This window comes from Triturus cristatus, chromosome 11 (assembly GCF_964204655.1).
Source record: "Triturus cristatus chromosome 11, aTriCri1.1, whole genome shotgun sequence".
NCBI classification, from domain to species: Eukaryota; Metazoa; Chordata; class Amphibia; order Caudata; family Salamandridae; genus Triturus; species Triturus cristatus.
The window spans coordinates 1,140,781,088-1,140,887,955 of record NC_140594.1 but is presented as its reverse complement, the minus strand read 5'-3'; the positions used below and the strand labels follow the sequence as shown (position 1 = coordinate 1,140,887,955).

Here is a 106,868-nt window from a genome sequence, read left to right as displayed (position 1 = left end):
GTAGCATCTCTATATTAAAAAGCATTTCTAGGCAATATCTAGCATGTGAATAAAAGTAGGCAAGATCCACCGATGAATGTGGCAAAAGTCCCCAACGATTTTGTGCACACTTGTTCTCTCACCTGAATGCAGCGCCACCTTGTAGCCATCGGATGTAACTGCAGCTCACAAAATGTTATATCAGAGAGCAAGTTGAGAGGACTCCAAGAGGCAGATGTCCATGGAAAGAGCCTCTCATGACAGCAGGAAGGTTGGATATTTCAAGATGGCAACATTTCCTCTCCAACGTCCTCACGTCCCGAACGCTCCCAAACGCTCAAAAGCCTCGCCCTCACCGGGTAGATCTCTGGCTCCCAGTTAAAATCAAATCCTGAGCATGCTAGCGCTAGGATCAAAGAGAGAGGAGAGGGTTAGAGAGCTGCTATCTTGGTAAAGGCCTGAAACTGCTAGTTCCCAAGAGGGTCTGCACTTTCAGTTATGACTGACTGTGAGACGAGAAGATGAAGATTTTCTGCACCCAGCATACATTGCAGCATGCTTAGGCAAATGAGGAGCGAGACCCACCATCCCTCGCCACTTCGCTGAAAGCTCCTCCTCTGCATAAAGAGAACACTTTTACAAGGGAGCAGAGTGGCGCAGCGGAAGCGTGCTGGGCCCATAACCCAGAGGTTGATGGATCGAAACCATCCTCTGCTATAATATTTCTTGTTTTTTCTTCTGAGAACCAATCTGTCATTTCCACGCTACCAGCAAGGAAAAGCGCAGGCTTGTGCTAGCTATGTGAGAAAAGACTTCTCAACTATCTGTCTCTGCTGAAACACAACAGAGTGATCGCCAAAGGATCAACCCCATACTTTGAAAGTAAAGATACCCAATTATAAGCATAAATGACTGGTTGCACCGTCACACGTTTTTCTGGGCATGCTTTGAATGTCATTCTTGCCTTTTCGTTCTGCTCTTATCATTCTCCTGGGCATTTCATGGAAGGCACTCTCTTTCTCTTCGCTGCTTTGCTTCCAATGCTGCCTAAATATGTTCATTTCCACTATTTGTACTACTGCTTTCCATTTCTTCTCTTCTGCACAGATTTGGCCTTGGTTTCAATCCCCAGTTCCTTACCCTCTACAAGAAACTTTCTACTGCTTTTCATGTTGGTATCTAAACCAAATGCACCATTGAAACTGGTGCAAGATAGTCATTGAACTCGGGGTTGTAATCTTTAGAACCGAGAGCACCCACATCATAGGGCGTTGGTGGTATAGTGGTGAGCATAGCTGCTTCCCAAGCAGTTGTGCCGGGTTCGATTCCTGGCCAATGCAGTGCAAATTTTTATATGTTCTCCAAGCAGGATTTGTTTTAATGCAACATGTCACAAAACGGAAATATCATGAACAGATTAATCAGACGTTAAATTAAAAAAAAAATGAAATACTTAGGCAGGCATCTCGATCGCCCCATCTGCGACATTCATTGTCCTATTAGATGCTATTTTCCAAAAAGCAGAGTCACCACTCACATGTGCTGGTAATAAATATGTTGCGGGTGGTAGACAATGAAAGGGCTGAACCCCGACCAGACATTCTAACTCTAGCATCTCTATATTAAAAAGCATTTCTAGGCAATATCTAGCATGTGAATAAAAGTAGGCAAGATCCACCGATGAATCTGGCAAAAGTCCCCAACGATTTTGTGCACACTTGTTCTCTCACCTGAATGCAGCGCCACCTTGTAGCCATCGGATGTAACTGCAGCTCACAAAATGTTATATCAGAGAGCAAGTTGAGAGGACTCCAAGAGGCAGATGTCCATGGAAAGAGCCTCTCACGACAGCAGGAAGGTTGGATATTTCAAGATGGCAACATTTCCTGTCCAATGTCCTCACGTCCCGAACGCTCCCAAACGCTCAAAAGCCTCACACCGGGCAAGCCCTCACCGGGTAGATCTCTGGCTCCCAGTTAAAATCAAATCCTGAGCATGCTAGCGCTAGGATCAAAGAGAGAGGAGAGGGTTAGAGAGCTGCTATCTTGGTAAAGGCCTGAAACTGCTAGTTCCCAAGAGGGTCTGCACTTTCAGTTATGACTGACTGTGAGACGAGAAGATGAAGATTTTCTGCACCCAGCATACATTGCAGCATGCTTAGGCAAATGAGGAGCGAGACCCACCAATCCCTCGCCACTTCGCTGAAAGCTCCTCCTCTGCATAAAGAGAACACTTTTACAAAGGAGCAGAGTGGCGCAGCGGAAGCGTGCTGGGCCCATAACCCAGAGGTCGATGGATCGAAACCATCCTCTGCTATAATATTTCTTGTTTTTTCTTCTGAGAACCAATCTGTCATTTCCACGCTACCAGCAAGGAAAAGCGCAGGCTTGTGCTAGCTATGTGAGAAAAGACTTCTCAACTATCTGTCTCTGCTGAAATACAAGAGAGTGATCGCCAAAGGATCAACCCCATACTTTGAAAGTAAAGATACCCAATTATAAGCATAAATGACTGGTGGGACCGTCACACGTTTTTCTGGGCATGCTTTGAATGTCATTCTTGCCTTTTCGTTCTGCTCTTATCATTCTCCTGGGCATTTCATGGAAGGCACTCTCTTTCTCTTCGCTGCTTTGCTTCCAATGCTGCCTAAATATGTTCATTTCCACTATTTGTACTACTGCTTTCCATTTCTTCTCTTCTGCACAGATTTGGCCTTGGTTTCAATCCCCAGTTCCTTACCCTCTACAAGAAACATTCTACTGCTTTTCATGTTGGTATCTAAACCAAATGCACCATTGAAACTGGTGCAAGATAGTCATTGAACTCGGGGTTGTAATCTTTAGAACCGAGAGCAACCACATCATAGGGCGTTGGTGGTATAGTGGTGAGCATAGCTGCTTCCCAAGCAGTTGACCCGGGTTCGATTCCCGGCCAATGCAGTGCAATTTTTTATATGTTCTCCAAGCAGGATTTGTTTTAATGCAACATGTCACAAAACGGAAATATCATGAACAGATTAATCAGACGTTAAATTTTAAAAAAAATGAAATACTTAGGCAGGCATCTCGATCGCCCCATCTGCTACATTCATTGTCCTATTAGATGCTATTTTCCAAAAAGCAGAGTCACCACTTACATGTGCTGGTAATAAATATGTTGCGGGCGGTAGACAATGAAAGGGCTGAACCCCGACCAGACATTCTAACTCTAGCATCTCTATATTAAAAAGCATTTCTAGGCAATATCTAGCATGTGAATAAAAGTAGGCAAGATCCACCGATGAATCTGGCAAAAGTCCCCAACGATTTTGTGCACACTTGTTCTCTCACCTGAATGCAGCGCCATCTTGTAGCCATCGGATGTAACTGCAGCTCACAAAATGTTATATCAGAGAGCAAGTTGAGAGGACTCCAAGAGGCAGATGTCCATGGAAAGAGCCTCTCACGACAGCAGGAAGGTTGGATATTTCAAGATGGCAACATTTCCTGTCCAACGTCCTCACGTCCCGAACGCTCCCAAACGCTCAAAAGCCTCGTCCTCACCGGGTAGATCTCTGGCTCCCAGTTAAAATCAAATCCTGAGCATGCTAGCGCTACGATCAAAGAGAGAGGAGAGGGTTAGAGAGCTGCTATCTTGGTAAAGGCCTGAAACTGCTAGTTCCCAAGAGGGTCTGCACTTTCAGTTATGACTGACTGTGAGACGAGAAGATGAAGATTTTCTGCACCCAGCATACATTGCAGCATGCTTAGGCAAATGAGGAGCGAGACCCACCAATCCCTCGCCACTTCGCTGAAAGCTCCTCCTCTGCATAAAGAGAGCACTTTTACAAGGGAGCAGAGTGGCGCAGCGGAAGCGTGCTGGGCCCATAACCCAGAGGTCGATGGATCGAAACCATCCTCTGCTATAATATTTCTTGTTTTTTCTTCTGAGGACCAATCTGTCATTTCCACGCTACCAGCAAGGAAAAGCGCAGGCTTGTGCTAGCTATGTGAGAAAAGACTTCTCAACTATCTGTCTCTGCTGAAATACAAGAGAGTGATCGCCAAAGGATCAACCCCATACTTTGAAAGTAAAGATACCCAATTATAAGCATAAATGACTGGTTGCACCGTCACACGTTTTTCTGGGCATGCTTTGAATGTCATTCTTGCCTTTTCGTTCTGCTCTTATCATTCTCCTGGGCATTTAATGGAAGGCACTCTCTTTCTCTTCGCTGCTTTGCTTCCAATGCTGCCTAAATATGTTCATTTCCACTATTTGTACTACTGCTTTCCATTTCTTCTCTTCTGCACAGATTTGGCCTTGGTTTCAATCCCCAGTTCCTTACCCTCTACAAGAAACTTTCTACTGCTTTTCATGTTGGTATCTAAACCAAATGCACCATTGAAACTGGTGCAAGATAGTCATTGAACTCGGGGTTGTAATCTTTAGAACCGAGAGCACCCACATCATAGGGCGTTGGTGGTATAGTGGTGAGCATAGCTGCTTCCCAAGCAGTTGACCAGGGTTCGATTCCCGGCCAATGCAGTGCAAATTTTTATATGTTCTCCAAGCAGGATTTGTTTTAATGCAACATGTCACAAAACGGAAATATCATGAACAGATTAATCAGACGTTAAATTTAAAAAAAAATGAAATACTTAGGCAGGCATCTCGATCGCCCCATCTGCTACATTCATTGTCCTATTAGATGCTATTTTCCAAAAAGCAGAGTCACCACTCACATGTGCTGGTAATAAATATGTTGCGGGCGGTAGACAATGAAAGGGCTGAACCCCGACCAGACATTCTAACTCTAGCATCTCTATATTAAAAAGCATTTCTAGGCAATATCTAGCATGTGAATAAAAGTAGGCAAGATCCACCGATGAATCTGGCAAAAGTCCCCAACGATTTTGTGCACACTTGTTCTCTCACCTGAATGCAGCGCCACCTTGTAGCCATCGGATGTAACTGCAGCTCACAAAATGTTATATCAGAGAGCAAGTTGAGAGGACTCCAAGAGGCAGATGTCCATGGAAAGAGCCTCTCACGACAGCAGGAAGGTTGGATATTTCAAGATGGCAACATTTCCTGTCCAATGTCCTCACGTCCCGAACGCTCCCAAACGCTCAAAAGCCTCACACCGGGCAAGCCCTCACCGGGTAGATCTCTGGCTCCCAGTTAAAATCAAATCCTGAGCATGCTAGCGCTAGTATCAAAGAGAGAGGAGAGGGTTAGAGAGCTGCTATCTTGGTAAAGGCCTGAAACTGCTAGTTCCCAAGAGGGTCTGCACTTTCAGTTATGACTGACTGTGAGACGAGAAGATGAAGATTTTCTGCACCCAGCATACATTGCAGCATGCTTAGGCAAATGAGGAGCGAGACCCACCAATCCCTCGCCACTTCGCTGAAAGCTCCTCCTCTGCATAAAGAGAACACTTTTACAAGGGAGCAGAGTGGCGCACCGGAAGCGTGCTGGGCCCATAACCCAGAGGTCGATGGATCGAAACCATCCTCTGCTATAATATTTCTTGTTTTTTCTTCTGAGAACCAATCTGTCATTTCCACGCTACCAGCAAGGAAAAGCGCAGGCTTGTGCTAGCTATGTGAGAAAAGACTTCTCAACTATCTGTCTCTGCTGAAATACAAGAGAGTGATCGCCAAAGGATCAACCCCATACTTTGAAAGTAAAGATACCCAATTATAAGCATAAATGACTGGTGGGACCATCACACGTTTTTCTGGGCATGCTTTGAATGTCATTCTTGCCTTTTCGTTCTGCTCTTATCATTCTCCTGGGCATTTCATGGAAGGCACTCTCTTTCTCTTCGCTGCTTTGCTTCCAATGCTGCCTAAATATGTTCATTTCCACTATTTGTACTACTGCTTTCCATTTCTTCTCTTCTGCACAGATTTGGCCTTGGTTTCAATCCCCAGTTCCTTACCCTCTACAAGAAACTTTCTACTGCTTTTCATGTTGGTATCTAAACCAAATGCACCATTGAAACTGGTGCAAGATAGTCATTGAACTCGGGGTTGTAATCTTTAGAACCGAGAGCAACCACATCATAGGGCGTTGGTGGTATAGTGGTGAGCATAGCTGCTTCCCAAACAGTTGACCCGGGTTCGATTCCCGGCCAATGCAGTGCAAATTTTTATATGTTCTCCAAGCAGGATTTGTTTTAATGCAACATGTCACAAAACGGAAATATCATGAACAGATTAATCAGACGTTAAATTTAAAAAAAAATGAAATACTTAGGCAGGCATCTCGATCGCCCCATCTGCTACATTCATTGTCCTATTAGATGCTATTTTCCAAAAAGCAGAGTCACCACTCACATGTGCTGGTAATAAATATGTTGCGGGCGGTAGACAATGAAAGGGCTGAACCCCGACCAGACATTCTAACTCTAGCATCTCTATATTAAAAAGCATTTCTAGGCAATATCTAGCATGTGAATAAAAGTAGGCAAGATCCACCGATGAATCTGGCAAAAGTCCCCAACGATTTTGTGCACACTTGTTCTCTCACCTGAATGCAGCGCCATCTTGTAGTCATCGGATGTAACTGCAGCTCACAAAATGTTATATCAGAGAGCAAGTTGAGAGGACTCCAAGAGGCAGATGTCCATGGAAAGAGCCTCTCACGACAGCAGGAAGGTTGGATATTTCAAGATGGCAACATTTCCTGTCCAACGTCCTCACGTCCCGAACGCTCCCAAACGCTCAAAAGCCTCGCCCTCACCGGGTAGATCTCTGGCTCCCAGTTAAAATCAAATCCTGAGCATGCTAGCGCTACGATCAAAGAGAGAGGAGAGGGTTAGAGAGCTGCTATCTTGGTAAAGGCCTGAAACTGCTAGTTCCCAAGAGGGTCTGCACTTTCAGTTATGACTGACTGTGAGACGAGAAGATGAAGATTTTCTGCACCCAGCATACATTGCAGCATGCTTAGGCAAATGAGGAGCGAGACCCACCAATCCCTCGCCACTTCGCTGAAAGCTCCTCCTCTGCATAAAGAGAGCACTTTTACAAGGGAGCAGAGTGGCGCAGCGGAAGCGTGCTGGGCCCATAACCCAGAGGTCGATGGATCGAAACCATCCTCTGCTATAATATTTCTTGTTTTTTCTTCTGAGGACCAATCTGTCATTTCCACGCTACCAGCAAGGAAAAGCGCAGGCTTGTGCTAGCTATGTGAGAAAAGACTTCTCAACTATCTGTCTCTGCTGAAATACAAGAGAGTGATCGCCAAAGGATCAACCCCATACTTTGAAAGTAAAGATACCCAATTATAAGCATAAATGACTGGTTGCACCGTCACACGTTTTTCTGGGCATGCTTTGAATGTCATTCTTGCCTTTTCGTTCTGCTCTTATCATTCTCCTGGGCATTTAATGGAAGGCACTCTCTTTCTCTTCGCTGCTTTGCTTCCAATGCTGCCTAAATATGTTCATTTCCACTATTTGTACTACTGCTTTCCATTTCTTCTCTTCTGCACAGATTTGGCCTTGGTTTCAATCCCCAGTTCCTTACCCTCTACAAGAAACTTTCTACTGCTTTTCATGTTGGTATCTAAACCAAATGCACCATTGAAACTGGTGCAAGATAGTCATTGAACTCGGGGTTGTAATCTTTAGAACCGAGAGCACCCACATCATAGGGCGTTGGTGGTATAGTGGTGAGCATAGCTGCTTCCCAAGCAGTTGACCCGGGTTCGATTCCCGGCCAATGCAGTGCAAATTTTTATATGTTCTCCAAGCAGGATTTGTTTTAATGCAACATGTCACAAAACGGAAATATCATGAACAGATTAATCAGACGTTAAATTTTAAAAAAAATGAAATACTTAGGCAGGCATCTCGATCGCCCCATCTGCTACATTCATTGTCCTATTAGATGCTATTTTCTAAAAAGCAGAGTCACCACTCACATGTGCTGGTAATAAATATGTTGCGGGCGGTAGACAATGAAAGGGCTGAACCCCGACCAGACATTCTAACTCTAGCATCTCTATATTAAAAAGCATTTCTAGGCAATATCTAGCATGTGAATAAAAGTAGGCAAGATCCACCGATGAATCTGGCAAAAGTCCCCAACGATTTTGTGCACACTTGTTCTCTCACCTGAATGCAGCGCCACCTTGTAGCCATCGGATGTAACTGCAGCTCACAAAATGTTATATCAGAGAGCAAGTTGAGAGGACTCCAAGAGGCAGATGTCCATGGAAAGAGCCTCTCACGACAGCAGGAAGGTTGGATATTTCAAGATGGCAACATTTCCTGTCCAATGTCCTCACGTCCCGAACGCTCCCAAACGCTCAAAAGCCTCACACCGGGCAAGCCTCACACCGGGCAAGCCCTCACCGGGTAGATCTCTGGCTCCCAGTTAAAATCAAATCCTGAGCATGCTAGCGCTAGGATCAAAGAGAGAGGAGAGGGTTAGAGAGCTGCTATCTTGGTAAAGGCCTGAAACTGCTAGTTCCCAAGAGGGTCTGCACTTTCAGTTATGACTGACTGTGAGACGAGAAGATGAAGATTTTCTGCACCCAGCATACATTGCAGCATGCTTAGGCAAATGAGGAGCGAGACCCACCAATCCCGCGCCACTTCGCTGAAAGCTCCTCCTCTGCATAAAGAGAACACTTTTACAAGGGAGCAGAGTGGCGCACCGGAAGCGTGCTGGGCCCATAACCCAGAGGTCGATGGATCGAAACCATCCTCTGCTATAATATTTCTTGTTTTTTCTTCTGAGAACCAATCTGTCATTTCCACGCTACCAGCAAGGAAAAGCGCAGGCTTGTGCTAGCTATGTGAGAAAAGACTTCTCAACTATCTGTCTCTGCTGAAATACAAGAGAGTGATCGCCAAAGGATCAACCCCATACTTTGAAAGTAAAGATACCCAATTATAAGCATAAATGACTGGTGGGACCATCACACGTTTTTCTGGGCATGCTTTGAATGTCATTCTTGCCTTTTCGTTCTGCTCTTATCATTCTCCTGGGCATTTCATGGAAGGCACTCTCTTTCTCTTCGCTGCTTTGCTTCCAATGCTGCCTAAATATGTTCATTTCCACTATTTGTACTACTGCTTTCCATTTCTTCTCTTCTGCACAGATTTGGCCTTGGTTTCAATCCCCAGTTCCTTACCCTCTACAAGAAACTTTCTACTGCTTTTCATGTTGGTATCTAAACCAAATGCACCATTGAAACTGGTGCAAGATAGTCATTGAACTCGGGGTTGTAATCTTTAGAACCGAGAGCAACCACATCATAGGGCGTTGGTGGTATAGTGGTGAGCATAGCTGCTTCCCAAACAGTTGACCCGGGTTCGATTCCCGGCCAATGCAGTGCAAATTTTTATATGTTCTCCACGCAGGATTTGTTTTAATGCAACATGTCACAAAACGGAAATATCATGAACAGATTAATCAGACGTTAAATTTAAAAAAAAATGAAATACTTAGGCAGGCATCTCGATCGCCCCATCTGCTACATTCATTGTCCTATTAGATGCTATTTTCCAAAAAGCAGAGTCACCACTCACATGTGCTGGTAATAAATATGTTGCGGGCGGTAGACAATGAAAGGGCTGAACCCCGACTAGACATTCTAACTGTAGCATCTCTATATTAAAAAGCATTTCTAGGCAATATCTAGCATGTGAATAAAAGTAGGCAAGATCCACCGATGAATCTGGCAAAAGTCCCCAACGATTTTGTGCACACTTGTTCTCTCACCTGAATGCAGCGCCACCTTGTAGCCATCGGATGTAACTGCAGCTCACAAAATGTTATATCAGAGAGCAAGTTGAGAGGACTCCAAGAGGCAGATGTCCATGGAAAGAGCCTCTCACGACAGCAGGAAGGTTGGATATTTCAAGATGGCAACATTTCCTGTCCAATGTCCTCACGTCCCGAATGCTCCCAAACGCTCAAAAGCCTCACACCGGGCAAGCCCTCACCGGGTAGATCTCTGGCTCCCAGTTAAAATCAAATCCTGAGCATGCTAGCGCTAGGATCAAAGAGAGAGGAGAGGGTTAGAGAGCTGCTATCTTGGTAAAGGCCTGAAACTGCTAGTTCCCAAGAGGGTCTGCACTTTCAGTTATGACTGACTGTGAGACGAGAAGATGAAGATTTTCTGCACCCAGCATACATTGCAGCATGCTTAGGCAAATGAGGAGCGAGACCCACCAATCCCTCGCCACTTCGCTGAAAGCTCCTCCTCTGCATAAAGAGAACACTTTTACAAGGGAGCAGAGTGGCGCACCGGAAGCGTGCTGGGCCCATAACCCAGAGGTCGATGGATCGAAACCATCCTCTGCTATAATATTTCTTGTTTTTTCTTCTGAGAACCAATCTGTCATTTCCACGCTACCAGCAAGGAAAAGCGCAGGCTTGTGCTAGCTATGTGAGAAAAGACTTCTCAACTATCTGTCTCTGCTGAAATACAAGAGAGTGATCGCCAAAGGATCAACCCCATACTTTGAAAGTAAAGATACCCAATTATAAGCATAAATGACTGGTGGGACCATCACACGTTTTTCTGGGCATGCTTTGAATGTCATTCTTGCCTTTTCGTTCTGCTCTTATCATTCTCCTGGGCATTTCATGGAAGGCACTCTCTTTCTCTTCGCTGCTTTGCTTCCAATGCTGCCTAAATATGTTCATTTCCACTATTTGTACTACTGCTTTCCATTTCTTCTCTTCTGCACAGATTTGGCCTTGGTTTCAATCCCCAGTTCCTTACCCTCTACAAGAAACTTTCTACTGCTTTTCATGTTGGTATCTAAACCAAATGCACCATTGAAACTGGTGCAAGATAGTCATTGAACTCGGGGTTGTAATCTTTAGAACCGAGAGCAACCACATCATAGGGCATTGGTGGTATAGTGGTGAGCATAGCTGCTTCCCAAGCAGTTGACCCGGGTTCGATTCCCGGCCAATGCAGTGCAAATTTTTATATGTTCTCCAAGCAGGATTTGTTTTAATGCAACATGTCACAAAACGGAAATATCATGAACAGATTAATCAGACGTTAAATTTAAAAAAAAATGAAATACTTAGGCAGGCATCTCGATCGCCCCATCTGCTACATTCATTGTCCTATTAGATGCTATTTTCCAAAAAGCAGAGTCACCACTCACATGTGCTGGTAATAAATATGTTGCGGGCGGTAGACAATGAAAGGGCTGAACCCCGACTAGACATTCTAACTGTAGCATCTCTATATTAAAAAGCATTTCTAGGCAATATCTAGCATGTGAATAAAAGTAGGCAAGATCCACCGATGAATCTGGCAAAAGTCCCCAACGATTTTGTGCACACTTGTTCTCTCACCTGAATGCAGCGCCACCTTGTAGCCATCGGATGTAACTGCAGCTCACAAAATGTTATATCAGAGAGCAAGTTGAGAGGACTCCAAGAGGCAGATGTCCATGGAAAGAGCCTCTCATGACAGCAGGAAGGTTGGATATTTCAAGATGGCAACATTTCCTCTCCAACGTCCTCACGTCCCGAACGCTCCCAAACGCTCAAAAGCCTCGCCCTCACCGGGTAGATCTCTGGCTCCCAGTTAAAATCAAATCCTGAGCATGCTAGCGCTAGGATCAAAGAGAGAGGAGAGGGTTAGAGAGCTGCTATCTTGGTAAAGGCCTGAAACTGCTAGTTCCCAAGAGGGTCTGCACTTTCAGTTATGACTGACTGTGAGACGAGAAGATGAAGATTTTCTGCACCCAGCATACATTGCAGCATGCTTAGGCAAATGAGGAGCGAGACCCACCAATCCCTCGCCACTTCGCTGAAAGCTCCTCCTCTGCATAAAGAGAACACTTTTACAAGGGAGCAGAGTGGCGCAGCGGAAGCGTGCTGGGCCCATAACCCAGAGGTTGATGGATCGAAACCATCCTCTGCTATAATATTTCTTGTTTTTTCTTCTGAGAACCAATCTGTCATTTCCACGCTACCAGCAAGGAAAAGCGCAGGCTTGTGCTAGCTATGTGAGAAAAGACTTCTCAACTATCTGTCTCTGCTGAAACACAACAGAGTGATCGCCAAAGGATCAACCCCATACTTTGAAAGTAAAGATACCCAATTATAAGCATAAATGACTGGTTGCACCGTCACACGTTTTTCTGGGCATGCTTTGAATGTCATTCTTGCCTTTTCGTTCTGCTCTTATCATTCTCCTGGGCATTTCATGGAAGGCACTCTCTTTCTCTTCGCTGCTTTGCTTCCAATGCTGCCTAAATATGTTCATTTCCACTATTTGTACTACTGCTTTCCATTTCTTCTCTTCTGCACAGATTTGGCCTTGGTTTCAATCCCCAGTTCCTTACCCTCTACAAGAAACTTTCTACTGCTTTTCATGTTGGTATCTAAACCAAATGCACCATTGAAACTGGTGCAAGATAGTCATTGAACTCGGGGTTGTAATCTTTAGAACCGAGAGCACCCACATCATAGGGCGTTGGTGGTATAGTGGTGAGCATAGCTGCTTCCCAAGCAGTTGAGCCTGGTTCGATTCCCGGCCAATGCAGTGCAAATTTTTATATGTTCTCCAAGCAGGATTTGTTTTAATGCAACATGTCACAAAACGGAAATATCATGAACAGATTAATCAGACGTTAAATTTAAAAAAAAATGAAATACTTAGGCAGGCATCTCGATCGCCCCATCTGCGACATTCATTGTCCTATTAGATGCTATTTTCCAAAAAGCAGAGTCACCACTCACATGTGCTGGTAATAAATATGTTGCGGGTGGTAGACAATGAAAGGGCTGAACCCCGACCACACATTCTAACTCTAGCATCTCTATATTAAAAAGCATTTCTAGGCAATATCTAGCATGTGAATAAAAGTAGGCAAGATCCACCGATGAATCTGGCAAAAGTCCCCAACGATTTTGTGCACACTTGTTCTCTCACCTGAATGCAGCGCCACCTTGTAGCCATCGGATGTAACTGCAGCTCACAAAATGTTATATCAGAGAGCAAGTTGAGTGGACTCCAAGAGGCAGATGTCCATGGAAAGAGCCTCTCACGACAGCAGGAAGGTTGGATATTTCAAGATGGCAACATTTCCTGTCCAATGTCCTCACGTCCCGAACGCTCCCAAACGCTCAAAAGCCTCGCCCTCACCGGGTAGATCTCTGGCTCCCAGTTAAAATCAAATCCTGAGCATGCTAGCGCTAGGATCAAAGAGAGAGGAGAGGGTTAGAGAGCTGCTATCTTGGTAAAGGCCTGAAACTGCTAGTTCCCAAGAGGGTCTGCACTTTCAGTTATGACTGACTGTGAGACGAGAAGATGAAGATTTTCTGCACCCAGCATACATTGCAGCATGCTTAGGCAAATGAGGAGCGAGACCCACCAATCCCTCGCCACTTCGCTGAAAGCTCCTCCTCTGCATAAAGAGAACACTTTTACAAGGGAGCAGAGTGGCGCAGCGGAAGCGTGCTGGGCCCATAACCCAGAGGTCGATGGATCGAAACCATCCTCTGCTATAATATTTCTTGTTTTTTCTTCTGAGAACCAATCTGTCATTTCCACGCTACCAGCAAGGAAAAGCGCAGGCTTGTGCTAGCTATGTGAGAAAAGACTTCTCAACTATCTGTCTCTGCTGAAATACAAGAGAGTGATCGCCAAAGGATCAACCCCATACTTTGAAAGTAAAGATACCCAATTATAAGCATAAATGACTGGTGGGACCGTCACACGTATTTCTGGGCATGCTTTGAATGTCATTCTTGCCTTTTCGTTCTGCTCTTATCATTCTCCTGGGCATTTCATGGAAGGCACTCTCTTTCTCTTCGCTGCTTTGCTTCCAATGCTGCCTAAATATGTTCATTTCCACTATTTGTACTACTGCTTTCCATTTCTTCTCTTCTGCACAGATTTGGCCTTGGTTTAATCCCCAGTTCCTTACCCTCTACAAGAAACATTCTACTGCTTTTCATGTTGGTATCTAAACCAAATGCACCATTGAAACTGGTGCAAGATAGTCATTGAACTCGGGGTTGTAATCTTTAGAACCGAGAGCAACCACATCATAGGGCGTTGGTGGTATAGTGGTGAGCATAGCTGCTTCCCAAGCAGTTGACCCGGGTTCGATTCCCGGCCAATGCAGTGCAAATTTTTATATGTTCTCCAAGCAGGATTTGTTTTAATGCAACATGTCACAAAACGGAAATATCATGAACAGATTAATCAGACGTTAAATTTAAAAAAAAATGAAATACTTAGGCAGGCATCTCGATCGCCCCATCTGCTACATTCATTGTCCTATTAGATGCTATTTTCCAAAAAGCAGAGTCACCACTTACATGTGCTGGTAATAAATATGTTGCGGGCGGTAGACAATGAAAGGGCTGAACCCCGACCAGACATTCTAACTCTAGCATCTCTATATTAAAAAGCATTTCTAGGCAATATCTAGCATGTGAATAAAAGTAGGCAAGATCCACCAATGAATCATGGCAAAAGGCCCCAACGATTTTGTGCACACTTGTTCTCTCACCTGAATGCAGCGCCACCTTGTAGCCATCGGATGTAACTGCAGCTCACAAAATGTTATATCAGAGAGCAATTTGAGAGGACTCCAAGAGGCAGATGTCCATGGAAAGAGCCTCTCAGGACAGCAGGAAGGTTGGATATTTCAAGATGGCAACATTTCCTCTCCAACGTCCTCACGTCCCGAACGCTCCCAAACGCTCAAAAGCCTCGCCCTCACCGGGTAGATCTCTGGCTCCCAGTTAAAATCAAATCCTGAGCATGCTAGCGCTAGGATCAAAGAGAGAGGAGAGGGTTAGAGAGCTGCTATCTTGGTAAAGGCCTGAAACTGCTAGTTCCCAAGAGGGTCTGCACTTTCAGTTATGACTGACTGTGAGACGAGAAGATGAAGATTTTCTGCACCCAGCATACATTGCAGCATGCTAAGGCAAATGAGGAGCGAGACCCACCAATCCCTCGCCACTTCGCTGAAAGCTCCTCCTCTGCATAAAGAGAACACTTATACAAGGGAGCACAGTGGCGCAGCGGAAGCGTGCTGGGCCCATAACCCAGAGGTCGATGGATCGAAACCATCCTCTGCTATAATATTTCTTGTTTTTTCTTCTGAGGACCAATCTGTCATTTCCACGCTACCAGCAAGGAAAAGCGCAGGCTTGTGCTAGCTATGTGAGAAAAGACTTCTCAACTATCTGTCTCTGCTGAAATACAAGAGAGTGATCGCCAAAGGATCAACCCCATACTTTGAAAGTAAAGATACCCAATTATAAGCATAAATGACTGGTGGGACCGTCACACGTTTTTCTGGGCATGCTTTGAATGTCATTCTTGCCTTTTCGTTCTGCTCTTATCATTCTCCTGGGCATTTCATGGAAGGCACTCTCTTTCTCTTCGCTGCTTTGCTTCCAATGCTGCCTAAATATGTTCATTTCCACTATTTGTACTACTGCTTTCCATTTCTTCTCTTCTGCACAGATTTGGCCTTGGTTTCAATCCCCAGTTCCTTACCCTCTACAAGAAACTTTCTACTGCTTTTCATGTTGGTATCTAAACCAAATGCACCATTGAAACTGGTGCAAGATAGTCATTGAACTCGGGGTTGTAATCTTTAGAACCGAGAGCACCCACATCATAGGGCGTTGGTGGTATAGTGGTGAGCATAGCTGCTTCCCAAGCAGTTGACCCGGGTTCGATTCCCGGCCAATGCAGTGCAAATTTTTATATGTTCTCCAAGCAGGATTTGTTTTAATGCAACATGTCACAAAACGGAAATATCATGAACAGATTAATCAGACGTTAAATTAAAAAAAAAATGAAATAATTAGGCAGGCATCTCGATCGCCCCATCTGCTACATTCATTGTCCTATTAGATGCTATTTTCCAAAAAGCAGAGTCACCACTCACATGTGCTGGTAATAAATATGTTGCGGGCGGTAGACAATGAAAGGGCTGAACCCCGACCAGACATTCTAACTCTAGCATCTCTATATTAAAAAGCATTTCTAGGCAATATCTAGCATGTGAATAAAAGTAGGCAAGATCCACCGATGAATCTGGCAAAAGTCCCCAACGATTTTGTGCACACTTGTTCTCTCACCTGAATGCAGCGCCATCTTGTAGCCATCGGATGTAACTGCAGCTCACAAAATGTTATATCAGAGAGCAAGTTGAGAGGACTCCAAGAGGCAGATGTCCATGGAAAGAGCCTCTCACGACAGCAGGAAGGTTGGATATTTCAAGATGGCAACATTTCCTGTCCAACGTCCTCACGTCCCGAACGCTCCCAAACGCTCAAAAGCCTCGCCCTCACCGGGTAGATCTCTGGCTCCCAGTTAAAATCAAATCCTGAGCATGCTAGCGCTACGATCAAAGAGAGAGGAGAGGGTTAGAGAGCTGCTATCTTGGTAAAGGCCTGAAACTGCTAGTTCCCAAGAGGGTCTGCACTTTCAGTTATGACTGACTGTGAGACGAGAAGATGAAGATTTTCTGCACCCAGCATACATTGCAGCATGCTTAGGCAAATGAGGAGCGAGACCCACCAATCCCTCGCCACTTCGCTGAAAGCTCCTCCTCTGCATAAAGAGAACACTTTTACAAGGGAGCAGAGTGGCGCAGCGGAAGCGTGCTGGGCCCATAACCCAGAGGTCGATGGATCGAAACCATCCTCTGCTATAATATTTCTTGATTTTTCTTCTGAGGACCAATCTGTCATTTCCACGCTACCAGCAAGGAAAAGCGCAGGCTTGTGCTAGCTATGTGAGAAAAGACTTCTCAACTATCTGTCTCTGCTGAAATACAAGAGAGTGATCGCCAAAGGATCAACCCCATACTTTGAAAGTAAAGATACCCAATTATAAGCATAAATGACTGGTTGCACCGTCACACGTTTTTCTGGGCATGCTTTGAATGTCATTCTTGCCTTTTCGTTCTGCTCTTATCATTCTCTTGGGCATTTAATGGAAGGCACTCTCTTTCTCTTCGCTGCTTTGCTTCCAATGCTGCCTAAATATGTTCATTTCCACTATTTGTACTACTGCTTTCCATTTCTTCTCTTCTGCACAGATTTGGCCTTGGTTTCAATCCCCAGTTCCTTACCCTCTACAAGAAACTTTCTACTGCTTTTCATGTTGGTATCTAAACCAAATGCACCATTGAAACTGGTGCAAGATAGTCATTGAACTCGGGGTTGTAATCTTTAGAACCGAGAGCACCCACATCATAGGGCGTTGGTGGTATAGTGGTGAGCATAGCTGCTTCCCAAGCAGTTGACCCGGGTTCGATTCCCGGCCAATGCAGTGCAAATTTTTATATGTTCTCCAAGCAGGATTTGTTTTAATGCAACATGTCACAAAACGGAAATATCATGAACAGATTAATCAGACGTTAAATTTTAAAAAAAATGAAATACTTAGGCAGGCATCTCGATCGCCCCATCTGCTACATTCATTGTCCTATTAGATGCTATTTTCCAAAAAGCAGAGTCACCACTCACATGTGCTGGTAATAAATATGTTGCGGGCGGTAGACAATGAAAGGGCTGAACCCCGACCAGACATTCTAACTCTAGCATCTCTATATTAAAAAGCATTTCTAGGCAATATCTAGCATGTGAATAAAAGTAGGCAAGATCCACCGATGAATCTGGCAAAAGTCCCCAACGATTTTGTGCACACTTGTTCTCTCACCTGAATGCAGCGCCACCTTGTAGCCATCGGATGTAACTGCAGCTCACAAAATGTTATATCAGAGAGCAAGTTGAGAGGACTCCAAGAGGAAGATGTCCATGGAAAGAGCCTCTCACGACAGCAGGAAGGTTGGATATTTCAAGATGGCAACATTTCCTGTTCAATGTCCTCACGTCCCGAACGCTCCCAAACGCTCAAAAGCCTCACACCGGGCAAGCCCTCACCGGGTAGATCTCTGGCTCCCAGTTAAAATCAAATCCTGAGCATGCTAGCGCTAGGATCAAAGAGAGAGGAGAGGGTTAGAGAGCTGCTATCTTGGTAAAGGCCTGAAACTGCTAGTTCCCAAGAGGGTCTGCACTTTCAGTTATGACTAACTGTGAGACGAGAAGATGAAGATTTTCTGCACCCAGCATACATTGCAGCATGCTTAGGCAAATGAGGAGCGAGACCCACCAATCCCTCGCCACTTCGCTGAAAGCTCCTCCTCTGCATAAAGAGAACACTTTTACAAGGGAGCAGAGTGGCGCAGCGGAAGCGTGCTGGGCCCATAACCCAGAGGTCGATGGATCGAAACCATCCTCTGCTATAATATTTCTTTTTTTTTCTTCTGAGAACCAATCTGTCATTTCCACGCTACCAGCAAGGAAAAGCGCAGGCTTGTGCTAGCTATGTGAGAAAAGACTTCTCAACTATCTGTCTCTGCTGAAACACAACAGAGTGATCGCCAAAGGATCAACCCCATACTTTGAAAGTAAAGATACCCAATTATAAGCATAAATGACTGGTTGCACCGTCACACGTTTTTCTGGGCTTGCTTTGAATGTCATTCTTGCCTTTTCGTTCTGCTCTTATCATTCTCCTGGGCATTTCATGGAAGGCACTCTCTTTCTCTTCGCTGCTTTGCTTCCAATGCTGCCTAAATATGTTCATTTCCACTATTTGTACTACTGCTTTCCATTTCTTCTCTTCTGCACAGATTTGGCCTTGGTTTCAATCCCCAGTTCCTTACCCTCTACAAGAAACTTTCTACTGCTTTTCATGTTGGTATCTAAACCAAATGCACCATTGAAACTGGTGCAAGATAGTCATTGAACTCGGGGTTGTAATCTTTAGAACCGAGAGCACCCACATCATAGGGCGTTGGTGGTATAGTGGTGAGCATAGCTGCTTCCCAAGCAGTTGACCCGGGTTCGATTCCCGGCCAATGCAGTGCAAATTTTTATATGTTCTCCAAGCAGGATTTGTTTTAATGCAACATGTCACAAAACGGAAATATCATGAACAGATTAATCAGACGTTAAATTAAAAAAAAAATGAAATACTCAGGCAGGCATCTCGATCGCCCCATCTGCGACATTCATTGTCCTATTAGATGCTATTTTCCAAAAAGCAGAGTCACCACTCACATGTGCTGGTAATAAATATGTTGCGGGCGGTAGACAATGAAAGGGCTGAACCCCGACCAGACATTCTAACTCTAGCATCTCTATATTAAAAAGCATTTCTAGGCAATATCTAGCATGTGAATAAAAGTAGGCAAGATCCACCGATGAATCTGGCAAAAGTCCCCAACGATTTTGTGCACACTTGTTCTCTCACCTGAATGCAGTGCCACCTTGTAGCCATCGGATGTAACTGCAGCTCACAAAATGTTATATCAGAGAGCAAGTTGAGAGTACTCCAAGAGGCAGATGTCCATGGAAAGAGCCTCTCACGACAGCAGGAAGGTTGGATATTTCAAGATGGCAACATTTCCTGTCCAATGTCCTCACGTCCCGAACGCTCTCAAACGCTCAAAAGCCTCACACCGGGCAAGCCCTCACCGGGTAGATCTCTGGCTCCCAGTTAAAATCAAATCCTGAGCATGCTAGCGCTAGGATCAAAGAGAGAGGAGAGGGTTAGAGAGCTGCTATCTTGGTAAAGGCCTGAAACTGCTAGTTCCCAAGAGGGTCTGCACTTTCAGTTATGACTGACTGTGAGACGAGAAGATGAAGATTTTCTGCACCCAGCATACATTGCAGCATGCTTAGGCAAATGAGGAGCGAGACCCACCAATCCCTCGCCACTTCGCTGAAAGCTCCTCCTCTGCATAAAGAGAACACTTTTACAAGGGAGCAGAGTGGCGCAGCGGAAGCGTGCTGGGCCCATAACCCAGAGGTCGATGGATCGAAACCATCCTCTGCTATAATATTTCTTGTTTTTTCTTCTGAGGACCAATCTGTCATTTCCACGCTACCAGCAAGGAAAAGCGCAGGCTTGTGCTAGCTATGTGAGAAAAGACTTCTCAACTATCTGTCTCTGCTGAAATACAAGAGAGTGATCGCCAAAGGATCAACCCCATACTTTGAAAGTAAAGATACCCAATTATAAGCATAAATGACTGGTGGGACCGTCACACGTTTTTCTGGGCATGCTTTGAATGTCATTCTTGCCTTTTCGTTCTGCTCTTATCATTCTCCTGGGCATTTCATGGAAGGCACTCTCTTTCTCTTCGCTGCTTTGCTTCCAATGCTGCCTAAATATGTTCATTTCCACTATTTGTACTACTGCTTTCCATTTCTTCTCTTCTGCACAGATTTGGCCTTGGTTTCAATCCCCAGTTCCTTACCCTCTACAAGAAACTTTCTACTGCTTTTCATGTTGGTATCTAAACCAAATGCACCATTGAAACTGGTGCAAGATAGTCATTGAACTCGGGGTTGTAATCTTTAGAACCGAGAGCAACCACATCATAGGGCGTTGGTGGTATAGTGGTGAGCATAGCTGCTTCCCAAGCAGTTGACCCGGGTTCGATTCCCGGCCAATGCAGTGCAAATTTTTATATGTTCTCCAAGCAGGATTTGTTTTAATGCAACATGTCACAAAACGGAAATATCATGAACAGATTAATCAGACGTTAAATAAAAAAAAAAATGAAATACTTAGGCAGGCATCTCGATCGCCCCATCTGCTACATTCATTGTCCTATTAGATGCTATTTTCCAAAAAGCAGAGTCACCACTTACATGTGCTGGTAATAAATATGTTGCGGGCGGTAGACAATGAAAGGGCTGAACCCCGACCAGACATTCTAACTCTAGCATCTCTATATTAAAAAGCATTTCTAGGCAATATCTAGCATGTGAATAAAAGTAGGCAAGATCCACCAATGAATCTGGCAAAAGTCCCCAACGATTTTGTGCACACTTGTTCTCTCACCTGAATGCAGCGCCACCTTGTAGCCATCGGATGTAACTGCAGCTCACAAAATGTTATATCAGAGAGCAATTTGAGAGGACTCCAAGAGGCAGATGTCCATGGAAAGAGCCTCTCATGACAGCAGGAAGGTTGGATATTTCAAGATGGCAACATTTCCTCTCCAACGTCCTCACGTCCCGAACGCTCCCAAACGCTCAAAAGCCTCGCCCTCACCGGGTAGATCTCTGGCTCCCAGTTAAAATCAAATCCTGAGCATGCTAGCGCTAGGATCAAAGAGAGAGGAGAGGGTTAGAGAGCTGCTATCTTGGTAAAGGCCTGAAACTGCTAGTTCCCAAGAGGGTCTGCACTTTCAGTTATGACTGACTGTGAGACGAGAAGATGAAGATTTTCTGCACCCAGCATACATTGCAGCATGCTTAGGCAAATGAGGAGCGAGACCCACCAATCCCTCGCCACTTCGCTGAAAGCTCCTCCTCTGCATAAAGAGAACACTTTTACAAGGGAGCACAGTGGCGCAGCGGAAGCGTGCTGGGCCCATAACCCAGAGGTCGATGGATCGAAACCATCCTCTGCTATAATATTTCTTGTTTTTTCTTCTGAGGACCAATCTGTCATTTCCACGCTACCAGCAAGGAAAAGCGCAGGCTTGTGCTAGCTATGTGAGAAAAGACTTCTCAACTATCTGTCTCTGCTGAAATACAAGAGAGTGATCGCCAAAGGATCAACCCCATACTTTGAAAGTAAAGATACCCAATTATAAGCATAAATGACTGGTGGGACCGTCACACGTTTTTCTGGGCATGCTTTGAATGTCATTCTTGCCTTTTCGTTCTGCTCTTATCATTCTCCTGGGCATTTCATGGAAGGCACTCTCTTTCTCTTCGCTGCTTTGCTTCCAATGCTGCCTAAATATGTTCATTTCCACTATTTGTACTACTGCTTTCCATTTCTTCTCTTCTACACAGATTTGGCCTTGGTTTCAATTCCCAGTTCCTTACCCTCTACAAGAAACTTTCTACTGCTTTTCATGTTGGTATCTAAACCAAATGCACCATTGAAACTGGTGCAAGATAGTCATTGAACTCGGGGTTGTAATCTTTAGAACCGAGAGCACCCACATCATAGGGCGTTGGTGGTATAGTGGTGAGCATAGCTGCTTCCCAAGCTGTTGACCCGGGTTCGATTCCCGGCCAATGCAGTGCAAATTTTTATATGTTCTCCAAGCAGGATTTGTTTTAATGCAACATGTCACAAAACGGAAATATCATGAACAGATTAATCAGACGTTAAATTAAAAAAAAAATGAAATACTTAGGCAGGCATCTCGATCGCCCCATCTGCGACATTCATTGTCCTATTAGATGCTATTTTCCAAAAAGCAGAGTCACCACTCACATGTGCTGGTAATAAATATGTTGCGGGCGGTAGACAATGAAAGGGCTGAACCCCGACCAGACATTCTAACTCTAGCATCTCTATATTAAAAAGCATTTCTAGGCAATATCTAGCATGTGAATAAAAGTAGGCAAGATCCACCGATGAATCTGGCAAAAGTCCCCAACGATTTTGTGCACACTTGTTCTCTCACCTGAATGCAGCGCCACCTTGTAGCCATCGGATGTAACTGCAGCTCACAAAATGTTATATCAGAGAGCAAGTTGAGAGGACTCCAAGAGGCAGATGTCCATGGAAAGAGCCTCTCACGACAGCAGGAAGGTTGGATATTTCAAGATGGCAACATTTCCTGTCCAATGTCCTCACGTCCCGAACGCTCCCAAACGCTCAAAAGCCTCACACCGGGCAAGCCCTCACCGGGTAGATCTCTGGCTCCCAGTTAAAATCAAATCCTGAGCATGCTAGCGCTAGGATCAAAGAGAGAGGAGAGGGTTAGAGAGCTGCTATCTTGGTAAAGGCCTGAAACTGCTAGTTCCCAAGAGGGTCTGCACTTTCAGTTATGACTGACTGTGAGACGAGAAGATGAAGATTTTCTGCACCCAGCATACATTGCAGCATGCTTAGGCAAATGAGGAGCGAGACCCACCAATCCCTCGCCACTTCGCTGAAAGCTCCTCCTCTGCATAAAGAGAACACTTTTACAAGGGAGCAGAGTGGCGCACCGGAAGCGTGCTGGGCCCATAACCCAGAGGTCGATGGATCGAAACCATCCTCTGCTATAATATTTCTTGTTTTTTCTTCTGAGAACCAATCTGTCATTTCCACGCTACCAGCAAGGAAAAGCGCAGGCTTGTGCTAGCTATGTGAGAAAAGACTTCTCAACTATCTGTCTCTGCTGAAATACAAGAGAGTGATCGCCAAAGGATCAACCCCATACTTTGAAAGTGAAGATACCCAATTATAAGCATAAATGACTGGTGGGACCATCACACGTTTTTCTGGGCATGCTTTGAATGTCATTCTTGCCTTTTCGTTCTGCTCTTATCATTCTCCTGGGCATTTCATGGAAGGCACTCTCTTTCTCTTCGCTGCTTTGCTTCCAATGCTGCCTAAATATGTTCATTTCCACTATTTGTACTACTGCTTTCCATTTCTTCTCTTCTGCACAGATTTGGCCTTGGTTTCAATCCCCAGTTCCTTACCCTCTACAAGAAACTTTCTACTGCTTTTCATGTTGGTATCTAAACCAAATGCACCATTGAAACTGGTGCAAGATAGTCATTGAACTCGGGGTTGTAATCTTTAGAACCGAGAGCAACCACATCATAGGGCGTTGGTGGTATAGTGGTGAGCATAGCTGCTTCCCAAGCAGTTGACCCGGGTTCGATTCCCGGCCAATGCAGTGCAAATTTTTATATGTTCTCCAAGCAGGATTTGTTTTAATGCAACATGTCACAAAACGGAAATATCATGAACAGATTAATCAGACGTTAAATTTAAAAAAAAATGAAATACTTAGGCAGGCATCTCGATCGCCCCATCTGCTACATTCATTGTCCTATTAGATGCTATTTTCCAAAAAGCAGAGTCACCACTCACATGTGCTGGTAATAAATATGTTGCGGGCGGTAGACAATGAAAGGGCTGAACCCCGACTAGACATTCTAACTGTAGCATCTCTATATTAAAAAGCATTTCTAGGCAATATCTAGCATGTGAATAAAAGTAGGCAAGATCCACCGATGAATCTGGCAAAAGTCCCCAACGATTTTGTGCACACTTGTTCTCTCACCTGAATGCAGCGCCACCTTGTAGCCATCGGATGTAACTGCAGCTCACAAAATGTTATATCAGAGAGCAAGTTGAGAGGACTCCAAGAGGCAGATGTCCATGGAAAGAGCCTCTCATGACAGCAGGAAGGTTGGATATTTCAAGATGGCAACATTTCCTCTCCAACGTCCTCACGTCCCGAACGCTCCCAAACGCTCAAAAGCCTCGCCCTCACCGGGTAGATCTCTGGCTCCCAGTTAAAATCAAATCCTGAGCATGCTAGCGCTAGGATCAAAGAGAGAGGAGAGGGTTAGAGAGCTGCTATCTTGGTAAAGGCCTGAAACTGCTAGTTCCCAAGAGGGTCTGCACTTTCAGTTATGACTGACTGTGAGACGAGAAGATGAAGATTTTCTGCACCCAGCATACATTGCAGCATGCTTAGGCAAATGAGGAGCGAGACCCACCAATCCCTCGCCACTTCGCTGAAAGCTCCTCCTCTGCATAAAGAGAACACTTTTACAAGGGAGCAGAGTGGCGCAGCGGAAGCGTGCTGGGCCCATAACCCAGAGGTTGATGGATCGAAACCATCCTCTGCTATAATATTTCTTGTTTTTTCTTCTGAGAACCAATCTGTCATTTCCACGCTACCAGCAAGGAAAAGCGCAGGCTTGTGCTAGCTATGTGAGAAAAGACTTCTCAACTATCTGTCTCTGCTGAAACACAACAGAGTGATCGCCAAAGGATCAACCCCATACTTTGAAAGTAAAGATACCCAATTATAAGCATAAATGACTGGTTGCACCGTCACACGTTTTTCTGGGCATGCTTTGAATGTCATTCTTGCCTTTTCGTTCTGCTCTTATCATTCTCCTGGGCATTTCATGGAAGGCACTCTCTTTCTCTTCGCTGCTTTGCTTCCAATGCTGCCTAAATATGTTCATTTCCACTATTTGTACTACTGCTTTCCATTTCTTCTCTTCTGCACAGATTTGGCCTTGGTTTCAATCCCCAGTTCCTTACCCTCTACAAGAAACTTTCTACTGCTTTTCATGTTGGTATCTAAACCAAATGCACCATTGAAACTGGTGCAAGATAGTCATTGAACTCGGGGTTGTAATCTTTAGAACCGAGAGCACCCACATCATAGGGCGTTGGTGGTATAGTGGTGAGCATAGCTGCTTCCCAAGCAGTTGAGCCTGGTTCGATTCCCGGCCAATGCAGTGCAAATTTTTATATGTTCTCCAAGCAGGATTTGTTTTAATGCAACATGTCACAAAACGGAAATATCATGAACAGATTAATCAGACGTTAAATTAAAAAAAAAATGAAATACTTAGGCAGGCATCTCGATCGCCCCATCTGCGACATTCATTGTCCTATTAGATGCTATTTTCCAAAAAGCAGAGTCACCACTCACATGTGCTGGTAATAAATATGTTGCGGGTGGTAGACAATGAAAGGGCTGAACCCCGACCAGACATTCTAACTCTAGCATCTCTATATTAAAAAGCATTTCTAGGCAATATCTAGCATGTGAATAAAAGTAGGCAAGATCCACCGATGAATCTGGCAAAAGTCCCCAACGATTTTGTGCACACTTGTTCTCTCACCTGAATGCAGCGCCACCTTGTAGCCATCGGATGTAACTGCAGCTCACAAAATGTTATATCAGAGAGCAAGTTGAGAGGACTCCAAGAGGCAGATGTCCATGGAAAGAGCCTCTCACGACAGCAGGAAGGTTGGATATTTCAAGATGGCAACATTTCCTGTCCAATGTCCTCACGTCCCGAACGCTCCCAAACGCTCAAAAGCCTCACACCGGGCAAGCCCTCACCGGGTAGATCTCTGGCTCCCAGTTAAAATCAAATCCTGAGCATGCTAGCGCTAGGATCAAAGAGAGAGGAGAGGGTTAGAGAGCTGCTATCTTGGTAAAGGCCTGAAACTGCTAGTTCCCAAGAGGGTCTGCACTTTCAGTTATGACTGACTGTGAGACGAGAAGATGAAGATTTTCTGCACCCAGCATACATTGCAGCATGCTTAGGCAAATGAGGAGCGAGACCCACCAATCCCTCGCCACTTCGCTGAAAGCTCCTCCTCTGCATAAAGAGAACACTTTTACAAGGGAGCAGAGTGGCGCAGCGGAAGCGTGCTGGGCCCATAACCCAGAGGTCGATGGATCGAAACCATCCTCTGCTATAATATTTCTTGTTTTTTCTTCTGAGAACCAATCTGTCATTTCCACGCTACCAGCAAGGAAAAGCGCAGGCTTGTGCTAGCTATGTGAGAAAAGACTTCTCAACTATCTGTCTCTGCTGAAATACAAGAGAGTGATCGCCAAAGGATCAACCCCATACTTTGAAAGTAAAGATACCCAATTATAAGCATAAATGACTGGTGGGACCGTCACACGTATTTCTGGGCATGCTTTGAATGTCATTCTTGCCTTTTCGTTCTGCTCTTATCATTCTCCTGGGCATTTCATGGAAGGCACTCTCTTTCTCTTCGCTGCTTTGCTTCCAATGCTGCCTAAATATGTTCATTTCCACTATTTGTACTACTGCTTTCCATTTCTTCTCTTCTGCACAGATTTGGCCTTGGTTTAATCCCCAGTTCCTTACCCTCTACAAGAAACATTCTACTGCTTTTCATGTTGGTATCTAAACCAAATGCACCATTGAAACTGGTGCAAGATAGTCATTGAACTCGGGGTTGTAATCTTTAGAACCGAGAGCAACCACATCATAGGGCGTTGGTGGTATAGTGGTGAGCATAGCTGCTTCCCAAGCAGTTGACCCGGGTTCGATTCCCGGCCAATGCAGTGCAAATTTTTATATGTTCTCCAAGCAGGATTTGTTTTAATGCAACATGTCACAAAACGGAAATATCATGAACAGATTAATCAGACGTTAAATTTAAAAAAAAATGAAATACTTAGGCAGGCATCTCGATCGCCCCATCTGCTACATTCATTGTCCTATTAGATGCTATTTTCCAAAAAGCAGAGTCACCACTTACATGTGCTGGTAATAAATATGTTGCGGGCGGTAGACAATGAAAGGGCTGAACCCCGACCAGACATTCTAACTCTAGCATCTCTATATTAAAAAGCATTTCTAGGCAATATCTAGCATGTGAATAAAAGTAGGCAAGATCCACCAATGAATCATGGCAAAAGGCCCCAACGATTTTGTGCACACTTGTTCTCTCACCTGAATGCAGCGCCACCTTGTAGCCATCGGATGTAACTGCAGCTCACAAAATGTTATATCAGAGAGCAATTTGAGAGGACTCCAAGAGGCAGATGTCCATGGAAAGAGCCTCTCAGGACAGCAGGAAGGTTGGATATTTCAAGATGGCAACATTTCCTCTCCAACGTCCTCACGTCCCGAACGCTCCCAAACGCTCAAAAGCCTCGCCCTCACCGGGTAGATCTCTGGCTCCCAGTTAAAATCAAATCCTGAGCATGCTAGCGCTAGGATCAAAGAGAGAGGAGAGGGTTAGAGAGCTGCTATCTTGGTAAAGGCCTGAAACTGCTAGTTCCCAAGAGGGTCTGCACTTTCAGTTATGACTGACTGTGAGACGAGAAGATGAAGATTTTCTGCACCCAGCATACATTGCAGCATGCTTAGGCAAATGAGGAGCGAGACCCACCAATCCCTCGCCACTTCGCTGAAAGCTCCTCCTCTGCATAAAGAGAACACTTATACAAGGGAGCACAGTGGCGCAGCGGAAGCGTGCTGGGCCCATAACCCAGAGGTCGATGGATCGAAACCATCCTCTGCTATAATATTTCTTGTTTTTTCTTCTGAGGACCAATCTGTCATTTCCACGCTACCAGCAAGGAAAAGCGCAGGCTTGTGCTAGCTATGTGAGAAAAGACTTCTCAACTATCTGTCTCTGCTGAAATACAAGAGAGTGATCGCCAAAGGATCAACCCCATACTTTGAAAGTAAAGATACCCAATTATAAGCATAAATGACTGGTGGGACCGTCACACGTTTTTCTGGGCATGCTTTGAATGTCATTCTTGCCTTTTCGTTCTGCTCTTATCATTCTCCTGGGCATTTCATGGAAGGCACTCTCTTTCTCTTCGCTGCTTTGCTTCCAATGCTGCCTAAATATGTTCATTTCCACTATTTGTACTACTGCTTTCCATTTCTTCTCTTCTGCACAGATTTGGCCTTGGTTTCAATCCCCAGTTCCTTACCCTCTACAAGAAACTTTCTACTGCTTTTCATGTTGGTATCTAAACCAAATGCACCATTGAAACTGGTGCAAGATAGTCATTGAACTCGGGGTTGTAATCTTTAGAACCGAGAGCACCCACATCATAGGGCGTTGGTGGTATAGTGGTGAGCATAGCTGCTTCCCAAGCAGTTGACCCGGGTTCGATTCCCGGCCAATGCAGTGCAAATTTTTATATGTTCTCCAAGCAGGATTTGTTTTAATGCAACATGTCACAAAACGGAAATATCATGAACAGATTAATCAGACGTTAAATTAAAAAAAAAATGAAATAATTAGGCAGGCATCTCGATCGCCCCATCTGCTACATTCATTGTCCTATTAGATGCTATTTTCCAAAAAGCAGAGTCACCACTCACATGTGCTGGTAATAAATATGTTGCGGGCGGTAGACAATGAAAGGGCTGAACCCCGACCAGACATTCTAACTCTAGCATCTCTATATTAAAAAGCATTTCTAGGCAATATCTAGCATGTGAATAAAAGTAGGCAAGATCCACCGATGAATCTGGCAAAAGTCCCCAACGATTTTTTGCACACTTGTTCTCTCACCTGAATGCAGCGCCATCTTGTAGCCATCGGATGTAACTGCAGCTCACAAAATGTTATATCAGAGAGCAAGTTGAGAGGACTCCAAGAGGCAGATGTCCATGGAAAGAGCCTCTCACGACAGCAGGAAGGTTGGATATTTCAAGATGGCAACATTTCCTGTCCAACGTCCTCACGTCCCGAACGCTCCCAAACGCTCAAAAGCCTCGCCCTCACCGGGTAGATCTCTGGCTCCCAGTTAAAATCAAATCCTGAGCATGCTAGCGCTACGATCAAAGAGAGAGGAGAGGGTTAGAGAGCTGCTATCTTGGTAAAGGCCTGAAACTGCTAGTTCCCAAGAGGGTCTGCACTTTCAGTTATGACTGACTGTGAGACGAGAAGATGAAGATTTTCTGCACCCAGCATACATTGCAGCATGCTTAGGCAAATGAGGAGCGAGACCCACCAATCCCTCGCCACTTCGCTGAAAGCTCCTCCTCTGCATAAAGAGAACACTTTTACAAGGGAGCAGAGTGGCGCAGCGGAAGCGTGCTGGGCCCATAACCCAGAGGTCGATGGATCGAAACCATCCTCTGCTATAATATTTCTTGATTTTTCTTCTGAGGACCAATCTGTCATTTCCACGCTACCAGCAAGGAAAAGCGCAGGCTTGTGCTAGCTATGTGAGAAAAGACTTCTCAACTATCTGTCTCTGCTGAAATACAAGAGAGTGATCGCCAAAGGATCAACCCCATACTTTGAAAGTAAAGATACCCAATTATAAGCATAAATGACTGGTTGCACCGTCACACGTTTTTCTGGGCATGCTTTGAATGTCATTCTTGCCTTTTCGTTCTGCTCTTATCATTCTCCTGGGCATTTAATGGAAGGCACTCTCTTTCTCTTCGCTGCTTTGCTTCCAATGCTGCCTAAATATGTTCATTTCCACTATTTGTACTACTGCTTTCCATTTCTTCTCTTCTGCACAGATTTGGCCTTGGTTTCAATCCCCAGTTCCTTACCCTCTACAAGAAACTTTCTACTGCTTTTCATGTTGGTATCTAAACCAAATGCACCATTGAAACTGGTGCAAGATAGTCATTGAACTCGGGGTTGTAATCTTTAGAACCGAGAGCACCCACATCATAGGGCGTTGGTGGTATAGTGGTGAGCATAGCTGCTTCCCAAGCAGTTGACCCGGGTTCGATTCCCGGGCAATGCAGTGCAAATTTTTATATGTTCTCCAAGCAGGATTTGTTTTAATGCAACATGTCACAAAACGGAAATATCATGAACAGATTAATCAGACGTTAAATTTAAAAAAAAATGAAATACTTAGGCAGGCATCTCGATCGCCCCATCTGCTACATTCATTGTCCTATTAGATGCTATTTTCTAAAAAGCAGAGTCACCACTCACATGTGCTGGTAATAAATATGTTGCGGGCGGTAGACAATGAAAGGGCTGAACCCCGACCAGACATTCTAACTCTAGCATCTCTATATTAAAAAGCATTTCTAGGCAATATCTAGCATGTGAATAAAAGTAGGCAAGATCCACCGATGAATCTGGCAAAAGTCCCCAACGATTTTGTGCACACTTGTTCTCTCACCTGAATGCAGCGCCACCTTGTAGCCATCGGATGTAACTGCAGCTCACAAAATGTTATATCAGAGAGCAAGTTGAGAGGACTCCAAGAGGAAGATGTCCATGGAAAGAGCCTCTCACGACAGCAGGAAGGTTGGATATTTCAAGATGGCAACATTTCCTGTCCAATGTCCTCACGTCCCGAACGCTCCCAAACGCTCAAAAGCCTCACACCGGGCAAGCCCTCACCGGGTAGATCTCTGGCTCCCAGTTAAAATCAAATCCTGAGCATGCTAGCGCTAGGATCAAAGAGAGAGGAGAGGGTTAGAGAGCTGCTATCTTGGTAAAGGCCTGAAACTGCTAGTTCCCAAGAGGGTCTGCACTTTCAGTTATGACTAACTGTGAGACGAGAAGATGAAGATTTTCTGCACCCAGCATACATTGCAGCATGCTTAGGCAAATGAGGAGCGAGACCCACCAATCCCTCGCCACTTCGCTGAAAGCTCCTCCTCTGCATAAAGAGAACACTTTTACAAGGGAGCAGAGTGGCGCAGCGGAAGCGTGCTGGGCCCATAACCCAGAGGTCGATGGATCGAAACCATCCTCTGCTATACTATTTCTTTTTTTTTCTTCTGAGAACCAATCTGTCATTTCCACGCTACCAGCAAGGAAAAGCGCAGGCTTGTGCTAGCTATGTGAGAAAAGACTTCTCAACTATCTGTCTCTGCTGAAACACAACAGAGTGATCGCCAAAGGATCAACCCCATACTTTGAAAGTAAAGATACCCAATTATAAGCATAAATGACTGGTTGCACCGTCACACGTTTTTCTGGGCTTGCTTTGAATGTCATTCTTGCCTTTTCGTTCTGCTCTTATCATTCTCCTGGGCATTTCATGGAAGGCACTCTCTTTCTCTTCGCTGCTTTGCTTCCAATGCTGCCTAAATATGTTCATTTCCACTATTTGTACTACTGCTTTCCATTTCTTCTCTTCTGCACAGATTTGGCCTTGGTTTCAATCCCCAGTTCCTTACCCTCTACAAGAAACTTTCTACTGCTTTTCATGTTGGTATCTAAACCAAATGCACCATTGAAACTGGTGCAAGATAGTCATTGAACTCGGGGTTGTAATCTTTAGAACCGAGAGCACCCACATCATAGGGCGTTGGTGGTATAGTGGTGAGCATAGCTGCTTCCCAAGCAGTTGACCCGGGTTCGATTCCCAGCCAATGCAGTGCAAATTTTTATATGTTCTCCAAGCAGGATTTGTTTTAATGCAACATGTCACAAAACGGAAATATCATGAACAGATTAATCAGACGTTAAATTAAAAAAAAAATGAAATACTCAGGCAGGCATCTCGATCGCCCCATCTGCGACATTCATTGTCCTATTAGATGCTATTTTCCAAAAAGCAGAGTCACCACTCACATGTGCTGGTAATAAATATGTTGCGGGCGGTAGACAATGAAAGGGCTGAACCCCGACCAGACATTCTAACTCTAGCATCTCTATATTAAAAAGCATTTCTAGGCAATATCTAGCATGTGAATAAAAGTAGGCAAGATCCACCGATGAATCTGGCAAAAGTCCCCAACGATTTTGTGCACACTTGTTCTCTCACCTGAATGCAGTGCCACCTTGTAGCCATCGGATGTAACTGCAGCTCACAAAATGTTATATCAGAGAGCAAGTTGAGAGTACTCCAAGAGGCAGATGTCCATGGAAAGAGCCTCTCACGACAGCAGGAAGGTTGGATATTTCAAGATGGCAACATTTCCTGTCCAATGTCCTCACGTCCCGAACGCTCCCAAACGCTCAAAAGCCTCACACCGGGCAAGCCCTCACCGGGTAGATCTCTGGCTCCCAGTTAAAATCAAATCCTGAGCATGCTAGCGCTAGGATCAAAGAGAGAGGAGAGGGTTAGAGAGCTGCTATCTTGGTAAAGGCCTGAAACTGCTAGTTCCCAAGAGGGTCTGCACTTTCAGTTATGACTGACTGTGAGACGAGAAGATGAAGATTTTCTGCACCCAGCATACATTGCAGCATGCTTAGGCAAATGAGGAGCGAGACCCACCAATCCCTCGCCACTTCGCTGAAAGCTCCTCCTCTGCATAAAGAGAACACTTTTACAAGGGAGCAGAGTGGCGCAGCGGAAGCGTGCTGGGCCCATAACCCAGAGGTCGATGGATCGAAACCATCCTCTGCTATAATATTTCTTGTTTTTTCTTCTGAGAACCAATCTGTCATTTCCACGCTACCAGCAAGGAAAAGCGCAGGCTTGTGCTAGCTATGTGAGAAAAGACTTCTCAACTATCTGTCTCTGCTGAAATACAAGAGAGTGATCGCCAAAGGATCAACCCCATACTTTGAAAGTAAAGATACCCAATTATAAGCATAAATGACTGGTGGGACCGTCACACGTTTTTCTGGGCATGCTTTGAATGTCATTCTTGCCTTTTCGTTCTGCTCTTATCATTCTCCTGGGCATTTCATGGAAGGCACTCTCTTTCTCTTCGCTGCTTTGCTTCCAATGCTGCCTAAATATGTTCATTTCCACTATTTGTACTACTGCTTTCCATTTCTTCTCTTCTGCACAGATTTGGCCTTGGTTTCAATCCCCAGTTCCTTACCCTCTACAAGAAACTTTCTACTGCTTTTCATGTTGGTATCTAAACCAAATGCACCATTGAAACTGGTGCAAGATAGTCATTGAACTAGGGGTTGTAATCTTTAGAACCGAGAGCAACCACATCATAGGGCGTTGGTGGTATAGTGGTGAGCATAGCTGCTTCCCAAGCAGTTGACCCGGGTTCGATTCCCGGCCAATGCAGTGCAAATTTTTATATGTTCTCCAAGCAGGATTTGTTTTAATGCAACATGTCACAAAACGGAAATATCATGAACAGATTAATCAGACGTTAAATAAAAAAAAAAATGAAATACTTAGGCAGGCATCTCGATCGCCCCATCTGCTACATTCATTGTCCTATTAGATGCTATTTTCCAAAAAGCAGAGTCACCACTTACATGTGCTGGTAATAAATATGTTGCGGGCGGTAGACAATGAAAGGGCTGAACCCCGACCAGACATTCTAACTCTAGCATCTCTATATTAAAAAGCATTTCTAGGCAATATCTAGCATGTGAATAAAAGTAGGCAAGATCCACCAATGAATCTGGCAAAAGTCCCCAACGATTTTGTGCACACTTGTTCTCTCACCTGAATGCAGCGCCACCTTGTAGCCATCGGATGTAACTGCAGCTCACAAAATGTTATATCAGAGAGCAATTTGAGAGGACTCCAAGAGGCAGATGTCCATGGAAAGAGCCTCTCATGACAGCAGGAAGGTTGGATATTTCAAGATGGCAACATTTCCTCTCCAACGTCCTCACGTCCCGAACGCTCCCAAACGCTCAAAAGCCTCGCCCTCACCGGGTAGATCTCTGGCTCCCAGTTAAAATCAAATCCTGAGCATGCTAGCGCTAGGATCAAAGAGAGAGGAGAGGGTTAGAGAGCTGCTATCTTGGTAAAGGCCTGAAACTGCTAGTTCCCAAGAGGGTCTGCACTTTCAGTTATGACTGACTGTGAGACGAGAAGATGAAGATTTTCTGCACCCAGCATACATTGCAGCATGCTTAGGCAAATGAGGAGCGAGACCCACCAATCCCTCGCCACTTCGCTGAAAGCTCCTCCTCTGCATAAAGAGAACACTTTTACAAGGGAGCACAGTGGCGCAGCGGAAGCGTGCTGGGCCCATAACCCAGAGGTCGATGGATCGAAACCATCCTCTGCTATAATATTTCTTGTTTTTTCTTCTGAGGACCAATCTGTCATTTCCACGCTACCAGCAAGGAAAAGCGCAGGCTTGTGCTAGCTATGTGAGAAAAGACTTCTCAACTATCTGTCTCTGCTGAAATACAAGAGAGTGATCGCCAAAGGATCAACCCCATACTTTGAAAGTAAAGATACCCAATTATAAGCATAAATGACTGGTGGGACCGTCACACGTTTTTCTGGGCATGCTTTGAATGTCATTCTTGCCTTTTCGTTCTGCTCTTATCATTCTCCTGGGCATTTCATGGAAGGCACTCTCTTTCTCTTCGCTGCTTTGCTTCCAATGCTGCCTAAATATGTTCATTTCCACTATTTGTACTACTGCTTTCCATTTCTTCTCTTCTACACAGATTTGGCCTTGGTTTCAATTCCCAGTTCCTTACCCTCTACAAGAAACTTTCTACTGCTTTTCATGTTGGTATCTAAACCAAATGCACCATTGAAACTGGTGCAAGATAGTCATTGAACTCGGGGTTGTAATCTTTAGAACCGAGAGCACCCACATCATAGGGCGTTGGTGGTATAGTGGTGAGCATAGCTGCTTCCCAAGCAGTTGACCCGGGTTCGATTCCCGGCCAATGCAGTGCAAATTTTTATATGTTCTCCAAGCAGGATTTGTTTTAATGCAACATGTCACAAAACGGAAATATCATGAACAGATTAATCAGACGTTAAATTAAAAAAAAAATGAAATACTTAGGCAGGCATCTCGATCGCCCCATCTGCGACATTCATTGTCCTATTAGATGCTATTTTCCAAAAAGCAGAGTCACCACTCACATGTGCTGGTAATAAATATGTTGCGGGCGGTAGACAATGAAAGGGCTGAACCCCGACCAGACATTCTAACTCTAGCATCTCTATATTAAAAAGCATTTCTAGGCAATATCTAGCATGTGAATAAAAGTAGGCAAGATCCACCGATGAATCTGGCAAAAGTCCCCAACGATTTTGTGCACACTTGTTCTCTCACCTGAATGCAGCGCCACCTTGTAGCCATCGGATGTAACTGCAGCTCACAAAATGTTATATCAGAGAGCAAGTTGAGAGGACTCCAAGAGGCAGATGTCCATGGAAAGAGCCTCTCACGACAGCAGGAAGGTTGGATATTTCAAGATGGCAACATTTCCTGTCCAATGTCCTCACGTCCCGAACGCTCCCAAACGCTCAAAAGCCTCACACCGGGCAAGCCCTCACCGGGTAGATCTCTGGCTCCCAGTTAAAATCAAATCCTGAGCATGCTAGCGCTAGGATCAAAGAGAGAGGAGAGGGTTAGAGAGCTGCTATCTTGGTAAAGGCCTGAAACTGCTAGTTCCCAAGAGGGTCTGCACTTTCAGTTATGACTGACTGTGAGACGAGAAGATGAAGATTTTCTGCACCCAGCATACATTGCAGCATGCTTAGGCAAATGAGGAGCGAGACCCACCAATCCCTCGCCACTTCGCTGAAAGCTCCTCCTCTGCATAAAGAGATCACTTTTACAAGGGAGCAGAGTGGCGCAGCGGAAGCGTGCTGGGCCCATAACCCAGAGGTCGATGGATCGAAACCATCCTCTGCTATAATATTTCTTGTTTTTTCTTCTGAGAACCAATCTGTCATTTCCACGCTACCAGCAAGGAAAAGCGCAGGCTTGTGCTAGCTATGTGAGAAAAGACTTCTCAACTATCTGTCTCTGCTGAAATACAAGAGAGTGATCGCCAAAGGATCAACCCCATACTTTGAAAGTAAAGATACCCAATTATAAGCATAAATGACTGGTGGGACCGTCACACGTTTTTCTGGGCATGCTTTGAATGTCATTCTTGCCTTTTCGTTCTGCTCTTATCATTCTCCTGGGCATTTCATGGAAGGCACTCTCTTTCTCTTCGCTGCTTTGCTTCCAATGCTGCCTAAATATGTTCATTTCCACTATTTGTACTACTGCTTTCCATTTCTTCTCTTCTGCACAGATTTGGCCTTGGTTTCAATCCCCAGTTCCTTACCCTCTACAAGAAACTTTCTACTGCTTTTCATGTTGGTATCTAAACCAAATGCACCATTGAAACTGGTGCAAGATAGTCATTGAACTCGGGGTTGTAATCTTTAGAACCGAGAGCAACCACATCATAGGGCGTTGGTGGTATAGTGGTGAGCATAGCTGCTTCCCAAGCAGTTGACCCGGGTTCGATTCCCGGCCAATGCAGTGCAAATTTTTATATGTTCTCCAAGCAGGATTTGTTTTAATGCAACATGTCACAAAACGGAAATATCATGAACAGATTAATCAGACGTTAAATTAAAAAAAAAAATGAAATACTTAGGCAGGCATCTCGATCGCCCCATCTGCTACATTCATTGTCCTATTAGATGCTATTTTCCAAAAAGCAGAGTCACCACTTACATGTGCTGGTAATAAATATGTTGCGGGCGGTAGACAATGAAAGGGCTGAACCCCGACTAGACATTCTAACTGTAGCATCTCTATATTAAAAAGCATTTCTAGGCAATATCTAGCATGTGAATTAAAGTAGGCAAGATCCACCAATGAATCTGGCAAAAGTCCCCAACGATTTTGTGCACACTTGTTCTCTCACCTGAATGCAGCGCCACCTTGTAGCCATCGGATGTAACTGCAGCTCACAAAATGTTATATCAGAGAGCAATTTGAGAGGACTCCAAGAGGCAGATGTCCATGGAAAGAGCCTCTCATGACAGCAGGAAGGTTGGATATTTCAAGATGGCAACATTTCCTCTCCAACGTCCTCACGTCCCGAACGCTCCCAAACGCTCAAAAGCCTCGCCCTCACCGGGTAGATCTCTGGCTCCCAGTTAAAATCAAATCCTGAGCATGCTAGCGCTAGGATCAAAGAGAGAGGAGAGGGTTAGAGAGCTGCTATCTTGGTAAAGGCCTGAAACTGCTAGTTCCCAAGAGGGTCTGCACTTTCAGTTATGACTGACTGTGAGACGAGAAGATGAAGATTTTCTGCACCCAGCATACATTGCAGCATGCTTAGGCAAATGAGGAGCGAGACCCACCAATCCCTCGCCACTTCGCTGAAAGCTCCTCCTCTGCATAAAGAGAACACTTTTACAAGGGAGCAGAGTGGCGCAGCGGAAGCGTGCTGGGCCCATAACCCAGAGGTCGATGGATCGAAACCATCCTCTGCTATAATATTTCTTGTTTTTTCTTCTGAGGACCAATCTGTCATTTCCACGCTACCAGCAAGGAAAAGCGCAGGCTTGTGCTAGCTATGTGAGAAAAGACTTCTCAACTATCTGTCTCTGCTGAAATACAAGAGAGTGATCGCCAAAGGATCAACCCCATACTTTGAAAGTAAAGATACCCAATTATAAGCATAAATGACTGGTGGGACCGTCACACGTTTTTCTGGGCATGCTTTGAATGTCATTCTTGCCTTTTCGTTCTGCTCTTATCATTCTCCTGGGCATTTCATGGAAGGCACTCTCTTTCTCTTCGCTGCTTTGCTTCCAATGCTGCCTAAATATGTTCATTTCCACTATTTGTACTACTGCTTTCCATTTCTTCTCTTCTACACAGATTTGGCCTTGGTTTCAATTCCCAGTTCCTTACCCTCTACAAGAAACTTTCTACTGCTTTTCATGTTGGTATCTAAACCAAATGCACCATTGAAACTGGTGCAAGATAGTCATTAAACTCGGGGTTGTAATCTTTAGAACCGAGAGCACCCACATCATAGGGCGTTGGTGGTATAGTGGTGAGCATAGCTGCTTCCCAAGCAGGTGACCCGGGTTCGATTCCCGGCCAATGCAGTGCAAATTTTTATATGTTCTCCAAGCAGGATTTGTTTTAATGCAACATGTCACAAAACGGAAATATCATGAACAGATTAATCAGACGTTAAATAAAAAAAAAAATGAAATACTTAGGCAGGCATCTCGATCGCCCCATCTGCTACATTCATTGTCCTATTAGATGCTATTTTCCAAAAAGCAGAGTCACCACTCACATGTGCTGGTAATAAATATGTTGCGGGCGGTAGACAATGAAAGGGCTGAACCCCGACCAGACATTCTAACTCTAGCATCTCTATATTAAAAAGCATTTCTAGGCAATATCTAGCATGTGAATAAAAGTAGGCAAGATCCACCGATGAATCTGGCAAAAGTCCCCAACGATTTTGTGCACACTTGTTCTCTCACCTGAATGCAGCGCCACCTTGTAGCCATCGGATGTAACTGCAGCTCACAAAATGTTATATCAGAGAGCAAGTTGAGAGGACTCCAAGAGGCAGATGTCCATGGAAAGAGCCTCTCACGACAGCAGGAAGGTTGGATATTTCAAGATGGCAACATTTCCTGTCCAATGTCCTCACGTCCCGAACGCTCCCAAACGCTCAAAAGCCTCACACCGGGCAAGCCCTCACCGGGTAGATCTCTGGCTCCCAGTTAAAATCAAATCCTGAGCATGCTAGCGCTAGGATCAAAGAGAGAGGAGAGGGTTAGAGAGCTGCTATCTTGGTAAAGGCCTGAAACTGCTAGTTCCCAAGAGGGTCTGCACTTTCAGTTATGACTGACTGTGAGACGAGAAGATGAAGATTTTCTGCACCCAGCATACATTGCAGCATGCTTAGGCAAATGAGGAGCGAGACCCACCAATCCCTCGCCACTTCGCTGAAAGCTCCTCCTCTGCATAAAGAGAACACTTTTACAAGGGAGCAGAGTGGCGCACCGGAAGCGTGCTGGGCCCATAACCCAGAGGTCGATGGATCGAAACCATCCTCTGCTATAATATTTCTTGTTTTTTCTTCTGAGAACCAATCTGTCATTTCCACGCTACCAGCAAGGAAAAGCGCAGGCTTGTGCTAGCTATGTGAGAAAAGACTTCTCAACTATCTGTCTCTGCTGAAATACAAGAGAGTGATCGCCAAAGGATCAACCCCATACTTTGAAAGTAAAGATACCCAATTATAAGCATAAATGACTGGTGGGACCATCACACGTTTTTCTGGGCATGCTTTGAATGTCATTCTTGCCTTTTCGTTCTGCTCTTATCATTCTCCTGGGCATTTCATGGAAGGCACTCTCTTTCTCTTCGCTGCTTTGCTTCCAATGCTGCCTAAATATGTTCATTTCCACTATTTGTACTACTGCTTTCCATTTCTTCTCTTCTGCACAGATTTGGCCTTGGTTTCAATCCCCAGTTCCTTACCCTCTACAAGAAACTTTCTACTGCTTTTCATGTTGGTATCTAAACCAAATGCACCATTGAAACTGGTGCAAGATAGTCATTGAACTCGGGGTTGTAATCTTTAGAACCGAGAGCAACCACATCATAGGGCGTTGGTGGTATAGTGGTGAGCATAGCTGCTTCCCAAACAGTTGACCCGGGTTCGATTCCCGGCCAATGCAGTGCAAATTTTTATATGTTCTCCAAGCAGGATTTGTTTTAATGCAACATGTCACAAAACGGAAATATCATGAACAGATTAATCAGACGTTAAATTTTAAAAAAAATGAAATACTTAGGCAGGCATCTCGATCGCCCCATCTGCTACATTCATTGTCCTATTAGATGCTATTTTCCAAAAAGCAGAGTCACCACTCACATGTGCTGGTAATAAATATGTTGCGGGCGGTAGACAATGAAAGGGCTGAACCCCGACTAGACATTCTAACTGTAGCATCTCTATATTAAAAAGCATTTCTAGGCAATATCTAGCATGTGAATAAAAGTAGGCAAGATCCACCGATGAATCTGGCAAAAGTCCCCAACGATTTTGTGCACACTTGTTCTCTCACCTGAATGCAGCGCCACCTTGTAGCCATCGGATGTAACTGCAGCTCACAAAATGTTATATCAGAGAGCAAGTTGAGAGGACTCCAAGAGGCAGATGTCCATGGAAAGAGCCTCTCACGACAGCAGGAAGGTTGGATATTTCAAGATGGCAACATTTCCTGTCCAATGTCCTCACGTCCCGAACGCTCCCAAACGCTCAAAAGCCTCACACCGGGCAAGCCCTCACCGGGTAGATCTCTGGCTCCCAGTTAAAATCAAATCCTGAGCATGCTAGCGCTAGGATCAAAGAGAGAGGAGAGGGTTAGAGAGCTGCTATCTTGGTAAAGGCCTGAAACTGCTAGTTCCCAAGAGGGTCTGCACTTTCAGTTATGACTGACTGTGAGACGAGAAGATGAAGATTTTCTGCACCCAGCATACATTGCAGCATGCTTAGGCAAATGAGGAGCGAGACCCACCAATCCCTCGCCACTTCGCTGAAAGCTCCTCCTCTGCATAAAGAGAACACTTTTACAAGGAAGCAGAGTGGCGCACCGGAAGCGTGCTGGGCCCATAACCCTGAGGTCGATGCATCGAAACCATCCTCTGCTATATTATTTCTTGTTTTTTCTTCTGAGAACCAATCTGTCATTTCCACGCTACCAGCAAGGAAAAGCGCAGGCTTGTGCTAGCTATGTGAGAAAAGACTTCTCAACTATCTGTCTCTGCTGAAATACAAGAGAGTGATCGCCAAAGGATCAACCCCATACTTTGAAAGTAAAGATACCCAATTATAAGCATAAATGACTGGTGGGACCATCACACGTTTTTCTGGGCATGCTTTGAATGTCATTCTTGCCTTTTCGTTCTGCTCTTATCATTCTCCTGGGCATTTCATGGAAGGCACTCTCTTTCTCTTCGCTGCTTTGCTTCCAATGCTGCCTAAATATGTTCATTTCCACTATTTGTACTACTGCTTTCCATTTCTTCTCTTCTGCACAGATTTGGCCTTGGTTTCAATCCCCAGTTCCTTACCCTCTACAAGAAACTTTCTACTGCTTTTCATGTTGGTATCTAAACCAAATGCACCATTGAAACTGGTGCAAGATAGTCATTGAACTCGGGGTTGTAATCTTTAGAACCGAGAGCAACCACATCATAGGGCGTTGGTGGTATAGTGGTGAGCATAGCTGCTTCCCAAGCAGTTGACCCGGGTTCGATTCCCAGCCAATGCAGTGCAAATTTTTATATGTTCTCCAAGCAGGATTTGTTTTAATGCAACATGTCACAAAACGGAAATATCATGAACAGATTAATCAGACGTTAAATTAAAAAAAAAATGAAATACTTAGGCAGGCATCTCGATCGCCCCATCTGCTACATTCATTGTCCTATTAGATGCTATTTTCCAAAAAGCAGAGTCACCACTCACATGTGCTGGTAATAAATATGTTGCGGGCGGTAGACAATGAAAGGGCTGAACCCCGACTAGACATTCTAACTGTAGCATCTCTATATTAAAAAGCATTTCTAGGCAATATCTAGCATGTGAATAAAAGTAGGCAAGATCCACCGATGAATCTGGCAAAAGTCCCCAACGATTTTGTGCACACTTGTTCTCTCACCTGAATGCAGCGCCACCTTGTAGCCATCGGATGTAACTGCAGCTCACAAAATGTTATATCAGAGAGCAAGTTGAGAGGACTCCAAGAGGCAGATGTCCATGGAAAGAGCCTCTCATGACAGCAGGAAGGTTGGATATTTCAAGATGGCAACATTTCCTCTCCAACGTCCTCACGTCCCGAACGCTCCCAAACGCTCAAAAGCCTCGCCCTCACCGGGTAGATCTCTGGCTCCCAGTTAAAATCAAATCCTGAGCATGCTAGCGCTAGGATCAAAGAGAGAGGAGAGGGTTAGAGAGCTGCTATCTTTGTAAAGGCCTGAAACTGCTAGTTCCCAAGAGGGTCTGCACTTTCAGTTATGACTGACTGTGAGACGAGAAGATGAAGATTTTCTGCACACAGCATACATTGCAGCATGCTTAGGCAAATGAGGAGCGAGACCCACCAATCCCTCGCCACTTCGCTGAAAGCTCCTCCTCTGCATAAAGAGAACACTTTTACAAGGGAGCAGAGTGGCGCAGCGGAAGCGTGCTGGGCCCATAACCCAGAGGTTGATGGATCGAAACCATCCTCTGCTATAATATTTCTTGTTTTTTCTTCTGAGAACCAATCTGTCATTTCCACGCTACCAGCAAGGAAAAGCGCAGGCTTGTGCTAGCTATGTGAGAAAAGACTTCTCAACTATCTGTCTCTGCTGAAACACAACAGAGTGATCGCCAAAAGATCAACCCCATACTTTGAAAGTAAAGATACCCAATTATAAGCATAAATGACTGGTTGCACCGTCACACGTTTTTCTGGGCATGCTTTGAATGTCATTCTTGCCTTTTCGTTCTGCTCTTATCATTCTCCTGGGCATTTCATGGAAGGCACTCTCTTTCTCTTCGCTGCTTTGCTTCCAATGCTGCCTAAATATGTTCATTTCCACTATTTGTACTACTGCTTTCCATTTCTTCTCTTCTGCACAGATTTGGCCTTGGTTTCAATCCCCAGTTCCTTACCCTCTACAAGAAACTTTCTACTGCTTTTCATGTTGGTATCTAAACCAAATGCACCATTGAAACTGGTGCAAGATAGTCATTGAACTCGGGGTTGTAATCTTTAGAACCGAGAGCACCCACATCATAGGGCGTTGGTGGTATAGTGGTGAGCATAGCTGCTTCCCAAGCAGTTGAGCCGGGTTCGATTCCCGGCCAATGCAGTGCAAATTTTTATATGTTCTCCAAGCAGGATTTGTTTTAATGCAACATGTCACAAAACGGAAATATCATGAACAGATTAATCAGACGTTAAATTAAAAAAAAAATGAAATACTTAGGCAGGCATCTCGATCGCCCCATCTGCGACATTCATTGTCCTATTAGATGCTATTTTCCAAAAAGCAGAGTCACCACTCACATGTGCTGGTAATAAATATGTTGCGGGTGGTAGACAATGAAAGGGCTGAACCCCGACCAGACATTCTAACTCTAGCATCTCTATATTAAAAAGCATTTCTAGGCAATATCTAGCATGTGAATAAAAGTAGGCAAGATCCACCGATGAATCTGGCAAAAGTCCCCAACGATTTTGTGCACACTTGTTCTCTCACCTGAATGCAGCGCCACCTTGTAGCCATCGGATGTAACTGCAGCTCACAAAATGTTATATCAGAGAGCAAGTTGAGAGGACTCCAAGAGGCAGATGTCCATGGAAAGAGCCTCTCACGACAGCAGGAAGGTTGGATATTTCAAGATGGCAACATTTCCTGTCCAATGTCCTCACGTCCCGAACGCTCCCAAACGCTCAAAAGCCTCACACCGGGCAAGCCCTCACCGGGTAGTTCTCTGGCTCCCAGTTAAAATCAAATCCTGAGCATGCTAGCGCTAGGATCAAAGAGAGAGGAGAGGGTTAGAGAGCTGCTATCTTGGTAAAGGCCTGAAACTGCTAGTTCCCAAGAGGGTCTGCACTTTCAGTTATGACTGACTGTGAGACAAGAAGATGAAGATTTTCTGCACCCAGCATACATTGCAGCATGCTTAGGCAAATGAGGAGCGAGACCCACCAATCCCTCGCCACTTCGCTGAAAGCTCCTCCTCTGCATAAAGAGAACACTTTTACAAGGGAGCAGAGTGGCGCAGCGGAAGCGTGCTGGGCCCATAACCCAGAGGTCGATGGATCGAAACCATCCTCTGCTATAATATTTCTTGTTTTTTCTTCTGAGAACCAATCTGTCATTTCCACGCTACCAGCAAGGAAAAGCGCAGGCTTGTGCTAGCTATGTGAGAAAAGACTTCTCAACTATCTGTCTCTGCTGAAATACAAGAGAGTGATCGCCAAAGGATCAACCCCATACTTTGAAAGTAAAGATACCCAATTATAAGCATAAATGACTGGTGGGACCGTCACACGTTTTTCTGGGCATGCTTTGAATGTCATTCTTGCCTTTTCGTTCTGCTCTTATCATTCTCCTGGGCATTTCATGGAAGGCACTCTCTTTCTCTTCGCTGCTTTGCTTCCAATGCTGCCTAAATATGTTCATTTCCACTATTTGTACTACTGCTTTCCATTTCTTCTCTTCTGCACAGATTTGGCCTTGGTTTCAATCCCCAGTTCCTTACCCTCTACAAGAAACATTCTACTGCTTTTCATGTTGGTATCTAAACCAAATGCACCATTGAAACTGGTGCAAGATAGTCATTGAACTCGGGGTTGTAATCTTTAGAACCGAGAGCAACCACATCATAGGGCGTTGGTGGTATAGTGGTGAGCATAGCTGCTTCCCAAGCAGTTGACCCGGGTTCGATTCCCGGCCAATGCAGTGCAAATTTTTATATGTTCTCCAAGCAGGATTTGTTTTAATGCAACATGTCACAAAACGGAAATATCATGAACAGATTAATCAGACGTTAAATTTAAAAAAAAATGAAATACTTAGGCAGGCATCTCGATCGCCCCATCTGCTACATTCATTGTCCTATTAGATGCTATTTTCCAAAAAGCAGAGTCACCACTTACATGTGCTGGTAATAAATATGTTGCGGGCGGTAGACAATGAAAGGGCTGAACCCCGACCAGACATTCTAACTCTAGCATCTCTATATTAAAAAGCATTTCTAGGCAATATCTAGCATGTGAATAAAAGTAGGCAAGATCCACCAATGAATCATGGCAAAAGGCCCCAACGATTTTGTGCACACTTGTTCTCTCACCTGAATGCAGCGCCACCTTGTAGCCATCGGATGTAACTGCAGCTCACAAAATGTTATATCAGAGAGCAATTTGAGAGGACTCCAAGAGGCAGATGTCCATGGAAAGAGCCTCTCAGGACAGCAGGAAGGTTGGATATTTCAAGATGGCAACATTTCCTCTCCAACGTCCTCACGTCCCGAACGCTCCCAAACGCTCAAAAGCCTCGCCCTCACCGGGTAGATCTCTGGCTCCCAGTTAAAATCAAATCCTGAGCATGCTAGCGCTAGGATCAAAGAGAGAGGAGAGGGTTAGAGAGCTGCTATCTTGGTAAAGGCCTGAAACTGCTAGTTCCCAAGAGGGTCTGCACTTTCAGTTATGACTGACTGTGAGACGAGAAGATGAAGATTTTCTGCACCCAGCATACATTGCAGCATGCTTAGGCAAATGAGGAGCGAGACCCACCAATCCCTCGCCACTTCGCTGAAAGCTCCTCCTCTGCATAAAGAGAACACTTATACAAGGGAGCACAGTGGCGCAGCGGAAGCGTGCTGGGCCCATAACCCAGAGGTCGATGGATCGAAACCATCCTCTGCTATAATATTTCTTGTTTTTTCTTCTGAGGACCAATCTGTCATTTCCACGCTACCAGCAAGGAAAAGCGCAGGCTTGTGCTAGCTATGTGAGAAAAGACTTCTCAACTATCTGTCTCTGCTGAAATACAAGAGAGTGATCGCCAAAGGATCAACCCCATACTTTGAAAGTAAAGATACCCAATTATAAGCATAAATGACTGGTGGGACCGTCACACGTTTTTCTGGGCATGCTTTGAATGTCATTCTTGCCTTTTCGTTCTGCTCTTATCATTCTCCTGGGCATTTCATGGAAGGCACTCTCTTTCTCTTCGCTGCTTTGCTTCCAATGCTGCCTAAATATGTTCATTTCCACTATTTGTACTACTGCTTTCCATTTCTTCTCTTCTGCACAGATTTGGCCTTGGTTTCAATCCCCAGTTCCTTACCCTCTACAAGAAACTTTCTACTGCTTTTCATGTTGGTATCTAAACCAAATGCACCATTGAAACTGGTGCAAGATAGTCATTGAACTCGGGGTTGTAATCTTTAGAACCGAGAGCAACCACATCATAGGGCGTTGGTGGTATAGTGGTGAGCATAGCTGCTTCCCAAGCAGTTGACCCGGGTTCGATTCCCGGCCAATGCAGTGCAAATTTTTATATGTTCTCCAAGCAGGATTTGTTTTAATGCAACATGTCACAAAACGGAAATATCATGAACAGATTAATCAGACGTTAAATTAAAAAAAAAATGAAATAATTAGGCAGGCATCTCGATCGCCCCATCTGCTACATTCATTGTCCTATTAGATGCTATTTTCCAAAAAGCAGAGTCACCACTCACATGTGCTGGTAATAAATATGTTGCGGGCGGAAGACAATGAAAGGGCTGAACCCCGACCAGACATTCTAACTCTAGCATCTCTATATTAAAAAGCATTTCTAGGCAATATCTAGCATGTGAATAAAAGTAGGCAAGATCCACCGATGAATCTGGCAAAAGTCCCCAACGATTTTGTGCACACTTGTTCTCTCACCTGAATGCAGCGCCATCTTGTAGCCATCGGATGTAACTGCAGCTCACAAAATGTTATATCAGAGAGCAAGTTGAGAGGACTCCAAGAGGCAGATGTCCATGGAAAGAGCCTCTCACGACAGCAGGAAGGTTGGATATTTCAAGATGGCAACATTTCCTGTCCAACGTCCTCACGTCCCGAACGCTCCCAAACGCTCAAAAGCCTCGCCCTCACCGGGTAGATCTCTGGCTCCCAGTTAAAATCAAATCCTGAGCATGCTAGCGCTACGATCAAAGAGAGAGGAGAGGGTTAGAGAGCTGCTATCTTGGTAAAGGCCTGAAACTGCTAGTTCCCAAGAGGGTCTGCACTTTCAGTTATGACTAACTGTGAGACGAGAAGATGAAGATTTTCTGCACCCAGCATACATTGCAGCATGCTTAGGCAAATGAGGAGCGAGACCCACCAATCCCTCGCCACTTCGCTGAAAGCTCCTCCTCTGCATAAAGAGAACACTTTTACAAGGGAGCAGAGTGGCGCAGCGGAAGCGTGCTGGGCCCATAACCCAGAGGTCGATGGATCGAAACCATCCTCTGCTATAATATTTCTTGTTTTTTCTTCTGAGGACCAATCTGTCATTTCCACGCTACCAGCAAGGAAAAGCGCAGGCTTGTGCTAGCTATGTGAGAAAAGACTTCTCAACTATCTGTCTCTGCTGAAATACAAGAGAGTGATCGCCAAAGGATCAACCCCATACTTTGAAAGTAAAGATACCCAATTATAAGCATAAATGACTGGTGGGACCGTCACACGTTTTTCTGGGCATGCTTTGAATGTCATTCTTGCCTTTTCGTTCTGCTCTTATCATTCTCCTGGGCATTTCATGGAAGGCACTCTCTTTCTCTTCGCTGCTTTGCTTCCAAAGCTGCCTAAATATGTTCATTTCCACTATTTGTACTACTGCTTTCCATTTCTTCTCTTCTGCACAGATTTGGCCTTGGTTTCAATCCCCAGTTCCTTACCCTCTACAAGAAACTTTCTACTGCTTTTCATGTTGGTATCTAAACCAAATGCACCATTGAAACTGGTGCAAGATAGTCATTGAACTCGGGGTTGTAATATTTAGAACCGAGAGCAACCACATCATAGGGCGTTGGTGGTATAGTGGTGAGCATAGCTGCTTCCCAAGCAGTTGACCCGGGTTCGATTCCCGGCCAATGCAGTGCAAATTTTTATATGTTCTCCAAGCAGGATTTGTTTTAATGCAACATGTCACAAAACGGAAATATCATGAACAGATTAATCAGACGTTAAATTAAAAAAAAAATGAAATACTTAGGCAGGCATCTCGATCGCCCCATCTGCTACATTCATTGTCCTATTAGATGCTATTTTCCAAAAAGCAGAGTCACCACTCACATGTGCTGGTAATAAATATGTTGCGGGCGGTAGACAATGAAAGGGCTGAACCCCGACCAGACATTCTAACTCTAGCATCTCTATATTAAAAAGCATTTCTAGGCAATATCTAGCATGTGAATAAAAGTAGGCAAGATCCACCGATGAATCTGGCAAAAGTCCCCAACGATTTTGTGCACACTTGTTCTCTCACCTGAATGCAGCGCCATCTTGTAGCCATCGGATGTAACTGCAGCTCACAAAATGTTATATCAGAGAGCAAGTTGAGAGGACTCCAAGAGGCAGATGTCCATGGAAAGAGCCTCTCACGACAGCAGGAAGGTTGAATATTTCAAGATGGCAACATTTCCTGTCCAACGTCCTCACTTCCCGAACGCTCCCAAACGCTCAAAAGCCTCACACCGGGCAAGCCCTCACCGGGTAGATCTCTGGCTCCCAGTTAAAATCAAATCCTGAGCATGCTAGCGCTACGATCAAAGAGAGAGGAGAGGGTTAGAGAGCTGCTATCTTGGTAAAGGCCTGAAACTGCTAGTTCCCAAGAGGGTCTGCACTTTCAGTTATGACTGACTGTGAGACGAGAAGATGAAGATTTTCTGCACCCAGCATACATTGCAGCATGCTTAGGCAAATGAGGAGCGAGACCCACCAATCCCTCGCCACTTCGCTGAAAGCTCCTCCTCTGCATAAAGAGAACACTTTTACAAGGGAGCAGAGTGGCGCAGCGGAAGCGTGCTGGGCCCATAACCCAGAGGTCGATGGATCGAAACCATCCTCTGCTATAATATTTCTTGTTTTTTCTTCTGAGAACCAATCTGTCATTTCCACGCTACCAGCAAGGAAAAGCGCAGGCTTGTGCTAGCTATGTGAGAAAAGACTTCTCAACTATCTGTCTCTGCTGAAATACAAGAGAGTGATCGCCAAAGGATCAACCCCATACTTTGAAAGTAAAGATACCCAATTATAAGCATAAATGACTGGTGGGACCGTCACACGTTTTTCTGGGCATGCTTTGAATGTCATTCTTGCCTTTTCGTTCTGCTCTTATCATTCTCCTGGGCATTTCATGGAAGGCACTCTCTTTCTCTTCGCTGCTTTGCTTCCAATGCTGCCTAAATATGTTCATTTCCACTATTTGTACTACTGCTTTCCATTTCTTCTCTTCTGCACAGATTTGGCCTTGGTTTCAATCCCCAGTTCCTTACCCTCTACAAGAAACTTTCTACTGCTTTTCATGTTGGTATCTAAACCAAATGCACCATTGAAACTGGTGCAAGATAGTCATTGAACTCGGGGTTGTAATCTTTAGAACCGAGAGCAACCACATCATAGGGCGTTGGTGGTATAGTGGTGAGCATAGCTGCTTCCCAAGCAGTTGACCCGGGTTCGATTCCCGGCCAATGCAGTGCCAATTTTTATATGTTCTCCAAGCAGGATTTGTTTTAATGCAACATGTCACAAAACGGAAATATCATGAACAGATTAATCAGACGTTAAATTTAAAAAAAAATGAAATACTTAGGCAGGCATCTCGATCGCCCCATCTGCTACATTCATTGTCCTATTAGATGCTATTTTCCAAAAAGCAGAGTCACCACTTACATGTGCTGGTAATAAATATGTTGCGGGCGGTAGACAATGAAAGGGCTGAACCCCGACCAGACATTCTAACTCTAGCATCTCTATATTAAAAAGCATTTCTAGGCAATATCTAGCATGTGAATAAAAGTAGGCAAGATCCACCAATGAATCATGGCAAAAGGCCCCAACGATTTTGTGCACACTTGTTCTCTCACCTGAATGCAGCGCCACCTTGTAGCCATCGGATGTAACTGCAGCTCACAAAATGTTATATCAGAGAGCAATTTGAGAGGACTCCAAGAGGCAGATGTCCATGGAAAGAGCCTCTCAGGACAGCAGGAAGGTTGGATATTTCAAGATGGCAACATTTCCTCTCCAACGTCCTCACGTCCCGAACGCTCCCAAACGCTCAAAAGCCTCGCCCTCACCGGGTAGATCTCTGGCTCCCAGTTAAAATCAAATCCTGAGCATGCTAGCGCTAGGATCAAAGAGAGAGGAGAGGGTTAGAGAGCTGCTATCTTGGTAAAGGCCTGAAACTGCTAGTTCCCAAGAGGGTCTGCACTTTCAGTTATGACTGACTGTGAGACGAGAAGATGAAGATTTTCTGCACCCAGCATACATTGCAGCATGCTTAGGCAAATGAGGAGCGAGACCCACCAATCCCTCGCCACTTCGCTGAAAGCTCCTCCTCTGCATAAAGAGAACACTTTTACAAGGGAGCACAGTGGCGCAGTGGAAGCGTGCTGGGCCCATAACCCAGAGGTCGATGGATCGAAACCATCCTCTGCTATAATATTTCTTGTTTTTTCTTCTGAGGACCAATCTGTCATTTCCACGCTACCAGCAAGGAAAAGCGCAGGCTTGTGCTAGCTATGTGAGAAAAGACTTCTCAACTATCTGTCTCTGCTGAAATACAAGAGAGTGATCGCCAAAGGATCAACCCCATACTTTGAAAGTAAAGATACCCAATTATAAGCATAAATGACTGGTGGGACCGTCACACGTTTTTCTGGGCATGCTTTGAATGTCATTCTTGCCTTTTCGTTCTGCTCTTATCATTCTCCTGGGCATTTCATGGAAGGCACTCTCTTTCTCTTCGCTGCTTTGCTTCCAATGCTGCCTAAATATGTTCATTTCCACTATTTGTACTACTGCTTTCCATTTCTTCTCTTCTGCACAGATTTGGCCTTGGTTTCAATCCCCAGTTCCTTACCCTCTACAAGAAACTTTCTACTGCTTTTCATGTTGGTATCTAAACCAAATGCACCATTGAAACTGGTGCAAGATAGTCATTGAACTCGGGGTTGTAATCTTTAGAACCGAGAGCAACCACATCATAGGGCGTTGGTGGTATAGTGGTGAGCATAGCTGCTTCCCAAGCAGTTGACCCGGGTTCGATTCCCGGCCAATGCAGTGCAAATTTTTATATGTTCTCCAAGCAGGATTTGTTTTAATGCAACATGTCACAAAACGGAAATATCATGAACAGATTAATCAGACGTTAAATAAAAAAAAAAATGAAATAATTAGGCAGGCATCTCGATCGCCCCATCTGCTACATTCATTGTCCTATTAGATGCTATTTTCCAAAAAGCAGAGTCACCACTCACATGTGCTGGTAATAAATATGTTGCGGGCGGTAGACAATGAAAGGGCTGAACCCCGACCAGACATTCTAACTCTAGCATCTCTATATTAAAAAGCATTTCTAGGCAATATCTAGCATGTGAATAAAAGTAGGCAAGATCCACCGATGAATCTGGCAAAAGTCCCCAACGATTTTGTGCACACTTGTTCTCTCACCTGAATGCAGCGCCATCTTGTAGCCATCGGATGTAACTGCAGCTCACAAAATGTTATATCAGAGAGCAAGTTGAGAGGACTCCAAGAGGCAGATGTCCATGGAAAGAGCCTCTCACGACAGCAGGAAGGTTGGATATTTCAAGATGGCAACATTTCCTGTCCAACGTCCTCACGTCCCGAACGCTCCCAAACGCTCAAAAGCCTCGCCCTCACCGGGTAGATCTCTGGCTCCCAGTTAAAATCAAATCCTGAGCATGCTAGCGCTACGATCAAAGAGAGAGGAGAGGGTTAGAGAGCTGCTATCTTGGTAAAGGCCTGAAACTGCTAGTTCCCAAGAGGGTCTGCACTTTCAGTTATGACTGACTGTGAGACGAGAAGATGAAGATTTTCTGCACCCAGCATACATTGCAGCATGCTTAGGCAAATGAGGAGCGAGACCCACCAATCCCTCGCCACTTCGCTGAAAGCTCCTCCTCTGCATAAAGAGAACACTTTTACAAGGGAGCAGAGTGGCGCAGCGGAAGCGTGCTGGGCCCATAACCCAGAGGTCGATGGATCGAAACCATCCTCTGCTATAATATTTCTTGTTTTTTCTTCTGAGGACCAATCTGTCATTTCCACGCTACCAGCAAGGAAAAGCGCAGGCTTGTGCTAGCTATGTGAGAAAAGACTTCTCAACTATCTGTCTCTGCTGAAATACAAGAGAGTGATCGCCAAAGGATCAACCCCATACTTTGAAAGTAAAGATACCCAATTATAAGCATAAATGACTGGTTGCACCGTCACACGTTTTTCTGGGCATGCTTTGAATGTCATTCTTGCCTTTTCGTTCTGCTCTTATCATTCTCCTGGGCATTTAATGGAAGGCACTCTCTTTCTCTTCGCTGCTTTGCTTCCAATGCTGCCTAAATATGTTCATTTCCACTATTTGTACTACTGCTTTCCATTTCTTCTCTTCTGCACAGATTTGGCCTTGGTTTCAATCCCCAGTTCCTTACCCTCTACAAGAAACTTTCTACTGCTTTTCATGTTGGTATCTAAACCAAATGCACCATTGAAACTGGTGCAAGATAGTCATTGAACTCGGGGTTGTAATCTTTAGAACCGAGAGCACCCACATCATAGGGCGTTGGTGGTATAGTGGTGAGCATAGCTGCTTCCCAAGCAGTTGACCCGGGTTCGATTCCCGGCCAATGCAGTGCAAATTTTTATATGTTCTCCAAGCAGGATTTGTTTTAATGCAACATGTCACAAAACGGAAATATCATGAACAGATTAATCAGACGTTAAATTTAAAAAAAAATGAAATACTTAGGCAGGCATCTCGATCGCCCCATCTGCTACATTCATTGTCCTATTAGATGCTATTTTCCAAAAAGCAGAGTCACCACTCACATGTGCTGGTAATAAATATGTTGCGGGCGGTAGACAATGAAAGGGCTGAACCCCGACCAGACATTCTAACTCTAGCATCTCTATATTAAAAAGCATTTCTAGGCAATATCTAGCATGTGAATAAAAGTAGGCAAGATCCACCGATGAATCTGGCAAAAGTCCCCAACGATTTTGTGCACACTTGTTCTCTCACCTGAATGCAGCGCCACCTTGTAGCCATCGGATGTAACTGCAGCTCACAAAATGTTATATCAGAGAGCAAGTTGAGAGGACTCCAAGAGGAAGATGTCCATGGAAAGAGCCTCTCACGACAGCAGGAAGGTTGGATATTTCAAGATGGCAACATTTCCTGTCCAATGTCCTCACGTCCCGAACGCTCCCAAACGCTCAAAAGCCTCACACCGGGCAAGCCCTCACCGGGTAGATCTCTGGCTCCCAGTTAAAATCAAATCCTGAGCATGCTAGCGCTAGGATCAAAGAGAGAGGAGAGGGTTAGAGAGCTGCTATCTTGGTAAAGGCCTGAAACTGCTAGTTCCCAAGAGGGTCTGCACTTTCAGTTATGACTAACTGTGAGACGAGAAGATGAAGATTTTCTGCACCCAGCATACATTGCAGCATGCTTAGGCAAATGAGGAGCGAGACCCACCAATCCCTCGCCACTTCGCTGAAAGCTCCTCCTCTGCATAAAGAGAACACTTTTACAAGGGAGCAGAGTGGCGCAGCGGAAGCGTGCTGGGCCCATAACCCAGAGGTCGATGGATCGAAACCATCCTCTGCTATAATATTTCTTGTTTTTTCTTCTGAGGACCAATCTGTCATTTCCACGCTACCAGCAAGGAAAAGCGCAGGCTTGTGCTAGCTATGTGAGAAAAGACTTCTCAACTATCTGTCTCTGCTGAAATACAAGAGAGTGATCGCCAAAGGATCAACCCCATACTTTGAAAGTAAAGATACCCAATTATAAGCATAAATGACTGGTGGGACCGTCACACGTTTTTCTGGGCATGCTTTGAATGTCATTCTTGCCTTTTCGTTCTGCTCTTATCATTCTCCTGGGCATTTCATGGAAGGCACTCTCTTTCTCTTCGCTGCTTTGCTTCCAAAGCTGCCTAAATATGTTCATTTCCACTATTTGTACTACTGCTTTCCATTTCTTCTCTTCTGCACAGATTTGGCCTTGGTTTCAATCCCCAGTTCCTTACCCGCTACAAGAAACTTTCTACTGCTTTTCATGTTGGTATCTAAACCAAATGCACCATTGAAACTGGTGCAAGATAGTCATTGAACTCGGGGTTGTAATATTTAGAACCGAGAGCAACCACATCATAGGGCGTTGGTGGTATAGTGGTGAGCATAGCTGCTTCCCAAGCAGTTGACCCGGGTTCGATTCCCGGCCAATGCAGTGCAAATTTTTATATGTTCTCCAAGCAGGATTTGTTTTAATGCAACATGTCACAAAACGGAAATATCATGAACAGATTAATCAGACGTTAAATTAAAAAAAAAATGAAATACTTAGGCAGGCATCTCGATCGCCCCATCTGCTACATTCATTGTCCTATTAGATGCTATTTTCCAAAAAGCAGAGTCACCACTCACATGTGCTGGTAATAAATATGTTGCGGGCGGTAGACAATGAAAGGGCTGAACCCCGACCAGACATTCTAACTCTAGCATCTCTATATTAAAAAGCATTTCTAGGCAATATCTAGCATGTGAATAAAAGTAGGCAAGATCCACCGATGAATCTGGCAAAAGTCCCCAACGATTTTGTGCACACTTGTTCTCTCACCTGAATGCAGCGCCATCTTGTAGCCATCGGATGTAACTGCAGCTCACAAAATGTTATATCAGAGAGCAAGTTGAGAGGACTCCAAGAGGCAGATGTCCATGGAAAGAGCCTCTCACGACAGCAGGAAGGTTGGATATTTCAAGATGGCAACATTTCCTGTCCAACGTCCTCACGTCCCGAACGCTCCCAAACGCTCAAAAGCCTCGCCCTCACCGGGTAGATCTCTGGCTCCCAGTTAAAATCAAATCCTGAGCATGCTAGCGCTACGATCAAAGAGAGAGGAGAGGGTTAGAGAGCTGCTATCTTGGTAAAGGCCTGAAACTGCTAGTTCCCAAGAGGGTCTGCACTTTCAGTTATGACTAACTGTGAGACGAGAAGATGAAGATTTTCTGCACCCAGCATACATTGCAGCATGCTTAGGCAAATGAGGAGCGAGACCCACCAATCCCTCGCCACTTCGCTGAAAGCTCCTCCTCTGCATAAAGAGAACACTTTTACAAGGGAGCAGAGTGGCGCAGCGGAAGCGTGCTGGGCCCATAACCCAGAGGTCGATGGATCGAAACCATCCTCTGCTATAATATTTCTTGTTTTTTCTTCTGAGGACCAATCTGTCATTTCCACGCTACCAGCAAGGAAAAGCGCAGGCTTGTGCTAGCTATGTGAGAAAAGACTTCTCAACTATCTGTCTCTGCTGAAATACAAGAGAGTGATCGCCAAAGGATCAACCCCATACTTTGAAAGTAAAGATACCCAATTATAAGCATAAATGACTGGTGGGACCGTCACACGTTTTTCTGGGCATGCTTTGAATGTCATTCTTGCCTTTTCGTTCTGCTCTTATCATTCTCCTGGGCATTTCATGGAAGGCACTCTCTTTCTCTTCGCTGCTTTGCTTCCAAAGCTGCCTAAATATGTTCATTTCCACTATTTGTACTACTGCTTTCCATTTCTTCTCTTCTGCACAGATTTGGCCTTGGTTTCAATCCCCAGTTCCTTACCCTCTACAAGAAACTTTCTACTGCTTTTCATGTTGGTATCTAAACCAAATGCACCATTGAAACTGGTGCAAGATAGTCATTGAACTCGGGGTTGTAATATTTAGAACCGAGAGCAACCACATCATAGGGCGTTGGTGGTATAGTGGTGAGCATAGCTGCTTCCCAAGCAGTTGACCCGGGTTCGATTCCCGGCCAATGCAGTGCAAATTTTTATATGTTCTCCAAGCAGGATTTGTTTTAATGCAACATGTCACAAAACGGAAATATCATGAACAGATTAATCAGACGTTAAATTAAAAAAAAAATGAAATACTTAGGCAGGCATCTCGATCGCCCCATCTGCTACATTCATTGTCCTATTAGATGCTATTTTCCAAAAAGCAGAGTCACCACTCACATGTGCTGGTAATAAATATGTTGCGGGCGGTAGACAATGAAAGGGCTGAACCCCGACCAGACATTCTAACTCTAGCATCTCTATATTAAAAAGCATTTCTAGGCAATATCTAGCATGTGAATAAAAGTAGGCAAGATCCACCGATGAATCTGGCAAAAGTCCCCAACGATTTTGTGCACACTTGTTCTCTCACCTGAATGCAGCGCCATCTTGTAGCCATCGGATGTAACTGCAGCTCACAAAATGTTATATCAGAGAGCAAGTTGAGAGGACTCCAAGAGGCAGATGTCCATGGAAAGAGCCTTTCACGACAGCAGGAAGGTTGAATATTTCAAGATGGCAACATTTCCTGTCCAACGTCCTCACTTCCCGAACGCTCCCAAACGCTCAAAAGCCTCACACCGGGCAAGCCCTCACCGGGTAGATCTCTGGCTCCCAGTTAAAATCAAATCCTGAGCATGCTAGCGCTACGATCAAAGAGAGAGGAGAGGGTTAGAGAGCTGCTATCTTGGTAAAGGCCTGAAACTGCTAGTTCCCAAGAGGGTCTGCACTTTCAGTTATGACTGACTGTGAGACGAGAAGATGAAGATTTTCTGCACCCAGCATACATTGCAGCATGCTTAGGCAAATGAGGAGCGAGACCCACCAATCCCTCGCCACTTCGCTGAAAGCTCCTCCTCTGCATAAAGAGAACACTTTTACAAGGGAGCAGAGTGGCGCAGCGGAAGCGTGCTGGGCCCATAACCCAGAGGTCGATGGATCGAAACCATCCTCTGCTATAATATTTCTTGTTTTTTCTTCTGAGAACCAATCTGTCATTTCCACGCTACCAGCAAGGAAAAGCGCAGGCTTGTGCTAGCTATGTGAGAAAAGACTTCTCAACTATCTGTCTCTGCTGAAATACAAGAGAGTGATCGCCAAAGGATCAACCCCATACTTTGAAAGTAAAGATACCCAATTATAAGCATAAATGACTGGTGGGACCGTCACACGTTTTTCTGGGCATGCTTTGAATGTCATTCTTGCCTTTTCGTTCTGCTCTTATCATTCTCCTGGGCATTTCATGGAAGGCACTCTCTTTCTCTTCGCTGCTTTGCTTCCAATGCTGCCTAAATATGTTCATTTCCACTATTTGTACTACTGCTTTCCATTTCTTCTCTTCTGCACAGATTTGGCCTTGGTTTCAATCCCCAGTTCCTTACCCTCTACAAGAAACTTTCTACTGCTTTTCATGTTGGTATCTAAACCAAATGCACCATTGAAACTGGTGCAAGATAGTCATTGAACTCGGGGTTGTAATCTTTAGAACCGAGAGCAACCACATCATAGGGCGTTGGTGGTATAGTGGTGAGCATAGCTGCTTCCCAAGCAGTTGACCCAGGTTCGATTCCCGGCCAATGCAGTGCCAATTTTTATATGTTCTCCAAGCAGGATTTGTTTTAATGCAACATGTCACAAAACGGAAATATCATGAACAGATTAATCAGACGTTAAATTTAAAAAAAAATGAAATACTTAGGCAGGCATCTCGATCGCCCCATCTGCTACATTCATTGTCCTATTAGATGCTATTTTCCAAAAAGCAGAGTCACCACTTACATGTGCTGGTAATAAATATGTTGCGGGCGGTAGACAATGAAAGGGCTGAACCCCGACCAGACATTCTAACTCTAGCATCTCTATATTAAAAAGCATTTCTAGGCAATATCTAGCATGTGAATAAAAGTAGGCAAGATCCACCAATGAATCATGGCAAAAGGCCCCAACGATTTTGTGCACACTTGTTCTCTCACCTGAATGCAGCGCCACCTTGTAGCCATCGGATGTAACTGCAGCTCACAAAATGTTATATCAGAGAGCAATTTGAGAGGACTCCAAGAGGCAGATGTCCATGGAAAGAGCCTCTCAGGACAGCAGGAAGGTTGGATATTTCAAGATGGCAACATTTCCTCTCCAACGTCCTCACGTCCCGAACGCTCCCAAACGCTCAAAAGCCTCGCCCTCACCGGGTAGATCTCTGGCTCCCAGTTAAAATCAAATCCTGAGCATGCTAGCGCTAGGATCAAAGAGAGAGGAGAGGGTTAGAGAGCTGCTATCTTGGTAAAGGCCTGAAACTGCTAGTTCCCAAGAGGGTCTGCACTTTCAGTTATGACTGACTGTGAGACGAGAAGATGAAGATTTTCTGCACCCAGCATACATTGCAGCATGCTTAGGCAAATGAGGAGCGAGACCCACCAATCCCTCGCCACTTCGCTGAAAGCTCCTCCTCTGCATAAAGAGAACACTTTTACAAGGGAGCACAGTGGCGCAGTGGAAGCGTGCTGGGCCCATAACCCAGAGGTCGATGGATCGAAACCATCCTCTGCTATAATATTTCTTGTTTTTTCTTCTGAGGACCAATCTGTCATTTCCACGCTACCAGCAAGGAAAAGCGCAGGCTTGTGCTAGCTATGTGAGAAAAGACTTCTCAACTATCTGTCTCTGCTGAAATACAAGAGAGTGATCGCCAAAGGATCAACCCCATACTTTGAAAGTAAAGATACCCAATTATAAGCATAAATGACTGGTGGGACCGTCACACGTTTTTCTGGGCATGCTTTGAATGTCATTCTTGCCTTTTCGTTCTGCTCTTATCATTCTCCTGGGCATTTCATGGAAGGCACTCTCTTTCTCTTCGCTGCTTTGCTTCCAATGCTGCCTAAATATGTTCATTTCCACTATTTGTACTACTGCTTTCCATTTCTTCTCTTCTGCACAGATTTGGCCTTGGTTTCAATCCCCAGTTCCTTACCCTCTACAAGAAACTTTCTACTGCTTTTCATGTTGGTATCTAAACCAAATGCACCATTGAAACTGGTGCAAGATAGTCATTGAACTCGGGGTTGTAATCTTTAGAACCGAGAGCAACCACATCATAGGGCGTTGGTGGTATAGTGGTGAGCATAGCTGCTTCCCAAGCAGTTGACCCGGGTTCGATTCCCGGCCAATGCAGTGCAAATTTTTATATGTTCTCCAAGCAGGATTTGTTTTAATGCAACATGTCACAAAACGGAAATATCATGAACAGATTAATCAGACGTTAAATTAAAAAAAAAATGAAATAATTAGGCAGGCATCTCGATCGCCCCATCTGCTACATTCATTGTCCTATTAGATGCTATTTTCCAAAAAGCAGAGTCACCACTCACATGTGCTGGTAATAAATATGTTGCGGGCGGTAGACAATGAAAGGGCTGAACCCCGACCAGACATTCTAACTCTAGCATCTCTATATTAAAAAGCATTTCTAGGCAATATCTAGCATGTGAATAAAAGTAGGCAAGATCCACCGATGAATCTGGCAAAAGTCCCCAACGATTTTGTGCACACTTGTTCTCTCACCTGAATGCAGCGCCATCTTGTAGCCATCGGATGTAACTGCAGCTCACAAAATGTTATATCAGAGAGCAAGTTGAGAGGACTCCAAGAGGCAGATGTCCATGGAAAGAGCCTCTCACGACAGCAGGAAGGTTGGATATTTCAAGATGGCAACATTTCCTGTCCAACGTCCTCACGTCCCGAACGCTCCCAAACGCTCAAAAGCCTCGCCCTCACCGGGTAGATCTCTGGCTCCCAGTTAAAATCAAATCCTGAGCATGCTAGCGCTACGATCAAAGAGAGAGGAGAGGGTTAGAGAGCTGCTATCTTGGTAAAGGCCTGAAACTGCTAGTTCCCAAGAGGGTCTGCACTTTCAGTTATGACTGACTGTGAGACGAGAAGATGAAGATTTTCTGCACCCAGCATACATTGCAGCATGCTTAGGCAAATGAGGAGCGAGACCCACCAATCCCTCGCCACTTCGCTGAAAGCTCCTCCTCTGCATAAAGAGAACACTTTTACAAGGGAGCAGAGTGGCGCAGCGGAAGCGTGCTGGGCCCATAACCCAGAGGTCGATGGATCGAAACCATCCTCTGCTATAATATTTCTTGTTTTTTCTTCTGAGGACCAATCTGTCATTTCCACGCTACCAGCAAGGAAAAGCGCAGGCTTGTGCTAGCTATGTGAGAAAAGACTTCTCAACTATCTGTCTCTGCTGAAATACAAGAGAGTGATCGCCAAAGGATCAACCCCATACTTTGAAAGTAAAGATACCCAATTATAAGCATAAATGACTGGTTGCACCGTCACACGTTTTTCTGGGCATGCTTTGAATGTCATTCTTGCCTTTTCGTTCTGCTCTTATCATTCTCCTGGGCATTTAATGGAAGGCACTCTCTTTCTCTTCGCTGCTTTGCTTCCAATGCTGCCTAAATATGTTCATTTCCACTATTTGTACTACTGCTTTCCATTTCTTCTCTTCTGCACAGATTTGGCCTTGGTTTCAATCCCCAGTTCCTTACCCTCTACAAGAAACTTTCTACTGCTTTTCATGTTGGTATCTAAACCAAATGCACCATTGAAACTGGTGCAAGATAGTCATTGAACTCGGGGTTGTAATCTTTAGAACCGAGAGCACCCACATCATAGGGCGTTGGTGGTATAGTGGTGAGCATAGCTGCTTCCCAAGCAGTTGACCCGGGTTCGATTCCCGGCCAATGCAGTGCAAATTTTTATATGTTCTCCAAGCAGGATTTGTTTTAATGCAACATGTCACAAAACGGAAATATCATGAACAGATTAATCAGACGTTAAATTTAAAAAAAAATGAAATACTTAGGCAGGCATCTCGATCGCCCCATCTGCTACATTCATTGTCCTATTAGATGCTATTTTCCAAAAAGCAGAGTCACCACTCACATGTGCTGGTAATAAATATGTTGCGGGCGGTAGACAATGAAAGGGCTGAACCCCGACCAGACATTCTAACTCTAGCATCTCTATATTAAAAAGCATTTCTAGGCAATATCTAGCATGTGAATAAAAGTAGGCAAGATCCACCGATGAATCTGGCAAAAGTCCCCAACGATTTTGTGCACACTTGTTCTCTCACCTGAATGCAGCGCCACCTTGTAGCCATCGGATGTAACTGCAGCTCACAAAATGTTATATCAGAGAGCAAGTTGAGAGGACTCCAAGAGGAAGATGTCCATGGAAAGAGCCTCTCACGACAGCAGGAAGGTTGGATATTTCAAGATGGCAACATTTCCTGTCCAATGTCCTCACGTCCCGAACGCTCCCAAACGCTCAAAAGCCTCACACCGGGCAAGCCCTCACCGGGTAGATCTCTGGCTCCCAGTTAAAATCAAATCCTGAGCATGCTAGCGCTAGGATCAAAGAGAGAGGAGAGGGTTAGAGAGCTGCTATCTTGGTAAAGGCCTGAAACTGCTAGTTCCCAAGAGGGTCTGCACTTTCAGTTATGACTAACTGTGAGACGAGAAGATGAAGATTTTCTGCACCCAGCATACATTGCAGCATGCTTAGGCAAATGAGGAGCGAGACCCACCAATCCCTCGCCACTTCGCTGAAAGCTCCTCCTCTGCATAAAGAGAACACTTTTACAAGGGAGCAGAGTGGCGCAGCGGAAGCGTGCTGGGCCCATAACCCAGAGGTCGATGGATCGAAACCATCCTCTGCTATAATATTTCTTGTTTTTTCTTCTGAGGACCAATCTGTCATTTCCACGCTACCAGCAAGGAAAAGCGCAGGCTTGTGCTAGCTATGTGAGAAAAGACTTCTCAACTATCTGTCTCTGCTGAAATACAAGAGAGTGATCGCCAAAGGATCAACCCCATACTTTGAAAGTAAAGATACCCAATTATAAGCATAAATGACTGGTGGGACCGTCACACGTTTTTCTGGGCATGCTTTGAATGTCATTCTTGCCTTTTCGTTCTGCTCTTATCATTCTCCTGGGCATTTCATGGAAGGCACTCTCTTTCTCTTCGCTGCTTTGCTTCCAAAGCTGCCTAAATATGTTCATTTCCACTATTTGTACTACTGCTTTCCATTTCTTCTCTTCTGCACAGATTTGGCCTTGGTTTCAATCCCCAGTTCCTTACCCGCTACAAGAAACTTTCTACTGCTTTTCATGTTGGTATCTAAACCAAATGCACCATTGAAACTGGTGCAAGATAGTCATTGAACTCGGGGTTGTAATATTTAGAACCGAGAGCAACCACATCATAGGGCGTTGGTGGTATAGTGGTGAGCATAGCTGCTTCCCAAGCAGTTGACCCGGGTTCGATTCCCGGCCAATGCAGTGCAAATTTTTATATGTTCTCCAAGCAGGATTTGTTTTAATGCAACATGTCACAAAACGGAAATATCATGAACAGATTAATCAGACGTTAAATTAAAAAAAAAATGAAATACTTAGGCAGGCATCTCGATCGCCCCATCTGCTACATTCATTGTCCTATTAGATGCTATTTTCCAAAAAGCAGAGTCACCACTCACATGTGCTGGTAATAAATATGTTGCGGGCGGTAGACAATGAAAGGGCTGAACCCCGACCAGACATTCTAACTCTAGCATCTCTATATTAAAAAGCATTTCTAGGCAATATCTAGCATGTGAATAAAAGTAGGCAAGATCCACCGATGAATCTGGCAAAAGTCCCCAACGATTTTGTGCACACTTGTTCTCTCACCTGAATGCAGCGCCATCTTGTAGCCATCGGATGTAACTGCAGCTCACAAAATGTTATATCAGAGAGCAAGTTGAGAGGACTCCAAGAGGCAGATGTCCATGGAAAGAGCCTCTCACGACAGCAGGAAGGTTGGATATTTCAAGATGGCAACATTTCCTGTCCAACGTCCTAACTTCCCGAACGCTCCCAAACGCTCAAAAGCCTCACACCGGGCAAGCCCTCACCGGGTAGATCTCTGGCTCCCAGTTAAAATCAAATCCTGAGCATGCTAGCGCTACGATCAAAGAGAGAGGAGAGGGTTAGAGAGCTGCTATCTTGGTAAAGGCCTGAAACTGCTAGTTCCCAAGAGGGTCTGCACTTTCAGTTATGACTGACTGTGAGACGAGAAGATGAAGATTTTCTGCACCCAGCATACATTGCAGCATGCTTAGGCAAATGAGGAGCGAGACCCACCAATCCCTCGCCACTTCGCTGAAAGCTCCTCCTCTGCATAAAGAGAACACTTTTACAAGGGAGCAGAGTGGCACAGCGGAAGCGTGCTGGGCCCATAACCCAGAGGTCGATGGATCGAAACCATCCTCTGCTATAATATTTCTTGTTTTTTCTTCTGAGAACCAATCTGTCATTTCCACGCTACCAGCAAGGAAAAGCGCAGGCTTGTGCTAGCTATGTGAGAAAAGACTTCTCAACTATCTGTCTCTGCTGAAATACAAGAGAGTGATCGCCAAAGGATCAACCCCATACTTTGAAAGTAAAGATACCCAATTATAAGCATAAATGACTGGTGGGACCGTCACACGTTTTTCTGGGCATGCTTTGAATGTCATTCTTGCCTTTTCGTTCTGCTCTTATCATTCTCCTGGGCATTTCATGGAAGGCACTCTCTTTCTCTTCGCTGCTTTGCTTCCAATGCTGCCTAAATATGTTCATTTCCACTATTTGTACTACTGCTTTCCATTTCTTCTCTTCTGCACAGATTTGGCCTTGGTTTCAATCCCCAGTTCCTTACCCTCTACAAGAAACTTTCTACTGCTTTTCATGTTGGTATCTAAACCAAATGCACCATTGAAACTGGTGCAAGATAGTCATTGAACTCGGGGTTGTAATCTTTAGAACCGAGAGCAACCACATCATAGGGCGTTGGTGGTATAGTGGTGAGCATAGCTGCTTCCCAAGCAGTTGACCCGGGTTCGATTCCCGGCCAATGCAGTGCCAATTTTTATATGTTCTCCAAGCAGGATTTGTTTTAATGCAACATGTCACAAAACGGAAATATCATGAACAGATTAATCAGACGTTAAATTAAAAAAAAAATGAAATACTTAGGCAGGCATCTCGATCGCCCCATCTGCTACATTCATTGTCCTATTAGATGCTATTTTCCAAAAAGCAGAGTCACCACTTACATGTGCTGGTAATAAATATGTTGCGGGCGGTAGACAATGAAAGGGCTGAACCCCGACCAGACATTCTAACTCTAGCATCTCTATATTAAAAAGCATTTCTAGGCAATATCTAGCATGTGAATAAAAGTAGGCAAGATCCACCAATGAATCATGGCAAAAGGCCCCAACGATTTTGTGCACACTTGTTCTCTCACCTGAATGCAGCGCCACCTTGTAGCCATCGGATGTAACTGCAGCTCACAAAATGTTATATCAGAGAGCAATTTGAGAGGACTCCAAGAGGCAGATGTCCATGGAAAGAGCCTCTCAGGACAGCAGGAAGGTTGGATATTTCAAGATGGCAACATTTCCTCTCCAACGTCCTCACGTCCCGAACGCTCCCAAACGCTCAAAAGCCTCGCCCTCACCGGGTAGATCTCTGGCTCCCAGTTAAAATCAAATCCTGAGCATGCTAGCGCTAGGATCAAAGAGAGAGGAGAGGGTTAGAGAGCTGCTATCTTGGTAAAGGCCTGAAACTGCTAGTTCCCAAGAGGGTCTGCACTTTCAGTTATGACTGACTGTGAGACGAGAAGATGAAGATTTTCTGCACCCAGCATACATTGCAGCATGCTTAGGCAAATGAGGAGCGAGACCCACCAATCCCTCGCCACTTCGCTGAAAGCTCCTCCTCTGCATAAAGAGAACACTTTTACAAGGGAGCACAGTGGCGCAGCGGAAGCGTGCTGGGCCCATAACCCAGAGGTCGATGGATCGAAACCATCCTCTGCTATAATATTTCTTGTTTTTTCTTCTGAGGACCAATCTGTCATTTCCACGCTACCAGCAAGGAAAAGCGCAGGCTTGTGCTAGCTATGTGAGAAAAGACTTCTCAACTATCTGTCTCTGCTGAAATACAAGAGAGTGATCGCCAAAGGATCAACCCCATACTTTGAAAGTAAAGATACACAATTATAAGCATAAATGACTGGTGGGACCGTCACACGTTTTTCTGGGCATGCTTTGAATGTCATTCTTGCCTTTTCGTTCTGCTCTTATCATTCTCCTGGGCATTTCATGGAAGGCACTCTCTTTCTCTTCGCTGCTTTGCTTCCAATGCTGCCTAAATATGTTCATTTCCACTATTTGTACTACTGCTTTCCATTTCTTCTCTTCTGCACAGATTTGGCCTTGGTTTCAATCCCCAGTTCCTTACCCTCTACAAGAAACTTTCTACTGCTTTTCATGTTGGTATCTAAACCAAATGCACCATTGAAACTGGTGCAAGATAGTCATTGAACTCGGGGTTGTAATCTTTAGAACCGAGAGCAACCACATCATAGGGCGTTGGTGGTATAGTGGTGAGCATAGCTGCTTCCCAAGCAGTTGACCCGGGTTCGATTCCCGGCCAATGCAGTGCAAATTTTTATATGTTCTCCAAGCAGGATTTGTTTTAATGCAACATGTCACAAAACGGAAATATCATGAACAGATTAATCAGACGTTAAATTAAAAAAAAAATGAAATAATTAGGCAGGCATCTCGATCGCCCCATCTGCTACATTCATTGTCCTATTAGATGCTATTTTCCAAAAAGCAGAGTCACCACTCACATGTGCTGGTAATAAATATGTTGCGGGCGGTAGACAATGAAAGGGCTGAACCCCGACCAGACATTCTAACTCTAGCATCTCTATATTAAAAAGCATTTCTAGGCAATATCTAGCATGTGAATAAAAGTAGGCAAGATCCACCGATGAATCTGGCAAAAGTCCCCAACGATTTTGTGCACACTTGTTCTCTCACCTGAATGCAGCGCCATCTTGTAGCCATCGGATGTAACTGCAGCTCACAAAATGTTATATCAGAGAGCAAGTTGAGAGGACTCCAAGAGGCAGATGTCCATGGAAAGAGCCTCTCACGACAGCAGGAAGGTTGGATATTTCAAGATGGCAACATTTCCTGTCCAACGTCCTCACGTCCCGAACGCTCCCAAACGCTCAAAAGCCTCGCCCTCACCGGGTAGATCTCTGGCTCCCAGTTAAAATCAAATCCTGAGCATGCTAGCGCTACGATCAAAGAGAGAGGAGAGGGTTAGAGAGCTGCTATCTTGGTAAAGGCCTGAAACTGCTAGTTCCCAAGAGGGTCTGCACTTTCAGTTATGACTGACTGTGAGACGAGAAGATGAAGATTTTCTGCACCCAGCATACATTGCAGCATGCTTAGGCAAATGAGGAGCGAGACCCACCAATCCCTCGCCACTTCGCTGAAAGCTCCTCCTCTGCATAAAGAGAACACTTTTACAAGGGAGCAGAGTGGCGCAGCGGAAGCGTGCTGGGCCCATAACCCAGAGGTCGATGGATCGAAACCATCCTCTGCTATAATATTTCTTGTTTTTTCTTCTGAGGACCAATCTGTCATTTCCACGCTACCAGCAAGGAAAAGCGCAGGCTTGTGCTAGCTATGTGAGAAAAGACTTCTCAACTATCTGTCTCTGCTGAAATACAAGAGAGTGATCGCCAAAGGATCAACCCCATACTTTGAAAGTAAAGATACCCAATTATAAGCATAAATGACTGGTTGCACCGTCACACGTTTTTCTGGGCATGCTTTGAATGTCATTCTTGCCTTTTCGTTCTGCTCTTATCATTCTCCTGGGCATTTAATGGAAGGCACTCTCTTTCTCTTCGCTGCTTTGCTTCCAATGCTGCCTAAATATGTTCATTTCCACTATTTGTACTACTGCTTTCCATTTCTTCTCTTCTGCACAGATTTGGCCTTGGTTTCAATCCCCAGTTCCTTACCCTCTACAAGAAACTTTCTACTGCTTTTCATGTTGGTATCTAAACCAAATGCACCATTGAAACTGGTGCAAGATAGTCATTGAACTCGGGGTTGTAATCTTTAGAACCGAGAGCACCCACATCATAGGGCGTTGGTGGTATAGTGGTGAGCATAGCTGCTTCCCAAGCAGTTGACCCGGGTTCGATTCCCGGCCAATGCAGTGCAAATTTTTATATGTTCTCCAAGCAGGATTTGTTTTAATGCAACATGTCACAAAACGGAAATATCATGAACAGATTAATCAGACGTTAAATTAAAAAAAAAAAAATGAAATACTTAGGCAGGCATCTCGATCGCCCCATCTGCTACATTCATTGTCCTATTAGATGCTATTTTCCAAAAAGCAGAGTCACCACTCACATGTGCTGGTAATAAATATGTTGCGGGCGGTAGACAATGAAAGGGCTGAACCCCGACCAGACATTCTAACTCTAGCATCTCTATATTAAAAAGCATTTCTAGGCAATATCTAGCATGTGAATAAAAGTAGGCAAGATCCACCGATGAATCTGGCAAAAGTCCCCAACGATTTTGTGCACACTTGTTCTCTCACCTGAATGCAGCGCCACCTTGTAGCCATCGGATGTAACTGCAGCTCACAAAATGTTATATCAGAGAGCAAGTTGAGAGGACTCCAAGAGGAAGATGTCCATGGAAAGAGCCTCTCACGACAGCAGGAAGGTTGGATATTTCAAGATGGCAACATTTCCTGTCCAATGTCCTCACGTCCCGAACGCTCCCAAACGCTCAAAAGCCTCACACCGGGCAAGCCCTCACCGGGTAGATCTCTGGCTCCCAGTTAAAATCAAATCCTGAGCATGCTAGCGCTAGGATCAAAGAGAGAGGAGAGGGTTAGAGAGCTGCTATCTTGGTAAAGGCCTGAAACTGCTAGTTCCCAAGAGGGTCTGCACTTTCAGTTGTGACTGACTGTGAGACGAGAAGATGAAGATTTTCTGCCCCCAGCATACATTGCAGCATGCTTAGGCAAATGAGGAGCGAGACCCACCAATCCCTCGCCACTTCGCTGAAAGCTCCTCCTCTGCATAAAGAGAACACTTTTACAAGGGAGCAGAGTGGCGCAGCGGAAGCGTGCTGGGCCCATAACCCAGAGGTCGATGGATCGAAACCATCCTCTGCTATAATATTTCTTGTTTTTTCTTCTGAGAACCAATCTGTCATTTCCACGCTACCAGCAAGGAAAAGCGCAGGCTTGTGCTAGCTATGTGAGAAAAGACTTCTCAACTATCTGTCTCTGCTGAAATACAAGAGAGTGATCGCCAAAGGATCAACCCCATACTTTGAAAGTAAAGATACCCAATTATAAGCATAAATGACTGGTGGGACCGTCACACGTTTTTCTGGGCATGCTTTGAATGTCATTCTTGCCTTTTCGTTCTGCTCTTATCATTCTCCTGGGCATTTCATGGAAGGCACTCTCTTTCTCTTCGCTGCTTTGCTTCCAATGCTGCCTAAATATGTTCATTTCCACTATTTGTACTACTGCTTTCCATTTCTTCTCTTCTGCACAGATTTGGCCTTGGTTTCAATCCCCAGTTCCTTACCCTCTACAAGAAACTTTCTACTGCTTTTCATGTTGGTATCTAAACCAAATGCACCATTGAAACTGGTGCAAGATAGTCATTGAACTCGGGATTGTAATCTTTAGAACCGAGAGCAACCACATCATAGGGCGTTGGTGGTATAGTGGTGAGCATAGCTGCTTCCCAAGCAGTTGACCCGGGTTCGATTCCCGGCCAATGCAGTGCAAATTTTTATATGTTCTCCAAGCAGGATTTGTTTCAATGCAACATGTCACAAAACGGAAATATCATGAACAGATTAATCAGACGTTAAATTAAAAAAAAAATGAAATACTTAGGCAGGCATCTCGATCGCCCCATCTGCTACATTCATTGTCCTATTAGATGCTATTTTCCAAAAAGCAGAGTCACCACTCACATGTGCTGGTAATAAATATGTTGCGGGCGGTAGACAATGAAAGGGCTGAACCCCGACTAGACATTCTAACTGTAGCATCTCTATATTAAAAAGCATTTCTAGGCAATATCTAGCATGTGAATAAAAGTAGGCAAGATCCACCGATGAATCTGGCAAAAGTCCCCAACGATTTTGTGCACACTTGTTCTCTCACCTGAATGCAGCGCCATCTTGTAGCCATCGGATGTAACTGCAGCTCACAAAATGTTATATCAGAGAGCAAGTTGAGAGGACTCCAAGAGGCAGATGTCCATGGAAAGAGCCTCTCACGACAGCAGGAAGGTTGGATATTTCAAGATGGCAACATTTCCTGTCCAACGTCCTCACGTCCCGAACGCTCCCAAACGCTCAAAAGCCTCACACCGGGCAAGCCCTCACCGGGTAGATCTCTGGCTCCCAGTTAAAATCAAATCCTGAGCATGCTAGCGCTACGATCAAAGAGAGAGGAGAGGGTTAGAGAGCTGCTATCTTGGTAAAGGCCTGAAACTGCTAGTTCCCAAGAGGGTCTGCACTTTCAGTTATGACTGACTGTGAGACGAGAAGATGAAGATTTTCTGCACCCAGCATACATTGCAGCATGCTTAGGCAAATGAGGAGCGAGACCCACCAATCCCTCGCCACTTCGCTGAAAGCTCCTCCTCTGCATAAAGAGAACACTTTTACAAGGGAGCAGAGTGGCGCAGCGGAAGCGTGCTGGGCCCATAACCCAGAGGTCGATGGATCGAAACCATCCTCTGCTATAATATTTCTTGTTTTTTCTTCTGAGGACCAATCTGTCATTTCCACGCTACCAGCAAGGAAAAGCGCAGGCTTGTGCTAGCTATGTGAGAAAAGACTTCTCAACTATCTGTCTCTGCTGAAATACAAGAGAGTGATCGCCAAAGGATCAACCCCATACTTTGAAAGTAAAGATACCCAATTATAAGCATAAATGACTGGTTGCACCGTCACACGTTTTTCTGGGCATGCTTTGAATGTCATTCTTGCCTTTTCGTTCTGCTCTTATCATTCTCCTGGGCATTTAATGGAAGGCACTCTCTTTCTCTTCGCTGCTTTGCTTCCAATGCTGCCTAAATATGTTCATTTCCACTATTTGTACTACTGCTTTCCATTTCTTCTCTTCTGCACAGATTTGGCCTTGGTTTCAATCCCCAGTTCCTTACCCTCTACAAGAAACTTTCTACTGCTTTTCATGTTGGTATCTAAACCAAATGCACCATTGAAACTGGTGCAAGATAGTCATTGAACTCGGGGTTGTAATCTTTAGAACCGAGAGCACCCACATCATAGGGCGTTGGTGGTATAGTGGTGAGCATAGCTGCTTCCCAAGCAGTTGACCCGGGTTCAATTCCCGGCCAATGCAGTGCAAATTTTTATATGTTCTCCAAGCAGGATTTGTTTTAATGCAACATGTCACAAAACGGAAATATCATGAACAGATTAATCAGACGTTAAATTAAAAAAAAAATGAAATACTTAGGCAGGCATCTCGATCGCCCCATCTGCGACATTCATTGTCCTATTAGATGCTATTTTCCAAAGAGCAGAGTCACCACTCACATGTGCTGGTAATAAATATGTTGCGGGCGGTAGACAATGAAAGGGCTGAACCCTGACCAGACATTCTAACTCTAGCATCTCTATATTAAAAAGCATTTCTAGGCAATATCTAGCATGTGAATAAAAGTAGGCAAGATCCACCGATGAATCTGGCAAAAGTCCCCAACGATTTTGTGCACACTTGTTCTCTCACCTGAATGCAGCGCCACCTTGTAGCCATCGGATGTAACTGCAGCTCACAAAATGTTATATCAGAGAGCAAGTTGAGAGGACTCCAAGAGGCAGATGTCCATGGAAAGAGCCTCTCACGACAGCAGGAAGGTTGGATATTTCAAGATGGCAACATTTCCTGTCCAATGTCCTCACGTCCCGAACGCTCCCAAACGCTCAAAAGCCTCGCCCTCACCGGGTAGATCTCTGGCTCCCAGTTAAAATCAAATCCTGAGCATGCTAGCGCTAGGATCAAAGAGAGAGGAGAGGGTTAGAGAGCTGCTATCTTGGTAAAGGCCTGAAACTGCTAGTTCCCAAGAGGGTCTGCACTTTCAGTTATGACTAACTGTGAGACGAGAAGATGAAGATTTTCTGCACCCAGCATACATTGCAGCATGCTTAGGCAAATGAGGAGCGAGACCCACCAATCCCTCGCCACTTCGCTGAAAGCTCCTCCTCTGCATAAAGAGAACACTTTTACAAGGGAGCAGAGTGGCGCAGCGGAAGCGTGCTGGGCCCATAACCCAGAGGTCGATGGATCGAAACCATCCTCTGCTATAATATTTCTTGTTTTTTCTTCTGAGGACCAATCTGTCATTTCCACGCTACCAGCAAGGAAAAGCGCAGGCTTGTGCTAGCTATGTGAGAAAAGACTTCTCAACTATCTGTCTCTGCTGAAATACAAGAGAGTGATCGCCAAAGGATCAACCCCATACTTTGAAAGTAAAGATACCCAATTATAAGCATAAATGACTGGTGGGACCGTCACACATTTTTCTGGGCATGCTTTGAATGTCATTCTTGCCTTTTCGTTCTGCTCTTATCATTCTCCTGGGCATTTCATGGAAGGCACTCTCTTTCTCTTCGCTGCTTTGCTTCCAATGCTGCCTAAATATGTTCATTTCCACTATTTGTACTACTGCTTTCCATTTCTTCTCTTCTGCACAGATTTGGCCTTGGTTTCAATCCCCAGTTCCTTACCCTCTACAAGAAACTTTCTACTGCTTTTCATGTTGGTATCTAAACCAAATGCACCATTGAAACTGGTGCAAGATAGTCATTGAACTCGGGGTTGTAATCTTTAGAACCGAGAGCACCCACATCATAGGGCGTTGGTGGTATAGTGGTGAGCATAGCTGCTTCCCAAGCAGTTGACCCGGGTTCGATTCCCGGCCAATGCAGTGCAAATTTTTATATGTTCTCCAAGCAGGATTTGTTTTAATGCAACATGTCACAAAACGGAAATATCATGAACAGATTAATCAGACGTTAAATTAAAAAAAAAATGAAATACTTAGGCAGGCATCTCGATCGCCCCATCTGCTACATTAATTGTCCTATTAGATGCTATTTTCCAAAAAGCAGAGTCACCACTCACATGTGCTGGTAATAAATATGTTGCGGGCGGTAGACAATGAAAGGGCTGAACCCCGACCAGACATTCTAACTCTAGCACCTCTATATTAAAAAGCATTTCTAGGCAATATCTAGCATGTGAATAAAAGTAGGCAAGATCCACCGATGAATCTGGCAAAAGTCCCCAACGATTTTGTGCACACTTGTTCTCTCACCTGAATGCAGCGCCACCTTGTAGCCATCGGATGTAACTGCAGCTCACAAAATGTTATATCAGAGAGCAAGTTGAGAGGACTCCAAGAGGCAGATGTCCATGGAAAGAGCCTCTCACGACAGCAGGAAGGTTGGATATTTCAAGATGGCAACATTTCCTGTCCAATGTCCTCACGTCCCGAACGCTCCCAAACGCTCAAAAGCCTCACACCGGGCAAGCCCTCACCGGGTAGATCTCTGGCTCCCAGTTAAAATCAAATCCTGAGCATGCTAGCGCTAGGATCAAAGACAGAGGAGAGGGTTAGAGAGCTGCTATCTTGGTAAAGGCCTGAAACTGCTAGTTCCCAAGAGGGTCTGCACTTTCAGTTATGACTGACTGTGAGACGAGAAGATGAAGATTTTCTGCACCCAGCATACATTGCAGCATGCTTAGGCAAATGAGGAGCGAGACCCACCAATCCCTCGCCACTTCGCTGAAAGCTCCTCCTCTGCATAAAGAGAACACTTTTACAAGGGAGCAGAGTGGCGCAGCGGAAGCGTGCTGGGCCCATAACCCAGAGGTCGATGGATCGAAACCATCCTCTGCTATAATATTTCTTGTTTTTTCTTCTGAGAACCAATCTGTCATTTCCACGCTACCAGCAAGGAAAAGCGCAGGCTTGTGCTAGCTATGTGAGAAAAGACTTCTCAACTATCTGTCTCTGCTGAAATACAAGAGAGTGATCGCCAAAGGATCAACCCCATACTTTGAAAGTAAAGATACCCAATTATAAGCATAAATGACTGGTGGGACCGTCACACGTTTTTCTGGGCATGCTTTGAATGTCATTCTTGCCTTTTCGTTCTGCTCTTATCATTCTCCTGGGCATTTCATGGAAGGCACTCTCTTTCTCTTCGCTGCTTTGCTTCCAATGCTGCCTAAATATGTTCATTTCCACTATTTGTACTACTGCTTTCCATTTCTTCTCTTCTGCACAGATTTGGCCTTGGTTTCAATCCCCAGTTCCTTACCCTCTACAAGAAACTTTCTACTGCTTTTCATGTTGGTATCTAAACCAAATGCACCATTGAAACTGGTGCAAGATAGTCATTGAACTCGGGGTTGTAATCTTTAGAACCGAGAGCAACCACATCATAGGGCGTTGGTGGTATAGTGGTGAGCATAGCTGCTTCCCAAGCAGTTGACCCGGGTTCGATTCCCGGCCAATGCAGTGCAAATTTTTATATGTTCTCCAAGCAGGATTTGTTTCAATGCAACATGTCACAAAACGGAAATATCATGAACAGATTAATCAGACGTTAAATTAAAAAAAAAATGAAATACTTAGGCAGGCATCTCGATCGCCCCATCTGCTACATTCATTGTCCTATTAGATGCTATTTTCCAAAAAGCAGAGTCACCACTCACATGTGCCGGTAATAAATATGTTACGGGCGGTAGACAATGAAAGGGCTGAACCCCGACTAGACAGTCTAACTGTAGCATCTCTATATTAAAAAGCATTTCTAGGCAATATCTAGCATGTGAATAAAAGTAGGCAAGATCCACCGATGAATCTGGCAAAAGTCCCCAACGATTTTGTGCACACTTGTTCTCTCACCTGAATGCAGCGCCACCTTGTAGCCATCGGATGTAACTGCAGCTCACAAAATGTTATATCAGAGAGCAAGTTGAGAGGACTCCAAGAGGCAGATGTCCATGGAAAGAGCCTCTCATGACAGCAGGAAGGTTGGATATTTCAAGATGGCAACATTTCCTCTCCAACGTCCTCACGTCCCGAACGCTCCCAAACGCTCAAAAGCCTCACACCGGGCAAGCCCTCACCGGGTAGATCTCTGGCTCCCAGTTAAAATCAAATCCTGAGCATGCTAGCGCTACGATCAAAGAGAGAGGAGAGGGTTAGAGAGCTGCTATCTTGGTAAAGGCCTGAAACTGCTAGTTCCCAAGAGGGTCTGCACTTTCAGTTATGACTGACTGTGAGACGAGAAGATGAAGATTTTCTGCACCCAGCATACATTGCAGCATGCTTAGGCAAATGAGGAGCGAGACCCACCAATCCCTCGCCACTTCGCTGAAAGCTCCTCCTCTGCATAAAGAGAACACTTTTACAAGGGAGCAGAGTGGCGCAGCGGAAGCGTGCTGGGCCCATAACCCAGAGGTCGATGGATCGAAACCATCCTCTGCTATAATATTTCTTGTTTTTTCTTCTGAGGACCAATCTGTCATTTCCACGCTACCAGCAAGGAAATGCGCAGGCTTGTGCTAGCTATGTGAGAAAAGACTTCTCAACTATCTGTCTCTGCTGAAATACAAGAGAGTGATCGCCAAAGGATCAACCCCATACTTTGAAAGTAAAGATACCCAATTATAAGCATAAATGACTGGTTGCACCGTCACACGTTTTTCTGGGCATGCTTTGAATGTCATTCTTATCTTTTCGTTCTGCTCTTATCATTCTCCTGGGCATTTAATGGAAGGCACTCTCTTTCTCTTCGCTGCTTTGCTTCCAATGCTGCCTAAATATGTTCATTTCCACTATTTGTACTACTGCTTTCCATTTCTTCTCTTCTGCACAGATTTGGCCTTGGTTTCAATCCCCAGTTCCTTACCCTCTACAAGAAACTTTCTACTGCTTTTCATGTTGGTATCTAAACCAAATGCACCATTGAAACTGGTGCAAGATAGTCATTGAACTCGGGGTTGTAATCTTTAGAACCGAGAGCACCCACATCATAGGGCGTTGGTGGTATAGTGGTGAGCATAGCTGCTTCCCAAGCACTTGACCCGGGTTCAATTCCCGGCCAATGCAGTGCAAATTTTTATATGTTCTCCAAGCAGGATTTGTTTTAATGCAACATGTCACAAAACGGAAATATCATGAACAGATTAATCAGACGTTAAATTAAAAAAAAAATGAAATACTTAGGCAGGCATCTCGATCGCCCCATCTGCGACATTCATTGTCCTATTAGATGCTATTTTCCAAAAAGCAGAGTCACCACTCACATGTGCTGGTAATAAATATGTTGCGGGCGGTAGACAATGAAAGGGCTGAACCCCGACCAGACATTCTAACTGTAGCATCTCTATATTAAAAAGCATTTCTAGGCAATATCTAGCATGTGAATAAAAGTAGGCAAGATCCACCGATGAATCTGGCAAAAGTCCCCAACGATTTTGTGCACACTTGTTCTCTCACCTGAATGCAGCGCCACCTTGTAGCCATCGGATGTAACTGCAGCTCACAAAATGTTATATCAGAGAGCAAGTTGAGAGGACTCCAAGAGGCAGATGTCCATGGAAAGAGCCTCTCACGACAGCAGGAAGGTTGGATATTTCAAGATGGCAACATTTCCTGTCCAATGTCCTCACGTCCCGAATGCTCCCAAACGCTCAAAAGCCTCACACCGGGCAAGCCCTCACAGGGTAGATCTCTGGCTCCCAGTTAAAATCAAATCCTGAGCATGCTAGCGCTAGGATCAAAGAGAGAGGAGAGGGTTAGAGAGCTGCTATCTTGGTAAAGGCCTGAAACTGCTAGTTCCCAAGAGGGTCTGCACTTTCAGTTATGACTAACTGTGAGACGAGAAGATGAAGATTTTCTGCACCCAGCATACATTGCAGCATGCTTAGGCAAATGAGGAGCGAGACCCACCAATCCCTCGCCACTTCGCTGAAAGCTCCTCCTCTGCATAAAGAGAACACTTTTACAAGGGAGCAGAGTGGCGCAGCGGAAGCGTGCTGGGCCCATAACCCAGAGGTCGATGGATCGAAACCATCCTCTGCTATAATATTTCTTGTTTTTTCTTCTGAGGACCAATCTGTCATTTCCACGCTACCAGCAAGGAAAAGCGCAGGCTTGTGCTAGCTATGTGAGAAAAGACTTCTCAACTATCTGTCTCTGCTGAAATACAAGAGAGTGATCGCCAAAGGATCAACCCCATACTTTGAAAGTAAAGATACCCAATTATAAGCATAAATGACTGGTGGGACCGTCACACATTTTTCTGGGCATGCTTTGAATGTCATTCTTGCCTTTTCGTTCTGCTCTTATCATTCTCCTGGGCATTTCATGGAAGGCACTCTCTTTCTCTTCGCTGCTTTGCTTCCAATGCTGCCTAAATATGTTCATTTCCACTATTTGTACTACTGCTTTCCATTTCTTCTCTTCTGCACAGATTTGGCCTTGGTTTCAATCCCCAGTTCCTTACCCTCTACAAGAAACTTTCTACTGCTTTTCATGTTGGTATCTAAACCAAATGCACCATTGAAACTGGTGCAAGATAGTCATTGAACTCGGGGTTGTAATCTTTAGAACCGAGAGCACCCACATCATAGGGCGTTGGTGGTATAGTGGTGAGCATAGCTGCTTCCCAAGCAGTTGACCCGGGTTCGATTCCCTGCCAATGCAGTGCAAATTTTTATATGTTCTCCAAGCAGGATTTGTTTTAATGCAACATGTCACAAAACGGAAATATCATGAACAGATTAATCAGACGTTAAATTTAAAAAAAAATGAAATACTTAGGCAGGCATCTCGATCGCCCCATCTGCTACATTAATTGTCCTATTAGATGCTATTTTCCAAAAAGCAGAGTCACCACTCACATGTGCTGGTAATAAATATGTTGCGGGCGGTAGACAATGAAAGGGCTGAACCCCGACCAGACATTCTAACTCTAGCACCTCTATATTAAAAAGCATTTCTAGGCAATATCTAGCATGTGAATAAAAGTAGGCAAGATCCACCGATGAATCTGGCAAAAGTCCCCAACGAGTTTGTGCACACTTGTTCTCTCACCTGAATGCAGCGCCACCTTGTAGCCATCGGATGTAACTGCAGCTCACAAAATGTTATATCAGAGAGCAAGTTGAGAGGACTCCAAGAGGCAGATGTCCATGGAAAGAGCCTCTCACGACAGCAGGAAGGTTGGATATTTCAAGATGGCAACATTTCCTGTCCAATGTCCTCACGTCCCGAACGCTCCCAAACGCTCAAAAGCCTCACACCGGGCAAGCCCTCACCGGGTAGATCTCTGGCTCCCAGTTAAAATCAAATCCTGAGCATGCTAGCGCTAGGATCAAAGAGAGAGGAGAGGGTTAGAGAGCTGCTATCTTGGTAAAGGCCTGAAACTGCTAGTTCCCAAGAGGGTCTGCACTTTCAGTTATGACTGACTGTGAGACGAGAAGATGAAGATTTTCTGCACCCAGCATACATTGCAGCATGCTTAGGCAAATGAGGAGCGAGACCCACCAATCCCTCGCCACTTCGCTGAAAGCTCCTCCTCTGCATAAAGAGAACACTTTTACAAGGGAGCAGAGTGGCGCAGCGGAAGCGAGCTGAACCCCGACTAGACATTCTAACTGTAGCATCTCTATATTAAAAAGCATTTCTAGGCAATATCTAGCATGTGAATAAAAGTAGGCAAGATCCACCGATGAATCTGGCAAAAGTCCCCAACGATTTTGTGCACACTTGTTCTCTCACCTGAATGCAGCGCCACCTTGTAGCCATCGGATGTAACTGCAGCTCACAAAATGTTATATCAGAGAGCAAGTTGAGAGGACTCCAAGAGGCAGATGTCCATGGAAAGAGCCTCTCATGACAGCAGGAAGGTTGGATATTTCAAGATGGCAACATTTCCTGTCCAACGTCGTCACGTCCCGAACGCTCCCAAACGCTCAAAAGCCTCGCCCTCACCGGGTAGATCTCTGGCTCCCAGTTAAAATCAAATCCTGAGCATGCTAGCGCTAGGATCAAAGAGAGAGGAGAGGGTTAGAGAGCTGCTATCTTGGTAAAGGCCTAAAACTGCTAGTTCCCAAGAGGGTCTGCACTTTCAGTTATGACTGACTGTGAGACGAGAAGATGAAGATTTTCTGCACCCAGCATACATTGCAGCATGCTTAGGCAAATGAGGAGCGAGACCCACCAATCCCTCGCCACTTCGCTGAAAGCTCCTCCTCTGCATAAAAAGAACACTTTTACAAGGGAGCAGAGTGGCGCAGCGGAAGCGTGCTGGGCCCATAACCCAGAGGTCGATGGATCGAAACCATCCTCTGCTATAATATTTCTTGTTTTTTCTTCTGAGAACCAATCTGTCATTTCCACGCTACAAGCAAGGAAAAGCGCAGGCTTGTGCTAGCTATGTGAGAAAAGACTTCTCAACTATCTGTCTCTGCTGAAACACAACAGAGTGATCGCCAAAGGATCAACCCCATACTTTGAAAGTAAAGATACCCAATTATAAGCATAAATGACTGGTGGGACCGTCACACGTTTTTCTGGGCATGCTTTGAATGTCATTCTTGCCTTTTCGTTCTGCTCTTATCATTCTCCTGGGCATTTCATGGAAGGCACTCTCTTTCTCTTCGCTGCTTTGCTTCCAATGCTGCCTAAATATGTTCATTTCCACTATTTGTACTACTGCTTTCCATTTCTTCTCTTCTGCACAGATTTGGCCTTGGTTTCAATCCCCAGTTCCTTACCCTCTACAAGAAACTTTCTACTGCTTTTCATGTTGGTATCTAAACCAAATGCACCATTGAAACTGGTGCAAGATAGTCATTGAACTCGGGGTTGTAATCTTTAGAACCGAGAGCAACCACATCATAGGGCGTTGGTGGTATAGTGGTGAGCATAGCTGCTTCCCAAGCAGTTGACCCGGGTTCGATTCCCGGCCAATGCAGTGCAAATTTTTATATGTTCTCCAAGCAGGATTTGTTTTAATGCAACATGTCACAAAACGGAAATATCATGAACAGATTAATCAGACGTTAAATTAAAAAAAAAATGAAATAATTAGGCAGGCATCTCGATCGCCCCATCTGCTACATTCATTGTCCTATTAGATGCTATTTTCCAAAAAGCAGAGTCACCACTCACATGTGCTGGTAATAAATATGTTGCGGGCGGTAGACAATGAAAGGGCTGAACCCCGACCAGACATTCTAACTCTAGCATCTCTATATTAAAAAGCATTTCTAGGCAATATCTAGCATGTGAATAAAAGTAGGCAAGATCCACCGATGAATCTGGCAAAAGTCCCCAACGATTTTGTGCACACTTGTTCTCTCACCTGAATGCAGCGCCATCTTGTAGCCATCGGATGTAACTGCAGCTCACAAAATGTTATATCAGAGAGCAAGTTGAGAGGACTCCAAGAGGCAGATGTCCATGGAAAGAGCCTCTCACGACAGCAGGAAGGTTGGATATTTCAAGATGGCAACATTTCCTGTCCAACGTCCTCACGTCCCGAACGCTCCCAAACGCTCAAAAGCCTCACACCGGGCAAGCCCTCACCGGGTAGATCTCTGGCTCCCAGTTAAAATCAAATCCTGAGCATGCTAGCGCTACGATCAAAGAGAGAGGAGAGGGTTAGAGAGCTGCTATCTTGGTAAAGGCCTGAAACTGCTAGTTCCCAAGAGGGTCTGCACTTTCAGTTATGACTGACTGTGAGACGAGAAGATGAAGATTTTCTGCACCCAGCATACATTGCAGCATGCTTAGGCAAATGAGGAGCGAGACCCACCAATCCCTCGCCACTTCGCTGAAAGCTCCTCCTCTGCATAAAGAGAACACTTTTACAAGGGAGCAGAGGGGCGCAGCGGAAGCGTGCTGGGCCCATAACCCAGAGGTCGATGGATCGAAACCATCCTCTGCTATAATATTTCTTGTTTTTTCTTCTGAGGACCAATCTGTCATTTCCACGCTACCAGCAAGGAAAAGCGCAGGCTTGTGCTAGCTATGTGAGAAAAGACTTCTCAACTATCTGTCTCTGCTGAAATACAAGAGAGTGATCGCCAAAGGATCAACCCCATACTTTGAAAGTAAAGATACCCAATTATAAGCATAAATGACTGGTTGCACCGTCACACGTTTTTCTGGGCATGCTTTGAATGTCATTCTTGCCTTTTCGTTCTGCTCTTATCATTCTCCTGGGCATTTAATGGAAGGCACTCTCTTTCTCTTCGCTGCTTTGCTTCCAATGCTGCCTAAATATGTTCATTTCCACTATTTGTACTACTGCTTTCCATTTCTTCTCTTCTGCACAGATTTGGCCTTGGTTTCAATCCCCAGTTCCTTACCCTCTACAAGAAACTTTCTACTGCTTTTCATGTTGGTATCTAAACCAAATGCACCATTGAAACTGGTGCAAGATAGTCATTGAACTCGGGGTTGTAATCTTTAGAACCGAGAGCACCCACATCATAGGGCGTTGGTGGTATAGTGGTGAGCATAGCTGCTTCCCAAGCAGTTGACCTGGGTTCAATTCCCGGCCAATGCAGTGCAAATTTTTATATGTTCTCCAAGCAGGATTTGTTTTAATGCAACATGTCACAAAACGGAAATATCATGAACAGATTAATCAGACGTTAAATTTAAAAAAAAATGAAATACTTAGGCAGGCATCTCGATCGCCCCATCTGCTACATTAATTGTCCTATTAGATGCTATTTTCCAAAAAGCAGAGTCACCACTCACATGTGCTGGTAATAAATATGTTGCGGGCGGTAGACAATGAAAGGGCTGAACCCCGACCAGACATTCTAACTCTAGCACCTCTATATTAAAAAGCATTTCTAGGCAATATCTAGCATGTGAATAAAAGTAGGCAAGATCCACCGATGAATCTGGCAAAAGTCCCCAACGAGTTTGTGCACACTTGTTCTCTCACCTGAATGCAGCGCCACCTTGTAGCCATCGGATGTAACTGCAGCTCACAAAATGTTATATCAGAGAGCAAGTTGAGAGGACTCCAAGAGGCAGATGTCCATGGAAAGAGCCTCTCACGACAGCAGGAAGGTTGGATATTTCAAGATGGCAACATTTCCTGTCCAATGTCCTCACGTCCCGAACGCTCCCAAACGCTCAAAAGCCTCACACCGGGCAAGCCCTCACCGGGTAGATCTCTGGCTCCCAGTTAAAATCAAATCCTGAGCATGCTAGCGCTAGGATCAAAGAGAGAGGAGAGGGTTAGAGAGCTGCTATCTTGGTAAAGGCCTGAAACTGCTAGTTCCCAAGAGGGTCTGCACTTTCAGTTATGACTGACTGTGAGACGAGAAGATGAAGATTTTCTGCACCCAGCATACATTGCAGCATGCTTAGGCAAATGAGGAGCGAGACCCACCAATCCCTCGCCACTTCGCTGAAAGCTCCTCCTCTGCATAAAGAGAACACTTTTACAAGGGAGCAGAGTGGCGCAGCGGAAGCGAGCTGAACCCCGACTAGACATTCTAACTGTAGCATCTCTATATTAAAAAGCATTTCTAGGCAATATCTAGCATGTGAATAAAAGTAGGCAAGATCCACCGATGAATCTGGCAAAAGTCCCCAACGATTTTGTGCACACTTGTTCTCTCACCTGAATGCAGCGCCACCTTGTAGCCATCGGATGTAACTGCAGCTCACAAAATGTTATATCAGAGAGCAAGTTGAAAGGACTCCAAGAGGCAGATGTCCATGGAAAGAGCCTCTCATGACAGCAGGAAGGTTGGATATTTCAAGATGGCAACATTTCCTGTCCAACGTCGTCACGTCCCGAACGCTCCCAAACGCTCAAAAGCCTCGCCCTCACCGGGTAGATCTCTGGCTCCCAGTTAAAATCAAATCCTGAGCATGCTAGCGCTAGGATCAAAGAGAGAGGAGAGGGTTAGAGAGCTGCTATCTTGGTAAAGGCCTAAAACTGCTAGTTCCCAAGAGGGTCTGCACTTTCAGTTATGACTGACTGTGAGACGAGAAGATGAAGATTTTCTGCACCCAGCATACATTGCAGCATGCTTAGGCAAATGAGGAGCGAGACCCACCAATCCCTCGCCACTTCGCTGAAAGCTCCTCCTCTGCATAAAAAGAACACTTTTACAAGGGAGCAGAGTGGCGCAGCGGAAGCGTGCTGGGCCCATAACCCAGAGGTCGATGGATCGAAACCATCCTCTGCTATAATATTTCTTGTTTTTTCTTCTGAGAACCAATCTGTCATTTCCACGCTACAAGCAAGGAAAAGCGCAGGCTTGTGCTAGCTATGTGAGAAAAGACTTCTCAACTATCTGTCTCTGCTGAAACACAACAGAGTGATCGCCAAAGGATCAACCCCATACTTTGAAAGTAAAGATACCCAATTATAAGCATAAATGACTGGTGGGACCGTCACACGTTTTTCTGGGCATGCTTTGAATGTCATTCTTGCCTTTTCGTTCTGCTCTTATCATTCTCCTGGGCATTTCATGGAAGGCACTCTCTTTCTCTTCGCTGCTTTGCTTCCAATGCTGCCTAAATATGTTCATTTCCACTATTTGTACTACTGCTTTCCATTTCTTCTCTTCTGCACAGATTTGGCCTTGGTTTCAATCCCCAGTTCCTTACCCTCTACAAGAAACTTTCTACTGCTTTTCATGTTGGTATCTAAACCAAATGCACCATTGAAACTGGTGCAAGATAGTCATTGAACTCGGGGTTGTAATCTTTAGAACCGAGAGCAACCACATCATAGGGCGTTGGTGGTATAGTGGTGAGCATAGCTGCTTCCCAAGCAGTTGACCCGGGTTCGATTCCCGGCCAATGCAGTGCAAATTTTTATATGTTCTCCAAGCAGGATTTGTTTTAATGCAACATGTCACAAAACGGAAATATCATGAACAGATTAATCAGACGTTAAATTAAAAAAAAAATGAAATACTTAGGCAGGCATCTCGATCGCCCCATCTGCGACATTCATTGTCCTATTAGATGCTATTTTCCAAAAAGCAGAGTCACCACTCACATGTGCTGGTAATAAATATGTTGCGGGCGGTAGACAATGAAAGGGCTGAACCCCGACCAGACATTCTAACTCTAGCATCTCTATATTAAAAAGCATTTCTAGGCAATATCTAGCATGTGAATAAAAGTAGGCAAGATCCACCGATGAATCTGGCAAAAGTCCCCAACGATTTTGTGCACACTTGTTCTCTCACCTGAATGCAGCGCCACCTTGTAGCCATCGGATGTAACTGCAGCTCACAAAATGTTATATCAGAGAGCAAGTTGAGAGGACTCCAAGAGGCAGATGTCCATGGAAAGAGCCTCTCACGACAGCAGGAAGGTTGGATATTTCAAGATGGCAACATTTCCTGTCCAATGTCCTCACGTCCCGAACGCTCCCAAACGCTCAAAAGCCTCACACCGGGCAAGCCCTCACCGGGTAGATCTCTGGCTCCCAGTTAAAATCAAATCCTGAGCATGCTAGCGCTAGGATCAAAGAGAGAGGAGAGGGTTAGAGAGCTGCTATCTTGGTAAAGGCCTGAAACTGCTAGTTCCCAAGAGGGTCTGCACTTTCAGTTGTGACTGACTGTGAGACGAGAAGATGAAGATTTTCTGCACCCAGCATACATTGCAGCATGCTTAGGCAAATGAGGAGCGAGACCCACCAATCCCTCGCCACTTCGCTGAAAGCTCCTCCTCTGCATAAAGAGAACACTTTTACAAGGGAGCAGAGGGGCGCAGCGGAAGCGTGCTGGGCCCATAACCCAGAGGTCGATGGATCGAAACCATCCTCTGCTATAATATTTCTTGTTTTTTCTTCTGAGGACCAATCTGTCATTTCCACGCTACCAGCAAGGAAAAGCGCAGGCTTGTGCTAGCTATGTGAGAAAAGACTTCTCAACTATCTGTCTCTGCTGAAATACAAGAGAGTGATCGCCAAAGGATCAACCCCATACTTTGAAAGTAAAGATACCCAATTATAAGCATAAATGACTGGTTGCACCGTCACACGTTTTTCTGGGCATGCTTTGAATGTCATTCTTGCCTTTTCGTTCTGCTCTTATCATTCTCCTGGGCATTTAATGGAAGGCACTCTCTTTCTCTTCGCTGCTTTGCTTCCAATGCTGCCTAAATATGTTCATTTCCACTATTTGTACTACTGCTTTCCATTTCTTCTCTTCTGCACAGATTTGGCCTTGGTTTCAATCCCCAGTTCCTTACCCTCTACAAGAAACTTTCTACTGCTTTTCATGTTGGTATCTAAACCAAATGCACCATTGAAACTGGTGCAAGATAGTCATTGAACTCGGGGTTGTAATCTTTAGAACCGAGAGCACCCACATCATAGGGCGTTGGTGGTATAGTGGTGAGCATAGCTGCTTCCCAAGCAGTTGACCTGGGTTCAATTCCCGGCCAATGCAGTGCAAATTTTTATATGTTCTCCAAGCAGGATTTGTTTTAATGCAACATGTCACAAAACGGAAATATCATGAACAGATTAATCAGACGTTAAATTAAAAAAAAAATGAAATACTTAGGCAGGCATCTCGATCGCCCCATCTGCGACATTCATTGTCCTATTAGATGCTATTTTCCAAAAAGCAGAGTCACCACTCACATGTGCTGGTAATAAATATGTTGCGGGCGGTAGACAATGAAAGGGCTGAACCCCGACCAGACATTCTAACTCTAGCATCTCTATATTAAAAAGCATTTCTAGGCAATATCTAGCATGTGAATAAAAGTAGGCAAGATCCACCGATGAATCTGGCAAAAGTCCCCAACGATTTTGTGCACACTTGTTCTCTCACCTGAATGCAGCGCCACCTTGTAGCCATCGGATGTAACTGCAGCTCACAAAATGTTATATCAGAGAGCAAGTTGAGAGGACTCCAAGAGGCAGATGTCCATGGAAAGAGCCTCTCACGACAGCAGGAAGGTTGGATATTTCAAGATGGCAACATTTCCTGTCCAATGTCCTCACGTCCCGAACGCTCCCAAACGCTCAAAAGCCTCACACCGGGCAAGCCCTCACCGGGTAGATCTCTGGCTCCCAGTTAAAATCAAATCCTGAGCATGCTAGCGCTAGGATCAAAGAGAGAGGAGAGGGTTAGAGAGCTGCTATCTTGGTAAAGGCCTGAAACTGCTAGTTCCCAAGAGGGTCTGCACTTTCAGTTATGACTGACTGTGAGACGAGAAGATGAAGATTTTCTGCACCCAGCATACATTGCAGCATGCTTAGGCAAATGAGGAGCGAGACCCACCAATCCCTCGCCACTTCGCTGAAAGCTCCTCCTCTGCATAAAGAGAACACTTTTACAAGGGAGCAGAGGGGCGCAGCGGAAGCGTGCTGGGCCCATAACCCAGAGGTCGATGGATCGAAACCATCCTCTGCTATAATATTTCTTGTTTTTTCTTCTGAGGACCAATCTGTCATTTCCACGCTACCAGCAAGGAAAAGCGCAGGCTTGTGCTAGCTATGTGAGAAAAGACTTCTCAACTATCTGTCTCTGCTGAAATACAAGAGAGTGATCGCCAAAGGATCAACCCCATACTTTGAAAGTAAAGATACCCAATTATAAGCATAAATGACTGGTGGGACCGTCACACGTTTTTCTGGGCATGCTTTGAATGTCATTCTTGCCTTTTCGTTCTGCTCTTATCATTCTCCTGGGCATTTCATGGAAGGCACTCTCTTTCTCTTCGCTGCTTTGCTTCCAATGCTGCCTAAATATGTTCATTTCCACTATTTGTACTACTGCTTTCCATTTCTTCTCTTCTGCACAGATTTGGCCTTGGTTTCAATCCCCAGTTCCTTACCCTCTACAAGAAACTTTCTACTGCTTTTCATGTTGGTATCTAAACCAAATGCACCATTGAAACTGGTGCAAGATAGTCATTGAACTCGGGGTTGTAATCTTTAGAACCGAGAGCACCCACATCATAGGGCGTTGGTGGTATAGTGGTGAGCATAGCTGCTTCCCAAGCAGTTGACCTGGGTTCAATTCCCGGCCAATGCAGTGCAAATTTTTATATGTTCTCCAAGCAGGATTTGTTTTAATGCAACATGTCACAAAACGGAAATATCATGAACAGATTAATCAGACGTTAAATTAAAAAAAAAATGAAATACTTAGGCAGGCATCTCGATCGCCCCATCTGCGACATTCATTGTCCTATTAGATGCTATTTTCCAAAAAGCAGAGTCACCACTCACATGTGCTGGTAATAAATATGTTGCGGGCGGTAGACAATGAAAGGGCTGAACCCCGACCAGACATTCTAACTCTAGCATCTCTATATTAAAAAGCATTTCTAGGCAATATCTAGCATGTGAATAAAAGTAGGCAAGATCCACCGATGAATCTGGCAAAAGTCCCCAACGATTTTGTGCACACTTGTTCTCTCACCTGAATGCAGCGCCACCTTGTAGCCATCGGATGTAACTGCAGCTCACAAAATGTTATATCAGAGAGCAAGTTGAGAGGACTCCAAGAGGCAGATGTCCATGGAAAGAGCCTCTCACGACAGCAGGAAGGTTGGATATTTCAAGATGGCAACATTTCCTGTCCAATGTCCTCACGTCCCGAACGCTCCCAAACGCTCAAAAGCCTCACACCGGGCAAGCCCTCACCGGGTAGATCTCTGGCACCCAGTTAAAATCAAATCCTGAGCATGCTAGCGCTAGGATCAAAGAGAGAGGAGAGGGTTAGAGAGCTGCTATCTTGGTAAAGGCCTGAAACTGCTAGTTCCCAAGAGGGTCTGCACTTTCAGTTGTGACTGACTGTGAGACGAGAAGATGAAGATTTTCTGCACCCAGCATACATTGCAGCATGCTTAGGCAAATGAGGAGCGAGACCCACCAATCCCTCGCCACTTCGCTGAAAGCTCCTCCTCTGCATAAAGAGAAAACTTTTACAAGGGAGCAGAGTGGCGCAGCGGAAGCGTGCTGGGCCCATAACCCAGAGGTCGATGGATCGAAACCATCCTCTGCTATAATATTTCTTGTTTTTTCTTCTGAGAACCAATCTGTCATTTCCACGCTACCAGCAAGGAAAAGCGCAGGCTTGTGCTAGCTATGTGAGAAAAGACTTCTCAACTATCTGTCTCTGCTGAAATACAAGAGAGTGATCGCCAAAGGATCAACCCCATACTTTGAAAGTAAAGATACCCAATTATAAGCATAAATGACTGGTGGGACCGTCACACGTTTTTCTGGGCATGCTTTGAATGTCATTCTTGCCTTTTCGTTCTGCTCTTATCATTCTCCTGGGCATTTCATGGAAGGCACTCTCTTTCTCTTCGCTGCTTTGCTTCCAATGCTGCCTAAATATGTTCATTTCCACTATTTGTACTACTGCTTTCCATTTCTTCTCTTCTGCACAGATTTGGCCTTGGTTTCAATCCCCAGTTCCTTACCCTCTACAAGAAACTTTCTACTGCTTTTCATGTTGGTATCTAAACCAAATGCACCATTGAAACTGGTGCAAGATAGTCATTGAACTCGGGGTTGTAATATTTAGAACCGAGAGCAACCACATCATAGGGCGTTGGTGGTATAGTGGTGAGCATAGCTGCTTCCCAAGCAGTTGACCCGGGTTCGATTCCCGGCCAATGCAGTGCAAATTTTTATATGTTCTCCAAGCAGGATTTGTTTCAATGCAACATGTCACAAAACGGAAATATCATGAACAGATTAATCAGACGTTAAATTTAAAAAAAAATGAAATACTTAGGCAGGCATCTCGATCGCCCCATCTGCTACATTCATTGTCCTATTAGATGCTATTTTCCAAAAAGCAGAGTCACCACTCACATGTGCTGGTAATAAATATGTTGCGGGCGGTAGACAATGAAAGGGCTGAACCCCGACTAGACATTCTAACTGTAGCATCTCTATATTTAAAAGCATTTCTAGGCAATATCTAGCATGTGAATAAAAGTAGGCAAGATCCACCGATGAATCTGGCAAAAGTCCCCAACGATTTTGTGCACACTTGTTCTCTCACCTGAATGCAGCGCCACCTTGTAGCCATCGGATGTAACTGCAGCTCACAAAATGTTATATCAGAGAGCAAGTTGAGAGGACTCCAAGAGGCAGATGTCCATGGAAAGAGCCTCTCATGACAGCAGGAAGGTTGGATATTTCAAGATGGCAACATTTCCTCTCCAACGTCCTCACGTCCCGAACGCTCCCAAACGCTCAAAAGCCTCGCCCTCACCGGGTAGATCTCTGGCTCCCAGTTAAAATCAAATCCTGAGCATGCTAGCGCTACGATCAAAGAGAGAGGAGAGGGTTAGAGAGCTGCTATCTTGGTAAAGGCCTGAAACTGCTAGTTCCCAAGAGGGTCTGCACTTTCAGTTATGACTGACTGTGAGACGAGAAGATGAAGATTTTCTGCACCCAGCATACATTGCAGCATGCTTAGGCAAATGAGGAGCGAGACCCACCAATCCCTCGCCACTTCGCTGAAAGCTCCTCCTCTGCATAAAGAGAACACTTTTACAAGGGAGCAGAGTGGCGCAGCGGAAGCGTGCTGGGCCCATAACCCAGAGGTCGATGGATCGAAACCATCCTCTGCTATAATATTTCTTGTTTTTTCTTCTGAGGACCAATCTGTCATTTCAACGCTACCAGCAAGGAAAAGCGCAGGCTTGTGCTAGCTATGTGAGAAAAGACTTCTCAACTATCTGTCTCTGCTGAAATACAAGAGAGTGATCGCCAAAGGATCAACCCCATACTTTGAAAGTAAAGATACCCAATTATAAGCATAAATGACTGGTTGCACCGTCACACGTTTTTCTGGGCATGCTTTGAATGTCATTCTTGCCTTTTCGTTCTGCTCTTATCATTCTCCTGGGCATTTAATGGAAGGCACTCTCTTTCTCTTCACTGCTTTGCTTCCAATGCTGCCTAAATATGTTCATTTCCACTATTTGTACTACTGCTTTCCATTTCTTCTCTTCTGCACAGATTTGGCCTTGGTTTCAATCCCCAGTTCCTTACCCTCTACAAGAAACTTTCTACTGCTTTTCATGTTGGTATCTAAACCAAATGCACCATTGAAACTGGTGCAAGATAGTCATTGAACTCGGGGTTGTAATCTTTAGAACCGAGAGCACCCACATCATAGGGCGTTGGTGGTATAGTGGTGAGCATAGCTGCTTCCCAAGCAGTTGACCCGGGTTCAATTCCCGGCCAATGCAGTGCAAATTTTTATATGTTCTCCAAGCAGGATTTGTTTTAATGCAACATGTCACAAAACGGAAATATCATGAACAGATTAATCAGACGTTAAATTAAAAAAAAAATGAAATACTTAGGCAGGCATCTCGATCGCCCCATCTGCGACATTCATTGTCCTATTAGATGCTATTTTCCAAAAAGCAGAGTCACCACTCACATGTGCTGGTAATAAATATGTTGCGGGCGGTAGACAATGAAAGGGCTGAACCCCGACCAGACATTCTAACTCTAGCATCTCTATATTAAAAAGCATTTCTAGGCAATATCTAGCATGTGAATAAAAGTAGGCAAGATCCACCGATGAATCTGGCAAAAGTCCCCAACGATTTTGTGCACACTTGTTCTCTCACCTGAATGCAGCGCCACCTTGTAGCCATCGGATGTAACTGCAGCTCACAAAATGTTATATCAGAGAGCAAGTTGAGAGGACTCCAAGAGGCAGATGTCCATGGAAAGAGCCTCTCACGACAGCAGGAAGGTTGGATATTTCAAGATGGCAACATTTCCTGTCCAATGTCCTCACGTCCCGAACACTCCCAAACGCTCAAAAGCCTCACACCGGGCAAGCCCTCACCGGGTAGATCTCTGGCTCCCAGTTAAAATCAAATCCTGAGCATGCTAGCGCTACGATCAAAGAGAGAGGAGAGGGTTAGAGAGCTGCTATCTTGGTAAAGGCCTGAAACTGCTAGTTCCCAAGAGGGTCTGCACTTTCAGTTATGACTGACTGTGAGACGAGAAGATGAAGATTTTCTGCACCCAGCATACATTGCAGCATGCTTAGGCAAATGAGGAGCGAGACCCACCAATCCCTCGCCACTTCGCTGAAAGCTCCTCCTCTGCATAAAGAGAACACTTTTACAAGGGAGCAGAGTGGCGCAGCGGAAGCGTGCTGGGCCCATAACCCAGAGGTCGATGGATCGAAACCATCCTCTGCTATAATATTTCTTGTTTTTTCTTCTGAGGACCAATCTGTCATTTCCACGCTACCAGCAAGGAAAAGCGCAGGCTTGTGCTAGCTATGTGAGAAAAGACTTCTCAACTATCTGTCTCTGCTGAAATACAAGAGAGTGATCGCCAAAGGATCAACCCCATACTTTGAAAGTAAAGATACCCAATTATAAGCATAAATGACTGGTGGGACCGTCACACATTTTTCTGGGCATGCTTTGAATGTCATTCTTGCCTTTTCGTTCTGCTCTTATCATTCTCCTGGGCATTTCATGGAAGGCACTCTCTTTCTCTTCGCTGCTTTGCTTCCAATGCTGCCTAAATATGTTCATTTCCACTATTTGTACTACTGCTTTCCATTTCTTCTCTTCTGCACAGATTTGGCCTTGGTTTCAATCCCCAGTTCCTTACCCTCTACAAGAAACTTTCTACTGCTTTTCATGTTGGTATCTAAACCAAATGCACCATTGAAACTGGTGCAAGATAGTCATTGAACTCGGGGTTGTAATCTTTAGAACCGAGAGCACCCACATCATAGGGCGTTGGTGGTATAGTGGTGAGCATAGCTGCTTCCCAAGCAGTTGACCCGGGTTCGATTCCCGGCCAATGCAGTGCAAATTTTTATATGTTCTCCAAGCAGGATTTGTTTTAATGCAACATGTCACAAAACGGAAATATCATGAACAGATTAATCAGACGTTAAATTAAAAAAAAAATGAAATACTTAGGCAGGCATCTCGATCGCCCCATCTGCTACATTAATTGTCCTATTAGATGCTATTTTCCAAAAAGCAGAGTCACCACTCACATGTGCTGGTAATAAATATGTTGCGGGCGGTAGACAATGAAAGGGCTGAACCCCGACCAGACATTCTAACTGTAGCATCTCTATATTTAAAAGCATTTCTAGGCAATATCTAGCATGTGAATAAAAGTAGGCAAGATCCACCGATGAATCTGGCAAAAGTCCCCAACGATTTTGTGCACACTTGTTCTCTCACCTGAATGCAGCGCCACCTTGTAGCCATCGGATGTAACTGCAGCTCACAAAATGTTATATCAGAGAGCAAGTTGAGAGGACTCCAAGAGGCAGATGTCCATGGAAAGAGCCTCTCATGACAGCAGGAAGGTTGGATATTTCAAGATGGCAACATTTCCTCTCCAACGTCCTCACGTCCCGAACGCTCCCAAACGCTCAAAAGCCTCGCCCTCACCGGGTAGATCTCTGGCTCCCAGTTAAAATCAAATCCTGAGCATGCTAGCGCTACGATCAAAGAGAGAGGAGAGGGTTAGAGAGCTGCTATCTTGGTAAAGGCCTGAAACTGCTAGTTCCCAAGAGGGTCTGCACTTTCAGTTATGACTGACTGTGAGACGAGAAGATGAAGATTTTCTGCACCCAGCATACATTGCAGCATGCTTAGGCAAATGAGGAGCGAGACCCACCAATCCCTCGCCACTTCGCTGAAAGCTCCTCCTCTGCATAAAGAGAACACTTTTACAAGGGAGCAGAGTGGCGCAGCGGAAGCGTGCTGGGCCCATAACCCAGAGGTCGATGGATCGAAACCATCCTCTGCTATAATATTTCTTGTTTTTTCTTCTGAGGACCAATCTGTCATTTCAACGCTACCAGCAAGGAAAAGCGCAGGCTTGTGCTAGCTATGTGAGAAAAGACTTCTCAACTATCTGTCTCTGCTGAAATACAAGAGAGTGATCGCCAAAGGATCAACCCCATACTTTGAAAGTAAAGATACCCAATTATAAGCATAAATGACTGGTTGCACCGTCACACGTTTTTCTGGGCATGCTTTGAATGTCATTCTTGCCTTTTCGTTCTGCTCTTATCATTCTCCTGGGCATTTAATGGAAGGCACTCTCTTTCTCTTCACTGCTTTGCTTCCAATGCTGCCTAAATATGTTCATTTCCACTATTTGTACTACTGCTTTCCATTTCTTCTCTTCTGCACAGATTTGGCCTTGGTTTCAATCCCCAGTTCCTTACCCTCTACAAGAAACTTTCTACTGCTTTTCATGTTGGTATCTAAACCAAATGCACCATTGAAACTGGTGCAAGATAGTCATTGAACTCGGGGTTGTAATCTTTAGAACCGAGAGCACCCACATCATAGGGCGTTGGTGGTATAGTGGTGAGCATAGCTGCTTCCCAAGCAGTTGACCCGGGTTCAATTCCCGGCCAATGCAGTGCAAATTTTTATATGTTCTCCAAGCAGGATTTGTTTTAATGCAACATGTCACAAAACGGAAATATCATGAACAGATTAATCAGACGTTAAATTAAAAAAAAAATGAAATACTTAGGCAGGCATCTCGATCGCCCCATCTGCGACATTCATTGTCCTATTAGATGCTATTTTCCAAAAAGCAGAGTCACCACTCACATGTGCTGGTAATAAATATGTTGCGGGCGGTAGACAATGAAAGGGCTGAACCCCGACCAGACATTCTAACTCTAGCATCTCTATATTAAAAAGCATTTCTAGGCAATATCTAGCATGTGAATAAAAGTAGGCAAGATCCACCGATGAATCTGGCAAAAGTCCCCAACGATTTTGTGCACACTTGTTCTCTCACCTGAATGCAGCGCCACCTTGTAGCCATCGGATGTAACTGCAGCTCACAAAATGTTATATCAGAGAGCAAGTTGAGAGGACTCCAAGAGGCAGATGTCCATGGAAAGAGCCTCTCACGACAGCAGGAAGGTTGGATATTTCAAGATGGCAACATTTCCTGTCCAATGTCCTCACGTCCCGAACACTCCCAAACGCTCAAAAGCCTCACACCGGGCAAGCCCTCACCGGGTAGATCTCTGGCTCCCAGTTAAAATCAAATCCTGAGCATGCTAGCGCTACGATCAAAGAGAGAGGAGAGGGTTAGAGAGCTGCTATCTTGGTAAAGGCCTGAAACTGCTAGTTCCCAAGAGGGTCTGCACTTTCAGTTATGACTGACTGTGAGACGAGAAGATGAAGATTTTCTGCACCCAGCATACATTGCAGCATGCTTAGGCAAATGAGGAGCGAGACCCACCAATCCGTCGCCACTTCGCTGAAAGCTCCTCCTCTGCATAAAGAGAACACTTTTACAAGGGAGCAGAGTGGCGCAGCGGAAGCGTGCTGGGCCCATAACCCAGAGGTCGATGGATCGAAACCATCCTCTGCTATAATATTTCTTGTTTTTTCTTCTGAGGACCAATCTGTCATTTCCACGCTACCAGCAAGGAAAAGCGCAGGCTTGTGCTAGCTATGTGAGAAAAGACTTCTCAACTATCTGTCTCTGCTGAAATACAAGAGAGTGATCGCCAAAGGATCAACCCCATACTTTGAAAGTAAAGATACCCAATTATAAGCATAAATGACTGGTGGGACCGTCACACATTTTTCTGGGCATGCTTTGAATGTCATTCTTGCCTTTTCGTTCTGCTCTTATCATTCTCCTGGGCATTTCATGGAAGGCACTCTCTTTCTCTTCGCTGCTTTGCTTCCAATGCTGCCTAAATATGTTCATTTCCACTATTTGTACTACTGCTTTCCATTTCTTCTCTTCTGCACAGATTTGGCCTTGGTTTCAATCCCCAGTTCCTTACCCTCTACAAGAAACTTTCTACTGCTTTTCATGTTGGTATCTAAACCAAATGCACCATTGAAACTGGTGCAAGATAGTCATTGAACTCGGGGTTGTAATCTTTAGAACCGAGAGCACCCACATCATAGGGCGTTGGTGGTATAGTGGTGAGCATAGCTGCTTCCCAAGCAGTTGACCCGGGTTCGATTCCCGGCCAATGCAGTGCAAATTTTTATATGTTCTCCAAGCAGGATTTGTTTTAATGCAACATGTCACAAAACGGAAATATCATGAACAGATTAATCAGACGTTAAATTAAAAAAAAAATGAAATACTTAGGCAGGCATCTCGATCGCCCCATCTGCTACATTAATTGTCCTATTAGATGCTATTTTCCAAAAAGCAGAGTCACCACTCACATGTGCTGGTAATAAATATGTTGCGGGCGGTAGACAATGAAAGGGCTGAACCCCGACCAGACATTCTAACTCTAGCACCTCTATATTAAAAAGCATTTCTAGGCAATATCTAGCATGTGAATAAAAGTAGGCAAGATCCACCGATGAATCTGGTAAAAGTCCCCAACGAGTTTGTGCACACTTGTTCTCTCACCTGAATGCAGCGCCACCTTGTAGCCATCGGATGTAACTGCAGCTCACAAAATGTTATATCAGAGAGCAAGTTGAGAGGACTCCAAGAGGCAGATGTCCATGGAAAGAGCCTCTCACGACAGCAGGAAGGTTGGATATTTCAAGATGGCAACATTTCCTGTCCAATGTCCTCACGTCCCGAACGCTCCCAAACGCTCAAAAGCCTCAAACCGGGCAAGCCCTCACCGGGTAGATCTCTGGCTCCCAGTTAAAATCAAATCCTGAGCATGCTAGCGCTAGGATCAAAGAGAGAGGAGAGGGTTAGAGAGCTGCTATCTTGGTAAAGGCCTGAAACTGCTAGTTCCCAAGAGGGTCTGCACTTTCAGTTATGACTGACTGTGAGACGAGAAGATGAAGATTTTCTGCACCCAGCATACATTGCAGCATGCTTAGGCAAATGAGGAGCGAGACCCACCAATCCCTCGCCACTTCGCTGAAAGCTCCTCCTCTGCATAAAGAGAACACTTTTACAAGGGAGCAGAGGGGCGCAGCGGAAGCGTGCTGGGCCCATAACCCAGAGGTCGATGGATCGAAACCATCCTCTGCTATAATATTTCTTGTTTTTTCTTCTGAGGACCAATCTGTCATTTCCACGCTACCAGCAAGGAAAAGCGCAGGCTTGTGCTAGCTATGTGAGAAAAGACTTCTCAACTATCTGTCTCTGCTGAAATACAAGAGAGTGATCGCCAAAGGATCAACCCCATACTTTGAAAGTAAAGATACCCAATTATAAGCATAAATGACTGGTTGCACCGTCACACGTTTTTCTGGGCATGCTTTGAATGTCATTCTTGCCTTTTCGTTCTGCTCTTATCATTCTCCTGGGCATTTCATGGAAGGCACTCTCTTTCTCTTCGCTGCTTTGCTTCCAATGCTGCCTAAATATGTTCATTTCCACTATTTGTACTACTGCTTTCCATTTCTTCTCTTCTGCACAGATTTGGCCTTGGTTTCAATCCCCAGTTCCTTACCCTCTACAAGAAACTTTCTACTGCTTTTCATGTTGGTATCTAAACCAAATGCACCATTGAAACTGGTGCAAGATAGTCATTGAACTCGGGGTTGTAATCTTTAGAACCGAGAGCAACCACATCATAGGGCGTTGGTGGTATAGTGGTGAGCATAGCTGCTTCCCAAGCAGTTGACCAGGGTTCGATTCCCGGCCAATGCAGTGCAAATTTTTAGATGTTCTCCAAGCAGGATTTGTTTCAATGCAACATGTCACAAAACGGAAATATCATGAACAGATTAATCAGACGTTAAATTAAAAAAAAAATGAAATACTTAGGCAGGCATCTCGATCGCCCCATCTGCTACATTCATTGTCCTATTAGATGCTATTTTCCAAAAAGCAGAGTCACCACTCACATTTGCTGGTAATAAATATGTTGCGGGCGGTAGACAATGAAAGGGCTGAACCCCGACTAGACATTCTAACTGTAGCATCTCTATATTAAAAAGCATTTCTAGGCAATATCTAGCATGTGAATAAAAGTAGGCAAGATCCACCGATGAATCTGGCAAAAGTCCCCAACGATTTTGTGCACACTTGTTCTCTCACCTGAATGCAGCGCCACCTTGTAGCCATCGGATGTAACTGCAGCTCACAAAATGTTATATCAGAGAGCAAGTTGAGAGGACTCCAAGAGGCAGATGTCCATGGAAAGAGCCTCTCACGACAGCAGGAAGGTTGGATATTTCAAGATGGCAACATTTCCTCTCCAACGTCCTCACGTCCCGAACGCTCCCAAACGCTCAAAAGCCTCACACCGGGCAAGCCCTCACCGGGTAGATCTCTGGCTCCCAGTTAAAATCAAATCCTGAGCATGCTAGCGCTACGATCAAAGAGAGAGGATAGGGTTAGAGAGCTGCTATCTTGGTAAAGGCCTGAAACTGCTAGTTCCCAAGAGGGTCTGCACTTTCAGTTATGACTGACTGTGAGACGAGAAGATGAAGATTTTCTGCACCCAGCATACATTGCAGCATGCTTAGGCAAATGAGGAGCGAGACCCACCCATCCCTCGCCACTTCGCTGAAAGCTCCTCCTCTGCATAAAGAGAACACTTTTACAAGGGAGCAGAGTGGCGCAGCGGAAGCGTGCTGGGCCCATAACCCAGAGGTCGATGGATCGAAACCATCCTCTGCTATAATATTTCTTGTTTTTTCTTCTGAGGACCAATCTGTCATTTCCACGCTACCAGCAAGGAAAAGCGCAGGCTTGTGCTAGCTATGTGAGAAAAGACTTCTCAACTATCTGTCTCTGCTGAAATACAAGAGAGTGATCGCCAAAGGATCAACCCCATACTTTGAAAGTAAAGATACCCAATTATAAGCATAAATGACTGGTTGCACCGTCACACGTTTTTCTGGGCATGCTTTGAATGTCATTCTTGCCTTTTCATTCTGCTCTTATCATTCTCCTGGGCATTTAATGGAAGGCACTCTCTTTCTCTTCGCTGCTTTGCTTCCAATGCTGCCTAAATATGTTCATTTCCACTATTTGTACTACTGCTTTCCATTTCTTCTCTTCTGCACAGATTTGGCCTTGGTTTCAATCCCCAGTTCCTTACCCTCTACAAGAAACTTTCTACTGCTTTTCATGTTGGTATCTAAACCAAATGCACCATTGAAACTGGTGCAAGATAGTCATTGAACTCGGGGTTGTAATCTTTAGAACCGAGAGCACCCACATCATAGGGCGTTGGTGGTATAGTGGTGAGCATAGCTGCTTCCCAAGCAGTTGACCCGGGTTCAATTCCCGGCCAATGCAGTGCAAATTTTTATATGTTCTCCAAGCAGGATTTGTTTTAATGCAACATGTCACAAAACGGAAATATCATGAACAGATTAATCAGACGTTAAATTAAAAAAAAAATGAAATACTTAGGCAGGCATCTCGATCGCCCCATCTGCGACATTCATTGTCCTATTAGATGCTATTTTCCAAAAAGCAGAGTCACCACTCACATGTGCTGGTAATAAATATGTTGCGGGCGGTAGACAATGAAAGGGCTGAACCCCGACCAGACATTCTAACTCTAGCATCTCTATATTAAAAAGCATTTCTAGGCAATATCTAGCATGTGAATAAAAGTAGGCAAGATCCACCGATGAATCTGGCAAAAGTCCCCAACGATTTTGTGCACACTTGTTCTCTCACCTGAATGCAGCGCCACCTTGTAGCCATCGGATGTAACTGCAGCTCACAAAATGTTATATCAGAGAGCAAGTTGAGAGGACTCCAAGAGGCAGATGTCCATGGAAAGAGCCTCTCACGACAGCAGGAAGGTTGGATATTTCAAGATGGCAACATTTCCTGTCCAATGTCCTCACGTCCCGAACGCTCCCAAACGCTCAAAAGCCTCACACCGGGCAAGCCCTCACCGGGTAGATCTCTGGCTCCCAGTTAAAATCAAATCCTGAGCATGCTAGCGCTAGGATCAAAGAGAAAGGAGAGGGTTAGAGAGCTGCTATCTTGGTAAAGGCCTGAAACTGCTAGTTCCCAAGAGGGTCTGCACTTTCAGTTATGACTGACTGTGAGACGAGAAGATGAAGATTTTCTGCACCCAGCATACATTGCAGCATGCTTAGGCAAATGAGGAGCGAGACCCACCAATCCCTCGCCACTTCGCTGAAAGCTCCTCCTCTGCATAAAGAGAACACTTTTACAAGGGAGCAGAGTGGCGCAGCGGAAGCGTGCTGGGCCCAGAGGTCGATGGATCGAAACCATCCTCTGCTATAATATTTCTTGTTTTTTCTTCTGAGAACCAATCTGTCATTTCCACGCTACCAGCAAGGAAAAGCGCAGGCTTGTGCTAGCTATGTGAGAAAAGACTTCTCAACTATCTGTCTCTGCTGAAATACAAGAGAGTGATCGCCAAAGGATCAACCCCATACTTTGAAAGTAAAGATACCCAATTATAAGCATAAATGACTGGTGGGACCGTCACACGTTTTTCTGGGCATGCTTTGAATGTCATTCTTGCCTTTTCGTTCTGCTCTTATCATTCTCCTGGGCATTTCATGGAAGGCACTCTCTTTCTCTTCACTGCTTTGCTTCCAATGCTGCCTAAATATGTTCATTTCCACTATTTGTACTACTGCTTTCCATTTCTTCTCTTCTGCACAGATTTGGCCTTGGTTTCAATCCCCAGTTCCTTACCCTCTACAAGAAACTTTCTACTGCTTTTCATGTTGGTATCTAAACCAAATGCACCATTGAAACTGGTGCAAGATAGTCATTGAACTCGGGGTTGTAATCTTTAGAACCGAGAGCAACCACATCATAGGGCGTTGGTGGTATAGTGGTGAGCATAGCTGCTTCCCAAGCAGTTGACCCGGGTTCGATTCCCGGCCAATGCAGTGCAAATTTTTATATGTTCTCCAAGCAGGATTTGTTTCAATGCAACATGTCACAAAACGGAAATATCATGAACAGATTAATCAGACGTTAAATTAAAAAAAAAATGAAATACTTAGGCAGGCATCTCGATCGCCCCATCTGCTACATTCATTGTCCTATTAGATGCTATTTTCCAAAAAGCAGAGTCACCACTCACATTTGCTGGTAATAAATATGTTGCGGGCGGTAGACAATGAAAGGGCTGAACCCCGACCAGACATTCTAACTCTAGCACCTCTATATTAAAAAGCATTTCTAGGCAATATCTAGCATGTGAATAAAAGTAGGCAAGATCCACCGATGAATCTGGTAAAAGTCCCCAACGAGTTTGTGCACACTTGTTCTCTCACCTGAATGCAGCGCCACCTTGTAGCCATCGGATGTAACTGCAGCTCACAAAATGTTATATCAGAGAGCAAGTTGAGAGGACTCCAAGAGGCAGATGTCCATGGAAAGAGCCTCTCACGACAGCAGGAAGGTTGGATATTTCAAGATGGCAACATTTCCTGTCCAATGTCCTCACGTCCCGAACGCTCCCAAACGCTCAAAAGCCTCACACCGGGCAAGCCCTCACCGGGTAGATCTCTGGCTCCCAGTTAAAATCAAATCCTGAGCATGCTAGCGCTAGGATCAAAGAGAGAGGAGAGGGTTAGAGAGCTGCTATCTTGGTAAAGGCCTGAAACTGCTAGTTCCCAAGAGGGTCTGCACTTTCAGTTATGACTGACTGTGAGACGAGAAGATGAAGATTTTCTGCACCCAGCATACATTGCAGCATGCTTAGGCAAATGAGGAGCGAGACCCACCAATCCCTCGCCACTTCGCTGAAAGCTCCTCCTCTGCATAAAGAGAACACTTTTACAAGGGAGCAGAGGGGCGCAGCGGAAGCGTGCTGGGCCCATAACCCAGAGGTCGATGGATCGAAACCATCCTCTGCTATAATATTTCTTGTTTTTTCTTCTGAGGACCAATCTGTCATTTCCACGCTACCAGCAAGGAAAAGCGCAGGCTTGTGCTAGCTATGTGAGAAAAGACTTCTCAACTATCTGTCTCTGCTGAAATACAAGAGAGTGATCGCCAAAGGATCAACCCCATACTTTGAAAGTAAAGATACCCAATTATAAGCATAAATGACTGGTTGCACCGTCACACGTTTTTCTGGGCATGCTTTGAATGTCATTCTTGCCTTTTCGTTCTGCTCTTATCATTCTCCTGGGCATTTAATGGAAGGCACTCTCTTTCTCTCCGCTGCTTTGCTTCCAATGCTGCCTAAATATGTTCATTTCCACTATTTGTACTACTGCTTTCCATTTCTTCTCTTCTGCACAGATTTTTCCTTGGTTTCAATCCCCAGTTCCTTACCCTCTACAAGAAACTTTCTACTGCTTTTCATGTTGGTATCTAAACCAAATGCACCATTGAAACTGGTGCAAGATAGTCATTGAACTCGGGGTTGTAATCTTTAGAACCGAGAGCACCCACATCATAGGGCGTTGGTGGTATAGTGGTGAGCATAACTGCTTCCCAAGCAGTTGACCCGGGTTCAATTCCCGGCCAATGCAGTGCAAATTTTTATATGTTCTCCAAGCAGGATTTGTTTTAATGCAACATGTCACAAAACGGAAATATCATGAACAGATTAATCAGACGTTAAATTAAAAAAAAAATGAAATACTTAGGCAGGCATCTGTGTTGGACTTGGCCCTTCTGGCCGGTTCACCCCGAAACTTTTTGCGTAATATGGTGACTTGGTTTAGTGATTTTAGTGACTTCTGCGCACTTTACCGCTGTGTCCCAGGGTAAAGTGCGTGCGTGTTGTGAGGTTGGCCTGCCCTCCCATAGGAATGCATGGGGGAATGTATGTGTCCCCGTAGTTCCTGATGCGTGGGGTGTGCAGGCCCGTGTTTGGTATGTGCGGACTCGTGGGAGTGAATGCTGCGCGTTGATGTGTGCGGCGTGCATGTACCTGGTGTGGAAGTGCCACTTCTAGAAGTGGGCACTTCAGTGTGCAGTCTGAAATGTGTGGCTTGTCTGGCGATTGGCTGGTGAGGTCAGGTGACGGACTAGGGAATCCCCCAGAGTCAGGAGGAGTCACCCAGTGGTGAATGGGGAGTTAGCATGTTGATGGCTGGGGAGGAGTGTACCTGGGTCCTGAATAGGACAGGGATTCCCCCACACAATGCTGGCGCCGGCCCCTGTGGTGCGTCTAATGACCCTAGCCCTGCCAGTGAATAGGGAGAGGGGCTGAGCAAAACAAAGTGCTCAGGAACCTGCTGGAACTGGTTCGCCCCTTCCCTGCACCTTAGACAAAGCCTTGTAATGTATAAAAAGGGGCTGTGTCCCCACAGAGAGTGTTCTCTTGCAGGATCCACTTGAGAGGGGGCCTGCTGCTGCTGGGCGCCAGGAGAGACCGCCACTGGGGACTGCCTCCCTGCTGGAGGGCCCTGTGAGCTGGCTCTGGGCCCAGCCTTTGCCCCCTGCTCTCTGGAGGACCTTTTTGTTGCTGAACAGTGCTTGTAGCGCCTGGGAGCGCTTTCTGGACTTCCTAGCGCTGGGCGCGCTGTTTTTCTGGACTGGCTGTCTCTCAGAGCCTGGGAGCGCTCTGAGGATCCTTGTAGCGCTACGAGCACTGGCTCCCCGTGTAGCGCTGTGAAGCGCTTTGATTCGGCTTGCGGGTGCCCACCCCGCTTATTTGCGTATCGCTGCGGCGGGTGCCTACCCCGCCGAGGATTGCATTTACGGAGGGAGCCCACCCCTCTAATCACCGAGATCACCGCTGCAGCCCGGTTCGTGACCGGAAGTCAGGCAAGCCTGGGGGCGGGCCTCCGGGACAACCGGAACTCAGAGAAGGAGGGCGGGAGCCTACCCCGCCTCCTGCCAAGCACCGCGGTTGCAGCCCGGTCGGAGACGCGAGGATCCAGGCGGGAGCCTACCCCGCGCTGGACGGAGGAGAGAAGTGCTGCCGGTTCCGTGGAGCGGACCAAGAGGAGCGGAGACAGCGCGGGAGTCCCCTGCGAGCAGCCCGGTAAGTCAGGAGGGCTGGGGGACTCCGTGCGTGTGCCTGTGGGTGCCGGTCCCAGTCCGGCTGATTCTCCCAAGAGGCTCCCACGTTATTTAGAGCCTGCGGGGCTCTAGGGGGCCTGAGCACCTCGAGCGTTGACGCTCCAACGAACGGGGGCATTGTGGTGATGCGAGTCCCAGAGAGGGACTCCAACGCAGAGCGCAGTGACGCTCCAACGACCGGGGGTACTGCGAGAGAGCCCAGGGAGGCTCCAAAAGCTGGCACATTGTTTCTCGAGCCCAGTGAGGCTCCAAAAGCTGGCATTGTTGTTTCTCGAGCCCAGTGAGGCTCCAACGTTGTGCTGAGCCACGAAGGCTCTAGGGGGCACATCTTGAATGAACAGAGCCCAGAGAGGGCTCCAGAGGCACGCAGAGTGCCTGAAGTTCGCTTTCCAGCTGCCCAGCACTTAGTGGGCAGCTGCCACGTTTAGGTGGGGGACCATTCCTGTTCTAGTCTGCGCAGCTGGCGCAGCTTAACTTTGTTGAACACAGGGCGTCCTAGCCCCTTCCAGGCCAGTTGGCCCAGGGACTGCCACAGGTGGTGGCATAGGAGTTTTGCGCAATTGTGTTCCTACCTGCACCTCTGAATGTGTGTTGATGCATCATGTGCCATTGCTTTTACACCTCTGAATGTTTTATGCATCATGTGTGTTCCTTCCTTGCACCTCTGAATGTGTTTTGATGCGTCATGTGCCATTGCTCTACACCTCTGAATGTTTTAGGCATCATGTGTAACGTTCTATTACCCCTACAGGTATTGTGATACGTAGGTGGTTGTTGCTTTCTCCTAGTACAGGTGGTGCTAGTGAGGTCCTAGTTCCCTGCGTGACAGTCTCCTAAAGTAGTTAGGGTTACGTAGGTGGTACTTCCCCGACACCAGTAAGTACTGGTTGTGTGCTATACAGTTTATTTTTGTGCTACAGTGATTTTATATATTTTATGTGCTAAATATCTAAAAGTGCTATTTCCTGACAGTGGTCCAGGTGGCCCTGTCTTGTACATAATCCCTTGTAAATTCTGCCCGTGCCTGTTGGCACATTGTAAAGTGTGTGTTTTTATCTAATGTGTTGTGTATAATACAAAGGCTATTTTTATAGAATACCTTGTGTGGAGTTTCCTTTGTGGTGGGCCTTGGGTGTTGTTGCTGGGTGCGCGCGCAAACGCTTTACACATCGCCTCAGAGATAAGCCTGACTGCTCGTGCCAAGCTACCAAGGGGGTGAGCAGGGGTTATCTTTGGCGTGTAACTCCCCAGCCCTGACTAGAGTGGTGGTTTCTGCCTGGCTTTGGCGCAAGCCTTAGCCAACCAGAGATCGCCAGGTCTAACATTGGTGATCAGCGGTGGGATTTGGACTTGCGTTTGCGCTGTACCGCAGCAGCGACTGGCTACACCACAAAACTCTGCATTAGATAAATCACATTTTAGGGATTATTGTTTTGAAGTTCCTTTATTTCTTCTCCTGAAGGTATCATTGTGTTATTGTGTCCAGTACATTGGTCCCCCGCCCTGCGCCCAGAGTTTGGTACCTGTGTCACGTGGTGGTCAGGTTGAGGGATCAGGGGTGGTAGAAACTGCCTTACCAGTCCGAGGGGAGGGTTGTGTGTGGATGGTGTGTGGGGCACTAGACAGTGAGTGTGAGTTCTCCAGGATAGAGAGCTCACTGAAACCTTTTGTGAATTGTGTACTCCTGTGTAGCTCCGACCCCCAGGTTCCTTGTGTTGAACTCTTCTCAGGAACGTCCGCCAAAATGGAGCCTGCTTTTAACTTCTGTAGTCTGTTTAGGTACAGTAGGTTGGAGCTGGCAAGGTTCTGTGAGGAGAGGGACATAGAGGTGGGTGAGTCAGATACCCAGTCCAAACTGAGGGACAACCTGATCCTTTGGCAAAAGGAGGAGTGGGAGCGGGAGCGCAGCGAGGAAGATAGGGCCCGGGCCGCACGCCGAGAGGGTGGTGGGTCTGAGGGGAGCCCTGAGGAATCTGAGGGGGAGGAAGGTTACCTGACAGGGACGCCAGTAGAGAGTGAAGACCCCATAGATAGGGAGTCCCTTGCTGGGTCCAGTGTCAGGAGCAGCACCCCATCCCTTTCCCTGTCCCCAGAGGAGTGGGTAGATAGGAGGGAAGAGAGGGAGCATCAGCTGGCCATGGAGAAGCTCAGGTTGGAGCATGCCCGGGGGATGGCGCAGCTGACTATGGCAGAGAAGAAGCTGGAGACCGAGAGGGTCTTAGCGCAGGAGAGGATGGCGGAGGCTGAGAGGGCCTTCGCCAGGGAGAGATTAGCTCTGGAGGGTAAGTTGTCCCCAGAGCGCAGTGGTAGTTTTCTGGGCTCCCCAGGGAGGGTTGAGTCCAGTGGTGGCAGCAATAGAGAGACCAGTGCGGAGAGTCCCATTCCCAGTTCCCCCAGTATGGTACCTAGTTCCCGGGAGGAGGAATGTAGGTTGAGGTTCAGGGGCAGGAAGAAGCTGCCTCACCAGTCTTGGGAGAAGTTTGTGGAGGAATGCGATGATGCACTGTTTGATTGGGTAAGGGTTAACACGAAGGAGGATTTTGACGAACTGTATGGCCTGGTCATCAGAGAGCAGCTATCCAGTAGTTTTTATCCCGAGTTGCGCCAACACCTGTTAGCATGGGGGCACACTGATCCGTGGGAGCTGGCAGCGGAAGCAGACCGATGGGAACAGGCCCCCAGTTATGATGAGGAATGGGATAGTTCTTCCCACACTAGTGACTCCAGTTGTGGTTCAGGTACCTTCCAGCCCAGCGTGGTGGAAGAGGCTCCGTGTAGCCCAGCTAGGTCCCAGAGTAGCGAGGAGGGTGTAGGGGCTTACAGCCTGGCTCAGTGGAGCGGGAGTAAGTGGGTGACCGAGGGTCCCCGGACGTACGAAACCCTGCCTCAGGACTTGGGTGGTTTCAGGAGGGAACACCAAGTTGGGGACCTAGGCTGTCCTGTTAGCCCATTTGAGGAGGATCACCTAGTGAGTAGAGGACCTGGAGCGCCTGTAAGCAGGGCTCCTGTGGTTCTAGAGGCTGGCAGTACCGCTCCGGTAGGGAGGGTACAGGAGTCCAGCGTGAGGAGTGGTTGGGGGATGAGTTTCCCAGTGGGTGCACCAGTGGACCAGGGACTAGCCAGTTGGGCTAGATCTTCTTGGGGGGACCCGGGTGGCGCCACTTCTGTTCTGGGGGATCTTTGCGCACTGTCAGGTGGACAGGGGACGGGAGATCTGCGCCAGACAGACAGTCACACGACACATGGGTCATGTGTCAGCCTCAGGGGGATGGCGTGTAAGTCCCCAGAAGTCCTGGAGTGCCAGGCAATTATTCCACCGAAGGTTTTAGACCGGAGGTTGGAAGGCCAGGTTCAGGAGCAGCCTGACCTGAAGGGTCTGACTACTGTAACCAGTGTCCTGACCGGTTCTTCTTCCAGAGGGACCGCCCCAGTTGGTAGGGAGCAGGACTCTGGAAGGGGGTGCAGAGGGTGGGAGAGCCCACCTCTGACCCCGGTGCAACCTGAGGGGTTAAACCCTAGGTTGGTAGACCAGTTCTCAGGGAGGGGTCCTGAGCTGGTTGGTGAGGTATGTTACGAGGGTGCCTCTCAGAGGAGGAGAGGGCGGAACCCTAGGAGAAGAGGTAGGGGGAGGAGAGCCTCACCCGCGACTTCTGGTCAGCCTGAGGGTACGGGCCCTAGGCTGGAGGATCAGTGGCAGTTTAGAACTGCCCTGATGAGGGGTAGAGTGGAGAATGGCTGCTATGTGCCAGGGGTTACTACCCCCCACTCTGTGGTTAGGCAAGGACCAGTGGCACCTGGGTGGCCTAGGGCCTGGTCTTGGCCGCGGACAGCTTGGGAGTACCAGTGGGGTAGCCCAGTTGGTCCGGAGAGTGGTTTGAGAAGAAACCCCAGGGGTTCACCGTGGCGTAGAACAGGAGGGTGTCCCGGCAGTGGCGGGCCCGCGTCCGTGTTCTATCGCCCCAAGCAGGGAAGTCCATCACGGTGGTGATTGATCTACCCTGTGTTTTGGCTGGAAGGGGGTTGTGTTGGACTTGGCCCTTCTGGCCGGTTCACCCCGAAACTTTTTGCGTAATATGGTGACTTGGTTTAGTGATTTTAGTGACTTCTGCGCACTTTACCGCTGTGTCCCAGGGTAAAGTGCGTGCGTGTTGTGAGGTTGGCCTGCCCTCCCATAGGAATGCATGGGGGAATGTATGTGTCCCCGTAGTTCCTGATGCGTGGGGTGTGCAGGCCCGTGTTTGGTATGTGCGGACTCGTGGGAGTGAATGCTGCGCGTTGATGTGTGCGGCGTGCATGTACCTGGTGTGGAAGTGCCACTTCTAGAAGTGGGCACTTCAGTGTGCAGTCTGAAATGTGTGGCTTGTCTGGCGATTGGCTGGTGAGGTCAGGTGACGGACTAGGGAATCCCCCAGAGTCAGGAGGAGTCACCCAGTGGTGAATGGGGAGTTAGCATGTTGATGGCTGGGGAGGAGTGTACCTGGGTCCTGAATAGGACAGGGATTCCCCCACACAATGCTGGCGCCGGCCCCTGTGGTGCGTCTAATGACCCTAGCCCTGCCAGTGAATAGGGAGAGGGGCTGAGCAAAACAAAGTGCTCAGGAACCTGCTGGAACTGGTTCGCCCCTTCCCTGCACCTTAGACAAAGCCTTGTAATGTATAAAAAGGGGCTGTGTCCCCACAGAGAGTGTTCTCTTGCAGGATCCACTTGAGAGGGGGTCTGCTGCTGCTGGGCGCCAGGAGAGACCGCCACTGGGGACTGCCTCCCTGCTGGAGGGCCCTGTGAGCTGGCTCTGGGCCCAGCCTTTGCCCCCTGCTCTCTGGAGGACCTTTTTGTTGCTGAACAGTGCTTGTAGCGCCTGGGAGCGCTTTCTGGACTTCCTAGCGCTGGGCGCGCTGTTTTTCTGGACTGGCTGTCTCTCAGAGCCTGGGAGCGCTCTGAGGATCCTTGTAGCGCTACGAGCACTGGCTCCCCGTGTAGCGCTGTGAAGCGCTTTGATTCGGCTTGCGGGTGCCCACCCCGCTTATTTGCGTATCGCTGCGGCGGGTGCCTACCCCGCCGAGGATTGCATTTACGGAGGGAGCCCACCCCTCTAATCACCGAGATCACCGCTGCAGCCCGGTTCGTGACCGGAAGTCAGGCAAGCCTGGGGGCGGGCCTCCGGGACAACCGGAACTCAGAGAAGGAGGGCGGGAGCCTACCCCGCCTCCTGCCAAGCACCGCGGTTGCAGCCCGGTCGGAGACGCGAGGATCCAGGCGGGAGCCTACCCCGCGCTGGACGGAGGAGAGAAGTGCTGCCGGTTCCGTGGAGCGGACCAAGAGGAGCGGAGACAGCGCGGGAGTCCCCTGCGAGCAGCCCGGTAAGTCAGGAGGGCTGGGGGACTCCGTGCGTGTGCCTGTGGGTGCCGGTCCCAGTC

General features: G+C 45.6%; 48 non-coding genes across 48 annotated transcripts; all 48 read left to right on the top strand.

The window, feature by feature from the left end:
- The first annotated feature begins 2,846 nt into the window (after nt 1-2,846).
- On the top strand, nt 2,847-2,918 carry TRNAG-CCC (transfer RNA glycine (anticodon CCC)). The gene has a single exon. It is a non-coding gene; the product is annotated as a tRNA-Gly (tRNA).
- Nucleotides 2,919-7,621: 4,703 nt separating this feature from the next.
- On the top strand, nt 7,622-7,693 carry TRNAG-CCC (transfer RNA glycine (anticodon CCC)). Its single transcript has one exon. It is a non-coding gene; the product is annotated as a tRNA-Gly (tRNA).
- Nucleotides 7,694-10,835: 3,142 nt separating this feature from the next.
- TRNAG-CCC (transfer RNA glycine (anticodon CCC)) lies at nt 10,836-10,907 on the top strand. Its single transcript has one exon. It is a non-coding gene; the product is annotated as a tRNA-Gly (tRNA).
- Nucleotides 10,908-14,010: 3,103 nt separating this feature from the next.
- TRNAG-CCC (transfer RNA glycine (anticodon CCC)) lies at nt 14,011-14,082 on the top strand. Its single transcript has one exon. It is a non-coding gene; the product is annotated as a tRNA-Gly (tRNA).
- A 1,517-nt stretch (nt 14,083-15,599) lies between these two features.
- TRNAG-CCC (transfer RNA glycine (anticodon CCC)) lies at nt 15,600-15,671 on the top strand. Its single transcript has one exon. It is a non-coding gene; the product is annotated as a tRNA-Gly (tRNA).
- Nucleotides 15,672-17,187: 1,516 nt separating this feature from the next.
- On the top strand, nt 17,188-17,259 carry TRNAG-CCC (transfer RNA glycine (anticodon CCC)). Its single transcript has one exon. It is a non-coding gene; the product is annotated as a tRNA-Gly (tRNA).
- Nucleotides 17,260-18,786: 1,527 nt separating this feature from the next.
- Nucleotides 18,787-18,858, top strand: TRNAG-CCC (transfer RNA glycine (anticodon CCC)). The gene has a single exon. It is a non-coding gene; the product is annotated as a tRNA-Gly (tRNA).
- Nucleotides 18,859-20,385: 1,527 nt separating this feature from the next.
- Nucleotides 20,386-20,457, top strand: TRNAG-CCC (transfer RNA glycine (anticodon CCC)). The gene has a single exon. It is a non-coding gene; the product is annotated as a tRNA-Gly (tRNA).
- A 1,516-nt stretch (nt 20,458-21,973) lies between these two features.
- Nucleotides 21,974-22,045, top strand: TRNAG-CCC (transfer RNA glycine (anticodon CCC)). The gene has a single exon. It is a non-coding gene; the product is annotated as a tRNA-Gly (tRNA).
- A 1,527-nt stretch (nt 22,046-23,572) lies between these two features.
- On the top strand, nt 23,573-23,644 carry TRNAG-CCC (transfer RNA glycine (anticodon CCC)). The gene has a single exon. It is a non-coding gene; the product is annotated as a tRNA-Gly (tRNA).
- Nucleotides 23,645-26,758: 3,114 nt separating this feature from the next.
- Nucleotides 26,759-26,830, top strand: TRNAG-CCC (transfer RNA glycine (anticodon CCC)). The gene has a single exon. It is a non-coding gene; the product is annotated as a tRNA-Gly (tRNA).
- A 1,517-nt stretch (nt 26,831-28,347) lies between these two features.
- Nucleotides 28,348-28,419, top strand: TRNAG-CCC (transfer RNA glycine (anticodon CCC)). The gene has a single exon. It is a non-coding gene; the product is annotated as a tRNA-Gly (tRNA).
- A 1,516-nt stretch (nt 28,420-29,935) lies between these two features.
- On the top strand, nt 29,936-30,007 carry TRNAG-CCC (transfer RNA glycine (anticodon CCC)). Its single transcript has one exon. It is a non-coding gene; the product is annotated as a tRNA-Gly (tRNA).
- A 3,126-nt stretch (nt 30,008-33,133) lies between these two features.
- On the top strand, nt 33,134-33,205 carry TRNAG-CCC (transfer RNA glycine (anticodon CCC)). Its single transcript has one exon. It is a non-coding gene; the product is annotated as a tRNA-Gly (tRNA).
- Nucleotides 33,206-34,721: 1,516 nt separating this feature from the next.
- Nucleotides 34,722-34,793, top strand: TRNAG-CCC (transfer RNA glycine (anticodon CCC)). Its single transcript has one exon. It is a non-coding gene; the product is annotated as a tRNA-Gly (tRNA).
- A 1,527-nt stretch (nt 34,794-36,320) lies between these two features.
- Nucleotides 36,321-36,392, top strand: TRNAG-CCC (transfer RNA glycine (anticodon CCC)). The gene has a single exon. It is a non-coding gene; the product is annotated as a tRNA-Gly (tRNA).
- A 6,303-nt stretch (nt 36,393-42,695) lies between these two features.
- On the top strand, nt 42,696-42,767 carry TRNAG-CCC (transfer RNA glycine (anticodon CCC)). The gene has a single exon. It is a non-coding gene; the product is annotated as a tRNA-Gly (tRNA).
- A 1,527-nt stretch (nt 42,768-44,294) lies between these two features.
- On the top strand, nt 44,295-44,366 carry TRNAG-CCC (transfer RNA glycine (anticodon CCC)). Its single transcript has one exon. It is a non-coding gene; the product is annotated as a tRNA-Gly (tRNA).
- Nucleotides 44,367-45,883: 1,517 nt separating this feature from the next.
- Nucleotides 45,884-45,955, top strand: TRNAG-CCC (transfer RNA glycine (anticodon CCC)). Its single transcript has one exon. It is a non-coding gene; the product is annotated as a tRNA-Gly (tRNA).
- A 1,516-nt stretch (nt 45,956-47,471) lies between these two features.
- Nucleotides 47,472-47,543, top strand: TRNAG-CCC (transfer RNA glycine (anticodon CCC)). The gene has a single exon. It is a non-coding gene; the product is annotated as a tRNA-Gly (tRNA).
- A 1,527-nt stretch (nt 47,544-49,070) lies between these two features.
- On the top strand, nt 49,071-49,142 carry TRNAG-CCC (transfer RNA glycine (anticodon CCC)). Its single transcript has one exon. It is a non-coding gene; the product is annotated as a tRNA-Gly (tRNA).
- A 1,517-nt stretch (nt 49,143-50,659) lies between these two features.
- On the top strand, nt 50,660-50,731 carry TRNAG-CCC (transfer RNA glycine (anticodon CCC)). The gene has a single exon. It is a non-coding gene; the product is annotated as a tRNA-Gly (tRNA).
- Nucleotides 50,732-52,247: 1,516 nt separating this feature from the next.
- On the top strand, nt 52,248-52,319 carry TRNAG-CCC (transfer RNA glycine (anticodon CCC)). The gene has a single exon. It is a non-coding gene; the product is annotated as a tRNA-Gly (tRNA).
- A 1,527-nt stretch (nt 52,320-53,846) lies between these two features.
- TRNAG-CCC (transfer RNA glycine (anticodon CCC)) lies at nt 53,847-53,918 on the top strand. The gene has a single exon. It is a non-coding gene; the product is annotated as a tRNA-Gly (tRNA).
- A 1,516-nt stretch (nt 53,919-55,434) lies between these two features.
- On the top strand, nt 55,435-55,506 carry TRNAG-CCC (transfer RNA glycine (anticodon CCC)). The gene has a single exon. It is a non-coding gene; the product is annotated as a tRNA-Gly (tRNA).
- A 3,116-nt stretch (nt 55,507-58,622) lies between these two features.
- On the top strand, nt 58,623-58,694 carry TRNAG-CCC (transfer RNA glycine (anticodon CCC)). The gene has a single exon. It is a non-coding gene; the product is annotated as a tRNA-Gly (tRNA).
- A 1,516-nt stretch (nt 58,695-60,210) lies between these two features.
- Nucleotides 60,211-60,282, top strand: TRNAG-CCC (transfer RNA glycine (anticodon CCC)). The gene has a single exon. It is a non-coding gene; the product is annotated as a tRNA-Gly (tRNA).
- Nucleotides 60,283-61,809: 1,527 nt separating this feature from the next.
- On the top strand, nt 61,810-61,881 carry TRNAG-CCC (transfer RNA glycine (anticodon CCC)). Its single transcript has one exon. It is a non-coding gene; the product is annotated as a tRNA-Gly (tRNA).
- A 1,527-nt stretch (nt 61,882-63,408) lies between these two features.
- Nucleotides 63,409-63,480, top strand: TRNAG-CCC (transfer RNA glycine (anticodon CCC)). The gene has a single exon. It is a non-coding gene; the product is annotated as a tRNA-Gly (tRNA).
- Nucleotides 63,481-64,997: 1,517 nt separating this feature from the next.
- On the top strand, nt 64,998-65,069 carry TRNAG-CCC (transfer RNA glycine (anticodon CCC)). The gene has a single exon. It is a non-coding gene; the product is annotated as a tRNA-Gly (tRNA).
- Nucleotides 65,070-66,585: 1,516 nt separating this feature from the next.
- On the top strand, nt 66,586-66,657 carry TRNAG-CCC (transfer RNA glycine (anticodon CCC)). Its single transcript has one exon. It is a non-coding gene; the product is annotated as a tRNA-Gly (tRNA).
- Nucleotides 66,658-68,187: 1,530 nt separating this feature from the next.
- TRNAG-CCC (transfer RNA glycine (anticodon CCC)) lies at nt 68,188-68,259 on the top strand. The gene has a single exon. It is a non-coding gene; the product is annotated as a tRNA-Gly (tRNA).
- Nucleotides 68,260-69,786: 1,527 nt separating this feature from the next.
- Nucleotides 69,787-69,858, top strand: TRNAG-CCC (transfer RNA glycine (anticodon CCC)). Its single transcript has one exon. It is a non-coding gene; the product is annotated as a tRNA-Gly (tRNA).
- Nucleotides 69,859-71,374: 1,516 nt separating this feature from the next.
- TRNAG-CCC (transfer RNA glycine (anticodon CCC)) lies at nt 71,375-71,446 on the top strand. The gene has a single exon. It is a non-coding gene; the product is annotated as a tRNA-Gly (tRNA).
- Nucleotides 71,447-72,973: 1,527 nt separating this feature from the next.
- TRNAG-CCC (transfer RNA glycine (anticodon CCC)) lies at nt 72,974-73,045 on the top strand. Its single transcript has one exon. It is a non-coding gene; the product is annotated as a tRNA-Gly (tRNA).
- A 5,401-nt stretch (nt 73,046-78,446) lies between these two features.
- Nucleotides 78,447-78,518, top strand: TRNAG-CCC (transfer RNA glycine (anticodon CCC)). Its single transcript has one exon. It is a non-coding gene; the product is annotated as a tRNA-Gly (tRNA).
- A 1,527-nt stretch (nt 78,519-80,045) lies between these two features.
- Nucleotides 80,046-80,117, top strand: TRNAG-CCC (transfer RNA glycine (anticodon CCC)). The gene has a single exon. It is a non-coding gene; the product is annotated as a tRNA-Gly (tRNA).
- A 2,203-nt stretch (nt 80,118-82,320) lies between these two features.
- On the top strand, nt 82,321-82,392 carry TRNAG-CCC (transfer RNA glycine (anticodon CCC)). Its single transcript has one exon. It is a non-coding gene; the product is annotated as a tRNA-Gly (tRNA).
- Nucleotides 82,393-83,919: 1,527 nt separating this feature from the next.
- TRNAG-CCC (transfer RNA glycine (anticodon CCC)) lies at nt 83,920-83,991 on the top strand. The gene has a single exon. It is a non-coding gene; the product is annotated as a tRNA-Gly (tRNA).
- A 1,527-nt stretch (nt 83,992-85,518) lies between these two features.
- Nucleotides 85,519-85,590, top strand: TRNAG-CCC (transfer RNA glycine (anticodon CCC)). The gene has a single exon. It is a non-coding gene; the product is annotated as a tRNA-Gly (tRNA).
- Nucleotides 85,591-87,117: 1,527 nt separating this feature from the next.
- On the top strand, nt 87,118-87,189 carry TRNAG-CCC (transfer RNA glycine (anticodon CCC)). Its single transcript has one exon. It is a non-coding gene; the product is annotated as a tRNA-Gly (tRNA).
- A 1,516-nt stretch (nt 87,190-88,705) lies between these two features.
- TRNAG-CCC (transfer RNA glycine (anticodon CCC)) lies at nt 88,706-88,777 on the top strand. Its single transcript has one exon. It is a non-coding gene; the product is annotated as a tRNA-Gly (tRNA).
- A 1,527-nt stretch (nt 88,778-90,304) lies between these two features.
- TRNAG-CCC (transfer RNA glycine (anticodon CCC)) lies at nt 90,305-90,376 on the top strand. Its single transcript has one exon. It is a non-coding gene; the product is annotated as a tRNA-Gly (tRNA).
- Nucleotides 90,377-91,892: 1,516 nt separating this feature from the next.
- TRNAG-CCC (transfer RNA glycine (anticodon CCC)) lies at nt 91,893-91,964 on the top strand. Its single transcript has one exon. It is a non-coding gene; the product is annotated as a tRNA-Gly (tRNA).
- A 1,527-nt stretch (nt 91,965-93,491) lies between these two features.
- Nucleotides 93,492-93,563, top strand: TRNAG-CCC (transfer RNA glycine (anticodon CCC)). Its single transcript has one exon. It is a non-coding gene; the product is annotated as a tRNA-Gly (tRNA).
- Nucleotides 93,564-96,689: 3,126 nt separating this feature from the next.
- TRNAG-CCC (transfer RNA glycine (anticodon CCC)) lies at nt 96,690-96,761 on the top strand. Its single transcript has one exon. It is a non-coding gene; the product is annotated as a tRNA-Gly (tRNA).
- Nucleotides 96,762-98,281: 1,520 nt separating this feature from the next.
- Nucleotides 98,282-98,353, top strand: TRNAG-CCC (transfer RNA glycine (anticodon CCC)). The gene has a single exon. It is a non-coding gene; the product is annotated as a tRNA-Gly (tRNA).
- Nucleotides 98,354-99,880: 1,527 nt separating this feature from the next.
- On the top strand, nt 99,881-99,952 carry TRNAG-CCC (transfer RNA glycine (anticodon CCC)). Its single transcript has one exon. It is a non-coding gene; the product is annotated as a tRNA-Gly (tRNA).
- Nucleotides 99,953-106,868: the final 6,916 nt, after the last annotated feature.